Below are 144,179 nucleotides of genomic sequence, written 5' to 3' on the forward strand. Positions count from 1 at the left end.
TTTCATTGCACATATGCATTGCAAGCTTATAGGTCATCAGCACCCTAAGCAAACCAAACTGCTGTCTCCCTATATTTTTTAAGCAAAGGAGAGGAAAGCATAGAGGGAAAGGAATGGATTTGCACATGGTTAGAGGTTTTGCAGTCTGTGACTCTGGGGATGAAATGGTGTTGTTGGACACATTTCCTAGAAATTCTGCCTGAGTGAAGAGAGGCTTTGGGCAAGAAAAAACACCTTTGGGTGTAAGGAGTACGGTTTTTTCCGCCTGCCGCCACCCGGTCTTGTCCTGCCGCTGCGTCAGCCCCAAATAATACACAGAGACTCTGTATTTGATATTATACTGTTGGTCAGGTACTTGTTTCTTATCGGCTAGCTCTGCCTAAATTATTAACCCATTTCTGCTGATCTACGTATTTCTCTTACCGGGGAGCCGGCGGCATACTGCTTTCTTCAGACTCTCCATCTTGACTCCTCCTTACTACTTCCTATTTCCTCCTTGTCTCCTAGTCCCTCCTATCTTCCTTTCCTATTGGCCAACAGTGCTTTATTATTAACCAGTATGAGAAACGTATATACATAATGGCATCTCCCATCATCTCCTCTTTTCTGTTTAAATAAAAACATAGCAAAATATATCACATAACAGTTATCAAATAAGAATCACAGTTAACATTATTTAGTCCATTAACATTTAGCAAGATTTAAGAAAACATTCCATCATCTATCCCATCTTTGTGTCTAAAGTCTAACTTATCTTTAATACTAAGAAAACTATAACCTTAACTATCTGTCTTCAACTCCCTCAAAGACCACAGAAGGATAATATTTAAACTCTAGAAATGACAGAGACAACTCACTGCCTGGTCACCCAAAGTTCTTTTGTAATCTTCCATCTTCAGCCCATAGGCCATAGTGTGTCTGGCAGACTCTTCAGCAATGCAGGAAACTTTAAACTGTCTTCTTGTATTGGCAGTTTATCAGTCATTTTTCTCTATATCCTGCAGACTGTCTGGCAGATTCTTCCATGAAGCAGGAACTCTGTAGCAATGTCCATCTTGAGTCAGCAGTCAATTTTCTGTGGGTCCTGCATGTCCAGTTTATACAGCACAAAGTCAAACAGTCCAGACAAGAGCAGTATCTTGTCCACATGGCTAGTCTTGCCATATTGAAACTCCAAAACGAGTTTCTTCAATGTCCATCTTCTTTTCTGGTGCAGGTGGTATTGCCAAGAGCAATTATGTCTCACTGTCACGAAAACCCTAAACCATTTTAAATGCCATATTCTGTAGGTCTTTGAAAGGTTTGAAGAATGCCTATCTATCTCAAATACATCTCTGTGTATCTTGAAAACCTAACTAACTTAACTCTAAGCTTTGACTATCATAGGTAATTATCTATAATCTGTACTACATTATACAATATGTTTCTGAATGAACTATATAAACACAATGCCTAAACAAAAGGAGAAATATACACATCACAAAATTGACCTTAAATTGTATCAATAAATGAAAATCCATTCCAAAACAAAATAATCATATCAATACCATAATTCCCTTTTTACCTTTAAAAATAATCGGCTGTGATCATTACCCATTTATAACCAAGTCCATTTAAATGAAAACAAACATTCATAAACAATATTTGGGAATTTGGGCGTCGTTCTTTCTAAACTACTTCCTGCTTGTAGGGGGCGCTGTCATGGGGGATCCTAAGAAGACGCAGTAATCCTGGCTGTAGTCTGCAAGACTGCCTTGTCCAAGCTGTTTTGAATGTTGGATCATCAGGAACTCTGTTTCAGGGGGTCTGGCTTGCTCAAACCACATAAGTCTGGAAGGAATCCACAGCTTTTTATTTTCTGTGGAAACAAAAATAGAAATCCTTTTCCCCAGTAACTTGTCCTTGAACTTAAATGTTTGAGTCAAAGCATTTTTAAAATATATAAATTGAATTAATTCAGCAGCATTTCCTTTATCAGTTGTTATTTTCTCAGCAGTCAAACAATGCAGAGACAACACTATAGCATACAGTAACCAGATTCTCTCTGAGCTTTTCATCTTTACGTGGCTTTATTATTACTCTGTTTATTTTACTTTTATTTTTTATTTCTTGACATAGGGTTTCACTGTGTAACTCTTATCTGTCCTGGAATTTGCTCTGCATACCAGGTTTACTTTGCAAATCACAGAGATCTGCTTGCCTCTGTCTCCTGAGTGCTGGGATTAAAGGCGTGTGCTACAACACCCAGTTCCTCTTTGTCTATTTAAAACCATTTTATTTTTCTCTCCCAAGCCTATGTATTTTTTTTTTAAAAATACACTGTAAACTTTTAGCACCTTTTCTTAATGTGAATCTGTCTCTACTGTAAATCTTTATCTTTTTCTGGCCATGAGTCTTTATCTGTTAAACAACAACATTGTTAAGATGAAAGTCTTTGTTTCTGCCGCGGTTTACCAAAGATGGTGGCGGGTACTTTTACCGGCCAGCATGGAAAGCTGTGCTCACAGCCTTGGTCTGCGCTGCCACCCAGAAAGCATGCTGCCGGCTTGGAGATGTGGTCACTGCCATTGCCATCTCTCATACACAACAATAAATTGTTAGCAAAGTTATTTAAAAGCTGTGCGGTTTTTTGCCGCTTAAGCTGAGTCAGGAATCTTCCCTTAAAGGAGCCGAACAATCTGCGTGTCTCTAGCAAGTCAGAGTCCAACTGAGAAAAATGCTGCTACCAAGAAACCTTGCTTATCTCTGTTCTTTTGTTTCTAAAACCCATTTTTAACCTTTTGTTAAATTTTAAGTGGAAGTTCTTACTAGCCACGTGGGCGCCATTTGTAAGGTGTACGGTTTCCTGCCCGCCACCTGCTCTTGTTCCGCCACCAAGCCAGCCCCAAATAACACACTGAGACTCTGTATTTGATACAATACTGTTGGCCCGGTTACTTGTTTCTTATCGGCTAGCTCTGCCTTAATTATTAACCCATTTCTGCTGATCTATGTATTTCTCTTACCGGGGAGCCGGCGGCATACTGCTTTCTTCAGACTCTCCATCTTGACTCCTCCTTACTACTTCCTATTTCCTCCTTGTCTCCTAGTCCCTCCTATCTTCCTTTCCTATTGGCCAACAGTGCTTTATTATTAACCAGTATGAGAAACGTATATACATAATGGCATCTCCCATCATTTGGGGGCATGTTAAGCTTTCCAGATAAATTAGCAAAGTTTATTGTGTATATTCTAGGTGAACAACTATATATTATATATATATGTATGTATATATATATATGTGTGTGTGTGTGTGTGTGTATAAAATCACACTTATATATACACCTATATATGTAAGTGTGAAGATTCATTGTCACCGTCAACTGAATGGATTTGGAATCACCATGGAAACACACTTCTAGGTATGTCTATGAGGGTGTTTCCACAGAGCCTTAGTGGGGAAGGAAAAGCAGCCTGGAGTGTGGATGGCATTGTCCCATGGACTGTGTGTGGGCCACACTAAACGAAGTCTGTGGAACACCAGCACTGGCCCCCACCATTTCCTGACTGTGAATGCTGCGTGATCCATTCCTCCAGACTCCTGCTGCCTTCACGCCTGCCTGCCTGCCTTCCTTCCTTAAGTCACTTTTGTGGGGTATTTTGTCACAGCAATGGGAAAAGTAGTATTTCCTGATAAAAGTGAAGAAATGTCTATTGTGGCACGGCAAATGCGTATATCCATAATCTCACATCCACTGTGTCCTACAGTGTTCTAAGATGAACACATCTTTGATTTATATTTTTGATATTTTTGGTTGAACGTAGTACATGAAGTCAAAATTTTTAAGTATTATTAATAAGAAGAACCAAAGGGAAGCTGGGCAGTGGTGGTGCATGCCTTAAATTCCAGAACTCAGGCAGGCAGAGATAGATGGATCTCTGTGAGTTTGAGGACAGCGTGGTCGAGAGAGAGTTCCAGGACAGCCAGGACTACACAGAGAAACCCTGTCTCTAAAAACAAAACAAAACAAAACAAAACAAACAAACAAACAAAAAGAGCCAAAGGAAACAATTCCAATATTTAAGGTTCTATCCTCCCTGGTTTTTGTTTTATAGTACATTTTGATTTCTTTATGTGGGATTCTACAACCAGTTTTGTTACTGTGTTTTTAAAAATAAAATGTCATCTTTTTGCAGAAAAGGTAACGTATAGAATAAAATCATGAGGAGCCTGGTAAAATAAACTGAGGAGCCACACCCTGTCAAATGTCTCCAGCAGCCTTATAATTACTGTTACCTTCCTTTATGGAACAAACATTCACTAGGAGCAGACTAAGCATTTTTGCTGCTTTGTTTGAAGTCATCTGCAAGACAGCTGCTGCTGGAGAGGTACAATTGATTACCTAGTCTCTCACTGGAGGTCTGGTATCCAGGCAGTGATTGTTGAAGGGATTGCAGTTTTTCCAACACAAATCAAATCACAGCAAATTTCTTAAGGAATTCATGTCTGTAAAAAAAAAAAAAAAAAAAAAAAAAAAAAAAAAAAACAAACAAACAAAAAAAAAAACCCACAAAAAAAAAAGCTCTACTGAATTTGATGTTTCCTTTCTGGTGACTCTTGTGAGGGGAGAAATAAATGTTGAGTTCTTTTTAAAAGTGTTTGAGGTCTAATGGATGCATTAATATCCATTCATGTTTAGTGCATACAAGTGGATAATTGTGGAGTGATTTCTTCACTTTCCTGTTTTCTAGAGCAGGCACCACTGCTAGACAATAATTATTAGAAATCAGTTGTTTAGAAATCAACTCCCCAGTCAGTTGTTAGAAACCAAAACTAAAGCCTTTAGGGGAATTTACATCCTAGGAAAAGATTAATTTTTCCTCTGACAAAAGGGCAATGTCATGGATGCTTTGGAAAACTTGAGTTGAGGAAGTCTTGGAGAAAGTTCCTTCCTCTCTGTCTCCTTCCCAGGCCTTCAGCAACCTTTGCCCTTCCTCTGCAGCTGGAGGGTGACTGAGCCCTCCTGCCCACCTTGCAACTCCTGAACTTCCAATTGTTTGCTTCCTATGTCCCTCTTTTTAATTCACAAACACATGTTATCTCTCATCCAGTTCTATGTGTTAATTTCTAGCTGGTAAATTCAAAATAAAAATAGGTAGTTTACAGACCTACCTATGAGGCCATGGAAATGACCATGAACTGTATTTCTTTTTCTTTCCTTCCTTCCTTCCTTCTTTTCTTTCTTTCTTTCCTTTTTGAGCTTAAATGAGGAATTTATTTAGAAAGAGGAGTGAGGGAGAAGGGAAGAGACATAGATGCACTGGGAGAGAGAGGGGGAGAAAGAGAGGGGAGAGAAGAGGGGAGTAGCTGATGGCCAACTGAAAGCAGGAGAGAGAGAGAGGGAGAGGAGAGAGAGAGAGAGAGAGAGAGAGAGAGAGAGAGAGAGAACCATGGACTGTATTTCAGGTTCTGACGGAAACTAGGCCTAAAATACATCTTACGAATGGATTTTAGTAAAGCATGACATTTGATAAAATAAAAATAGGGATTATATGTCATGTTAATGAATAAGCTTATTCCTGATTATGCCACTGACATAGCCATGAGTTGGTTGAGGACCCTGACAACCAGCTAATTTCACAAAGGTGTCCCACAGACCTATTTTACAGTCATTTGGTTGAGTTCAGTATTCTATGTGAAAGGCACATTGAAATCAAAGTGTTTTCCCAGGCTCTTGGAGTGCCCGGGTCAAGAACGCTGACAATCTGCTGTCACAGAGAGAGCCTGTCAGCATTGCCCCCTGTCACACGGCCCAGTCATCACTCCAAGGAGAACAAGCAGGCAACCTGCTGCCTTGTGACAAGAGCTGTGACTGGGGGAGGGAGCCAAATGTTATGAATGAAACCCCAGGAAAGGTCACTGTTTGCCAGAGGAAATAGGCCGTCGCCTGCAGCACACACACAATTCTGAATTAAAAAGTGGGTTACTGCCAACCCAAGGACAATACACTTACTGGGGACCCATCTCCTTTTTATGTTTGAGTTCTGAACTCTGCTCCAGCCTGAGCCCTTCAGTCAAAGGAGAGAGGAAGTATGTCATTTGGGGTTATTAATGTTTTAGGTAGGGGAGTTGTTTTGTTTCTTAAATTTTTCCCTCCCTTCCTTTCCTCCTTCCTTCCTCCCTTAATTCAGTTAAAGACTATGTAGCCCCAGCTGGCCTCAGACTCACAGAGATTCTCCTGCTCCAGGCTCCTGAGTGTATATGCTCTAACACCCAGCTAAAGAAAGTGTTGCTGAAGATTTATTTGGTGCTATGTGCCTTAGCATTCATTTAGTTCTTCAGAATGGCTGCAGCAAATGCTGTTATGAGGATCTCAAAGGTGCCCTTAGAGCTAGTAGGCTCAACAAACCTTTTTGGTCAGAGGGTGTAGCTCAATGTTAGAGTGTTGTCCTAGCATTGGCACACTCTAAGTTAAATTTCTGCCACCAAAACAAAACACAAAAATAAGTAAAAGCTGAAAACCCCTTTCAGGCACCATTTTCCCGACCCCCATAGAAGCAAGGAAATCCAGTCAGCTCCCTCCTCAAGTAACAACAAACAAAGCACAATAGTGATTTTTTTAACTCCAAAGATAATTCTAAGACCTCAGGGTGACTAGCAACACTGAAGTAGGTCATGAATATTTTATAAGGCATAAGATAAATTTCAAATGGTTTTTTAAACCCAGTTTCTAAATGAATTGTTTTCACTAAAAAATTAAAGAATATAGTCTAAAAAATCACATTTAAACTATGTCTATTTGCCCAGCAGTGATAGTACACACCTTTTATCCCACCATGTGGGAGGCAAAGGTAGGCAGATCTCTGAATTCAAAGACCAGCCTGGTCTATAGATGGAATCCCAGAACAGCCATGGCTACACAGAGAGACCCTGGAAAAAACAAAAGTAACTAACTAAACAAAAACAAAACAAAACAAACAAACAAACAAAAACATGTCTATTTTTAAAATATTATTTTGGTTTCTTTTGTGAATTGGCCCCATGTTTGAGGTTTTTGTCCATGCTGGCAGATTATATTTGAAAGGACTGAATCACTACAAAAGCTATAAAGTGTAATAGATTGTTTTCAATATTTGTAAAGAACTTAAAGACTTCATGAAATTAAAATAAAAATCTACACTCTGGAGGGAAAAAAAATCTTGATGAATCTTTATCTGAATGTTTAAAGGACCACAAATGAGTCAGTCTAAAAGCTGCAAGTGATTCTGTGTAAGAGTAATTATGAGCCAGGCGGCGGTGATGCACGTCTTCAGTCCCAGCACTCGGGAGGAAGAGGCAGGTAGATCTCTGTGAGTTGGAGGCCAGCCTGGTCTACAGATCTACAGAGTGAGTTCCTGTGAGACCCTGTCTCAAAAAATCAAAAAACAGAAAATAAAAAAATAAAATAAAAAAAAAAAAGAAAAAGAATTGTGGAAGAATACTCAGCATCAGGCCCAGAGATATGCTCAGAGAGTTCCTACCTTTCAGGATTAATGGCCCAAGCCCAATCCCTGAAATGCCCATAAACGTGGAAGAAGAGACAACACTAGTAAGTCACACACACACACACACACACACACACACACACACACACACACACACATTAATTTTTTAAAACTCACTTTCAATTTACATAAATTGTCCCTCCATCCTTACAGAGTAGAGCAGTGGAAAGGACCATATGTTAAGTGCCAAGAGTGCTTCATTCAAGTTCATGTCCTGTCTGTCTTGAACTGCGCCCTGGGTGGGTAACCGGTACCTCGATGCTTCATTCCCTCCTCTGTAAAGGGACGTGAGCTGAATGATGTCTCATCTCAACTAAGATGCCATTATGGTTCTTACTTCAAGCTCAACTTTTATTCGGGTCAAGGAAAGGTACGACTACCTAACACTTTTTAATTAAAAACAAAACAAAATAAATACAAACCAGGGTCCACTTGTAAAGACCATCATGAAACTCAGGCCACCCAGTAGCTCCCTGGCACTGTTCTCAGGCATCAGGAATTTCATGTAAACCTCTGACAATAGTTACCATCACTCCACTCTATAAGACTGTATGCTGTAGGGAGTACCACATTCATTCTCTTCTCGTGGCTATAACACGACTTGGATAATAATAGCCACCTTGTGGATCTCCATTGTGAGTCATTGAATTGCCCTCCTACTGAGAAGAGCCATTCCCTCCAGCGAGTCTTGAAATTTCACCATCGGAAATTACCTGCACCTAATGAATGTTTAGCACCAATCCTCAAAGCAGGGAGCTTAGACCTCTGCAGAGGACATGAAAATTACTGGGAGGAAAAGTAGGGGGAAAATAACCTTACACCCAAAACACACACACACACTGCGCACGTGCGCCCCAAAGTGTATGTATGGACTTAGGGTCACTTGGAAGAATATTTACTACCTGTAGCCAGGACTTACAGAAAACGCAGAGAGAGCCAGACACAGAGAGACAAAGTCACACACCCACAGAGGGAGGCTTCTTTGGCCTGCGTGAATCATGAAGCCAGTCTGCCCTTCTGAAGCAGTGAGTCAGCCCTGGCCGAGACACACTCGAAGCTGCGAAGCTCAGACTTCCAACACAGTGAACCAGCCTCTTCAGCAGCACTGACCTGAATGGGCTTCAGGAGCAAGCCAGCAGAGAACAGTGACATCATAAAAACCTCAAAACTGTGAGCGAGTTTCCTGTCTCCACGCACTAGCGCAAGGATAGGGCTGGGGTGGGGGTGGGGCTGTCCTTCAGGATAGGTTTCTCTCATTGGTTGATGAATAAAACACTGTTGGCCAATAAGGAAGGAAGATAGGCAGAACTGGGAAGAGGAGAATTCTGGGAAAGGTAGGCAGATGAGCCTACCACAGAGTTCTGCTGTTACTAGGCATTACCAGGTAAGCAATAGCCTTGTGGCAATACATAGATTGACAGAAATGGATTGATAATTAAGACAGAGCTAGCCAATAAGAAGCCCTAATCATCGGCCAACAGTTTCATAATTAATATAGCGTCTGTGTGTTTATTTGGGGCTGAAAGGCGGCTGTGGAACCAGGATGCTGGGGCAAAAGAAGCTCTCATTACAGCTGAATGAGCTGTCCAGTGACTTTGGAAGCACAGGATGTGTGCTGTTAAGGACAGAGGAATGGGTTGAGTGCGTGCAACATGATCGCACCGGCTGTTTTGTCAAGTTTCCATTTCCGGAGTCAAACTAAACATCAAGTGCTTCAGGTGAATGGTCCCGTAGTGATCAAGCCGTTCTCACGTTTTCTGTCTCAGAAGCAGTGAATCTGACTTTATCCGGGGACAGCACAGCGGAAGTTTTGTCCTCAGGCCCCGGCTCACTTTTTAAGTGAGCAAGGCTCAAGTTCTAGGACACTCATGCCACAACGCTGACATCACCACAGCCTTCCTCTGTTGGTGAAATAAGCAAAACTTCCCTGCTGAAGAGACTCGGGCAGCGAGTGGCTAAGCCCCTCATCCCTGGCGCGACCCACTTAAAAAGAGTAAGAAGCCTAGCGGTGGTGGTGCACGCCTATAGTCCCAGCACTCAGGAAGCAGAGGCAGGCAGGTCTCTGTGAGTTCGCGGTCAGCCTGGTCTACAGATCAAGTTCCAGGACAGCATCCAAAACAATACAGAGCAACCTTGTCTCGAAAAACCAAAAATAAAATAAAAAGAGGAAGTTTATTTGACTTGTGTGTCAGCCTGGCCTCTCTGCTTTTGAACCTGTAATGAAATGACACAAGCGATTGGAAATGTAGCTCAGTGGCAATGTTCATCTACCATGAAATGACACAAGTAAAGACGCGAAGAGAAGGAGCCTGTTCACACAGCATCTGGGAAGCAAGAGCCGGAGAGAGGAGGGGTCGTGGCAGAAAACTGATCCGCTGTGAAGGGCACGCCTGCGCATTATAGAAGAGCTATCGGCGTATTTGGGATCTAGCTACCAGCCATAAAAACCAAAAATGCCTCCAAACATTGCTGAATGTTTCCTGCAGAACAAAACCATTCCAAGTTAAGACTACTCTTTCAAGATCGAGTCTACCACAACGTTACACACTCCTTTCCCAGTACCCACAGCCTGAGGACAGCAGGCTCGTGATGGGTGTGAGACACAGTCACACATGGGAACCCTTGAGAAACAGGCTCTGAGACAACGATATGTCTGCAAGAGAATAGGTGGGAGGCACAGAATTTTTGAAAAGAACAAGAGAAGCAGGATTGGGCAGAATTGAACAACAGTGCCCAGTCCCACAGTGGGATCTGGGGCTAGACGCCCCTTTAGAGTTGGGTTGACTGGAGACAACGGGACATTGCCCTATTTCCTTCCCCCATACACTGCTATCTAGATAGGGCGACATCCAAGGAAGTTCTCAAGCAAGATGACATTCTATGAGGGCACTTCCGGGGAGCACGACAGCCACAAACACTGTAGTGTTGGTCCTCCATCTAAATTAGCAATCTGGGTGGAGTCTAGCAGTCACAGAAATGAGTGTTATTGATTATATAACAAGAGACTGTGAAACACATAATAAGTACATAGATGAAGGATGGAAAACAATATCAAAATAGCCATTACCCTGATATTGCTGGACAAGGTGAGATGGTTCAGGATTTATGGTATCCTGTTGATAAGCCAGAGGATATGAGTTGGGTCCCAGAGACCTACATGGTAGAAGAGAATGGACTTCTACAAATAGTCCTTTGACCTTCAGTGCATCCAGCACTATAAATAATTGATCTTCCTCTTGTTTTCAAAGTGGGAAGTGATGGTGTACACGACAATCCCAGCATGTCAGAGGATAAGACAGAAAGATTGCTGGTTCAAGGCCAGTCTGGGCTATGTAGTGAGGTCCTGTCTCAACAACGAAATGCTGCTTATATTTTCATCATCTTTCCTGCTATTGTATGGAAAGTGCTACAACCTCAAGAAATGTAATTCATGGCTTCATAATATTTCCTTACATATTCTCATGGCTGTACTGACTCCAACCCTATGTTATCTGGCCTGAAATACAGGCAACTCCCTTTTGTAGAAATACTGGGTTGTTTAAGCACTTCAAACACAAACCATCTCTATAACTCTCATGTGCTTTATTAAGTCCCTTTTACAGAAGATTTGTTTGCATCAAGTTCTATATAGCAGGTAAATGGTGGAACTAAGGCTTGAATCCATGCCTCATAGCAACGCTGTTTGATAACATGTATACATCTATTTCAAGTAGCCTTCAGGTTCCTCCTCTATGTACCTTCTGATTCAAGTATTTAAAAAGCAGTAGAAAAAGCTGCCAATGGTAAGATTAGACTAAGGGAGTTTAAAAATGCCTTTGGAGATCTACTTTAAAGGTTTTTGGTATTTAAAAGCATTTAGATGCCAATGGAGATGGGAGGCCTTTGGCTCTCAACCCCAAATAGGATGCTTTTGGAGGTACCTATTTGAAGGATGACTCCCTAGTCAAAGCTTTATTCTTCCCAGAAACAAAAGGCTCAAAAACAAAAATTACTTTTGAGATAATTCCCTAGGTGCCAGGGGAATTATCTGAGGAAAAGATAATTCAGCTCAAATTCATTAGCATTTTCCTCCATACCTCCTCCTCTTTAGAAGTAGAGATACAGTTTATTGAGAAAGAACACAGCTCCAGGAACTGGAGTGGGCTAGCAAGGCCAGGGTAAAAGCCCCAAAACCTAATTAGCATTTGGAAAGCTAATTATTTCACCAAATGATAAATTTCTAGATTCAAATTTCTCCATCTTTAAAAAAAAATGTATCTAATCTTAACCTCAAAGATACCTCTAGAATAGCCATGGCTTTTATAAGCCAAGCTCTTTGGAACCTCTGTCACACAAGAGTGTACATGCCAGGCATTAAGTCACACGAGTAAGTCATCTCAAAAGATACTTTATTTGAAAGGGAAAGCATTTGCAAAGCATGAAAAATAACTCCTCTCTACACACTCACAGAAATTCTGACCATGTTCGCAGGTTCACAACCCAGTTGGTACAACAAAGTGGTGATTGCTTTAGGGAAGCTGGCACTTCCATGTTCTCAAAACTTGAATTACAAGGCTGACCACAGAAAGGTAACCATCAGTAGAGTTACTTCTTTTAAAACAAGACCAAAAAAAAAAAAAAAAAAAAAAAAAACAACTGCTTCCCCACTGCCTAGCCAGTTACTAGCTGGCTGGATTCTGAGCACTAAAGAGGATGTGTCTAAAGACGAGACCCTTGCTCCTCTACAGAAAAATTCCTGTTAAAGTAATCAAACCTAGGGCTTTATAAATGCCAGTCCAAAATAGTCTACCACTACACTTACACTCCCAGGCCTAAGAATGCCCTCTTTTCTCTTTGGTGAATAAGTTGCTGACAAAGTCTCAGATATCTTTGGCACCCAATCTTGTGCATTGGTTGCTTATTCAAACTGCAGAATAAACACACACACACACACACACACACACACACACACACACGTCACTTTTCAGAACTAGGTCAAGAATTTAAAAATTAGAGCTGTGTGTGTAGCTCAGTTGGGAAAGTGCTTGCCTGGCATGTACAATGCCCTGTGCTAGCTCTCCAGCACTGAATAAAATAAATGTACTGGTGCACACCTGTGATCCCAGCACCCCAGAAGTGAAAACAAAGGTCCAGAAATTCTGGGCTATGTGAGTCTCCAGTCTCAATATATAGAACAGTGGTTCTCAACTTTCCTAATGCTGCAACCCTTTCATATAGTTCTTCACTGACCCCGCAAACTCAAAATTATTTTTGTTGCTACTTCATAACTGTAATTTTGCTACTGTTACAAATCATAATGTAAATCTCTGTGTTTTCCAATGGTCTTAGGTGACCCCTGTGAAAGGGTCATTGGGTTGAGAACCACTGATCTCCATCTCTAATACCCCATTTAAAATTTATCCTGCTGGGGGTATTTATTCATTAAGCAAAACCCAGGTGTCTTAACAGTTACAGGAAAAGAAATAAACCAATGCTCACAGGCTACTTCATCCCACACATCACTATCAGCGGTGGAATCACTCTATGTCCATTCAAATCTCAAGATCCGTCCAACCCTGCCCTAAATATGATATGTTAACACCTTCCCCTGATAAATCACATTCCCTTCCCTGTGGACAGAAACAAACAATGCATTTGAAACACAGGCTGACCGTACTTACTCTGTATCAGATTTAAAATTAGGACTTAGAAAGAGAAAGAACTAACACAGACAAGGCCTTTCAATCTCAGCCAGTCTTGCTGACATTATTTACAGCAAGAGGAAACTCCTTTAACATGCACTGCTGTCTTTTTAACCATCATGGAAAAAAGTATACAAACTCAAGCAAGAAAGCCGGTCTGATCCGTCCAGGATTAGGGAGCTCTTGTTTGATAAAGTTGGGTGTTCTGAAAGGACCTCACACACATTTATTCTCTGACTTCAGGACACAGCAGATCCAAATGGATTTCTACTGAGAACGTACAACTAAGGAATGTCATGGCACCCAGCCTGTCCCCTGAATGTCTTAGTGAAGCAGGAGAGATTGTCTCCTGGGTGCTGAGGCTTTCTTCACCCATCCTTCCTTCCACTTGAGTCATTGAGCTGTGTGGGAGGTTGGCTGCCAACACACATTCAAGGACAAAAGTTCAATTTCCAGATGGGACACTCCTTTTCAAGTTTTTATATTTCATGTTTGTTTCTAGGGTGGGTATATTTTTTCATTTCTTCAAAACAAGGTTTCTTTGTGTAGCTTTGAAGCCTGTTCTGGAACTCCCTTTATAGATCAGGCTGGCCCCAAACTCACTGAGATCCACCTGCCTCTGCTGTCCGAGTGCTGGGATTAAAGACATTGGATATCTTTTTAAACTGGACCTGCCAGGCAGGTTTCCCAGTGCCTCAGGTGGTTTGTGTCATTTTCTTACAGGTAGAATGAAGCCATCAAGTGCACTTGTATTTTGTTTTGTTGAGCATGCTTGGTCCCACACACCCCTCTCCCGGGGGTGGAGGGCTGGGGGTGGTGGTGTCTAATTTCAGAGTATTAAAACAGTTTACAGAAACCGGATATGGTGGTGCACGCCTTTTGTCCAGCACTCAGGAGGCAGAGGCAAACAGACCTCTATGAGTTTGAAGCCGGCCTGATCTACAGAGGGAGTTCCAGGACAACCAGGGCTACACAGAGGAATCCTTCCTTTTTTGAAACATAAAACAAAACCCATTTAAAGAAACTTATTTTACCAATCTCTGAGATTTCACAGTTTAATGTCAAGATAAACCTTTGGAGAGGGTCAGTTTAATATGTCATTGCAGATACAAGAGGCCACAGTTCTGTTGATCCTATATTAAGAGTCATGGCTATTGTAAGAAAGAAAATATTGTAGTAACCAAGACTGGGCCTAGGCATGTTTTCTTGTTTTTGGTTTTTCAATGAGATGACCTAGTTCTACATATGTAATCCAACAATAGACATGTCTTAAAAAAAAAAACCTACAACAATCTTAATTTTCACCTCATTTGGCACAGGCTTTACTATGCTGATGATACATAATTTAGAAGGAAACAGAGCAGCTGGAAAGAGCTATGGGTTAGTCAGGGTTATGTGATCTGCATGTATAAACTACAATACTACCTGGGGGCATGCTAACTGAAACACGGAATTAGCTCCAAGGAAGCCAACAAACCTGAGGAATATGTCAAGATAGACAGGCTCTCAGGGCTGTCGTCCTACATACACAGTGTGCTTTAAACCGCTGGCAGGATATTTTCACAATTACAAATTAGACAGCCTTGAAAGTAGGGACTCAGTCAGGTTTTCCTGCTTGGAGCTATAATTTTCCCACTCTCAACTGCAACTTTTCAACTACATTATGACTTCCAGATCCAAGCATTCACCTCACCAAATCTGCTTTCTGTTCTGAGTTCTGAAAACCAGCATTCCAATGTGGATGCTGGAAAAATACTGACCAAGATGGCACTGTGAAAAGGTCAGGGCAAGAGACCAGTTAGCAAAGCTGGACAGCTAGGAAGTGATTTTCAGCCCCAAGAGACTTTGGTATTATCCGAGGCGCCTTCTCCACTGAAGCAGTGTCTGCTTTTGTAACTCTTGCCCATCCCTTTGATTTTACATAGAGGAGGGTTTGTTCTACCTTTAAAAGCACACCCTAACCCTTCACCCCCTCAGCACCCTAAATGAGGGGCCGTGAAAAAAAGAGTTTGTTTTCTTACTGACAAATCTAGAAGCTGTAGTTCTCAAGCTTCCTAGTGCTGTGTCCCTTTAACAGTTCGTGTTGTAATGATCACCCCCAACCAAAAATTATGATTTTCATTGCTGCTTCATTACTCTAATTTTGCTGCTGTTGTGACTGATAATGCAAACACCTGATAAAAAGGATATCTGGTATGCCACCCCTGCAAAAAGGCCTGTCAACCCCAAGGGGTCACGATGCACAGGTTGAGAACCATCCAACCTAGAACAGAAGTCTCCAGGCCTCCCTTCTTGCCTGGGAATTTAGCAATCCAACCAAAACATGGAACATCTGGATTTCTCCAGAACCATAAAGAGAAAATAGTTGATTTTTCTGCTCAGGGTTATTTTCAGGATGAGAAATGTTATGACTCCTAGTTCTTTGGTATATTCACAAATTATTTTCAGAGTATGTTCATGATAGGGTAAAAGGCTAAGAAAATGAGAGGTCCAGGCTAAGTATGCAGAGCTCTTGGTGAAAGGTATGGTGAGCAGGGGTAGAAATATCCTCCAGTTAAGTGTGGTACCCCCTACATTTTTTAAATGAAAGCATGTGTGCATTAATAGTTACAATCAATATTACTTTTTTTGGTGCTAGGATTGAATCCCAGAGGTCTGACACTCTACCACTTGAGCCCAGCTCTCAGTTCCATAAAGATTCATTAAACTTTTTACATAGTTGCTACAGTTCTCTCCCTTAATAGATTAAATTTACCACATTATCAAGCCAACCACACTCTCAAACCAGTTGCTATGCCCTCGGCTGGGTAGTATTTTGAAATCCAGTTTCATTCCTAATGATTTCTTTGTAGAAAAGCATGGTGTTGACCATCAGGTTTTCATAATTATACATTATGACCTTTTAGCTTAGAAAAAAAAAAAAACTACACATCTATAAAAGACACCTAAACAAGTAAAAGTAATGTCAGAATTTAATTTCAACCTTTTCAAATACAATGAAAGAGTCGACTTTCTGAGAACGCCCTAAGGATAAGGAGTCGATTTTTAGTGTTTGCTCCCTCTACCACTCTTTTTTTTTCTTTTCCAAGACTAGGGCTTACCAGGAAATAGGTTTTTGAAAATAAAGTTTCATGGCAGGGGTGGGTGGGGTGATGGGTGATGGCCTACATTCAGAAATGTCTTAGAATAGGCATAAAAAAACTAATAAATAATCATAAACCAAAATACATTAAAATAAAATTACAGTACATAAATTGCTCCTACAAGGTCCATTACGTTAGGCGATCCTTTCAAAGGTTCATAAATAAAGTCATCTTGACTCAAAAATCGCTTCCTGCACGGTGATGAAGATTATGCAGAAAACTAAGAGGAACTGCAAGTCCGGAGATCTCCAAACTACTTGAGCTTGCACGGGATGGGGAGACTGTTGTTTTTTTTTTGATCCAAGTGAACACAATAGCAATGCAACTAACTGTCCAACTTCCCGAAGTCCTCGAACCCTGTAAAGAAATGACACGGAATGAAATGGGTGGCTCAGAAGTCATGACCCAGTTCCCTCCCTGCCAGTCTAAAGGATAGAGTGTCCAGAAAGACCCCAGGTCTTCACCTTGGTGCAGAGACACACGGTGGAGTAGTACGAGGGTACAGGGCACTGACCAGGGGCGATTATGGTGGTGGGAAGGTGGTCCACCCACCATGCCCAACTCCCTGGCCTTCCCTCCCGGCTTGGCCTACTCTAGCTCCAGCTTGCCTATCTTCTTGTCACTTTTCTAGAAACTTGCAAGGATTTTTCATTTTGCCTCGAGAGTGTAACCGTTGGAAAAGCTGTCTAAGATCCCCAGCAATCACGCTGACACGTTCCTAAGTGTCCCAAGTTGCCAGGACCTTACCTTGAGTGGCCCTGGGTGCCGCCCTCTTCAGGCAGAGTTGGAGGTGCTGCGGAGAAGTCGGTGGCTGTGCGGCATCGAGTGAGGAGGCTGGTGCGCGTGCTGGAGTTGGTGTGGATGTGGGTGCTGGTGCGGATGCGGGTGAGGATGAGGGTGAGGGTGCGGGTGCTGATGCGGGTAGGAGTGGAGCTGTTGGGGCTGGGGCTTGGGCTGCGGTTGAGGCTGCATCTGCGGCTGAAGCTGGATCTGCGGCTGGGGCTGGATCTGCTGTGTCTGCGGAGGCTGCTGCTGGACCAGGTGCTGCTGCTTCTGCCGTGTAGACTTGACTGCCAGTATGGCCTGACGATTTTTGTACTGCACCATTTGCAACGTGATCTCCGCATTCCAGCCCTGGTCCTGGGGGCACCGAAAGTCGATCTCTTTGCCCTCCGCCATCACCACAGTGAAGTACATGTACTTGCCCTTGCGTTCCACGCAGTCTACAGTCTTCATATTGGAAAAGTGCAATTCCTTGAGCTTGACTGGTGGCTCAAGCCCGGCGACGGTGGTCCCACTAGGTTGGGACGGCTCAGCTGTCCCCTGCCCGGGCTGCTGCTGCTGCTGCTGCTGCTGCAGCTGCTTGGGAGGGATGAGCAGCAGCCCTTCCTCGGTGAGGATGCAGCACTTTTTCTTCCAGAGCTGCAGCAGCCCGTCGCTGCGCTTCTCCAGCACTCCTTCCTTCAGCGCCTTGCAGCCGCTGCTCTCCAACATCCTTCCGGCATAAGGGGTGCTGCTGCTCGGCTCGACCTTTCGGCTTCCAGACGCCCGGGCTGGGGGCAGCAGCAGCAGCCGCGCGCCGTCCTCACCCCAGCGGCTTCTGCGGCCGGCTGCCCGGAGAGCACAGAAGAAGCTGACTCGTAGGAGGCAGAGCCGCGGTGGCGGTGGCGGTGGCTCGGGATCCCGGCAGAGGGACAGCCGCGTCCTGATGCGCCACAAGATCCCGGAGCCGCCAGCAGGCTGCTCTCCTCCGTCCTCCCGCGAGCGCTCACCGAAGGGCACTGGCCGGGCCCCCTCGCGGCGCTTTTCAATGGGCCGCCCTCCCCACCCCCGAGTGACACCCAGCGGAAAAGGCGGCTCCTGGCGCCCGCGCCGCGGGGGAAAACCCAGCTCCGAGAGGCGCTCGGCGGCCGGCGCCCGCCTCATTAACTTGGGGCCTTCCCAGAGCCCGCCGAAGACACGCCCCCGCCATCCACGCCCCGCCCTTGCGCGCCGACTCTGAGCTCCGGAAACGCCCGGCGGCAGGCTCCACGCGGTCGGTAGCCGAAAGGCCATCCCCACAGCCCGCCCTCCCTTGGCGGGTTCCGTGGCATGACTTCCCGATGCTATGAAAACACCTCAGAACAAAGCCCAAGTGCTTCGTGCTTTAACGGTACCGGCTTGATGTGGCAGGGAAAAGGTGGACTCACTCCAGGTGTTATTATCCCATCCCTGGGCACAGGCAATTATCAGATCCACCCCCCTTGTCCCCAAGCTGTTTCTTCTGTTATGCATGCGTGCGTGCATGTGCATGTATGTGGACGCAAGTCAAAAAAGTCAGCATATCCCTTGGTGCTGGAATTTAGGTTGTAAGCCATGTGGGTTCTGGGAATTGAACCAGTGTCCTTAACAGCAGGAACTACCCCATCCATCTCTCTGGTCCCTTGAGCTTCCTCCAGGGTCACACCTTGCCCTTGACAACAGTAGGTGCCATTATTACAGCACACATAGGCAGTGGCCGGTGTCGTACAAACACTACTGGAATCTGACGCTATTTCCTGGTAAGGCAGAATAAAAGGCAGAGGGATCTACCCTCTGGTTTGGGGAAGTACCCTTTAAGGTGGGTCATAATAGTCGGTCTGCTGCTACATTGCAAAAATCAAGAATCCAAGCGGAAAGTGGAAGATAAAGTACTCCTTTCTTTGTGTACTATGCTAAGAAATTAAAACTCTACTTGAATTTTTAGCAGAAATGTATTAATAAGATTCCAACCTTCTTCAAAGGCGCAATGCCTGACAAACGAGCCAGTTCCAAACCACAGTTCCAAACCAATCTTGAGTCCTAAAATTTACCTGTATTTCAGGGCTTTTCGATACTTTATTTTTATTTCAGTATTTCTTCAATAAAGAATTAGAACTGCATAAATATTTCTAGTGTAATTTCACAGACAATATCTCTGGGTATATCTAGGAGTAGATTTGTAATAATGAACACCCACCCCCACCTGGGTATGTCTCTGTAGAACAAGTGAGCATTACAGTTCCTCCACACCTATCTGTTCAGCATTTTAGCAGAATGGCCCCCTCCTGTTATCTGTAAAGGACACTTCCAATCTATAATCCAGAGTCCCTGAAGCCGAGTGTGGTTGACAAAGGTATGACAGGGGCTACAGTTGTGCTGTTTGTTCCAAAGTTCTGTTCTGCCATTAACTCCAAAACCTCGTTTTCGTTTCCTGTGTACGGCAGTTATTTCCCTTAAGTATTTTAAATGTGTTGTAAAGACTGCAAATGTGCTGAGCATACCTGGCATGCACCTAGCTATCACATTTAATCTGTTTATTGCCCATCACCATCCTGACCCTCCCTCATCATCTATCCTCTGAGCAAATCCCCCTTTATTCATTGTTAGGTGTTCAATAGAAGAGTCTTCCAATTACTTTGCTCACTACTGTATCAATGTACCCTTCCTAGTCACTCTAAATCTGCAATCAGCACACTTGCTTAATGTTTCCTGTTTCCTATGGTATGTACAACCTTCCAGAACAGTGATGAGTTGATTTAACTGTTGTTACAGGGAACAGAAACATTGGGTTCAAAGAGCAAGGTGCTGCACACCTCTAACAGCATTAATTGTAAGGCCAAACCAAGATTGTCCTGAGCTCAAGGTGCTAGCTAAAGATGGTTTCTAAAAAGTAAGAATCAAAGATATCACACTATTCATGTGGTGTCTTTAAGCCTGGCTCTTATTCTTAAGTGCATCTAAATTGAGCCCCACTGAACCCAAGTCATTTTTCTGAGCAATGTTATGTATGAGGCATTTATATACCAGAATCCCAAAGTCTGCAAGGAACTAAAAGGTTGAAGATCCATTAAAAAGGACTAGCTCAGTGGTGGTACACTGGGGAGACAGGAGGATCTCTGAGTTCAAGGCCAGGATAGTCTACAGAGTGAATTCCAGGACAGCCTCCAAAGCTACAGTGACCCTCTCTGATTTACACCCCCTTACCCCCACAAAAGGAAGCAAACAAAAAGTCAAAGGCTTAGGGGTTAAGGGTGCTGGCCTCACCCTACCTGTGCCACCCTTTGTCAGTGTTAAAACACAATTGCCCCATCCACATTTCTCAGCTATTTCCTAATTTAAAAACACCTCAAAATTCTTAAATTTCTAACTTCTGAAAGTTAATTTTCAAATCTACTTCTCAGGCTTTTTGCTCTTAGCTGGTGAACTGATGCCCCCTAGTGACCAACCAGTGTAGCACAGCTGAGCATTTCCTACTTCCAATTTCACCTTATATAGCACCTACAAAGTTGAAGGTTCAAGGAATGCTCCAAGCCAACACCCCAGAGCAAGCAGTAGACCCACCACCTTTTCCCCACATCCTTTTTTATCACGCTGGCCTGACACTAGAGAGCAAGCATCTCTAGTGCCCAGGATCCTCCCCACACCAGGCACTGAAACGACCTTTAACCACCCTCTATGTCTCACTGGGACATTCCAATTTCTAATCCAACCCCTGCACCTGGCCTTTAGTTTCCACTCCTCTTGGGTATCCTTGGGCAGGGGGTGTGGGTGTACCATAAGTACTAGAGCATTTGCAGACCAGAAGAGACCACTGATAGAAACTGGAATGTTAGCTCTACCCACACTGAAGGCCCACCGTCTCTCCAAAGCAGCTTAAATTCCATCTGAGCTTTGAGTTAATAAATTCCTAATCTTACTCCAATCAAAGCCCGCCCTTTTAATTCCAGAATTCCTGGAGGCAGGCAGTTAAACAGACATGTGAGTGGACCAGCCTGATCTACAGTAAGGCCCACACAACTTTCTCTAAAGATAAAAGCAGTAGTTATTTTCACTAGATACCCAAAGTTTAATAGATTGTATTTCACTAGCTACCCCAAAGTCTTCAACCTAAATATCAACTGTCATTGTGAATTCTTTTCCAATTAATACCAACAGTTCCTAAACTACCCACCTCCCCATAATGCTGGAAACATAGAAGTCCAAATCCACACCCCACCATGACACACAGGCATCTCATTAAGACAGGCTTAAGGTCCAGGAGCCCAGACCAACAGCAGGCTGAAGACGGAATAGGAAAATTGACACCATTTTCCTTTTATCTTTGGCTATTACCAAACCAAATAAAGTTAGCTGAAATTAAGGGTAGCAACCATGAAAAACTTTCAGTAGCAGTGCCACGGTTTTGGCTATGTTAGTCTATTAGCATCTGTGCACATTTAAAGTACCTGTTACCTAGAAGACTTTTGAGAACACTAATATTTAAATTAAAAACAAGCTTTATAATTAGCTACCAAAGCAAAACTATATGAAGTTTTCTTGTGTTGAGAACTTTTGAATTGTGGTGAAATCTGGCTCTACATATATTTCCCACCCCCCTCCCACCGCAAGACAAGGATTCTCAGTGTAGCCCTGGCTTTCCTGGAACTCACTTTGTACATCAGGCTGGCTGAGAACTCCCAGCTATAAGGCTTGAACTACCCTATCCTGCATACTGTGGTTCAGTCTTTTGTTTTCAAAACAGGGATTCTGTGTAGCTGTAGTGTTCTGGAATGCACTCTATAGACCATGCTGGCTTCAAACTCAGAAATCTGCCTGCCTCTGCATAAAGATTGAGATTAAATGAAAACACCCAGCTTTCATTTTCTTCTTAAATATAGGTACAAAGTCCAAGTTTAATTTTGTCACCCACTTAAAAAGCTCTCTGGTATAACTGCATATTTTAGCACCTGTTACCAGGAGTGCCACTTTAAAAAAAAAAAAAAAACTTTCCCAGTTTCATAGTACCCCCCCAAAGAAGCACCAAACTAAATGCCCTGTCAACTACTATTTATTGGGGGAGGGGAGCAAAAATGCTCCCCTTTCATTTTAAAAATCCTCAAGTCAACCCAAGTTTACCAACCACCTGAGTTGGAGTTGTGTTTCATTTCATTTTTATGTTATGCTTATGAGGGGTGTCTGTATGCCTGGTTCCTGAATCTCACTTGAACAGGAGTTATGTAAGCCACTAGTGAGGAAGTGAAGCCAGGTATTCTGCAAAACATCCCCATCACTTCAAAAAAACAAAAAAAACCAAACCAAAAAAAAAAAAAAAAAAAAAACAAAAACAGGGAGACCTATAAGGAGCCTAGAAACTAACATACAAAACCCAAGAACATAGGCACTCCCAATCAAGCCTGAGATATGTAATAAAAATACTTTCATGTTAGGAAAAACACAGCCAGCTATTACAGCTATCATGTTCAACTTTCTGTCAAGCACTTCAGGAAAAAATCAAAGATTGTTTGTAAATGAGAGCACAGAATGTCAAAGGGATCTATTACTAAGCCGGGGGTAAAGCTTCATTCAAATCCTATAGTATCTCAAATTCTCATTGTAAGCTGGAATTTACAGTCTATTTGCTTAGTCTCCTTGTGAAGCTCAGGACAGTCTAGAGCAGCCACATCCTCATCTATCTTACCACTTCTGTCTTATTCCTTTTTGCCCTCCCCAAATTCCTGTATGAGTCTAGGGCATTCCCTAGCATCTGTAACAGTATGTGATGCACCTTTAAAATCCCAGCCACAAGTTTTTATCCTGGGAGAAACTAGTTTATCAGCCCATGGCCATGAATCTGCTGAGTCTGTTACTTGCATTCTTGATTATTGGTCCCCAATTTCTTTTCAGTTCTGTTAAAAGCATTGTTTGAAAGCACTGCCTGTATTTTAAGCAGCTTAACCATGAGCTTTACATGAAATTTAAAGTCTATTAATGACTTACTTCCTGTAAATTTTTCACACTGCTATGCCCAATTTCTCCTTTGATATTAAAGAATCTGTCAACAACTTACTTTTTGCAGATGAACACAATACAAGAAAAATCAGGAAAAGTTATCCATCTCAAATGAAAATAATTACTACAGCAACAGTTACATTTTCCTAAATGTGTATGTAATAAATCTTAGACCAAGAACTTGTTTTGTTTTTAATCCAGGTTAACTTAAAACTCTGGATTTGTAAATCAGTACATATAACATGTTATAATATCAGAATTACTTTGCCACTGCCAGACACATTTACTTTTAGAAATGTGGTGATTTTAAGTGGCCAGTTAGAAAACAAAGTTGAGTTCGTAACATACAATGCAGGTTTAAAAAAAAAAAAAAACAAAAAAAAAATGGACAGCACATATTTGTTTTCCAAAGTCCTTATAAATTATGCTTCTGAACTATATATTCCACAAATATATACCAACATCTGGTTTAATTTTAAGTCAAAAATAAAGGCTAAAGTTTTATTATACTAACCAGTAAAAATGCACTACAATCTTAACCTAAGTCCTCAAATCACAGCACTCAAATACTTTAGGTTTCTGCACAGCAGTTTTCAAAAAGTTGTTTCATCAACAGTTTTTAATGGGAACAAACCCAAATCCAGTCTTACCAACAGTAATATACTTTTAATTCAGTAACCTCAAGGCTTTTTAATCACCCACATCTCACCTAAACTAAGCATAAACCAATAATCTGCCATAGCTGGTATCTCCTTATGTGAATTTGTAGGTAGGAATCATTTTTCCTGTCCCCAACTCCCCCAAATTCCCAGACAGAAGTTACTATTGCTCCAGACAATCTAGGAAGCTGCAAGTACACCTCAAGTAACCAAACTACCTGTCCACCTACCGTATTTGGAAGATCATTGGGCTTCCAAATTAGTTTCTATGAAGTTTGTACAGAACTATACAGGGCTTCCATCATGTCTTGGAGGGAAAATAAAGAAGACATCTTGACACCACATAACTGGGACAGTTTAAGAATTGAGATTGAAAATCAGGAAGATAAAAAAAGAAGAAAAAGATCATAGATAACAAGAAATAAACATGGTATTTCTTTCTGCTCTTTACATCCAAAACTTACATGGCTAAGGTTCGCCTGAAATGAATTGAACAGGCCACACCAAAGCTGCTTTCCAATCTTCAAAGAAATTATGTTTAGTTGTAAAAACTTCAAATATCACCAGTGTATTTTATAAAAGTAGATCCAATTTTATTAAGGATTTCAAATTACACATTTCAAACTTCTGGAATGGGGTAGAACCATTTGGGGAGCAACCAAATGTCATCATGAACACTGATCCCCAGTGTCCATCCACAAAGCACATCCATTATACAAGAGCCACCAACTACCCGATCACTTTGGCAACAGCTACTTCCTAAGGAAGGGAGGGCGGGAAAGACTGTGCTAGTTCCTTGAGAAGGTGGGGTTCTTCTACCTTTAGGTTAGAAACTTCAATGGTCAAGAAAATAAGCTGTGTTTAGATGAACTATGATTACTGAAAATAGCACAAACCATCTAATAGAAAGCAACCAACCATTTTCAAAATAAAGCAAATATAACAGGTTAAGGGCTTCCAGTAGTTAAAAAGGTGTTCATACCCTAAGACCGCAATACTAAAATTTCACAAAAAGAACTATTATCTCTCCACTAAAGAAAAAAAACTTCAATGTAAAACAAATTTTATTAACAGCAGGAATGATACTGTCCTCCAAGTACAATCCAATTAATATACCCTGTGAAAACAAGTTCCTTCCCCAAAATGAACAGTAATTAGCCTGAGGTATTTATCACTTTGGGATTCATTAAACTGTGGTCACTTGAAACACCTGAAAAAGGGGAGGGTGGGGGGAGGAAACGTAAAAAAAAGGGCAGTCTTTAAATTGTACAATAATTTCGAGATCTACTTTAATTCTCCAGTTTAATTAGCCAAATTTAGTGTGAATATAATGCTGAACATCACACTTGTGGTACAGAGACCAGATTTTTTTTTTTTTTTTTGAGATTTAGTTAAGACTGGGAAAGTTTGTGAGAAATTACCCCAATATGTCTTAATATATCTGTGAGGTAGTTAAATCAACAGTGCTACCCCTTCCTAATCGCCCACAGTAAACAGGAGCATGGCCGAAGGTCACACTACTCATTCTTGAACACTATGTGTCAGAAATAAACAAATGGAACTTAACCTGTTAAAAAAAAAAAAAAAGTACCACACATCACCTGTTAGTCCTTTTAAAAAGCCCATGCCTATTATCTCTTCCAAAGTTGTTCACTATGGAAAGCTATCCCTGAACTCAAGCTAACCCTCCACAATAGTCTCAACCAGTACAAACTGAAACATCACCCTGTGAGGACTAGAACTGTTGACATTTTTATTTTAGGCTATAAAACAAAATTAGGCAAATAAGAGAAAAACTCAAAATAAGTTCAAATGATGTAATTCCATCCTTTCCAGGAAAGCAGAAGGTAGGCCCTACCACAAAGAAACCATTTAATTAATGGTGGTTAATTTTCAAAGTACATTTAAATATTATCAGATTAACTTCTTTAAAAAAAAAAAAAAACCCACGGGATTTGTTCATCTTGCTATGATAACTAATAACTATGAGTTGACTTCTGTTATAATTATATCATCTGAAATAGAAAACTCCCTTAATCTCAGTTACTAGGTTTGATCTTACTGGAAATTCTTAACCACAATTTTCCTTTCTCCAACGTGTCAGCCCTGCATCCCCTAGCATAATGGAAGTATCAGCTGAAACAGGCCGACTTCAACCATCTGAAAACAATTTTGGTTCTTGAGGAAAGAAACAGCTATATAGCAAACAAGGGGCTCAACAGTTGAATTTCCATACTTGTGTATTCCAATAGGTACATGACGAAAACATTCTGGAAGACCAAACTGTAGAATTAGTGACATGCACTAGAGAGATTCCTGCATTCAACAGATCTGAGAGAACTATAGTTAGGATGCTAGGCAGAACAGCTTGGTCTTTCCAATAGCAATTTCCTTTCCTTTAAAGACTTACTGATTCTACCAAGGAAACACAAAACATAAGGCTGTGAGTAAATGACAGTCGCATTTAGGCTATTACAGGGTAGGCCGTCCTCAAGGCCAGACAGCTGCTTCACTGCTGTTTGCACTCTGCTGGGTTCTGATCCTTCTGTTAAAGGAAAACAACAGGTCAATCTATCTTCTACCCACTTTGTATTTCTCAAACAATAACTGCTTCAATTATCACATTATTTCAAATCATAAAATTAGGGTGAGAACAAGTGATCAGGGATAGCTACCAAGTCACCGAAGCATAAAGTAAAGCTTATCTGAGATAAATTTTAAAGTAACCACCATCGTGGATATTGTTAACTTTTTTGTCTTTACTTCCAAAGCTATTCTGTTTCTATTTAGCTACCTTCTGATATTTCAAAAGATATGGTCAATGAATGAAATAAAGGAAATCACTGCAAATTATTACATACTCAAAGAGAAGCAAGCATCTTTTTACCAACCCTAAAATTCCCAATTGTATACTTTTAGGGACTAAATGACAACAGTAATAATAATCCAACACAAAGCACTGCTTTTAAGTCCAAAGCACTCCTGCATCCAGATCTCCTTTAGTTAATTCTCATTCTCCTTTGGGTGGAAAACACCAACCTGAGCAATACACATCTAATCCTTAAAAAAACAGACAAGTCCCAAATAACGAGGAAGAAGGGCAACTCATCTCTTACTGCAGTCTAAGTTTAAAAAATAGGAAAAGAAACAACACTGGCTTGGCTCACCTTGGGGTCATAGTCAGGGTCATTTTCCTCATCTCCTTCTTCTTCCCCTTCCTATATTAAAGTTCAAAATGCATCCATGAAGTAGGTACATGTTAGGAAAAACTGGCTCATAATGTATGGAAATTTTAGTATAAGTTACTCTATGGTTCTACAGACTTTCATGATTACAGCGTTTGTTGATTAATACAATTTAATTTGAAAGCTTCTAACATGAAAAATTTCCCAACACAACTTGAGACATCCAGACAGGTTTTATTGAAAAGATTTACTGCAGCCAACGTTGGAAAAGTTTACTGCAGCTTTTGACTTCTTCAAAGAGCTGATAACCCTGCAGCAGAACAAAATTATTTGAAATAAAAAAAAAAATGTTGCTGAGTTTTGCAATTTATTTATTGAAACCTTATACATACAGTGTTTGGCTGAAGAATTCTAAAATTAAATTTTCCAAAATTTATCCCAAATCACAGAATGATTATAGCAAAGGAATACATTAATCACTCAATTTGCTCCTCAATGTGTTACACAGTGAATTACTTGCTCATTTGGTAAACATTACCTCATCAGCTTCTTCTCCTTCTTCATCATACTGAAAAGAGAAAGAGAAGTACAGGTGTGAACATGTAACAAGTGAGTACAGCATCAGTAACACCCATTGTTATTAGAACACCAATATAAAAAGTTAAAAAAAAAAAATAAAGCAACTAGAAATGCAGAAAAATCCCCCAGCTCTCTGACAGCTAAAGGCCAAATCATTTAACTAATACATAACAATCCCAGAGTTCTAGTTTTCATGCATCAAAATAGAGCCAATGTATGTACCAAGTTAACTATTCTAATGGAAAATAAAATAAACATGAATCAAGTATCCTAAAAAAGGCAACTTCTAAATTGAAAGTCATTCCTGGGATTCAGTGTCTTTGTGTCCTACTTCTTTTACAAACCCTAACCTTGACATTTCTTAGCACCGTAGACCATGGTACCCACCCCCTACGATGCGCAGCAGAGTTCAGATATACTTACATCATCATCATCATCCTCAATAGCCTCTCCAGTAAAGTATAACACTGATCTTGGGATTATCCGCTCCCGTAAAAAGTGACCAATTTCAAAGTCTGCAGCCAGTATGGCTTCGGAATCATCATCCTGTTAAGAAAAAATTGTCCTGAGAATTAACCTTGCTCTCCTGTCACTTAACAATAAGTTTCTACACATGTACTTCAAGGACTAGCTTTGCAAGTTATGAATACTAAAACTAAGTAGCAGGCCAGCATATATACAAAGAAAAATTACACTAAAAAGTAGAACTATTTATTACATAGGGCTTTTTGTTTAAAAAACAACCAATTTTCCTTTGGAAATACAGCTGGGAAGATGATTCAGCAGGTAAGGCTCAATGGTTAACAGCGTTGGCTGCCTTACAGAAGACTCAGGGTTCAATTCTAGGGATCCACAAAGCCATGCACACCCAATGATGACTCCAGTTCAAGCCTGGTCTATGCCCTTCAGATTCATGAAGGTATCAGGCACACAAATGGAACACATACACCTGTGCTGGCAAACTAATACACATAAAGTAGTAATACTGAATGAATCTTCAGCAGCTATGGTGGTACATGCCTTTAATCCCAGCACCTGGGAAACAGAGATAGTGCACCTGTAAGATCCAGGCCAGTCTCATGTAAATGAGTTCCAGGCCAGCCAGTGCCACAGCTAGCTGCACCAGCCCATATAATATATATTGTAATCGAATGTCTAGCTCTTTTAATTTATTGTATATGAAGTTGAATAAACAACTTACCAGATCTCCATTCTCAGGAACTGCAAAAATAAGGAAACAAATCCAAATGTGAATAAAAAATTAGCTAAGTTTATACAAACACTCATGGATACAACCAAAGCTAAAACACTGCTTACCTTCAGGAGGGGCAAAAAAATTAAAGAAAGAATCATTGGAAACTGTTTTAGTCACAGTACGAACTGTCCCACGCCCCTTGTGTTTCTGCTTCTTTTTAATGGTTTTCAAAGTAACATTCTTTCCTTTTTTCCAATCTATCTGGCACCTTAGAAGACAAAAATATACATTTCATGATATTTTAACTTATCTGCATTCTATATATTTACAACAGCAATAACACATGATATAAAGAAAGTGAATACTGTCTTCTTTCCCAGAGATACACATATTGTATATTGCTAGACCAAGTGGAAAATGGCAGTCTTAAATGTCTGGCAATGTACAAATCTAACAGGATACACAAGGGAATGCAAGACTGTAAGCTCTGCCTACAACTAAACACAAACAGTAGTACGATTAACTCACCCTGTACAACCCATAATTTCTGGTCCATCAAAAGAAAAGGGATCAGAATCATCTGGTTCTGACCTCATCCTGTACGTCTTTGTTAACACTTCATTAGTGAAATATTCATTGGGTTCAAAGTGAAATTCTAAGATAAAACTCTAATAAGAGAAAACAAAGTAAGGCATTAGTGAAGAACAGTCTGGCCTGTGGTTTGTTTGGTAAGCATGTCTAAATACAGCCTAACAAGACTGTAAGGGAAACTGACCTTAGTGTTCCCTTCTTTCCATCCCCCACAGACACTATCTTTAGACATGAAGTTAGACCCTCACCACTACACATGAAATGACTGCCTTTATTCATAGCTCTGCCCATAGTTGACACGGGGGGGGGGGGGTTAACCAACTAGTTCATGTTTCTCCTCATAGAGGCCTTTAGCACCATCTACCACAAGTCATTCCCAGAAACCCCTTATTATTTTCATTCACTTTAGTCTAGGATCACTGATTAACTGACCACCAAACTGAACATGTACCTAGTATCAGCTGTAATCCCTTACTTCCATCACTAACTCTTGAATATCACCTGTTTCAACTTATCTATATAAAAACATTACAAAAGTATTTAACAGTCTTTTTTTTTTTTTTTACCATAGGCTGGCCAGCATCTGAGAACTTCACTTTAATATCTTTCAAGTGCTTCAGAATAGGTTCATCATGTTCCTTCAAATTAAAATAAGAATTATTATCTAATTTGGCATAGCAGGGTCAATCTTCTGTCACTATACAAAAACTAATGACTAAAGGCAGTGTCTGTTACAGTGAGGTTTTATATAGAAATTATGAACCATAACACTTCTTCACCAGATCATGAAGCCTACCTCATACTGACTGACCCATTTATAATACAAAAATGGGGCATTCTTGACAAATAGCTTTTTAAACTGTTCCTTTTCTATTTTGGTAAAGCAGAAATGTAGTAAGCACTCACTGAGCAATCAGTATAACAGAGGGCAATGGCAGTTTCCTCAGTGTTAATAACTCTGCTATTAAGAGTTATTACATATAGCTGGTTTGATTTTATTTTTTGAGACAGTTTCTCTGTAGTGTTTTGGCACCTGTCCTGGATCTCACTCTGTAGACCAGGTTGAACTTGAACTCTCAGAGATCTGCCTGCCTGTTTTTGCTTCCCACACACTGGGACTAAAGGTGTACACCACTACCACCCAGCATAGCTTTACTTTTAAGATGCAAATTTCCATTGGATTAAATTTCAAGCCGAAAAACTTTAAGGCAATTTAAATGGACACCAATATTTCCTCACCAGCACTACACCCTTATATGAAAGCATAGGCAAACAGGAAGGCATTATAAATTCTAAGAATCAATTGATAATTAATGTTCAAAGATTCTATTTCATTACTAAAGTTTTAAAATATCACTTTCTATATAAAACTACAAATAAGTCAACTAAGAAATGTCAGACTTCTTTTAGAGAAATTAAATTACCTGAACCATATCACTGAGCAAGTCAACATTCTTAAAAACTGTCAACCAAAATTCAGGAATCCCTTTAGGGTCTTCTTTTTCTTCATCCTTTTTCTCGTCTTCAACCTTGGCCTTTTCTTTTAGTTCCTCCTTGAAAAGCGACAGCAAGCAATTGAATGACTATTTGGTCTTTGGATAAACCTGTATGACCCCTTAATTCAGACAGTCTAGGTCTAAAAACAAAACACTCACTAAGCATAATTTCAACAGAGACACTCATTCCAAACTTCAGTTCCACAGAAATCAAGAACCCCTAGGTGGCAGATCAAGGGCTGTAGGGAACATTATCAAAAGCAGAAGGAAGCATAGCAAACAGACCTGCCCAAGACTCAAAATCAGAGTGGACTGATTGATTACATTCTCTAAAAGCTAGAGAAGCATGGTCACACAACACAGCACTGGACTACTTGTCACAGCTGTCATTCCCCACCAGCCATCATGAAGTTCAAAGGAAACTACACAGAAAACTCAGACCACTACAAAAGCAGACAATGCCAGGCTACAAACTGCTCAGCCGGCATTCACATCCATCCCCTGGCCAAAAGGATATTTCCTAGACCATCAACAAGATACTTCTGAGAGCTCCTTATGGTCCTAGCACCTCAAAGTAGAGGAACATTTCATTAGTACTACTAACCGAAATTTCTTCCTCCTCATCTGGTTTCCACTCACATTCTTCTTCTGTAGGTTCATAAATTGCATTAATGATCTCAAATCGCTAAAATTAAAACAGAAAAAAAAGAACTTGTATAAAAACATTAGTACCCAAGCTTTGCTTTCTGGTTAAGGGCTCATAGATTTAATCAGTAAATATCACAACTTTTTAAATCGTTATTGATGGTTTCACAGAAGCCTCTAACTACACATGCCATTCAGATATCTAAACATCAAGCTATTCACAAGTTTGTTTTCCCAAGTAGTTTAAAAAGTAGTATAAACCATTACCTTATCAAATAAAGGCTGATAGAGAACAGCATACTTCCTTTCAAGATCATGAACTTCCTCGTAGAACTTGGCTTCTATCTGTGCACATTTAACTTGAAGGTTTTTGAGGGCATTCACCCGTCTTTTGACTACTTTAGGAAGGCTGAAAGTTTAGAAACCAGTTACATAAAAACCATACAAAAACACAAGTCATTTTATCACATTACATTTGAAACAAAAACTTCTTAGTTAAAGCAAGGAATTTAAAACTCAAATTAGAAATATGGATCCTTTCATTATAAAAGCAATTAGTGTAAAACAATACAAAAATCAAAGCCCTGCCAAATTAAACTGTAAGAAAGTTCAGTATAAGCAGACTCAATGATAAATGCAATAGAGTGCATAACAAGAATAATTCTAACTCAAAATAATCCTTTGGTTTGTGTAGGCACCTACCTCATCTGTATTAACTAGGCTAAGACAACACCTGGACTTTAGAGGAATGGTAAGTTTCCACTGTCTAGACTTAATTTGGCACTTACATTAACAACATTATGGAGAATATGCAACATACCACCTGCTTGGTGTGTTCATTATTTAAATCAAGCAAGACACACTTAAAATCTTAGAAAGTATGAGCAATAAATACCTAAAATTCAGGTTGAACTCTGTATTCAAATTTTTATAAAATAATTCTTACCTAACCACTAAAAATTAAAATTAGGGAATTAACATTCACTAGATCAGTTTTCTGCATTCCTTACAAAAAATTCTGTTCTAGACTAATGGCTTTAAGTTGGATTTTTCCAGAATGTGCAGTGGAAGGTAGAGAACCAACTCCCATACACTGTGGATGTGTTGGTGTGTGCTCAAAGAGAAAAAACATTAAGGTGAGCATCACACCACCTCAGAGTGATGAAGTAGCATCACTTGCTGGCTGTTTTCCTCATTCCCAACATTAGAGCAAAGCCTAATATTTCAAAACTATCCCAGGAAAGGAGGCAAACACCTTTCCAGTCAGCTTCTAAGCAAGACGATTTGCTATTCCTAATCAGTATACATACAACAAACTCAAACCTGGGGAAAAGGTGCCAGAAATCAAGTTGATGACAAGCTAGAAGAAAGTATTTAAAAAATCCTTTAGGGCTAGAGAGATGGTTCAGAGGTTAGGAGCACTGCCTGCTCTTCCAGAGTCCTGAGTTCAATTCCTAGCTACCAGATGGTGGCTCCCAACCATATGTAATGAGATCTGTCACCCTCTTCTTGTATGGATGAAAACAAAGCACTCAAACACATAAACCAAAAATATAAAAAAGAAAAAGAAATCCTTTATATTCTGCTCTTCCCTTGGACAACTATGGACTCTTCCTATTCAGTAATATTGAAGACAAGATTGCAAAGAAAAAAGTCAATAATTCATAAGAGAATCAAATTTATATCAAACTTCATAGCTTTCAAAAGAGAGAAAAAAAAAATCACAGTAGTTTCACAATGCTTGTCAAGATAAATGTACTGGGTATAGTAGGCTTTTCCAGTAGGGAAAGCATATGATTTAAAGCAATTAATTAAGGTACAGTAATAGTATATAAGGTATGATACTAATTGCCTTGATGGAGAAAACAAAATAATACACATCTTAAAAATATTCAAAAAAAAAAAAAAAAACTACACAACAGAAACACAGTGTTTATAAGCCAGGGAAGTTCAAGTACAGAGGATGGACTGACTAGCTGCAAAGCAATGGAAGGCATAAACAGAGAAAGAAAGGTAGCTCCAGTCAGTCCTAACATAATTTCACCCTCAGGACATAAAGCTGAGTCTCACAATGGCTTGTTAACTCCAGAACCAAAGGGATCCCACACCTTTCAATCCCACTCAAAAGGGCAGTATTCATGCATATGCATGCATGGATACACTTAACACATATACAAAAATGCTGTCCTCGGCCTGTAATCACACATGCCTATGATCCCAGACCTTGAGAGGCAGAGACAGGCTATGGAGAAGCTACACAGAAGCCTGAGGTGAGGCCAGAGTAGTCAAACTGAGTACATGTCTCAAAATAAAAGACTGAACTTAATAAAGAAACTTTAGCTTATGACATCAGATAGGAAAATATACGTAATTAAAATAAGAAAGCTACAGTGTCTTATGCTAGGAAAAAAATGTATGGCCAGAGAAACTACAAAACACAAAGACTAGGTATGTATAAACACAGCTATAAACAGGAACTGGTGGAACCTATGTTTTTTCACGTATCCTTTCTAAAACTTTCAGACCAAGTAAACTTACTGTACAGAAACAAAGATAGCTCAAGGAATACAATTATGCTCAGCTATTATGGTCAGGATGCTTTCTTCATTCTACAGTTAGGGTAGCTGTGCATAGGTCAAATTACAACACTGGGGACAGTGTCCTCCCACTTCTGTGTGATTCCACAGATTAAATTTGGGTAATCAGGATCCGTCATGAGTACCAAATTGCCATCTTAAGTGAATCACCCCCCCCAGTCAGTATTTACACAACAGTTACAAAAATAAGAGCTGAAAAATTGGCTTAGTGATTTACCACTCTTACAGAGAACATAATTCATTTCTCAGCACCCATATTGGAATGCTCACAACCATCTGTAACTCTAACCCAGGATCTATTGTACTTTTCTAGCCTCCCTGGGCAACCACACATGCACATAAACAAGAAAATAAATCTTTAAGAAAAAGAATACTAAGGCCACAACAGACAGATTAAACTGAGAGGCAAAGCCAAGTATAAGACAAGGCCAGAGACAACTGAGAGAGAAGCTACAGAAAATACGCAAAAGAAATTCTAAGTAAAATTAAAGTGGGCACTCAGTAGGCAGAGGCAGGTGAGTTCAAGGCCAGAAAGTTCCAGGACAGCCAGGGCTATACAGAGAAACCCTGTCTCAAAATACTTGGGGGGGGGGGGGGAGAGAGAAGGTTCTTAGATATATTAGTATTTTAAGTCCAAATTACATTCTACACGTTTACCAAAAATTGACACTAAAAAACACTTGGACAGCTTAAGCTGAAGAGGATGTATTAATAGGGGGAACACTCAATAGTGGGAGTGCAAACTTGTACAGCCGCTGTGGAAATCAGTAGGGCCATTTCTCAGAAAATTAGGAACTAACCTACATCAAGACCCTGCAATACCACTTCTGGGCATAAACCCAAATGAGGCACACTTCCCACCACACAGACATTTGCTTAACTATGATCATAGCAATATTATTTGTCATAGCCACAACTTGAACAAAAGCTAGATGCCCCTCAACCAAAGAATGGATAATTTACATTTACACCCAGAAAGACAAACAGTATGTACTCACTCATAACTGGATACCAAACAAAAGATACCCAGCCTACAGTCCAAAGGCCAGAGAAGCTAGAATCCCTTTCCAGAAACAGATGCAGAAATCCACAAGTAACCAATAGGCCAAGCTCCTAGAGTACAATCTAAGTAAGGGAGGAGCAATAATATGAACAAAGGAATAAAGACCATGATGGGGAAACCCACAGAATCAGCTGACCAAAGCTAACTAGAGATCACTGAATCATGTCTGACAAATGGGGAACCGCAACTAGAGTCCTTTAATATGGGTGACAATAGTGTGACTGGACACTGGCAGTGGGTCCAAGACCTAACAGTAATGCACAAACCAGATTACTTAGTAAGGGTCATTCTATATGGAGAGATACCTAGCTCAGCCTAGACACAGGGGTGGAGAGGTGCCTTGGTCCTGCTTCAAGAGATGATGGGACAGACTTAGACTTGCTAGGGGACACTCATCCTCGGAGGAGCAGATGGGAGCTGCGGCAGGGAGAGGGGGAGTACTGGGATTGGATCATTAAAAAAAAAAAAAAAAAAAAAAAAAAGAAAAAGAAGAAAAATTAAAAAACCAAATTGGATTTTAAAATGGTAGTTAGGTGTCATAGCACATTCCTTTATTACCAGTACTTGGGAAGCAATGGCAGGCAAGATCTCTGCTGTGAATTGTAGGCCAACCTGATCTACCAGAAAGGAGGGTGAGAGCAAGTTAGAAAAGACCAGGGTTAGGTTGCCAGCATTTCCACAGTACCTTACAAAGTAAAACCCTCTTCTGACCTCCATAGCCATGAGGCTCACAATCTTAAACAAGCAACATGCTCATATACATACAATCATTTATTTAAAAAGTAGACCCAAACTTGCCAAAAGCATTTAAACTATGTGCAGTTTTTAGTTACTTTCTACCTTAAAGAAGTTGTTCCAGAAAATGGAAGGAAAAAAAGGAACATCCTTGGTCTGGAGAGATGGCTCAGTAGCACTGGCTGATCTGTAAAGCCTGACTGCATTCAATTGCCAACAACCACATGGTGGCTCACAACCATCTATCCATATAATGGGACCAGATGCCCTCTTCTGGCATGTAGGCAGACACGCAGACAAAAGCACTTGTAAAAACACCAAATACATAAGTAAAATTTATTCAGAAAAAAAATTGCTGCTCATTTTGTTAAGCAAGTGAAATCCTGGTTCATACTATTAATAACCCATGAAACTTCCTTTGTACACAATAAATACACACATACATACTTATCTCACAAATACGTGATGTAACACACTATATTTATTCCTAGGTGATGGGACGTCTGACTTCAAATCTTGTTGGGGGGGTAGATATACCACTGGATACACTATTCATTTTTAAAAACACAGCATTTTTCCATAAGCAAGAATACAATATAAAATATAAAATTCACAACAGGAATATCACATACAAATGATACAGAAATAGTCTAAAACCACAAAACTGAAATACATGTACTTATTACAAATATAAGTATATGAATGAGATGATACTAAAGATACACAACTGTCGATCTCTGAGCAAACGTTGAGTTAACACTGAGAACCCTGTCAAACATGTGGGGCAGAGGTATAGGCAGGTCAACTTCTTGATTGTGTTTACCCATAGGACAGTATGAAAGGAAGCATCCTGTCGGTCAGACAAGGGCAACATGACCAACATGAAGACTGCGTAAGAGTTCAAATTATGGAAGCAACTTAGTTTCTGAGGTTAACACCATAGCTAGTTAATACTATAGCTACTAAATGTGTTCAAAGAAAAATAGAAAAATAGATGAAAAGACCAGTGGAATCCAAGTGTTCTATCACAAATTCAACTATTTCAAAGAACTTCCTATGTTAAACAGGTGGTACATGTATAAATGAAATAGTTTAGTAAGAACTTACTACAAAGGAATGAATGGACGTTATTTACCTAAGACCTAAGAAAAGAGTTCCTCCACAATTTGAATACACAAGTCATCTGCACAAAAATAAAAAACACCACCCATTTTCATAAGAAAAATTAAGGATGTTTCTGAAGAACTCCATAGGTAGAAATATGAATACATAAGAATTTCTGCAAAATATATAACCTCAGTAAGAAAACGGACAAAGGGTACAAATGGGCTACCCAAGGCCCACACATTTGCTGAAAAGCAGCTCCAAGTTTACTGGAAAGCAGAAAATGCAATTACAGCAAGATCATACCTTCTAGGCTGGTAAAAAAGAAAATCTACAAAAAGATCGATGCAAAATTTCGGCAGACATAGAAGATAAAGCCACCTTCAGACTACACATCTCTGCAAAGAAATCCTAGCACTTACAGAAATTTAACTCAAGTCCTAAAGATTGCTCTAAGTAGGAATTCTACCAAAACAGCCCGAACAGAACAATGGGCACCACCATCCCAGTCCAAAGAAAGAAGAAGCAACAGAATTAGCAGACACATAGACCAAGGGGACATTCTAATAAGCAAGATAGTAGACATGGACCTTGAAATCAGAAAGCTGAATTATGCAGCACATGTAATAATCTGTATTTTAAAAAAGACAAAAAAAAATCTACAATCTAATTTTGTACATTTCTTAAACTACTAAACAAGTCATAGAAATAGCTAAGATCAGTTTATTTCCTTCCTACAGACCTGAACAAAGTCAAAAGACCCAACCTAATTAAAGCTGTATATTCTTAATTACTAGATACTAACAGACATTAGTGTTCCATGATCAATCACACAGGTAAATGCCAATGACTTGCTTTTTATAGAGAGAAAAAAGAAGGGACTTGTACCTTTCAATGTATCCTGTTGGTGTGTCTACCAGACCATCCAGTCTTTCCTGAAGGGCTGCAAGGATCTGAGGGTTTTGCATCATCTGAACAGTCAGCTGACGCGCTTTTAAAAAGAAAGGGGGCATTGAAAGAGGGATTTGTGAAACCATTTCTGCTGTTTCCACTGGACACCAATCATCAAGTCTTGCTAACAGGCCCATAAAATGCTGGTATGATGAGTAGAAATGTATAGGGTAAGCTAAGGAAACCCAGCACTTAGAAAAGTCTGGGTTTCTAATGGTATTTACTACACTGGATTTCTCTAGGCTATTATCACAAGCACAATGGGCAAAATGCTCTCTAATCCTGATTATCTTACATTTCATCACCTTGTACTTGGGAAAGAGCTCAAAGTTTTGCCCTACCCAAGATTCAACAAGTCACCCAAAGGGAGACAACACTTACCAGAAAACTCCAAGTACATTTTAGGCCTGAGAAAAATGAAGGTGCTATCTGAATGTTTGTGTTAGATGTTTTTATTTTATGTACATTTAGTCTGAGAGTATAACAAAATCATTCAGTTAGTCTTGGAGACCAATTTGCTTTTAATAATTCAGTAAGTAGATGATGCACAGCTCTAATAGCACCCATTTAATTAAAGCAACCGAAAAGAACCTTCTGAAAGAAGGCAGGAACTCAAAATTCATCTGGCCAAAAATGACAAAGTGGTTACCTAAATACTCCTGGGACATCTGCCTACCCCATCAGTACTACTACTCCCTGCACAAATTCTGCTAGGTAAACTCACTGACTCCACAGTAAATGCTGGTGTTTAATAGGGTGAATTTATGATAGACACATGACACTTTCTATGTAATTAAATAGTACAGTTTAGAAGCATTGCCAATCCTCAAGTATGACACAGCTAGAGAGCTAACTCCAGCAACAGGGATGAAATGCTAATGACTTATCGATCACAATCATCTGTCTCTTCCTTGCTTACTGTCTGCTCTCTTACACAAGAACAGTTAACTAAACTCAAAGAACTGACCAGAAGATAAACGACAACGGACAAGGGTCCAGAAAAGGGGGACAGTTCCTATTACTCTCCTCTAGAGGACACATGCCAGCAACTGCTGACTCCTGAAGTAATTTAAAAGAATACCTTTGATTTTTGTTTCTTCACCCATTTCTTCTTCTTCTACTTCTTCAACGTCATCCAAGTCTTGATCAAGTTCAGACTGTTCTTTGCTACAATGTCATAGCATCATACCATAGTTTAAATATATGAACCACAAAACAAAATCAGAGAAACTTGTAATGACTTTCTAACAAGTAAGGTTCTAGGGACAGAAATGCAAAAGTAATTCCTTTTCCTAACTGTGACTTGTAGACAAGTATTAACTGAAGTTTTTCACACCTCTACTTAAACCCATCTAGCAAAAAAACAAGCTTCAAGCTTTAAAAATGCAGTTTGGTAGTTATGTGAGCTCAGGTAGCATGTTTTCAAACTTGGATTCAATGACCGAATCCTTGCATCTCTATAAGGGTACTATCCTAGTCGATTTTATATACCTATGACTAGACTTTGGCAATGGCATTTTATTTGCTCTTTTGTACATTTTTTTTCTTTTCTTTTAAGATAAGGTTTCTCTGTGTAGCTTTGGAACCTGTCCTGGAACTCATAGGTCTGCCTGCTTCTGCCTCCAGAGTGCTGAGATCAAAGGCATGTGTCCCCAACACCGGCTCCTTTGGACATTTTTTTCACATAGCCTACGCTGGCACCTAACTTCTTCAGCTGAAGAAAAGTGTCTTTGGAAACTTGATCCTCCAGAGTGCCAAGACTACTGGCCTACCCCACCATGCCCAATTTATGGCAGCCAATCTTTTGGTTCTGTCTTTGTTTTCTTTTTGTTGGTGTTTTTTTGTTGTTTATTTATGAGATAGTTTCCTTGTGTAAGTCCTGGATGTCCTGAAATTTCCCCTATAGACCTCGCTGGAATTACAGGTGTGCACCATCACCGTCAGGCTTGTTTTTGAGATGGGATGTTTTGTCACCCTTAGTCCTGGCTCTGGCAGTGAGATCTTACAAAACATGTTATTTAAAACTTATGAAAGAATCCTTAGAAAATGGTAGATAGCTAGGAAACCTTTTTGAGTTTGACAGATCCTTCTGTTCTGGATAACTATAGCTTCAGCAGCTACATTGACCATGACCATCGGACAGCCCAGAAAATAAGTAATCACACTAAGGATGAAGATGCTAGCTGAAACATAGAAGGGAAAATAAAAAAGAATTTTAAAAGTTGGACGATGGTGGCGCATGCCTTTGATCCCAGCACTTGGGAGGCAGAGGGAAGGTGAATTTATGAGTCTACAGAGTGAGTTCCAGGACAGGATCCAAGGTTACAGAGAAACCCTGTCTTGGGGGGAGGGAGAGGAAATGTAGAGGATCCTGGCCATTAATCCCAGCACTTAGGAGGCAGAGTTTAATGTCAATCTGATCTAGAGTGAGTTCCAGAACTATGCAAAGACCCTGTGTGTGTGTGTGTGTGTGTGTAGGGGGGGCGGGGAGATGGGGACAGTGGGATCCTGTTACCTCTGGTTATGAATTCTCTACTTCACAATAAAAATAAAGAAATGTTTAGACTTTTGAGCCAATACCTTGTTTAAATTTTAGCTACAACAGTTCCTATTAGGAGAAAGATGATATCTTTCTCATCATCCTGGGAGAATCAGCAAAACCCTACTTTGTGAATGTGACATTCCACAGAGAAAGTGGAATTAAGAACAATTTTCCCTTCTTTATTTTTTGGTTTGGTTTTGACAAGGTTTTGCCATGTGTAACAGGGCAATCTACAAACTCAACTATCTTCTATGCATGCATACGAAGCCAGAGGCTGCTATTAGGTAACACACAGCCACAGTTCCTTTACTACCTTCAAATATTTACTATGAAACATATTTCACAAACTATCATATGGCCAAATCTACTTAATTCTACATTTCTATAAATACCACAAATTTGTATTAGAACAGACATAGTAACAAAACTGCAAGGGTACTACTTACTACAAGCAGTTTTAAGGCCCAAGGCAAGTAAAATGCTCACACCTAGTTCTTTCTCAGTTTATTGGCTTACTTTAAGGTTTCTCTTCTCATCTTCCCAGAGATTAACAGCCATATAAAATAGTAGGAGGGGAATGAAACTGTTAACAATTTGCAGTTTTTAATTGTTTATAAAACAATGGCTACTACGCTGACAGATTAATGACACCTAATTCTAATTCTTCCAAAGTCAACTAAAAAGTTTTTAAGGGGTTAAGACTAACATCAAAGAAAGGAGAACAAGATTTAAGACAGAACAGGAGAATCAAGTTTATTAAAACCTAAGTAGGAAATGTGAAGGATAAGACTAACAGTCTTCAAAATAAAAGCTAACAATATTGACAACACTACTGAGTGCCTAATATGACTACTTATAAAATAGAAAGCTAACCTTTCCCTAACTGCCTCCTTGGTTCCTGCAACAATGGAAGCCAGAGCTACACTACTTACCAAGGAATTTGACTTCCAAGAAGTCGTTCTGACATTAGTTCTCATAGCCAATCACTGATGACCCACTCTACAGCAGTGTCCCACATTAACAAGACCTCTACCAAGCCTTCATGCTTTTTAAATATTATTGTTAATGTGTTCCAATGCACTAATCCCAGATCCCTCAATATCAATTTGAACAAACACTACTCCATCAGGAAAGCCCATTACAAATTAAGTCTAAAACAAAAGAAGAGTAAGAAAGACTAAATAGGAAAGAAACATCCAGAGAAAAACGAGAAAGGAGATCGAAAGAACTAAAGGAACCAATTTAAGAATACAAACAGAAAAATAAAGTTCCAGAAAGAGCAAAGAGACAGATTAAAAAAAACTAGAAGACTACTCCAAGATACAACATCTAAGAAGAGCTGCAGAAAGAGAGAAGAGGCAAGCCGATGGACAGTAAGTCAAAAATAAACATGCCCTACAACTGAAGCCACCGGAGTGGACGGGCGGACTGAAAGGGCCCACTACTGAAGGGCAGAACTAAAGACAAATTAAACAAATTTTTACAATGCATAGGATCAAAGAACTGTGGCCTTGAATTTCAATGTCACATTGGAGACAATGACACCAGAGCAGGACCTTCAGAATTCTGAATTAAAATGTTCATAGATTTCTATACCCTAAATATCAAGCAGTAACATTCAGTCATGCTACATGTCACAGTAATATACTGCCATGTGATCTTCTGAGGAGAGCAAGCATGTAAAAACACAGGTGTTACTGTCATACATATTTGTACTTGTTTCCCTTATAGGCTCTGTTCCCAACAACGCTGTGCCCTTGTTATCTAAGGCCACTGGCAATCCTCATTATCATTAGTGTTGAATTGTAACTACTGTAAACTCGTAAGACTGTCAAATAAACACGACTAATCTTGTGTAGCCTATCCCATCCTCCCTGACCATATTCTTAGAAGATATACATATGAAAACTTGCTTATACTGTGTTTCAAGCTGTCAAAACCTATCTACAAACCCTGTAGAGTCTCAGCAAAGTTTATACAACTAAAAGCAACACTGCTTTCTTTACGTATTCAGTTCTTAAAAATTCAACTGTCGGCTGAGGAGACAGCTCATGGCAGAGCATGAGCTAGCATTTGTGGAACCCTAAATCCAATTCCTAGTACAGCCCCACAGGCCTCCTCATACCTACATTAGTATTCTAATCTAAAGAAAGCAAAGAGAAATAAATAAATGCATGGAAACTAAACTGCTTAGAGCCCTTGGTAAGAAAGTGGAGAGTGCTACTGGGATGCCCAAAAAGGTTGATTCTAACAGCATTGCATGCGGTTTCAATTCTACATGATTATTATACACTTCAGTAGTAATTGGAAGTGTTGATATATATATATATATATATATATACGCATGCTAAAAAAATTCTACCACATGCTTAGCACTTTTGTTTTCTTTGCAGCAGCCTTGGCTCTCCTGGAACTCGCTCTATAGACCAGGCTGGCCTCAAGCTCAGAGATCCACTTGCCTCTGCCTGAGTGAGTGCTGGGATGTGCACCACCACTGCCTGGTACTCACTCACCACTTTAAGGCTAAACGCTCGCTCACATATAATTTACTCTCTCTTCCATGTTTTCTTGGAGACAGGTTCTCACTGCTCTTGGCTATCCGAGAATTCATCCTGTAGACTAAGCTGGCCTCCAATTTACAAAGATCTGCCTGTCTCTGCCTCTAAATGCTATACCTGGCTTTTAAAAAAAATGCCCTAGGCATGAAACAGCAGCTTTGGCCACCAAGCCAGGCATCAAGCTAGGATGAACAAAGGGCTACCATCTGTTCTGCCCCTGACTGATAGAAATAAGAACACCACCACCAATAAGGTGTCTCTGCCTATTGCCAGGGGATAGTTTACTGAATGAGTAACTACATAATGTATTTCAGATCAGATACTCTACCCAACTTCCAAAAGAGCAGGTAAAAAGGATGTCAGTAACACACATTTTCATACTATATAATCTGCACTACTGTACTATAACCTGTACTACTAATTCCACAGTGCAGTCTCTAAAAAGTGAAATATCTGCCACTTACTTGTCAATGTCTGCCATCTTGTAAGAGCTCCAAATATCTTGAGAAAGAAAAAAAAAAGAAAAATCAGCATTAAAAACAAGAATCTCTCCTTAAAAACATTTCAAGTGAACTCCTATGAATCAAAATAACACTGTAGTGTTAAGGAAAAAATCATGGTACCTTTAATCTCAGCACTCAAGGCAGAGAGATGTGTTTGAGGCCAGCCTGATTTACAGGGCAGCCAGGGACACTACAGAGAAGCCATCTTGAAGCCCCCCCCCCCGCCCGCCAAAATCATGGAACACACAAAGACTCCATTATAAAAAAAACAATTCTCAGAGGCTAGATTTTTGTAATTTCACAGAAAAAGTACATTTACTAGAATTATAGAATATTAGTTATCTTACTCAAACACTTAATGCTAAGGGATGCTCAATTTTTACTTAGTTCCCTTAGAATCATTTTGTTATTTGTTTTCCAAGACAGGGCTCCTCTGTCTAACAGCTCTGGTTGTCTTTGTAGACTAGGCTGGCCTCAAACAGATCTGCCTGTCTCTACCTCCTAGCTAGTGCTGGGATTAAAAGTGTCACCACCAGCCAACATTTTCTTTTCTAAGACAGGCTTTCATCATGTAATCCTGGATGATCCTGGCTAGTCTCAACACAGATCTATGTGACTCTGCCTCCCTGGAGCTCTGACTAGATATCCACTTTGGGTCCTTGGGATCAAACTGAGGTCATTAGGCTTGGCAGCAGGCAACTTTATCCAATAAACTATCACTTTGCTTAACTATTTCCCTTTTCTATGACTCTAGGTCTTTGGAAAGTGTAACAGTTCCTGCATCTTTCAACTATTTTATGAGAACTGGTCCTAGCTAATGCATTAGTATTACTGACAGATGGAGGCCAGCCTGGGCTTAGAAGACTGCCTTAAAACCTATTTCTTAGGGTCATCCTCTTGAGTTCCTCTTGGCATCTGAGTCTAAAGATGCCCATTGAATCAGGGTTTGGATGAAGAGCAACTGAAACCTACAGCAGCTTAAACAGCATAGAGTTTAGTTTTCAGTCATGTGATCATCATAAAGGTGGCTCAGATCACCAGGGCAACCTTGCATACCAGCCTTTGAAACTTTCCCTGCACCGTTGAAGACCCAGTCACAAACACCTAGATGATTCTCACACACAAAAAAAAAGCGAGAACCTAGAGACAGCACTGGGAATGCCTTAAAACTAGAAACAGCACTTGTGTTTTCTGCTCACCCTGTATTGGCAAGAACTTAGCAATACACATCTCACTGGATTGAGTATGTAAGTACATGCAGCGAAAGCAGAAGGGTCTACAGTTACTTACAGGTGTTCATAGGTGCTATAGGAATCTGAACTCATGGCCCTCGCTAAGCAACAAGTACTCCATTTTTATCCATCAACTGTCCAGACCTTCCCATTTGCTTTATGCAGTGTATAGTAGTACTGAAATTTTCTCTAGCAACAGCCAGTGTTTATAAAATGTTTAAGCAATTACACATACTAATTTAAAACTACCAAGAACATTGATTCTTTATCTCTAGTAAAATACAACTAAGACTATATGCTCTGTATATTAGAAGACTTTCAATGTAGGGAAAACTGGGGTGAACACATTGTTCTTAAGTCTAAAGTTACTTTTCTAGAAAGTAATTTAGCCGTAGGAATAAAAACCTTACATGAACAATACACTAAGCTAACTGCACTTACAGCTCCCTAAATAAGAACTTTGTACAAAGGCACAAGAAACAATTAAAATAGGGATGAGATTTTCCTTACAATAAACAGGGTTTCACCATGTATCCTAGGCTGACCTAAAACTATGCAACTTAGGAGTTTCCAACTCTTGGAACCAAATCTTACTTCTTGAATGCTAGGATAATAACCATGACCCTAACAGAACATATTTTCATTCTGTATTACTTTGTTTTACAACATGCACCAACATAATTGAGTAACATCTTAGAATTTGCTGGATTAAGTAAATGCCTCATCTAGTAACCCCTATAACTGTTAGAATAAATGTATAAGCATAGCTTAACATGTACCTAACATCCAGAAAGTTTGCAAACTGTTTTAGCAAGGCATTCTCAATTAACAGACAGGGTCAATGCTTTTGCAAAATAGGTTAAGATGATGTGATGGTATCCCTCAAGGGGTGAAAGCACACACCCCTCAAGGGATACTGTGACAGCTGATATTGTTAACTCAGCAGGATCTAGAATCACCTAAGGACAAGCCTCTCAGCATGCTTGTTAACAATTATGACATTAAATTAATTCAAGTGGGAAAGCCCTTCTTAGATGAGCACAGCTCCGTTCTAAGGGCTATGGTCTCACACTTAGGAAAGTTATAGTAGTGGTGCTAGCTTCATCTCTCTAACCAGCTGATTCAAGCTCCTGCCTCCCACCATGACTTCCTCACCATAGTGGACTACTGAACCTGAACTGGGAACCAAAAGAAACTAACTCTTCCCTCAGAGCAAGAAAGAATACCTCACAGATATCTATCAACTCAAAACAACTTTTCTATAAATCTAATTAGAAAAGGACTCCAGGGCTGGATTCTAAACCAACATACCCAATAAACCCAATATCAGTATTCTAAACAAGAATCCCAGCTTCCCCAGCAAGTGGGCCATGGCATGAGATCACTGAGCAGAACCCTATGCTAAGGCCGGCATTGTGTTTCCTGAAATGGCTCCCTGAGAGCCTCACTTTGAGCTAGCTGAGAACTCAATGTGTAGCAAAGAAAGGCCCTGAATGTTCCATCCTCCCTTGTTAATGGGATTACATGTGTGTGCCACCCAACCAACTGAATTTAGTTTAATAACTCTGTGCCATAATCAACATCCTGGGCACACTAGAGGAAGTAACTCAGTGATAGATTACCTAGTATATACGCAATGCCTTAAGTTCAACTCCCAATCCCATAAAAAAAGAAAAAACCTGTAGGACCACCCAGCCTTTACTGGAGTCCTCCCTGAAATCACTTTCATTCTACTTAAGGGTATGGTATACGTTGACAGTCTAGGGCAAATAACTGTGTATCTAAAAATAGTTTTGTCTTATATATGGTACCACTCACTACATTGCTCAGTATGTACTCAAACAGCTAAGCTAAACTGATCTCTCCCTACCTCAGATACCCCAGTGCTGGACTACAGGTATACGCCACAATATCAGCTAAGTATTTCCACCACCATTAGAGCAGTAAAACAAATAAAATACAATCCTAACCAAAGTGTTTTAACAAACTATACTACCATGAGTGGAAAACACATACAGACCACTATCAGCTCTAAAAGGTTCAACATGTAACCCAATATGGCACAGATCATCTCAATGGGAAAAGATGCTGGTTCCTATTTTCCTTAGGTCAATTATTAATCTGAACTGAAATAAGTAAAATCTTCCACACAAGCAGAAGGGAAGCAAAACAAAAACCCTGACTACCCAAAAATCTGATCATTTCACGGTCTTGGACAGCCAGATATCCAAGCACCTGCTACCAACTTCTAACCTTCTGGTGGGTCATTTTCTGGAAAAATTCCCGTGATATCAATCAGCGCGTTTCCTCCTAGAAATTCGTGACTTACGATGAAGCAGGCAGTCACTTGAAATGTGTATGCCTTAGAGGCCAGGAAACTCAATAACTGGACTTTTCTCTCAGACCACACCCCATCAAGAATTCCAGAAGTGACTGTTCTCTCGGAGCACTCTCATCGTCAGTCCAGGGCGCGCAGCACCAAATGTGGCTCCAGCAGAACTTCAGTTCCAAAAGCACCACCCCACACACTTTCACTCTAGTGGTGATCTCTGAACTGCCCTGGCCATGTATTAAACTCCCAAGCAAAACGGACCACTTGAGAACATTACCTTCTGTCCAGAAGATCTCCATATGAAGACTATCATCTAACGCAACAGCAGAGGTACATGTACAGGGGACTGGCATTTGGCAAAACCCCTCACTTATTAATAATAATCTATATTCAACTTGCAGTTTTATATGAATGTAACACAGCTTATATACACAAAGGCTTCTAAGCAGACACTATTTACTTACATGCAAGCAATTTTCCTATTGGAACAAAATTACCTGACCACATTATTGCTTTTCCCCACAGCAAAATCCAGAACAGTGCTTCTGAATTCCACACTGATGTCCAGTGCTTCAGGTCAGACAACAGCCTTTAAAACCCAATATATGCTGGGCAGTGGTGGCATGCCTTTAATCCCAGCAGTCGGGAGGCAGGAGTTCGAGGCCAGCCTGGTCTACAGAGCAAGTTCCAGGACAGGCTCCAAAGCTACACAGAGAAACCCTGTCTTGAAACAACCAAAAGAAAAAACCAATATATAGCCAGGTGATGGTAACTCATACCTTTAATCCCAGAAGAGGCAGAAGGATGAATTCAAAGGCCAGCCTAGTCTACAGAGAAACTTTGTCTTGAAAAACACAAGCAAAAAAAGAGAACAAAACCTCACCAAAATAAAGGTTTAATGTTTGATTGTACTTGTTTTCCTTGCAGAGACCAGGAGCCCACTTGGCAGCTCACACTAGGACCTGACACCCTCTTCTAATCTTTACAGGTATCAGGAAGGAAGGCACAGGGTACACAGCCATGTAAGTAAGCAAAATACACACATAAGCTAAAAAAAAAACAAGAACCCTGTTAATCATACTAGACCTGTTTTCTAGTTAAAATGTTAGTACTAACACCTAAGCCATGTTTCAAAAGAAAGCTAATACTACCTGACAGCATTAAATAAACAAATACATGAATGATTGGAATGATGGAATTTAAACAACCCCACACCTTTAAGCATTCCACTGGCAGAGGTGGGATCTGAGTTCAAGTACAACCTCTTCTACACAGCAAGAGCTGTGTAAGAGAACCTGTCTTTAGAAAACCCTCACAGTAATCATTGTGCCCATCTGCTCCCCCTGGAGTATCTTTGTTTTGTAACCTTTGTTTCTATGTGAATGGGTGTTATTCTGCCTATATGTATGTCTGTACATCCTTTGTGTACATAGATCCCCTGGGACCAGATTAACAGTTATGAGCTGCCATGTAGGTGCTTAGAATTGAACCCAGCTCTCCAGTCCCTGTAGCATTCTCTTTATTCTAAAGAAATTATGTATCTCCCTTCCCATTGTAAATAAAAATGTGAAATACTTGACCAAAGACATTTTTAGCAATGAAAGAGTGGATACCCCAAGGTCTAGCTGTCACCGCTCACAAACCCAGTCACATGACCCACTAAAAACAGATATGAAGCAACCATTCCCACCACCTCACCTCCTGCATGTCCCACTCAAGTTAAGAATTCTAGTCACATAGGCTCTTCCAACAAGAGTGTTTTTTTTTTTTAACCCAGTGAAAGGACAGGTCAGTATTAAACTGTCAGTTACAGGGGTCAAGACTAAAAACAAAAACAGGTATTTTCCAACAGATAAAACTGACCAACTTTTCTTGTTATGTTGAGGAGTCTTCTATGTAATAATCTAAATGCTGACTAGAAAAGGACAATTAGTTAAGTCAAGATTTTATGACAGATGTCTAAGACCCTACTAATGCTAAGTTAAATCCTTCAAATCCAGATTTGGAATTAATGTAGTTGTATAGTTTAAATCTGGGGTGTGTACTTCAATGGTAAACAAGCTTGAGAGACAAGACCACCAAAAATCCCGTTTACCTGCAGTCAGTTTTAAATACAAGTTTTAAGTTTTCCCCAAATACAACCAAAACATTTCTTTGGATATTAGTTTGAATAGATGTTCTGATGCTACTTTCAAAATGTAACAAACTTTGGGTTGGCTCTCCTGAGACCAGGTTAGTCAGTATTTTGAGTCTTTTCAGCATTTAGAGACAGGCAATGGACAGCCCATTATTTCACCCTTTGATTCTGCAAGTCCAGCCCTCCCAACAGGACCTGTCTCCTCCCTCCCTGCGTGGCCACTCCTGAGACCTCTACATAAATGAGGCGCACTGAGCTTTGCCCACTATCAGTATATATTAATGCCTTGCTCCATCTCATACCCATAGTGAGAATTTTGGGAAGCTCCGGAAGGGGGGGGGGGGGGGAAAAACTACGCTGTTGGTATAGGTCTTAGTAGACTGGAAGCTCCTACCCCCCAACCCCGCACCCAACAAGCCAACCTCCTCTTCATCTTAGAGCCATTCGGAGGTCTAGGGAGACTTGTGAGCAAGTTCTCTCTCCACACAAATAAAGACCCCGGGGGCCAAGGCACCCAGCGAAGTTCTAACTGTACCTGTGAGACACAAAACAATCTCTCGTTAAAAAGCAGCTACGCTAAATGCTTTGCACGTGTTAACCCCTTAACAACCGCGGCCGAGCAGGCTCCTTCTCCTTCCCTACCCGCCCCCCCCCCCGGCTCCGCATCCTCCACCGGTCCCGTCCCCCCCCCCCACCGACCTGCACCCTCCCATCCGCTAGCACATTTTCCTCCAGGGAAGCGCGTGAGCCCTCGGGGCTGGCCCTAAGCCCGGGCGGGGAGGGGTGGGGGGACTCCCGCGCCCGCAGCGCGTCCCCACGTGCTCGGCTCCCGAGCGCGGGAGGCCGCGGCCTGCGCAGCCCCCTCCCTCGCCCTCCCCGCGGGCGGAACTCACTCGCGGTCGCCGTTCTTTCCATCCCCATCCCCCCCACACCCCCGCGGCCTGCTCGCCGCGCTCCTCTCGGGGAGGAGAGACGACACCGAGGCGGAGGCGGCGGCCCGGGCGACCCATGCGCTCCGCGGCGTGGCCTCCTCATCTCATCCTCCCGCTCGTCCTCCTCCACGCCGCCGCGGCCTCGCCCCGCGGCCCCTCAGGCCGCACCGCACGGCCTCGGTCACCCGGCCCGCCCCGCACGCACACCTCGCAGGCTCCGAGCCCTCTCCCCCGTCCCTGCCGTTACCGTTCCAGGAGGCTCGGGCGCGGAGCCGGGCGGCCGGAGCTGCGCAGGCAGTGACTCAGGGCGAGGGCGGCGGCGGGAGCGGCGGGAGGAGCGGGAGGCGGCGCCGCGAGCAGATGGCGCTAAAAGAGACCCGAGAGCCCGCCGCTCGCGCTCATATACAATTAGCGTCAGCACGTAGGGCCGCTCCGCCGCCCTGCTCCCCCCGCCCCCTGGCCTCGGCGTCGCCTAGCAACGGCAGCGGGAGGCGGGCCCCGGCCGTGTTGCCTAGTAACAGAGCCGTCCTTCCCGCTCCTCTCTCTGCCCCCCTCCCCCGGAGCCCTCGGCTTCCCGCCAGAGTCGGTCCTCTGCTCGCTGCTGCGCACTGCGCGCTCTCCTCTCCTCTCTTCCCCTCTTCTCTCTGCAGAGGGGTGGAAATCCCAAACTCACAGCCAAGACCGTGGTTCTCCTGGCCCGCTGGGTTAGGGACAGCAGCCTGGTCGCCAGCCTGCTGTACCCCGGCTCTGATCACCGTTCGTGTCCAGGCCCGATTCCTGAAACTCTTCCGCTCCTGTTCTCTAAAACCATCTTCCCACCCAGGCTGAGATCCACGCGGCTCTTTTCTCGGGGACACCGCAGCTGCAGCACCTTCCCTTCAGCAGGTTTTGCTTCTGAATCAAGGGGCCTCCCTGCCTTCTACCGTGTTCTGCATCATGTTTACTTGATGGGCAATCCTTCATTGCTGCTTCAGTTCTTTTGATGGTAGAAATGCTTTATCATGACAACCAGTATGTCAATTTTTCATCGTCATGAAAAAGTAAATCCTGTAAACCCTTTAAGCTGGTGAAACCTTACTGCTCTTTTTCAGTTGGCTACAACTCACCTGTTAACTCTTTGTGTTGGATGCTTTTTATTTGTTTTGGTTTTAGGCAGGCCTGCACTGTGTAGCCCAGGCTGGTATCAAAATTTAAATCTTCTAGAGTGTGGGTATGTGCCACAAAACACTTGTACTCCAAGTGTGGTCTGACCTTCCACACACCCTTTAAGATGTAAGGTCCAATCTGTGTCTGTAATACTAAGGCACTGTCTACATTTTACACCCCACTCTCCCACAAGCCTACACTGGAGTATTTCAAACACATCATGCAGTGGGGAAACATTGCAAATACAAATGATTGGGCATGGTAGAATTTGGCAAGAACTAATAGGTACATATAACAGGCAATGTGCTGTAACTTTTAATGAAGAACAACTACTCTTCAAGATTTGTCAGTGTTGGGGTCTGTGGATGTAGCTCATTTGGTAAGAGGGCCTGCCCTGTGTTCAAATCCCAGCAGCACATACATCGTGTGTGTGGTGTTATACTTCAGGAGCAGCAGTACTCCAGAGCAGGAGGCAGAGGGATAAGCAGAGCAAGGTCATAGAGAGTTCCAGGCCAACAGGGAATATCTAAGGCCCTGTCTCAAAAAAAGAACGTAAAAATTCACTGTTAATTTCCAACAAGATAACTATCAGTATCTAGAAGGCACACTAAAGTTCTTTGGGGGAAAGTGAAATGTGCTGTCACACAACAGTTAAGCCAGAACTCAGAAGATAAAGACAGGAGGTTTTCGAATTCTAGTGTAGCTTGGCTTCGTAGTGAGACCCTATCTCAAAGCTAAACAAAGCTTTTGGAATCTTAAGATTTTTAAATATGAGACCTTTCCTTTATATTTATATGTGTGTATTTATAGTGTAAATATATTGTAATTTATAATATAAATCTTATGTTCTTAGAAACTTCAAAATGTCTGTAGTCTCCTATTGGAGTCCTCACAAATAGCATCCAGCATTTTCATTTTAGATGACAGCATTAAAAAAAAAGTTACATTTATTTATGTGTATGTATGTGCCCTTGGGAGTGTATTTGTAAATGCACATGTACCACTAAGTGGGTGTTCCGGGCAGAAGACAATGATGAAGAAGTCAGCTCTCTGCTACCACGTGGTCCCAGAGCTCTAACTTTAGTCATCAGGCTTGGCCCTAAGCACCTTTATGCCCTGAGCCATCTCATGGGCTGGAAGTTTTTCTTTCATGCTCCTAACTGTAATGAGATGAGTTATTTTTCTAACTGGATAAATATGTTTTTATTTACTTGCTTGTTTGGGTACTTCATCTGTGACTATTTGGTTTGTTTGGTATTAAAATGATGTATCCTTAATATGTATGTAAAGTAGATGAGCAAATTGTACCTAAGACCTGTCTCAGGCCCACTAGAGGCAAAGCCAGACTTCCTATGCAGGCAGTCTAGTCTGTATGTAGTCTCTCCAGTTAAGTGCACAGGATGGGGTTCTATGGTTTGAGGAATTCATTTCCAGGGAGACAGTATGCCAACAGTCAGTTCTACAACTCAGTGGGAATGCTCCCTGTGCAAGAGAGGACATCGGGGAAGGCTTTGAAGAAATGACATTGAAACAGTTTTGTAGAGACTGTTCCCAAAGAGACCCATGTTCCCAGCTGGGCATGCCTTTACCCAGTACTCTGGAGGCAGAGGTGGATCTCTGTGAGTCTGAGACCAGCCTGGTGAGTTCTAGGACAGCCAGGGTTATCACACAAACAAGGACATCTAGCTGGGTGGTGGCAGCAGTGGTGCATGCCTTTAATCCCAGCACTCGGGAGGCAGAGACAGGTGGATCTCTGTGAGTTTGAGGTCTACAGAGTAAATTCCAGAGCGAACTGATCCTGCTGGTCAGCCCTGAGGATGAGAGTGGGAGAGATAACCCCCCACACATCTGCCATTTGGTGGTATGTGTGAAAGATTCCCTCCCCCTTGCCCTCACACTCACTACCTACAGCAGGAGGGGGAGCTGGCCCTGCAGCTTGACTGGGCAGCACAATAGAGAGTTGGGGTGCAGGGTGGCAGGGAGGAGGGGAGACAGGACACAGATGACCCAAGAAGGTGATCATGGGAGAGCTGGTCCCCCCCTCACTGGCTGCAGCATAGTAGAGCTGGTGGGGGTGTAGGTGAGCTGGCCTCACTGCTCATCTCTCATGTAGCAGCACGGGAGAGGAAGAGATGCCACCCCACACACACATCTTGCCCCTCCCCTGTGGCAGACTTGAGAGCTGGCCCAGCGGTCACAAGAGGGGGTGAGCTGGCCTTGGCCTTCACCAGCTGCAGCACTCAGAGGACTGGGCCCTGCACCTCACCTGGGCAACACAGTAGAGCTGGTGTAGCAAGAGAACCGACCTCTCCCCTTGTTGGCTGTGGCATTTAGGGAGCTAGCCTGGGCAGTGCTGAGGAGCTCACCTTGGCAGTGAGAATGAGAGAGAGCTGGCATGTCAGGCTGACCAACCCAACTACCACCTAGGCTCGGGATCACCCCAATATCCACCCCATCTATGAACTGCTAGAACACTTCAAGGGGCTGGTCCTGCAGGTCCAAAGCTGCAGGATATTCACGACCCAGGGCAGCAAAAGATATCCAAGAGGAGTCCCAGTGAGAGCCCAGTGTCATTAATGTAGCAGAAGTCAGAGGCTTGGAGCCAGACTAATGACTCATTGCAAGGGACACTTGTGAGTAAAGATGTATGAATTAGAGGCTAGACTCTGTGACTCACTGGGCCACACTACAGCTTCCATGATGAGATGTGGGGTTTTTGTTTTGTTTTGTTTGGGGGGGGGTCGGAGAGGTGGTTGCAAGTGCAGAGGAACAGGGACTTGAATGGGATTGGGATGCATGATTGGAAGTCTACAAAGAATTAAAAAATATTCTTTAAAAAGTGTGTTTGACCATGTATGGTTTAAACATTACTTCTTAGTAGTGAAAAAATAATTAAATAAACACCTTTACAAAGTTATCTGCAATCAGTATTGTATTCTTCATTGTCAAATTCTGGCAAAAAATTTCTTTGGATGCTATAAATGACTAGATAAAATGTCAAAAATCATACTATTTTCTTCATTACTTCTAAAAACTAAGTTATGTCACCACCCTCAGTCAACATCAACACTTTTTAGGAGGAGGGGGGTTGAGACAAAGTTTCTCTGTGTAACAGTTCTGGCTGTCCTAGAACTCACTCTATAGACCAGGCTGGCCTCAAATTCACATATCCACCTACCTCTGCCTCCCCAGTGCTAGGATTAAAGGCACGCTACATCACTGCCCAGCAACATCAACACTGTTAAGAAATTCCTGGAATTCCTCCCTTGGCCTTTATGAAATCTCATCACGATGACTATTGGTATGGCATTATTATTTTCTTTTAGAGTTAACCTTTTCACAATAGCGCCAATTTCTTAAAATTCTTATACCTCTTTCTATTTGTTCCAAGGTTCCATCTTGTGTTCAAGCCAAGATACTCTGTCCTCTCCTTCATCATCCTCATGGTGAGGCTTTCCATTGAGCTTTTTATTTCTGACTTCAGGTTCTTTGTCTGGTCTTTCTTCAATGTTTCTGCGTTCTGAATTCCTCTTTCATATTTTGTGTCAACTTCTTTACTTCAGCTGTTCTTTGGCAAGTCATTCAGGAATTTTATTTTCCTTTTGGATTTCTTTGGAGATATGATTAGTCTTTCTAGTTCTTTGGGATTTTTATCTAATTTACTCTCATTGAAGGCAACTGCTGTGGGATTAGTAACTTTTGGCGAAATTGTGTGGCTTTGGCTGTGTTGAGATGTATTTGTCTGAGGTTATTTCATTGTTTGGATTTTTTTTAAATATGTAAGCTATATTGTTCCAGCTGAAATATTTGTAGGGAGTGAAAGGGAAGTAGGGGAGATTAGACAAGGAATTAGTATTAGATTGACTTTGAAATAAAATTAAGCTGGGAAATAATAGCCAGAAGGGGAAAGTTGGGACACTATTTAGGAAATTTTTATTTTATGTTTATGGGTGTTTGACTACATGTATATCTTTGGACCACGTGGCTGTCTGGTGCACACAGAAGCCACATGAGGGTATTGGATCTCCTGGAACTGGAGTTACAGATGGTTATGTGCCGCCATGTAGGTGCTAGGAACCAAACTCAGGTCTTCTGGAGGAGCAGCAACTTCTCCTAACTATAGAGCCAATTACCCAGCCCACTTTTTGAGATGGTTGAGGCTATGGAAAGATACAAAGTATAAAGAGAAGAAAAGAACAGAGCTTAGAATAAGAGGAGAGGCACATGAGTTGTGTATAGGAACAGTAGAGTGCCCAATAATGGACTAGATAGAAACACACTGAACAATCCTAAAAAGAAACCAAGTAATTGTATGATGAATGTTTCCTGGGGAGACAATGCACACACATCTTCTGGTTCCAGAAAGGGAACTCACACAACAAACCAAGGTGTAAGGAGTACTGTTTTTCCACCTGCCGCCTGGTATTGTCCTGCCGCCACGCCGCCAGCCCCAAATAATGCACAGAGACTCTGTATTAGATATAATCCTGTTGGCCAGTTACTAGTTGCTTATCGGCTAGCTCTATCTTAATTATTAACCCATTTCTATGTATTTCCACGTGGTCTTACCGAGAGCAGAGGAATGGCAGTTCTGTTCTCTCTAGGCTCTCCATGCTGACTCCTTACTACTTCCTCTTCCTCCTTGTCTCCTAGTCCCTCCTATCCTCCTTTCCTATTGGCCAACAGTGCTTTTTTTATTAACCAGTATGAGAAACATATACAGAATGACATCTCCCATCACCAAGGCAATGAGTGCACCAAAGTCCAATTTGGTGAAGCAATGGTTTTTGGTTTTTTTGTTTTGTTTTGTTTTTGTTTTCTTTTTTCCCACTGTGGTTACTAACAGGAGTATAGGTGAAGGGTTACAAAGAGAAGAGATGACCCCTGGCTTGGATGAAAAACCTTCAGAAGGTACTGCTGTGGTCCTTAGCCAGGGTGGGGAATGCGTTCAGAGAGGAGGAAAGGAGCAGGAAAAGTTGCAGGAATTAGGCCTGAAACTCATAGAGATCCACTTGCCTCTGTCCTTGGAATACAGTGAATAAAGAGATGAGTGAAGTTTCGGTCCAGTTTCTTCAGTTTTCATCACTATATTCTGGTGAGACAAACTGATTGTAGAATATCTCCCCCTTTTTTACATGCTGTCTATGGGCTTTTGCTATTAAACACGATATCTCAAAACTAGCTCTCTCTTTTTTTTTTTAATTTATTATGTATACAGTGTTCTACCTGTATGTATTCCTGCAGGCCAGAAGAGGGCACCAGATCTCATTACAGATGGTTGTGAGCTGCCATGTGGTTGCTAGGAATTGAATTCAGGACCACTGGAAGAGTAGCCAGTGCTCTTAACCTCTGAGCCATCTCTCCAGCCCATTACTAGCTTTTTTTTTTTTTCTTAAAATTTATTTTTATTTCATGTGCATTGGTGTTTTGGGTTGCATGTATATCTGTGTGAGGGTGCTGCATCCCCTGGAACTGGAGTTACAGACAGTTGTGAGCTGTCATGTAGGTGCTAGGGATTGAACCAGGGTCCTCTGGAAGAACAGCCAGTGCTCTTAACCTCTGAGCCATCTCCCCAGCCCCCCAAAACTAGCTCTTAAGATACACATTTTCTCACTCTTTTATACCTAGGATGGAATCCTTAAGAGGCACTAAAAACTATGTGCTTTGTACATAATGCTTTTCAAATTATGGCCTTTGCGAATTGAACAAAAGCTGGGTGTGGTAGCAAAGAGGCTTTCCTAATGGGCAGGAGGCAGTGAGAGTAAAACCTAGCGGGAGGCCAAGGCAGGAGGATCCCTGTAAGTTCAAGACTAGCCTGAGCTATATAGCCAGTCCCATGACAATGAGGGCTCTGTGCCAAAAAAGAGAGAGAGAGAGAGAGAGAGAGAGAGAGAGAGAGAGAGAGACAGAGGAAGAGAGCCGGGTAGTGGTGGCACACACCTCCTTTAATGCCAATGCCAGCACTCAGGAGGCAGAGGCAGGAGAGTGAAAAGAGAAAAAGAAAAGGGTGTCTTGCCTTGAGAAAAGTAGTCACATAGCAATTTTTCACTGAACTATCTTCATCTGTAATTTTACTTTTGAAGGGTTTTGTTTCTTTTGAGATTTTTGTAGATTTGAATTCAACATTACAGATACGGTACGGCACTTATTTTTATTGTGAAAATTAATTGACAGGAAAATAGGAAACATGGTTTTCTTCATCTCCCACACTATCTCAACTGCTGATGCAGAGAGGACCAAAGGGCAGGAGTGTAAAGCAAACCAGGTAAAATATATGGCACAGCTGAAGCATGGAGCGACCCTTAATTATCAAATAATAATATTTGCTTGCTTTCTGAACAGCATTAAAAATCTACCATGAAATGGCAAATTGAAACAGTATTGGTAATGGTGTGTTTCACTCAGCAGTCATGTCTCGTATTGGAGCCGCTTCAGCCGTCTGCACTCGAAAGACAAAGCATGGGAAGCCACATGACCGCTGTAACACGCATCCACACATGTGAGCAAAAATCAAGAGGAGACATTTTCTCTGTATGAGGTTATGACATGAAATTTTCATCTGCAAATATTACACTCGAGAATTCTCCAATCAAGTTATATTATTTTTTTAAATTTTTTGCTTTTGGTTTTGGTTTTTTTTTTTTTTTTTTTTTTTTGAGACAGGGGTTCTCTGTGTAGCCTTGGCTGTCCTGGAACTCACTCTGTAGACCAGTGAGTGGACTACTAGTGGAACTCATGGAGATCCGAAGGCCTCTGCCTCCCAAGTGCACAGTTTTGAGTAAGTTTGCAACTTTGGGTAGGGCACACCTGGTCTACATGATTAAAAGCACACAACACACACACACACTCACACACACACACACTCATAGACAAAAACCATCTGAACTAAAGAGTTAATCAATCATGCCTGGAGGCGAGGCCTCCATCTATACTTTGAACCTGTTTTGGAGATCTGGGAGACTGAATAGTTGACAGGTACCAGAAGGTGGCATCTAGAGAGGGAAGGGCCTGCCCTTCCTCAGACCTTACCTCTTTATCTAGCTTTCATTTGTACCTTTTATTTTATGTGCCATTTAATAATCCAGTATAGCTGTAAATATAAGCCAGTATTTCCCTGTGTTCTGTTAGCCACCAAAAAAAAAAAAAAAAAAAAAGTCACATCATCTCATCAGACACAGGGGACTTTTATCCCAGTGACTGCAGAAATAAAAACTGAGGTATAGAGCCCAAACTCTCAGGCAACCCTTCTTGGTTTTTTTTTTTTTTGTTTGTTTGAGTAAAATTTTTAATGAGAAGGAAAAAAGATTAATTGAAATGTTAATCTCCTAAGACTGCTACCAGATTTTGAGCCAAATTTGAAGCAAACTTGATTTTTTTATTGGGATGTACCCAAGAGCTGGGCCTTCTAAGTCAGATTAAAGAGAGCAACACCATAATCCATTACTCGGGCTCCTTTTAAGCAGGAAAGTCTTGAGTAGTTTATAGAAGAGAGGCAAAAAGGCAATAAGGACATACAGAAAAAAAATCTGAAAAACCCACCATGTGGTCACCATGTGATTAGGGAGGGCCAAGGAGGGCAAGGGTATTCTCTTTGTCTGTCTGTTTGTTTGTTTCCAAGACAGGGTTTCCCCATTGCTTTGGAGCCTGACCTGGAACTTGCTCTATATACCAGGCTGCCCTTGAACTCACAGAGATATGCCTGTGAGATAGTATTTTTAAAGAAATCTCTTCCAGGGCTGGAGAGATGGCTCAGTGGATAAGAGCACTGGCTGCTCTTCCAGAGGTCCTGAGTTCAATCCCCAGCAACCACATGGTGGCTCACAACACTCTATAGTGAGATCTGGTGCCCTCTTCTGGCACGGAGGTGTACATGCAGGTAGAGTACAGCATACATAAAAATAAATAAATTGTAGTATAAATTGTAGTATATCATTTAAAAAAATAAAAGAAATCTCTCCCAGCCCAGTGGTGCATGCCTTTAATCCCAGCACTCTGGAGGTAGAGGCAGGCAGCTGTCTGTGAGTTTGAGGCCAGCTCGGGTCTACTACAGAGCAAGTTTAGTTCCAGGACAGTCTCCAAAGCCACAGAGGAACCCTGTCTCGAGGAACCCTGTCTCGAAAAAGGGGGGGGGGGAGGGCAGGAGGAAAAGAGCTTTCTTTCTCATAGTTTAAGGATATTTCCCTGTAATTTTCTCTGTCCCACCAGCCATCTCCTTAATGACATGGAGACTTCTTACTAATTATGAAAGCTCAGACTATAGCTTAGGCTTGTTCCTAAAGAGCTCTTATAACTTAAACCAACCCACTTATAGTAATCTATGTTCTACCACTGGTGTTTTGCTTGTACATAATCTGTGTGAGGGTATCAGATCCCCTGGAACTGGAGTTACAGACAGTTGTGAGCTTTCATGTGGGTGCTGGGAATTGAACCCTGGTCCTCTGGAAGAACAGCCAGTGCTCTTAACCACTGAGCCATCTCTCCAGGCTCTTCTCTTGACTTTCATGACATATTTGATCATAGTCTTCAGGGAGTTTTCTCCTCTCATGTACACATACATGGGAGAAAGGCAGCGGAATAGGTATTCTTCAACTTACGATGGTTCTTGCTCACATATTTGCAAGGATACAAAAACCATATACATTCTGTAAAAACTATACTTTGAATTTTGGATCTTGATCTTTATTTCCCTAAGCTAATGATATGCAGCATGGTACTCTTGTCTTGATGTTGGGTAGCTAAGGCTGTCAGTGGGTTAGGTATAGGGACTGCATCTTTGAGTTATAACATTTACAGCTACTGACACACATAAGGATGTGTGATAATGCCATTATAAGGAGTGCTACTATTGTCAGCGGGGTGTTACGGAGGGAAACACAGACACAGACAGAGATAGAGAGAGGCAGAGAGATTGAAAGAGAGCGGGGGGGGGGGGCGGACTGCAGATCCAGGAGGTCCACTCTGGATAACTGGTAAGAAGGAGGTCTAGCACACAGTCTGGTGGGGAAATCTCAAGAGGCACTGACTTGGCAGTGTCCACACATATTCCGCTTGGCCTTCAGAAACAGGGATTGCATGGCACTTCTCTGTGTCCTACACTCCTACGCCCCTCCCATAAACATGGGACCTGGGGTGATGAAGCTCACCTTTGGCAATCCCAAAGCAGTCCCTTTAAATAACCTAGATGCTGGTGAAGGAATGGGAATTCTGGGGTAGGCCTTATGGGTAACAGGCACATGGGAAGATCTGGAAGAAGAGAGGGAAACTCCAGGGACCAGATTCAGTAAGGAGTTGTGGAGAGAAAGGAGGAGACAGAATGGATCTGAGCATGAATTGGAATGGCTGTCTATGTTATTTATTAAAAAAGGAATAACCTTTTGTACTCAACTGTTTAGCCACAGGCAAGGTTGAAAGCAGACTCTGTAACGAGTATGGTTTTTCCTGCCTGCAGCCTAGTCTTGTCCTGCCACAGCTCCAGCCCCAAATAATACACAGAGACTCTGTATTTGATACAATGCTGTTGGCCTGGTTACTTGTTTCTTATTGGCTAGCTCTGTCTTAAGTATTAACCCATTTCTGTGTATTTCCACATGGTCTCCTTACCGGGGAGTGAGGCAAGCGTCTAGTCTCCCCAGTCTCTCCATGCTGACTCCTCCTATCTACTTCCTCTTTCCTCCTTGTCTCCTAGTCCCGCCTATCTTCCTTTCCTATTGGCCAACAGTGCTTTATTATTAACCAGTATGAGAAACATATATACATAATGGCATCTCCCATCACAGACTCTGTGATTCAGGGATGGAAATCAGCATCTTTCTTGAGACAAACATGGTTAAGTTCAGCAAGTATCTAAATGCCTATTGTTCTAGAAGGTTCAGTGAGTCCACCTGGCACCCTCTTACATCAAGGAAGGGCTGTAGTTCCTCCTGCCAGAGATAAGGAGAATGACTGCTTCATCAAGCAGGAACTTCCCTCAATCCCCTAAGGAATGGAGAACTTTATCCAGATGCCTGACCTTGGGAAAAGGACTTCTGGGCCCAGACACGTCACTGCAATTTAAGAGCAATGTTCATTCCCCAAGGGGTATGATGCAGCATTTGCACTGAGCTCTTCCCTAATTGTGTCCCAATGTGTCTTAGACTTACTCTATGTGCCTGTTCCTCTCCTACACTCCCAAAAGGGAGGGAGGGCCCTGGTGTCTTACTTTTTTCCCATTCTACTGTACCATTCTGATTTCACTACACTTATTAACTGAATTCTTTTTTTGTTTGTTTCTTTGTTTGTTTTTGGTTTTTCGAGACTTAGGAGCCTGTCCTAGAACTCGATTTGTAGACCAGGCTGGCCTCAAACTCACAGAAATCCACCTGCCTCTATCTCTCAAGTCCTGGGATCAAGGCCTGTGCCATTACCACCCATCACCTATGAGTCTCTTTACTTTTTAATATATGATTTAAAATGATTCTCCCTCGAACTTTATCATTCCTATTAGTGATGTCAACTTTAGATGAATCCTGTAATATGCTGGTTTTAATGGGATGTAGGGGGGAATAAAGCCAAGGCAGGAGAAAATATTGAGACCCCCTGTCCTGAAGCCTTCAATATAGATGCAGCCCTTCTTTCTCAAGGAACTATGGTGGAAATCACCATCAAAGTGTCTCTCTCTGTGGTGTGTGTGCGCACGCGCGCCTTGGGGTGAGAGGACTCTTTGAACTGAAGGGACCCATGCTGACAGAAGTTCGAAGTGAAAACCTCTGAACGCAAACTTTCTGTTCTTTGTAGCTTGGTGGGGGCCCTGGTGTGGTTGGTAAATAGGAGTGGATTTGGGGGATGTAGTCTTCCCTGCTGAGTTACCCTCCCTCCACAGAGACCCTCCAGGGTCTCCTGGGCCCGTGTGTGTGTGTGTGTGTGTGAGTATGTGTGTGTGTGTATATGTGTGTGTGTGTGTGTGTGTGTTGAGGGGGGCACATGTTAGCGGTCCTGCATAAGGATTGGGAAGATGAGCTGGACCCTGGCTTACTCAATATGTACTCCATGGCAATATTCCAGAAACCTCTTGCTGTTTACCTTCATAAGCAAAAAATGCAGACAACTTAGAGAGTAAAAAAAATGAAGAAACAGTATTTTTTTTTTTTTTTAATGGCAATGTTGTAGTAGGAAAGAAGGGACACTTTTGTTTGTTTGTTTTGGTCCTAAATCTTTTTTTGTTTTGTTTTGTTTTCTTTTTTGTTTTTTGAGACAGGTTTTCTCTGTAGCTTTGGATTGGAGACTGGCCTCCAACTCATAGAGATCTGCCTGCCTCTGCCTCCCGAATGTTGGGATCAAAGGCGTGTGCCACCAATGCCTGGCTGGTCCAAAATCGTATCTAGCAAAAATAGATTAAGGGAGGCTGTATGACAGCTGATGAGCTTTCTGTCACTGGTCACTTCCTTCCTTTTGTGTTTCTGACTTTGGATATATAAAGCCAACAAGTAGTTATGTTGGTGGTTTGCCCTATTTTGCCCCAAGATTCTAACTTTCTAATTTCATTCTTTGCTCTACTATCCTACTGTGGAAGACTGTTTCTGTTTCCCCACTGGACCCAGCACAGACTGTCCTAAGAACTGAACCATTCAACCAATACCCAAGGGCCACTGCTAATTCTTATTTAATTGGCAGTATTTTGAGTTTTTTTTGGTAGTTCTTTGTCTGATATTGGACCTTGATGTTTCCTATATCCTCTTAAGTAGTTCAGGGGGCTTTCCTTTCTGAAATTGGGCTATTACTATTACAAGCATAGTTTATGTGTGTGTGTCCATTGCTACAGAACTGTACTAAGTCACTGCCCCCACTTTACAGATGATGAAATTAATGAATTGTTTGCCCAAGTTCACAAAGCTATTAACTTTGAGTCTGGTTCAAGATATCGGAAATGGCTCACATATAAGGGACATTATTAATACTTTTCTTGATGGTATAGGTTGAATGAAGATAGAGTTCAGTGTCATGTGTTTAGCATGTACAAGGCCATAGGTTCAATCGCCAGTAACACATACACACACACACAAGCTATGGTGACAAACCCCTTTAATCTTACATACTCAAGAAGCTGAGGCAGGAGGATTGTGAGTTTGATGCTAACTAGGGAGGCAACAATGAATGCTTGACTCAAAAATAAAAACAAGTTCAAAGAGATTTAGCATTCTACAGAAGAGAGTTAAAAAAAATTCTGTTCCCTAGAAGCCAAATTATTTGAGACAGGTTAATTTATCAGCACCCCAAACTTCATTTTTCTCATCTGCATTTTGAAAATAATACCTCCTTCATGGGACTATTCTGTAGATTTAATGAGAAGACCTGAGAGTACTTACAAGAAACTGTGATAACACAACATTAGTTTTGGAACGAGAACTCGTTGTTCTCAGATGTCAGATCAAAGTTACCTTTGAAATGACATTTTCAGAGGAATTAAAACAGCTTGAATTTCTACAGGGAGCTGGATAAGTCATTTCCTTCAATGGTACTATCTTAGGAGGGTCTTTGTATTTTGTCAGAACCATCCCAGATTGGCAGCCAGATATTTTAGCCATTCTAGAGAGCTACTGTGCAATAAAATTATCCACAGTTATGAAAGTTGTATTAGTTACACGGTCCAATATGGTAGCCATTAGCTGCATGTATCTCTCTAATGTTTGAAATGTAGCTAGTATGGTCAAAGACCTGAAGTTAATTATAACTTTATTAATTTTTTTTTGAGATAGGGTTTCTCAGTGTAGCTTTGGAGCCTGTCCTGGAATTAGGTCTTGTAGACCAGGCTACCCTTGAACTCCACAGAGATCTGCCTGCCAAACTTCTTTAATTTTATCTGATTTAAATTTGGGCATTATGAGTGTTAAGAAGTTACCCAATAGGTAACAAAAATATTTCTACATAAGCAACCAATCAATTGCATCTGAAGAAAACAAATACCCTCTAGGCATTAGTGTAGGTAGAATATTCTGTCCGACCAGGCAGCTCCTAAATAAAAACACAAAAACTTATTAATTATTACTTCTTGGCTGATAGCTTAGGCTTGTTACTAACTAACCCTTACCACTTAAATTAACCCATATTTCTTATCTATGTTCTATCACATGGCTCAGCACCTTTCTTCAATTTGGCAGGTTCATCTTGCTTCATCCCACATTTCCTGATGACATTGCACTGTCCCTGTTCACAAGTGTGACCTAACCTCTTCCTGTCTAGCTATTGGCCATTTACTAAACCAACAAGAACAACATATCTGCATAGTGTATAAAAAGATTATTCCACAACACATTAGGATTTCAGTTCCTGTTGCAAATGCTATGTAAGCTCAGCCTGGAAGGTATCTAGGTGTGTTATGTTTTGGCTGCCCTTGCAAGCTAGCAGGCCACTAGCTCTTACCACTATCTCAGGCTGAATGGGCTGATCCTGCTCTCTCTCCTCATCATGGCTGGAGAATGAATGCTTTCAATTGAGACCTTGCTGTCTTATATACTCCCCTACTGTTGGGATTAAAGGAGTGAGCTATAATTCTCTTTTAGAAGAATGCTGGGATTAAAGGTGTGTATCCGTGTATATCACCACTGCCAGATCTCTATAGCTGGAGGCTGACTTTGCTTTTCTGATTCCTCAGGCAAGCTGTAATAAATCATAAATAATATATTGCTATGAAAAAAAAATCACAGTTCTGGTCATTTCTACTACTGCCTCTTACTGTTGTCCCTAATGTCATTAGAACTGACATCATATAGCCCGTGGGTTTTTCTTTGAGCCTTAGTTGCCAAGAAATTGCTAAATTTATTGCTTTGGTATCACAAAGAACTTATCTCAGGTACCCAGTGATACCATTTGTTTGTTCAACGGTGTGATTATTTTATTATAAGTTTGGATATGTGCCAGGGACTACAAGATAAGGATGAGGTCCAAGGCAGGGTAGAACAAGCCGAGTTCCTTAGATGATTCAGAGGGAGACAGAGAATTATGTGGTGACAAGAGTCATAAATGGTAAATCAGTAGTGCTATCTTGCTGGGTGATAGTCCTAGCTTAATGTGCTATTTAATAAGAAGAAGCCCTGGAGGTAAACTATAGTTTTATCCAGCATCAATAGTTCATTGCATATAATGTCATATAAATACATGAGAAAAAAACATAAAATTAAATAAGAGACATAAATATGTCCTTTATTAAGAAACACATAGGTCTTCTTTCAGCAGAATTCTAATTTTTAAGAGTCCTCAAGAAAACATACAAATCAGTTTTAGTATAATGAAAATGGAAACTGAGTTGAAATGTCATTGGTTTTTTACATCTGTGTTATTAATTCAGAGAAGACAAAATCTCCTAGGTTCTAGCCTTCTATTTAGGAGACTAACACGTAAAAATTAGCCTTTGTGAGATGATTAATTTTGTTTGGTTTTGTTTTTTGAGACAAGGTTTCTCTGTGTAACAGCTCTGCTGTTCTGGAACTGGCTTTGTAGACCAGATTGGCTTTGAACTCACAGAGATACACCTACTTCTGCCTCATGAATGCTGGGATTAAAGATGTGAGTCAAAGATGATTAATTCTTACATCAGGATGTTACACCTAATATATGACCAAAAAACCCTATACTTCTTGTCTTTGAAGGCTCAAATCCATTGTCTTGGACAGAAGAACAAAAACCATTAGGGTGTTCCTAGTCTACAAATCAGAAGAGGCTGAAACCAGTCTGAAGACTTTGTTTTCAATTTTGAGTTGTCCTCAAATGAGACAAATGGGAAGTAAGTTTTCCTATGGGTCAGCCAGAAATCAGCTGACACTGGCATTGGCCAGTCACAGTAAGAAATGACCAAACAAGACCTCTGTTCCCCTCAAGTTCACATGATGGCAATTTAAACTTCAAACTAGTACCCTAATGATTTGGGGTGGGGGATAATACTTCTGGAAGATAATGAGATGAGGTCATGGAGTATCAGCATTAGTTGCTTTAAAGGAGGAAGACAGAGGTTGTGGAACTCTTTCTTCTAGACATGGCACAGCCATTGTACTCCGGGACTCTCAGAAGCTGTGATTAGCTACTTAAGACCTGTACAAAATACGGTCTCATGGCAACATTTCCTTATTGGGGGAAAGGGAAAGGAGCTATGAAGCATCCTGAAGATGTATAGGGAGTAGAAAGATGCTATAAAGGAGGGAGGGGTTCATGAAGCATGTGATGACCTCTGTCACATTACAATGAAGTAAGAAGGCCCATCCCAGGTCTGGGCAGATGCACAGCCTGTCTTCTTGGACATCCTAACGTCCAAATCTATAAGCCAAATAAATTTATTTTCTTTATAAATGACTTGGTCTTGGGGATTCTGTTACAGCCACAGACGCCCCTTCCATTATGTTCTGTAGAATTTCAGAGAAGCTGTGTGTGTGCTAATGTTTCTCTCGTGCTCAGAAGTGGAGAAGGGAAGACGATACAAGGAAGAATCGTAAGCAGCTTTGAGGTGTCCCTGCAGGGACTGACTGTAGAAAGGGCCAATCCTTCTACTCAGTTGCCAGAAGCCTCCCATGCTTGCCCTTCCCTGTTATGTCTGTCAGCCTGAACTATTACCAGAAATGCAATTGATTTAGGAAACATCTCCTTGAAAATAAAAGTACATGTGGAAAATTCCTTCCTATGTCCCTGAGGCAATGACAAATTGGGAGTGGAAAGGTTGGAAGGGAAGGGGCTTTGGAGGAGGGGTCACTTTAGATAGCTCCTTTGCTTTTCTGATCTTCAGCTTGAACCCCAATATCTGTCTCTGGGTTTTTATTATTTGTGGTACAGTTTACAGTTAATATATTGGCATCAACTCAAGCGATAAGTGCAAAACTGTCTAAGGCTAGTTTCTCAATGCCTTCTTCCACTGAATCTCCCCAAACTAGGCTTTCCTCTTCACTTCTAGGTTCCATTTTTTTTTTCAACTTGCAAAGAATCATTTTTGTTTAATGAAATTCCATATGGCAAAGACAAAAGAAAGGATGTGGAGCTGGGGAGATAGTCCAGCTCTTCAGAGTACTTGCTGCTCTTGCAGAGGACCTGGGTTCAGATCTCAGCACCCACATGGCAGGTGAGAATTTTCATAACTCCCAGTTCCAAGGGATTCAACACCCTTTTCTGGCCTCTGTGGATACTGCACATACACAGCTCATGCATATTCATGCAGGCAAAACACTCATACATGTGAGATTAAAAACAAATTTTAAAGTCTTTAAAAAAGTTGTTATGTAAAGAACAAGCAACCTGGAAACATAGTCACTAGGATTGTAAGTTCCAAAGAGACACAATCAAAGGACTTTTCAAGAGGGCTGCCTGCCCTTAGAACAGGGAATTGCATATTTAGATGAAACAGCCTAGATCCAGAATCCAAAAACATCACAACTGGGAGTTTTGCATTCACAGTCATTATTTAACAATGCATGTTCCCAGGAAAACCCACCAAAGCCAACAAGATTCTGAATGGGACTAAGAAGAAATGATGAGTACCCACAAAATAAAAACCCAAGGTGTGTGTCACTAACTCACTTGGGGTGGTGGCCACTAGTGGGGTTTACAGTACAGTTGATTCAGCTGTTAACAATTGCTTTCAACATTAAAGAGAGTAGGGATGAATAGATCAATCATGCCTCAGGCCAGTGTGCTAGCCACAGGACTCTAAAAATAAATCAATGTTACTGTGGAGAGCTTTAGAAGAGAAAGCTAGCTGGAAAAAGAAAAAAAAAAGACACATTGGCCCTTGATGTTTTTCCAAAGTTATGACTGAGTGATGAGGGCAATCCAAATGTCTCAAAATGAACTGCTTGTTTTTTTTTGATGCTCCAGCAATATTTGGGTTTAACACCCCCACTTTCCTAAAAAGGGAAACATGGGAGGCATCCTATTTTGCAGTGTCTCAAAGTTTGCCTGCTTATCTAGATAAAAGATGATTACCCCATTCCTGGAGCTATAGAGGGGCACATTCCTCAAGGGGCCAGCTTGGAGACATATGGCCTTTGAAATTATTTGAGAAACAGCTTCGGTTCTTGGAAAGATTGAGGCCAAGTAGGAAATGGGAGTTGATCACCGGAGACAGACAGCAAGGGCTTTTAGAAACCGCAGCGAGGCTGAGGGGGGGTGGAAACAGCTTTGGGGTAAGTTAGAGGACAAGCATTTGCCCCAGGGGTGGGGGTGGGGGATAGTTATAGTTGCCTTCTATTTCTGACCATAGATACTGAATCTTCATTCATGTTACCAATGGGAACTTTCCTTTCAATTTTGTTGTGTTTTGTTTAGCAAGTGAATTAATGCAAAACACTTATTGGTAGATAGAGCAAGGTGCCTGAAATTGGCATGTAAATGCCAAAAGAAGTGACTGGTTTAGAGGGGAGCTCTCTTGGTTTTAGGGTTACTTCACTCCTGCTGGCCCATAGCCTTCTGGGAAATTCTTTCTATGTGACCCATCTTCCCATAGGAATGTTGGGGTTACAGATGTACACCACTGCATCTGGCACACCTGGCTTTCACATGTGGTTTTGAGAACTCAGCTCATCAGGTTGCACAGCAAGGGAAGTTATCCAACTGAGTCATCCAGCAAGCCGCCCCCCCCCACTTATTTTTGGTATGTTATGGATAAATTTTGACCCTCTAAAACTCTGAGGCAAAAAAAAAATTACTTTATTCGGTAACCCCAGGTGTTTTATTGTAGCAACACAAAGTAGATTAGAACAATGGGCTATCCTGTTTATTCATGGGCACTACCTATTTAAATGACTGTTTAGGCTGAATATTTTTCTATGCAAATCATAACACACACACACACACACACACATATATGTATATCTATACTTTTTTTTTTTTCCTGTGGATCGAGGTGTTGTGACATGTATGCTAGGCAAGTGCTTTTTACCATTGAATCTATACCACCAGCCCCTATAAAACCTCAGGAAGAATGCACAGAGCAATTTTCATAACATTGGAAAGTTATATAGTTGTACAAACATGGACAGAAGTGGAATTCATCATACCAAGCAAAATAGGCCAGATTCCTGTTTTCTATGATATCTACATTGTTTTCTAAACTCTGGCTTCCTCATTTGGAATAATGTCCCGAGAAATAGCAGATACAATTAGTGTGGTCATCTGGTGTTTCAGTCCTACAGTCTGTCTTCATCCTGTGAGTGTATCTGCAGCACACTTGGCCTCTCTCTCTGTAAACTGTCTCTTGGGCTCTCCTCACAGCTGTGCAAAGGGGCCTACTCGTCAAACACAGACACCTGAAATATACACATCATAGAGTCAAGCAAGAACCAGAAATACAGTGGGCTGTAATAAATGTGTTTATGTAACTGTGTGGGTGGAGCTCTGTAGCAAGCTGGAGCTCCTAATACTAAAGGGAGCACACTTGCAGGCCAGCTACACCCACCAGAAAGAGAGACCTCGAGGTCAGCATAGCCAGAGTGATGTATGTATGTTTTTGTTTGTTTGTTTGTTTGTCTTTCAGAGACAATGTTTCTGTGTAGCCCTGGCTGTCCTGGCACTCACTCTGTAGACCAGGCTGGCCACATACTCACTGAGACCCACCTGTCTCTGCCTCTCGACAGCTGGGATTAAAGGCATACACCACCACTGTGCTGCAGAATGGTGTATTTTTATCATGCTTACTTGGTTTCATTCATCTTTTACACACACACACACACACACACACACACACACACACACACACACCCTAAGAACAGTATTTTTGTGTAAAGGAATACCCTATCAATTACTCAGTTCTTTCTATACTTGTTATTGTTTTTCTTTCTTTTTTTAATCTAGTGTGGATAAGAAAAGGCTGTTTGCTTAACAATACAAAACAGACCTTCAAAAGTTTGACTGTCTTCTGTGCACTCTGCCTTTGTCTTTCCCATTTCCTCGAGGAAAGTAGAATTTCAGCTAAGAGGCAGTTCTTAGCCAAGGAGGCCTTCCTCAGCCTAGGCACCCCATCAAGGGTCCTGCCAATGTATTCACATGGCCAGTCAGATTCACGGAAAATGGCAACAGTTGGATGTTTTAATTGCGATGGCTACTTCCTTTATCTGTTTCCACTCCAGCTTCCCCTTAGTCACATTTCTCCTGTTGGTGTCATCTCAGAGTTGAGGTGGCAGTACACACTGGCGAGTGCACATGTGTGGGTCTCATCAGTTTTATGCAGAGATAAGTCATCATTAGCTGTTCTTCTGTAGGTGTCCCCTAAACTCCTCTGTCACTATGCAGACTTGGAAGTGTGGCGACAAGTCTGAGTAAGAAAGCCTTCAAGCAGCTGGCATGAATTGAATGTGAAATGGCCCTCACAGGCTCCTATGTGTGAACATTTGGGTCCCAGCTGGTGGCATTGATTTGGAAGATTATGAAATATTTGGACTTGGTGGGGAGGGCTAGTTGGCATATTTAGGGCCATAAAGTGGGGCCTGGAGATTTATAGTCTCTTAACCTCCAGCTAAGCATTCTGTTCCTGATCAGCGCCATTGACAAGCAACTTCTACCTATTGTCTCTCTCTACCACCTGTCACCACAGTAGCATGACACTCAGGGCTCCATGCCTTCTGGACTATGGAGGACTGTATCCCATGGGCTATGAGCTGGGTGAATCATTCCTCCTTGAGATCTTTTTGTCAGGTAATATATTGAGCCAAACTGAAAGGAATTAGGTAGAACTGGAGGAACATTCTGGAAGCAACATGGAATTAAGTTGCTAATTTTCTATAGGAAGTGAAAAGCAAAAATCACTATTACAAAGAGGTCCTCAAATGGCATATAAGAAAAGGTATATGCTAAAAAATCAGGAAATTAACCAATAAAAATAATGTTGATTGCCTTGGCTTTCTGATATTAATTGCTATTTAAAATTTTATCTGTTACCATCTCCTACTAATATGGACACTGTTTTATAAATTATTGTTAATATACATTATAAAAAAGCAGATAACTAAATTACCCAGACATATGGGAAACTGCACATAGAAAATAAGTCATGATGCACATCAATTTTTTGAAGAACAATTCACTCTCTTTAGGAACAAGGTTGAGATGCTCTTTGTCCAAGAAGACTGTCCCTGTGCACATTTAGTTCCTGAATTTCCACAAATATTTAGCTTTTCAACTTTTCTTCTGTGAATGAAGTTTTTCAAATTAAATTATGCACAGAATTTAGCTTAAATTGGTATGGTTGTCTTTTTGTGTGCCTAGACACACTAATGTCAACTTGTGTGGTGGGACTATACCAACTTGTTGTTGGGTCATGTTAAAGACAAATTGTGGGCTGTGCAGGAGGATAAGGAAATAGTGACAGAGAAGGAGATGTAAATAACAACAGCCTTTAATCCCAGAATTTTGGAGGCAGAGGCAGGTGGATCTCTGTGAGTTCAAGGCCGGCCTGGTCTACAGAATGAGTTCCAGGACAGCCAGAACTATTTCACAGAGAAACCCTGTCTCAAAAAACAAAAACAAAAAAGAAAAAAGATGTAAAGAACAAGCAATAGCCATTGCTGGGTTGGGGTCTAGCTAGATGGTAGTCAGGAAGACTAATTACATGTCCTAAGAACTCAATTAAGCTCTGAAGGATAAAAAATCACATTGAGAAAAGGAAGAGTCTTTGATGCAAAATGTGCTGTTGAGGCATGGTTAAACATCTCATCTCGTGTTCATGTAGAAAGAAGGTGAGTAGAAAGTACACAGCAGAGAATCAGAAGTAGAGTGGGCTTCAGTCGCAAAAGACTTTGTGGGAAGGCTTTAAGTAGAACATGATACACTATACCTGTAAACCAAATTATTTGGTTCTTTGAACACAGAGAAACTTACTTTGCACATATGCTTTTAATTTAATGAATCTGTGACAAAACTTAAGATTCTTGGAGTCTATATCACTGAGACAGATTTGCTTAGATGGATTCACAGTTATGGCAGTGATGATCTCAAGCAGTAATGCCAATCACCTGGGCCAGAAATTCAGAATGAATAAACAGCATCATCTACTATAAACATCCTTTAACTGTGGCATGTGAGCTGAACACTTCTCAAACCAACCCGCCTGGGTAGCTACAGGGCTAAAAACCAATACTACATAGTTCCTATGCTACCATCTAAAGAGTCCTGAGATATCTTCACTCCTAACATTAATTCAGAATGAAACAGTAAATTGTACTTCAGAAGTTCTACCCACAGAGTTGTGCAGCAATATTTTCTGCTGAATATATACTAGATAAAAAAATTTCCCCCCAGTTTTACACTAAAGTCAGTTATCATAATATTGCACTTAATTTTAAACTAGCTTCCCTTAGGCAAGAAATTAGTCATTTTAGAATTTAAAAATAAGTTTCTACTATGATCTATCATATAGGTTAAAAATATAATGGTATCATTAGTCAGTGCTGAAATCATTTTCTAGGCTAAGTTCTGGTTTCTTACCTCATCTGGAATAAATACTTTCCTAGCTTTTTAATCTGAAGCAAGGGACCTTTGGAGGTGGTTTGAAAAGACTGCCTCTATTTACAGCTATTCCAGCCCTCAAATGGTGGTAATACAAGGATGTGTCATACTTACCCAGCAGTAGCATATGCAAAATGGAGATAACTCAATAATTTAGATATTTTTCTTTTAGCCAAATTCTTGCCTTCAGAAAGTCTAGCCTGCTTCCTTCTTCATCTTGTCTATGATTCATGCTGAGTTCTGTGGCAGGCTCTAATTTTTATAATGCAGAATAAATTTAAGCCAGAAGGCAAGTTGCCAGATATCCCCAAAGAAAGTTTTTTTTGTTTGTTTGTTTGTTTTTGTTTTTTGTTTTTCCCCCAGTGGCTCCAAGTTTAATGGAAGGCACATGGGGTGCTGCATCACACCCTGAGGCTGAGTTGCTGCATTGCTAGGTGTGGAGCATCTGCTTTTTGCAACTGAACAGAGGAATGGAACATAAAAACCAACAAGAAACAAGGCCCTCCTGCCTGTCTCTGGGACCTGGGGGGAGGGGTCAGGAGGTCACCTCTGACTCCCTAAGCCTGGGGGGGGGTGGCTCCACACCCCCACTGCCCTCCTGAAGTGAATTCCTTCAGAAGGAGCCTGGCTAGGACAGCCCCAACTAGGGACAAACAGGAAAAAGGGAGCTCAGAGTCCTTATCTCAGAGCCCCCTTCCCAGCCATTTTAGGAATAATAAATACTGTGTGACAGTATCAGGAAGGGGCATCCATGAACTCCTTGGCAGCCTGAGTAGGCTGGCCAGTTGCTTGCCCTCATTCTGTGCGCAGGATGATATGGATGCCCGAATCTGTGAACACTGGCCCACTCATCTCCCCTGTCCGTAGAGCAAACAAACAATGCATCCTCAAACGGTTTCTGCATCTGACCTCTGCTGAAGGCACCCAGGTCTCCCCTGGCTTTGGCAAAGTTGCAATCGCTGAACTGTGAGGCCACAGATTCAAAGTCTTTTTCTCCTGACTTAATCTTCTGTATATAGCCAATGCTTCTTCCTTGCTTTGCTCCTAGTGATCTTTTCCTGCCACCAGGATGAGGGCCTCCGAGACTGGCTGTGCTTCACCATTAGATGTGGGCAGCGTACCCTGGAAGGCTCGCCAACCCTGGCCATTCTTGCTACTGCCTCCAACACTGCTGCCACCACTGGGCGCTCCCACTGGCTGGCGTTGGTGATGTGGTTGGAGTAGTACACTCGGCCTCAGCTGCCGCTCATGTGCTTCTCCCAGCCCGGAGGTAGCTTCTCCTCGTCCGTCCGCCATCTTCCCTCCTGCTGCCCCCAAGGAAAGTTTTAAAAGTCGAATAAACACTAGACAGGACCACAAATCAGAAACTCAACAAAGAAACAAAAGAATTAACAGAAGTTATGTCTCAACTGGGGCTAACAGACATCTATAGAACATTCCATCCAAAGACAAAAGAATATACCTTCATCTCTGCTCCACATGGTACCTTCTCTAAAATCGACCACATACTAGGAGACATAACAAACCTCAACAGATACAAGAGAACAGGAATAGTCCCCTGTATCTTACCAGACCACCATGCTTTAAAATTGGAATTCAACAACAACACAAATAGCAGAAAACCTGCAAACTCATGGAAACTTAACAATGTGCAATTGCACCACTCCTGGGTCAAAGAAGAAATAAAGAAAGAAATTAAAGACTTTCTAATATTCAACGAGAATGAGGATACAACATACCCGAACTTATGGGACACCTTGAAAGCAGTGCTACGAGGGAAGTTCATTGCACTAAGTGCCCATATGAAGAAAACAGAGGATAGTCACATAAATGAATTAACAGCCCAACTGAAAACCTTAGAACAGAGAGAAGCGAATTCACCCCGCAGGAGCAGACGCCAGGAAATAATCAACTTGAGGGCTGAAATCAACAAAATAGAAACCAGGAAAACAATACAAAAAATCAATGCAACAAAGAGTTGGTTTTTTGAGAAAATCAACAAGATAGATAAACCTTTATCCAAATTAACGAAAAAGCAGAGACAGAACATGCAAATTAACAAAATCAGAAACGAAATGGGGAACATAACAACAGACACAGAGGAAATCCAGTCAATTTTCAGGTCATACTTCGAAAATCTGTATTCCACAAAAATTGAAAATTCAAAGGAAATGGACAAGTTTTTGGATAACTATCACTTACCAAAATTAAATCAAGAACAGACAAACAACTTAAATAGACCTATAACCCGCAATGAAATAGAAGCAGTCATCGAAAGCCTTCCAACCAAAAAAAGTCCAGGGCCAGATGGATTCAGTGCAGAATTCTACCAGACATTCAAGGAAGAACTAAAGCCACTACTCCTCAAACTGTTCCACAAGATAGAAACAGAAGGTTTATTGCCAAACTCTTTTTATGAGGCCACAATAACTTTGGTACCCAAACCTCACAAAGACACAACTAAGAAAGAAAACTACAGACCAATATCCCTGATGAACATCGATGCAAAAATACTCAATAAAATAATGGTAAACCGAATTCAAGAATACATCAGAGAAATCATCCACCATGATCAAGTAGGCTTCATACCTGGATTGCAGGGATGGTTTAACATACGAAAATCTATCAACGTGATCCACCATATAAACAAACTGAAAAAGAAAAACCATATGATTATCTCCCTAGATGCGGAAAAAGCCTTCGATAAAATTCAACACCCTTTCATGATAAAGGTATTAGAGAGGTCAGGGATAACAGGAACATACCTAAACATAATAAGAGCAATATACAGCAAACCAACTGCCAACATCAAACTGAATGGAGAGAAACTTAAGCCAATTCCTCTAAAATCAGGAACAAGACAAGGCTGTCCTCTCTCTCCATATCTCTTCAATATCGTACTAGAAGTTCTAGCTAATGCTATAAGACAACAAAAGGAGATCAAGGGCATCCAAATTGGAAAGGAAGAAGTCAAACTGTCTCTATTTGCAGATGATATGATAGTTTACATAAGCGACCCAATAAACTCTACCAGGGAACTCCTACAGCTGATAAACACCTTCAGCAAACTAGCAGGATACAAGATAAACTCAAAAAAATCAGTAGCCCTATTTTATTCAGACGACAAAGAGGCAGAGAAAGAAATCAGAGAAACATCACCCTTTACAATAGCCACAAGCAACATAAAGTATCTTGGTGTAACGCTTACCAAACAAGTAAAAGATCTATATAATAAGAACTTTGTGACTCTAAAGAAAGAAATTAAAGAAGATACCAGAAAATGGAAAGATCTCACATGCTCTTGGTTAGGTAGGATAAACATAGTAAAAATGGCAATCTTACCAAAAGCAATCTACAGATTCAATGCAATCCCCATTAAAATCCCACCACAATTCTTCACTGACCTTGAAAGGATAATAATCAACTTTATATGGAAAAACAAAAAGACCCAGGATAGCCAAAACAACCCTATACAATAAAAGAACTTCAGGAGGCATCACCATTCCTGACTTTAAGCTCTACTACAGAGCTATAGTTCTGAAAACAGCCTGGTATTGGCATAAAAATAGACAGGTAGACCAATGGAATCGAATTGAAAATCCTGATATTAATCCACGCACCTATGAACACCTGACTTTCGACAAAACAGCTAAAATTATACAATGGGGCAAAGACAGCATCTTCAACAAATGGTGCTGGCACAATTGGATGAGGGTGTGTAGAAGACTGCATATAGACCCATGTCTGTCGCCATGCACAAAACTCAAGTCCAAATGGATCAAAGACCTCAACATCAATCCAGCCACATTGAACCTCTTAGAAGAGAAAGTAGGAGTTACCCTTGAACAAATTGGTATAGGAGACCGCTTCTTGAACATAATTCCAGGGGCACAGACACTGAAAGAAACAATTAATAAATGGGACCTCTTCAAACTTAGAAGCTTCTGTAAGGCAAAGGACACAGTTGACAAGACCAAACGGCAGCCCACTGACTGGGAAAAGATTTTCACTAATCCTATATCCGACAAAGGGCTGATCACCAAAATACACAAAGAACTCGGGAAAGTAGTCAACAAAACACCAAATAACCCTATTAAAAAATGGGGTACAGAACTGAAGAAAGAATTCTCAATAGAGGAAATCAAAAAGGGTGAAAGACACTTAAGAAAATGTTCCACGTCCCTAGCTATCAGGGAAATGCAAATCAAAACAACTTTGAGATACCATCTTACCCCTGCCAGAATGGCTAAAATTAGAAACACCAGTGATGACTTATGTTGGAGAGGATGTGGAGAAAGTGGAACACTCCTCCACTGCTGGTGGGAGTGCAAACTCATACAGCCATTTTGGATATCAGTATGGCGGTTCCTCAGGAAAATGGGAATTAGTTTACCACAGGACCCGGCAATCCCCCTTGTAGGCATATACCCAAAGGATTCACATCAATGCAACAAAGACATCTGTTCAACTATGTTCATAGCAGCACTATTTGTAATAGCAAGAACCTGGAAGCAACCTAGATGTCCTTCAATTGAAGAATGGTTAATGAAGATGTGGCACATCTACACAATGGAATACTACTCTGCAGAAAAAAATAATGGTATCTTGAAATTCGCAGGCAAGTGGATGGCACTTGAAGAAACCATCCTGAATGAGGTAACCCAGTCACAAAAAGAGAAACACAGTATGTACTCACTCATATATGGATTTTAGAACTAGATCAAATGATCACCAGCCTATAATTCACATCACCAGAGGAACTAGGATACAAGTTGTATTCTAAGAGATTCATATAAAGTCCCTCACAGAACTGGGAAGGGACAAGTCCCCCAGACCTCAGGTAAAGTGGGGGAGGACAGCTAATGGAGAGAGAAGTAGGAGAAAATGAGAGGGAGGAGAGGAAGGCATGTGCGACCAGGAGGATTGAGCCTGGTTAGGAATGGAAAATAGGAAAGAGAGAGAGAGAGACAGAGACAGAGAGAGAGAACATAAAAGAGGGAGCCAATATTGGTTTGAAGATAAAGTTGAACACAAAGAAAGGTCGAGGGAACTACAAGACTGCTCCCAACTAACAATCTCAGCTTCCGTGGAAAGGCTATCATAAATGCCCTTCCCGGAGAGTGAGATCAACAACTAACTTCTCCATGGAGTCCTCAACTAATGCCTGTTGAAAACAGGAGCAAACACCCATACATAAACACTGAGCCGAACTAGAACCCAGAAGCAGATGGAAAGGACAAGACCATGCGGTAGAAGTACATAGAGACAGCTTACCTGAACAAGGAGGAGCTAAGGGCCACTAGACTGATAGCTGGGAAGCCAACAGGGGACTGACTCGGAGGGAGGGAGGGAGAGGGAACTGGGATCGACATGTAAAATAATAAATTAAAAAAAAAATACGCTTTGACTCCAAAAATTAAGTTGAAGAACAAGTTACTGGGGAAAAGTATTTCCATTTTTGTTTCCACAGAAAATGAAAAGATGTGGATTCCTTCCAGACTAATGTGGTTTGATCATGCCAGACCGCCTGAAACAGAGTACAAGCTGATCCTACATTCCAAACAGCTGGACGGAGCAGCCCTGCAGACTACAGCTAGGATATCTGAATCTTCTTCGAATCCCCCAGGACAGCGTCCCTTACCAGCAGGAAGTAGCTTGGAAAGAACGACACCCAAATTCCCAAATATTGTGTATAAATGTTTGTTTTCATTTAATTGGACTTTGTTATATAAAATTAAATAAAAAAATAAATAAAAAAAAAAAAGAAATACAAATGAAGCTTAAAAAAAAAAGTAGCACTATTCATTGTGCTCCTTGGAAACAGAGGAAATCTTCATGGATACCATTTACATTGTTTTCCTCTTCAGCAGAGACCTTCCCAGAAGTCACACCATCAATGATGCCATCTCTCTAGATAGACACTGCAATTACAATGCGAATGTCAGCAGAAATGGACAGGCCCCACACTCAGATTACAACATCATGCTCTCGCGTGCCTTGATGTTCAGTAGCAGTTTCCAACCAAACGAAACTCCCATCCTCCCGTGTTTGACTCTCAGTTCTTAACCGCAGTTGGGTTTTGATGCCAAATGTGCAACACGTTGGGCGGGGTGCCCACACCAAGCAGTTACCCAACTTTAGGTCTCCAAATTCATTTCAGAAACCAGTACTGGGTAAGCAAGGAGTTAGAAACACGGTTGCTGGGGAAACAGTAGCTGAGTCCCCTGACAGTCACAAACCCCCTTTGTGGTTAAACATACTTGAAGCTACATTTAGGATGTTCCCTTTACATCGGAAACCAGGGTGTCCTCCCACCATGTACTCTAATGAAGGTTCTGTACCCACAGAAGACCTGGTGTCACTGTACCATGTGAACTGCTGTTCAGGTACCTTTTATTTTAATGGAGACTGTGCAAAGAAATACCGAAAAGGAGGCATGGTTCACCATGATTTGGGATAGGAGAACTCTATCTCATGAATATGCTACCTACTTCATAAATATTCTTTTTTTTTCCTTTAAAATTCATGACTTGGGGCTCAGGAGATGGCTCTCCAGTTAAGAACACTGCTTGCCATTTCTCCTAAGGACTAAGTTTGGCTCCCAGAAGTAGGGCAGTTCCCAACTGCCTGTAACTCTGGCTTCAGGGGATCCAATGCTTTCCTCTCAGCCTTCTTAAGGTATATGCTCCTGTGCATGCACACACACACCTAAAAATAAATCTTGAAGAAAAATAAAATCCCCAACACAGAACTACTAGGGCTGTTCTTTGCCTTGAGGCAACCCACTCTAAACTCTCTTTGCAGTATCGGCTCTGTCTCTTGGCCAAATTCTTTCCTTCAAGAAGACAGGAAGTGAGAGAACCCCAGTAATAAATACCTACCTGAGTACAGCCCGGACCCCACAGATTAAGTGTTTATACTAGAATGGCTCACAGAAGTCACCCAATCAAGGTTTCTTATTTGGAGTTTGCTATTAAAAAGATACAACTCAGGAACAACTCAGGGCAAAAGCTTGGAACTTCCGTGGGCCTCTCCAGGTGTAAATGTCATGGCAAAATCAAAGAAACTCAAAGAAAGAGACATCGTGACTCTCCCTTTGGCTACCAGAGTATTGAAACGATGGACTTCAAGAAATCAGAATTTTCTAAGTGGAAAGAAAAGAAAAGACTGGTTCCTTGGTACCAGCTTTAGGGGATCTCATCTTGTCTCTTAGGAACAGATTTCTCTGGGTCAGTGACATGGCTCAGCAGGTGGGCGAAGGTCCTGGCCAAAAGAAGTCTATAACCTGAGTTCAAATCCTAGAATATATACAAAGATGGAAGAAGAGAGATGACTCCTTCAAGTTGCCCTCTGACCTCCACACATGTACTGTGGCAGTGTGTGCCCATACAAACATGCCTTTAATCCCAGCACTTGGGAGGCAGAGGCAGGCGGATCTCTTGTGAATTTGAGGCCAGCCTGGTCTACAGAGCAAGTTCCAGGACAGCCTGCAAATCAATACAGAGAAACCCTGTCTCGAAAAACAAAACAAAACAAAACAAAACCAAAAAAGGAATACATAACATACAGTTCTGACCACTTCCCTGGAAACTTTGGAGGACAGACTGGGGACGACTGTGGGACTGCCTTGACCAAGACTCTCTAGGCCCTGGATATTCCTTGCCTTCTTTTTAAACCTAACCTTGTGTCAGCTCCTGGAAGGTGGACTTGGGAGTGTGGTGTGGCCTCTTTGTTGTTCCTCTTCCCCTTCTCTGCGTCTCAATATCACTTGTCTCTTTAACTGGGTGTTGGGGGGGGGCTGAGCCTAGTTTGTTAGGTCTGCCAGAGCCAAGGCTGCGATCCTGACAGCACCAGCCACACAGACAGACATGCTGCTTTGCCCAGAACCTCTTTGTGTTAAGCACACTGAAAGCTCTCTGCATGTGTGGAGGTCAGGTGATGACTCTGGAGAGCGGGTTCTCTCTTTCTTTCATGTGGGTTCCGGGGACTGAACTCAGGGTGTCAGCCTTGGCTGCCAAAACCCTTACTCACTCAGCTATGTAACTGGCACTTCAAATTATTTTTATGAAGGCAATATAAAATATATATCTCACAGTGTCTACAAAAGATAAGGAAGCCATAGCTCACTTTTAAATTACTTCCTGAATTAGTTTCATTTCCTCTTGCTATAAGAAAATATCACAACAAAAGCAATGTAGGGGAAAAGATTTATTTTAGCTTATGTTTCCAGGTTACCGTCCATCATAGCAGGGAGGTTAAGGTGGGCAGGACTTGAAGCAGCTGCTCACGCCACAGCCACAGTCAAGAGCAGAGTAAATGAAGACATGAATACTAATGCTCAGTGTACTCTCTCCACTCCAATACAACCCAGGCAGGATACCCTGCTGAGGAGATAGGTCTTCCCACTTCAGTGAAAATGACCAAGGCACACCCCCACATGCATGCCCACAGGTCATCCTAACCTATTCAGTCCCTCACTGAGACTCTCTCCAGGTGACTCTAGATTGTGTCAAGATGTCAAATCCAACTAACCATCACACTCTCAATACTGAGCAATGGCAATTCATAACCACAAAGGATTTTTGTACACACAGTTCAATTGTAGGAAAATCAAGTAATATTTGTTGCCTACCATACTGTCCTAGTTGCTATTTTAATGCTGTAAAGAGATACCGTGACCAAGTATTTAATGTATTTAAAAACAAAACACTTAATTGGGGGCTTGCTTACAGTATCAGAGGGTTAGTCTATGATCATCATGGCAGGAGGCAAGGCTGCAGGCAGGCCTGCAGAACATCATGGCTGAAAAACTTTGTGGCAGATGCTAACTGTTCACATGTAGACCTGGGAACACAGAGACAGAGCCAGGAAATTTTTAGAGATAACAGATCCCCAAGAATTCACTCCAAGAGATAGATTTCTTTCCTACAGCTAGGCACACCTTCCAAGGTTCAAAAACCTTGCAAAATAACACAACCAGCAGGGGACCAAATATTCAAAGCACCAGACTTTGTGGGACATATCAGAGTAAACCATAACACATGTGAAAGTGACTCGCCGAGAGTTAAAACTGACTAGAATAAGCTCCATGAAATAATGGAAAAGATTCCAAGAGGCTATAGGCCCATCCTTTGAGGCAAACTCCATTATCCCCTGCTTCTGAAAGTAATGCCCTCATACAGTTCACTCCCAAAATCAGGGCTAGCCTGGTGCTACCAAGAGGATTAAGACAAAAGCTAGACAGTGTGTGACTTCTAAAACTAGGTCAGTAGAAGGCATTGCATCTTCTATCTTGCTCTGGGGAGCCAGACATTAGGCTGTGGGGCTACCCAGCAACCCTGTGAAGAGGTCTGTAGAGGAGGAACAGAGGGCCTTGCTCCACCTGCCAGTCATGTTAGGGGATCGTTTGAAGTCAATAAAGCCTTCAGATGGCTGCAGCCCCAGCTGATGGCAAACTTGGGCACTTCTAGCCTGAATTCCCTGCTAAGCAGAGACCCCAGGTTTAAGGGGATGGTGGTTGGTTACTGATGTTCCAGCCCAATGAGTTTAGAGATGATTTCTTACACTGAAAGAGATAAATAATACAGAGATACCTTTGAAAAGGGCACCAGACAATAAACATACAGAGAGGCAGAAAGGCATTGAAATTAGCAATTCAGCACTTGTGCTGGCTCAGGTATGACTATTCATGTAGGCATCCTAATTAAAATACTTATAAATTTGATCAAACAATGCATTAAAATAACAAAACATTGTTACATGGATTTTGATTAAATTTATCCACAGCCAAATTTACCACTATAATCTATTTTATTACATTAGCATATTCAGAAGGCAGACTTGATAATTGTCTCAACCAATGCTTCAAAATCACTTGATACTGGGTTGCCTAGATGTTCTAGCTGATTCTGTTCTTTAAATACAAAAGAGTGGCAGGAGAGCAGTTGTCACAGCACATTAGGACATGTCACAGAGTCCACAACATTCATTTATCTCAAACTAGAAATGTCTGGTTGCCTGGACAGACATTAACATCAGTCTGTGGAAATGGACAGACAACAGTTCAACCACAGACAAATAGAAACCACTAGCCTGGCTTGATGGCACTAGTGAGAGTGGAATAGGAGACTCAGGAGTTTAGGGTCATCACCGGCTATGTGGTGAATTCCAGGCAAGGCCTGAATCCCTTGCCCACATGAGACTCTCTTCAAAATCAAAACACAGAAACCACCAACCATCACCACTGTGGTGGTTTGGATGTGAAATGTCCTTTATAGACCATGTGGCTGCACACTTGATCAGCTGGTAGTGATTTGTGCAGGCTGTTGAACCTTTACAAGTGGAGCTGCACTGGAGGAGGTGAGCCACTGGGGGAGAGCCTTGGGGCTTTATACCTGCTCTCACTTCCTGCTTTCTTTCTGCTTCCTTAGTATGGGCGTTGTGTGACCACTCAGATGACCACCATGCCTTCTCTGACTGCTACCACATCTTCATTCACATGAAAGACTGTACCCCCTTGAAGCTGTAAGACAATGTAAGCTTTTTCTGAAGGGGATGCACTCGGTGTGTATTAGTTACCTGTCTGGTTGCTGTGATAAAATACCCCCAGGAAAGCTCACAGTTCATGAAAGGGAAGGTATGCATATGGCTGGGAACTTGTAGTCACATCACATCTACGCTCAGGAAGCAGAGTGATGCATGCTGGTACTTAGTCACATTCTTCTGCATATTCAGTCTGGCATTAGGTTGGGTCTTCCCCTCAGTTAACCTAATTTAACAATCCCTCACAGATACCACCAGAAGCTTGTTTCTAGACCTTGTCAAAATGACGAGGAGGGTTAGCCATCACACACAGGGGGATGAGGTATGTGTGATTTATACATGATGCTCAAAAAGTGCCCCCTCCCCATGATTCTGAGCTCCTCCCACATAGATCAAGAAGCCCCAGATTTCAGAAACTGTAAAATCACCAGGCTCCAGGAAAGAAATGTCAGGTTGGTTTATAAAGCTGTGGGGGGAAGAAGAGTCTTATTTCTCGTGGTTCACACTTGGAAGCAGGAGACCTTGGTTCATCCTTAGTTTCCTTTGTCTTCAAAGAGAACTCAGAGCAAACTAGCTCTTTGTCTTCTCTATCATTAGAAAAAAGGATGTTAAAATAAAAGATGTCAAGTATAGGTGCTCACATCTCCAAGTCAACAGTGTAATAAAGTACTTTTAAAGGGCTACTGTAGGATCTGGAGAGCACAATGGTCAAGAGTTGCTCCCCCAGAGTACCAGGTTCAGTTCGCAGCATCCAAATGGTGGCTCAAAACAATACGTAACTCCAGTCCCGGGGAGATCTGATAGCCTCTTTTGACCTCTGTGGACACTGTATACATGTGTCATACACACTGACAAAACACCCCCACATATTCTTGATGAAAAATAAAATAAAGGGCTAGTGTGTATTGATTTACCTTCTAGATGAGACTGGAGAAAACTCAGGCCAGGGATAGGCGTCATCTCTGTATTTGGAATACTATGAGTTGGACTTCATGTCCAGTCTCCAAAGTGAATTCACTGTGGGCCTGCTTCTTCGGGGCACTGGCAAATATATGTAGAGATAACTTCCAAACAAAAATATTGAATTTTTTTGGTCTGGTAAAGTTTTCTCACTCATGAATTATTAATCACAATATCTAAAAATATTTTTCACCCAAGAGCCCCAAAGCACTAAACAATATAATTCTGCTTTCTCTTCAGACTGGCCTGTCTTAGTGGTTAAAGAACAGTCAGTCAGTAGATTGACTACTTACTCCTCACATACAGAAGCAAAGGCATTGCCGCCTATCACCATAGAAAACTTGATGATGGTATTTGAAAACACAATGATGGTCAAAACATTTTCAAAGAAAACTTTCTGAAAGATGGATGTCCAGGTATCATTCAGTTCTGGTGAAAATGTAGATCAATGGTCTGTTCCTATTGGGGGAGGCAAAGGTGATTATGTTCTTTGGTCTTTGTGAGATTTATTATATTTTCATCTATAGGGTGCTTTGAGTCTTTTGAAACTTTAAATATGCTACTTGCAGTGGTTTGAATGAGAATGTACCCCAAAAGGCTTGGATGTTTAAATAGTTGGTCCCTAGTTGGTATAGCTATTTGGGATGCTTGGGAGCTGTGGCTTTGCTGTAGTAAATATGTCACTGGGGGTGGACTTGGACAATTCTCTTTCTTTTTATGTCCTGCTTGTCAGAGGCAGCTCTTCCTGCTGCCACAATACCCTGCCATGGTGGACATTCTCCCTCTGGAACCATAAAACCAAATAAACTCTCTACAAATTGCCTTGTTCATGGTGTTTTTTCATAGCAATGCTTTAAAATGCACCTTTAGGATTTTTTTTTTTTTTTTTTTGTTCTTGAGACAGAGTCTTTCTACATATGCTTGGCTGTCCTGGAACTCACAGAGATCTGCCTCCCTAGTGCAGGGAATAAAGCCATGAGCCACCACACCTGGCCATTTTGTTTTTCTGAAATAGGGTCTCACTATGTTGTCTTAGCTGGCCTGGACTTTACTGGGTAGACCAGATGACCTCAGACTTGCTGTGATCCTACCTCTGTCTCTGGAAAGCTGGGCTTATAGGCATGTGCCACCACACCAGGCTAGATGACCTTCAAGTCACAGAGCATTTTCAACCTCATGTTGTTTACCAAGAAGTGCCAGAGAAAAAAGAAGCTGGTTGTTCAGCAAAAAGTTCTAGATTACAGAAAAATGAGAGGAAGTGCTGAGAATAAATAGTACATAGTTTTTACCTTTTTCTTTTTAATGTGGGAAGGAAGTTTTGGTGGGTGAAAGGGAGTGGAGAAAGGAAAGGGAGAGAGGGGAGAGAGAAGAAAGATAGGAAGAGAGAGACAGAGTCCTCCCTCTCTCTCCTTTTTCAGTCTAGAAATCCTCAGTGTTCTACCACTGAGCTAGGTCTAACCTCAACTTGCTATGTAACCAAGGATGACCTCGAAGTCCAGACCCTTCTGTCTCCAATTACTAGTGCTGGAAATACCACACCTGGTCTTAGAACCTATTTTTAAACAATCAGGAAATAATAGTAAAAAAGACAGAACAGATTTCAAGAGTCTTACTGACATTTATATTACTAAGGTCAGAACCCTTGTGAATGTTTGAATGAGAATGGCCTTCATATGCTTATATATTTACATGCTCAGGCCCCAGTTGGTGAACTGTTTGGGAAGGATTAGAATGTGTGGCCATGTTGTAATAAATGTGTCCTTGTTGGAGGTGGTGTGTCACAGCAGGGGGCTGGATTTTGAGGTTTCAAAAGCCTACTCCTGGCTCAGTGTGTCTAGCCTCTGTGTGCCTAATGTTTGCAGATTAGGATGTAAAGCTCACCATCACTGCTCCAGCATCCTGTCTGCCTGGTGATATCTTGCTTGTACAAATAAAGCCCGAGTTTGGTTGTATTAAAGACACATAGGACATGTCTTTATAATGGCCTTGGCTTGTTGCCAAGTAATGGAAAAGTCTTTTTAAAAACCTTTGCTATTGACATGGTGAAATTATGAGGCCTTTAGCACATTGCCTGTCAGTGGTTGATCAATTTCATCATTGCCTTGTGCTAGAGGGCCTGGCAGACCTATATGGGATCAGATGCATGATAGATATATATATATATATATATATATATATATATATATATATATATATTGGATGATTCCTGTTCTTGATTATGTGTTGTAACTGAATAAATAATAAAGTCAATTCTGTATCATCTGGTAAAAATTCAGTGGTTTCAAAATATAAAACAACTCTTTCTGGTGCTTGATTCAGCAGCACATATAATAAAATTAGAATGATACATAAAAGATTAGTATGGCCCCTGCACAAGAATGACACACAAATTTATGAAGCATTTCATATTTTTTAAAGAAAATAAACATTTCTGATATTAATGCTAAAAAACCCCACAACTCTTTCTGCATATTGTAAATAAGTAACTATGCTGAGAGGTTCTTTATGATCCATTAACAATACTCCCCACCATGATGATAATAGTTAAACCTTTAAAACTGTAGGCAAGCCCCCAGTTAAGTGTTTTCTTTGATAGCAATTGCTTTGGTTGTGGTGTCTCTAAATAGCAATAGAACAGTAACTAAGACAAACCCTAATAGAAGGATTATTTTGTTTGAGGAAATAAAAACTTTTTCTCCCCAGAGATCTGCTTTACTCTTAATGGGAAAGATTGAGATAGGAGGTCTAAACTGAATTGAACATAAAACTACTGAGGACTTTCTTTTTTTTTTTTTTCTTCTTCTTCTTCTAGAAATATCCTATGGCTGGGAGAATCAACCTGAGCATATGAAAGAAAGGTTTCAGAGTATGTACTGAGTGTTAACTTATTGCTTACCCCAACCCACACAGTTGGGGCTGATTGCCAGGGGCTAGCACACCTGAGGTGGCTTATCCATGACACATGGTTGCATAAGGGAAGGAAAGATGGCCAATAAAAGCCAGAGTGACATTGCCAGAAAAATGAGAAACAGAGCACGTGGATGGTAAAATATAGCCAGCCACAAAACTCTGAATTGTGCTGAGGCTAGAGAACACAATGGCTAGTTGGAATTGTCAACTTGATAAAATCTAGAACCACCTAGATTATGAGGAAGTCTCAATGGTTGATGAATAAAACACTGTCTTGCCAATGAGGCAGGAAGATAGGAGGGACTAGGATGAGGGGAATTCTGGGAAAGGTAGGCAGAGAGGGCCCGCCAAAACAGTTGCCATGTGAGCTGCCAAGAGAGTTAGAGGTCTGGACCCTTCTCCGGTAAGATAAGACCATGTGGAAATACTTAGATTGGTAGAAATGGGTTAATAATTAAGACAGAGCTAGCCAATAAGAAGCCCTAGCCATTGGCCAACAGTTTCATAACTAATATAGTGTCTGTGTGTTTATTTGGGGTCAAACAGCTGCAGGAATCTCCAGCAACAGGAAACTCTCTGGATCAGGTTGGCCTTTGGTGTGTCTGTGCCGGACTATCTTTAGTATGTTGATATGGGAAGACCCACTCACTATGGGCGCCACCATTCCCTAGGCAGGGAACACAGGAAGTGAGTAGAGCACTAGCTTGTGTAGCTCTTCTGATTGTGGAGGAAATTTGATCAAATTCCTCAACTCCTACATCTGTAACTTCTCTGATATGATGAACTGTTACCTGAAATTGGAGCTGAAATAACCTCTTAATCCCCTATACTGCCTTTGTCTGGGTTCTTAAACACAGCAACAAGAAATGAAACTGAGCCACTGGAGGAGGACAGCATTAATGCAAAAGGCTTTATCACCATAGCATATGAAGTATAGGATTTGGCACACAATGGACAAATGAGAAACTTTGTAATAGTATATTCTAGCCATCCATTTTGTCACTGTAACTGTAATTTTATCTTAACGAGAGGGTTGACAAAAGGGCACCAGTACATTGAAAATTCTATGTCAAATAATAAGCATTTTTCTTGGTTCCTTAGCACTTTATGTTTACTTTTGTTTGCTTTGAGACAGCATCAGGCTGGTCTTCACCTTGCCAAAGCTGACCTTGAACTCCTGTTCTTCCTGCCACCAGGAGGAACTACAGGTGTGTGCTACCATGCCTGGAGTGTGTCCTCTTCCTTTCCTTTCTCATCCCTGTTTTCTTACTCTCTTTATTGTGGGTGTGTTCATGTACATGATTGCAGGTGCATGGATGCTACTGTACACTAGGGATGTCACACGATAATCTCATGTCCTTGCCCTCTGCCTTGAGACAGGGTCTTCTGTCATTTACCGTAGTGTATGCCAGGGCCCATCAGCATCTAGAGATTCTCCTATCTTTGCTTCCCATCTTGTATGGGTGCTGGGATTTCAAATGAGTGATATTGTGTCTGGCTTTATGTGGGATCTAGAGCTGGAAATTCAGGTCCTGATTGTATAGTAAGCACATTCCCCATCCCCACTGAGCTATCTCTTGGGCTCTCCTTACTGTTTTTTTTTTTTTTAACCTTTGTATTTATTTTTATTTACATTATCCTGGCAGGGTGCCTTTAAAAAATGTCTTCCCACATGAAGGGTAAATATGTTAGAGGAAGCACAAAGAACTTTCTATCTCTGTGTACAGGGTTCTTTTAAAATCTCTTGCTTTTATACCTTTCCCTACTTTTTTGAGTTTCAAATGTGGCAAGAAAGCAACTGTAGAGAAAAGTTAACCTGCACCTAGTTACCATGGGAGAAGACTCTATGAAATTAGATTCATATGTTGGTAGACTTTAAGATGGGAAAACGGGATGTTTGGTACATGTGTTATTTCCTTCTGCAATGGCATAGCTTCCCCAGCATTTCTCGGCCCTGCGTCTTCCCTGCTCACAGTGTTGCCCGTATTACAAGACACAACAATGTGGTTCCAGTTCTATGGACAGAATTCTCCCTGATGGTACTTTGCAGACATCAGAGTTCAAGGCAGGTTGAATGAGGAAGTAACTTTAGCTGGCAGACCTTTCTAGAGATAAAGCCTGGCTGAGATCTCTGCTTGAAGAAGGAATGGTGTCAGACAGGAAGGAATTGGGAAGGACTCCTGTTTGGGAGAGAGACCTTCGAAATTCAAAGAGTCAGGGCATCTGCTTCTCTGGCTAGGAGGTGAGGTCAATACCTATACCTGCAGCAGAGATACAGGGAGGGGGTGATACAGAGGAGGTGCAGGAGTGGTATGGGGGAGGTGCAGGGGGAGGCCAGGCTTCTCTAGTGGTTTCCCAACCATCAGCATCACCTAGGGGAGAGTTTAAGACTCTGCCTCCTGGGTCTGCTCCCTGTGACCAGAGCTGGCTCTGGGATTGGGCAGCAGTGAGTCTGTGCCCAGCACTGTTGAGCACAGGTATTATTTTGAGCCTGCTCCTTATTTGGAATGCTCGTGTTTGAGCTGTCATTTCAGCACAATTCTTATCCATTCAGTCATCCTACTCCTTGGGTCCTGGGCTATTTTCATAGGTGAGGAAGCTGAAACTGAGAATTTAAATAAACTGGCTTATTCAGACTTAAATCTGCTTCTGGAGTCTTCCTAACCCTTGTGTATTATTATTATTATTATTATTATTATTATTATTATTATTATTATTCAAGCTGGATGTGTACAAATGCAGATATACCCAAACTGCAAGTTTTAATATTCCTATTTAGCACCCAGAAAAATCCAGATGAATTCAACTTTTGTTCTGGTTCCATTCTCAAATAAGACACATGCATGCGCGCGCGCGCGCACACACACACACACACACAGAGAAGAGAGAGAGAGAGAGAGAGAGAGACAGAGAGAGAGAGAGAGAGAGTCTTAATACAAATTCTAGGTTGACCTCAAAACATTGACCTTCCTGCCTCAGTCTCTCCTAGGTCTGGGATTATGGGTGTGGGTGACCACAGCCAGTTAAACTGTTCAATTATACTCAACTCTGACATAAATGACACTTTGCCTCATTGAAAACAATAGCTTCCTGCTTTCTACTGACTGGAATGTCTAAGTCTTAGACTGTAAGCCAAGGTCTCCAGGATTTTTGGATATATATGCCTTAGTAACTCTGGGGAACCCTGGCACAATCTTTGTAGACTGAAGTCTGATGGGAAGGGGAGCCATGTTTTTCTCAAAACCATAGTTTTGCATTACCAAAATTAGAAATATTGGCTTATTCTTTAAGTTTTTCTTCCATAGGAAGTCTTTTCACACAAGTAAACTATTTTAATCTCAGAAAACATATTATGCTGTTTGTTCAACAAAACTATTATGGTATGTTCAGACAGGCTTCTGGAAAAGCCAACTCTTGGGAAGTTGGTGGTTTGGAATGCCAGCCCCTACAAAGGATACACTTAGACTATAACACAGACATGGCTTAGCTAATGTTAAAAATAGGAGCCCATCTACATTCACTTATGGTATGCTTCTGTATGCTTCCAGAATCCACCTGCAGCTGACTCCGGTTTCCATCCTGGCTGTAGAAGCCGCACACTCCCTTTCCTAAGGAGACTGGGCTCCTACCTCTGTCAGTGCAGACTCCCTTATTGTGAGTCTGTGTCAGGAGCAATCTCTGTCCTTCCTCATTAAAGGAGCCCTGGGCCCTTTTTGAATAAAGGTTGTTGGTCTTCTCCACACGTGCACCGGGCACAGAGTTAGTATTATTCTGATTAAGGCCCAGCATGAACTCAATAGATTCATAGAACAGGTCAGAGGTGAAGCTGAGTCAAAAATTGGGCCACACATTGATTTTTGATGCTTTCTTTCTTACTTTTCATTAATACACAGATGACTGAGAATACTTCAATCTGAGGAAGGCACTAATTCTTTGTGTGGCTGAACATGCATGTTCACATGTACACGTGTGTAGTATGTGTGCACATGGCAATCTTGAGTCTCTTTTTTAAAATTTTATTTTTAATCTCATGTGCATTGGTGTTTTTGCCCGAATGTGTCTGTATGAGGGTGTCTGGTCCCCTGGAACTGGAGTTACAGTTATACACTGTCATGCGGATACTGGGGATTGAACCTGGGTCCTATGCAAGAACAGCCAGTGCTCTTAATTGCTGAGCCATCTCCCTGGCCGCCGAATCTTGGGTCTCTTAATGCTTTGGTAATCAATGAGTAGGCCAGGCTGGCTGGTCAGTGGGTCCAGGGATCTGTCTCTGCCTCCCCAGTTTTGGGATTGTAAGCATGAGCCACCACACCTAGCTTTTTTGTTTGTTTTAGTGCATGTTTGAAGGACTGAACTCAAGTCCTCATGTTTGTAGGCAATTGCTTCAGAGATGTTTCCCCTAGCAGGCAGTGATGTTGAGGAACCTGAGCATGAATACAGCATTAATGCTAACAGCCCCCTTTTGTTCCCCTTGATTATAATAGTGAGATTGCACTGGAGTTAACTGACCCTCACATCATCGCCTTTTCTTCACCTGCAAACCCCACTTCCCCAGACAGCCTGCCTGAATAGGAAGTTCTCTCTCTCTGTAAGAAAATCAGATGAAAACAAACACCATCGATCAGGTGCCATCTTTTTTGGCAAAGGTTTGTGAGTGGGTATTAAAAAAGCACCTGCCTTTCTGAAATGTTACATTAAGGTGCCTTGCTTGGCATCTAGAGTGAAGTGTCAACAACAGTACATAACAAGTTGCTGGGTGAATTCACTGTATGCTTCAGCTTTCCTCTTGTTGTGGAAGAGCCCAGGAGAGAGAAAGGACCTGTTGAAACACAGCATTGCAGCTGGAGTAAAGGCTCAGCAGTTAAGAGCTCTTCGTACAGAGAGGCAGGCTCAGACTACACGTGGCAGCTCACAATCATCTGTTAACTCTAATTCCTGAGCAAGTAACTGATGCCCTTTCCTGGCTTCCCAGGACACTTCATGAATGTGGTGCACAGATACATATACAGGATGCGGGCCAGCACCATACACAAAAAAGGCATTGGAAGGAGAAATACAGTTATGTCGATCAGCGTCCTAAGCATTCTTTTTGTTTGTTTGTTTGTTTGAGACAGGGTTTCTCTGTGTAGCTTTGAAGCCTGTCCTGGAACTTACTCTGTAGACCAGGCTGGCCTTGAACTTACAGAGATCCACCTGCCTCTGCCTCCTGAGCACTGGGATCAAAGATGCCCGTCACCAGCACCGGGCTGCATTGTTTATATAGGGAGCATTAGGCATGATTGATTCTGCAGAGAAACAATATCCAGAGTGTAAGGTGTGAAACACCATGACTCTTCTGCACCAGAGCATTCTCTTCTCCCATCCAAGTACTAACCAGGCCCAACCCCACTTAGCTTCCTAGATCAGACGAGATCAGGTGCTTACAGAGTGGTATGGCCGTAGACCAGAGCTCTCTTTTCTTAACTTGATCTTTGCAAATTTCAGATCTTACAAAGCACTTAATCTAGTGAAGTATATCCAAAGCTAACACATCAGGGTTCAGGGTTCAGGGTTCAGGAGAGAAACTGGAGGCCTCTGATGGTCTCTAACTTGCTGAAGGTCACAGCAGCTGTCAGTCATAGAGATGAGGAGAGAACTCAAGTCTCAATTTCTTAGGTCAGTATTCTATGTGATGCTGTTTCTGTACTTGTTAGGCAACTTTATTTCATTCACAAGCTACCGTACACAGTTTCCAAAATTTTTGGTACAAAATGGGAGGCAGAGAGATGAAAGTTATTGTTCTGCACTTGCACAATTGCTCCAATGGATCTGGGTTCTAGCTTGACAGCGGCTGACTTTCACAAGGCAGGGAAATGTGGCTGTTTCCTCACTGGAAGAGAGAAGCAGGGATGATCAGCCCATTGAGTGGTCGATTCTGTTTATAGGGAAGTAGACAGCAAATGCAGAGTCACATCGATGATTGGATAACGGCTCTGCTTGGGCAGAAAGAAAGCTCTACTTAATATTCACATCCTGGAAATCCCTCCACTAAAATACATTTGGGGTGGGGGGCATGAAGGTAGATCTCAGAGTAGTTAGCCTTTATATGGGGTATAAGCTGGAGCTAATTATACAAAAATCAAAGGACCCATGTTGTCTGCAAATCACAGGCTCACAGATGCAATGAGAAGTAAGAAAGGGCTTAGGAAAGCAATGAACAGTTCTGAATCTTAAAAAGACCACAGTGCCGAGGGATGCTACAGAACTCACCAGCTCTCCTTTCAGCAGTAAAGCAACAGTACCAAGAACTTCAATTGGTCCTGCAATTCCCTGCCTCCCACTCAGGAGCCCCTTCTAATTAGGGCAGCACTCCCACTGCTTAATTAAACGCCATCTCAGAGCAGCTTCAGATCTGACAGGGACGAATAATTGCCTACGCTTTCCTTCCTTTGCCGGGCCTGTATGTAATCTGACTACAGCTAACAAAAATTGGCACTAAATAGCAACAGGATCATAAAGGGCTTTGGACACTGAGTAAAAGCCCTTTTGGTGGTGCTGGAGTATGGGTTGTGCATGAGGTATGAGCTCAGGGCACTCTACCAGCATCCTGGGCCATATGTGTTGAGCTACTCTGTGTTGGAAGGAAGCCACATGATATTCAGTGCTCAAGTGCATGCAATAGTTTATGGGACCTCCACGATTCACCCAGACTGTCTTTGTTTGGTGGGGTGGGAGGAGGATTGGGGCTTAGATGCCTGTGTTCACAAACCCAGCTTCAATGACTAGTTATCTTTGATGGTTGAAAACTTGGTCCTTTGTCATCTTATCTGCAAAGCAGATGGTGGAAAAGAAACAAAGGATTTTGAAGGTACTCTAACTTTGGCTAAAATCTACCCCCATTAGTTGGATTATTCAAATTGCCCACACACCAAACCCCAGTGAGTTTCAGAATGATGAGGTGTCTGCAGTCTGCAGATAAGGAGTAGAGTGTCTTGACTCTACTACCAGGGATGGGGATACAGCAAAGGCTAAACCAGAGGTCTGACTGCTATGACTTACACAGTTCCTTCTTGATGTAAATGAGTATCCACTGAAGGAAATCCAGGGCTGGCACCATGACATTACAAAGCAGCTTTATGAAGAAGGTCCACTGTGTGTGGCAATAAATCCCAAGCATACCTCCTAATTTAATATGACTGCTAGGATGCCAACCATTGCACCTCTATTTCAAGAACAAGAAGAAACAGAGCACTTCTTTTGACTGGGAACTGTTCTTTCTCTAGGCATGCTCTGCTCCCTGTGAGGATGAAACAGGAGATGGGTGCCAGGCAGCCTACCAGCAGGCTCTGTCACAGTCAGGGTCTTGGCTGAATTCCTCGGTTGAAGGTCACTTCTCCAGCCCTGTGCATCCTTCTCCCAGCACGAAAGCAGGCACCCACAGATTAAGACAAATGCCTGTTTCCCCACACACTGAGCCTGGAAGGGAACTGTGTGTTTCTGAAGACCTCACAAACCATCTTCCCACAAGGAAGTCACCAAAATGTTCTTGCAGATGCTGCTATGAAAAAGTGGTATTTTTTAATTTTGTCTAGGAAATAAAATAATAACAGTCTTCCCTAAAACACCCCCAAACTTTTTTTTAATGGCTTTCTTGCTATAAATAAGTTGCAGTGGTTAGCAACCAGGAACAGAGGGGAGACACATAAAGCGCTTTATTTTTAAAATAACAGCCCTACCCAGAGTCTGCATTAGGTAAAGGGACCTCACCTTCTGACACTGTATTTCTTTGTTTTTAAGAAATGCCATGTTTCTCACTGGTCTTGGTTGGCTTTTTATTAGATCCCTTTAGTTTGTCTGCATTATCTAAACAGTGGATTTTAAGAAATTAAGATCATCAGTACGTAGAGGAAATACCGTCTTGGTTAGGGTTTCTATTGCTGCAAGTTGGGGAGGGAAAGGTTTATTCAGCTTACACTTCTACATGGATGTTCCTCATCAAAGGAAGTCAGGGCAGGAACTCCCACAGGGCAGGAACCTGGAGACAGGAGCTGATGCAGAAGTCATGGAGGGGAGCTGCTTATTGGCTTGCTCCTCATGGCTTGCTCAGCCTGCCTTCTTATAGAACCCAGGACCATCTGCCCAGGGCTGGGCTCTCCCCAATTATTCACTAATTGAAAAAAAAAACGCCTTATAGCTGGATCTCAAGGAGGCTTTTCCTCAGCTGAGGCTCCTTCCTCTCTGATGACTCTAGCATGTGTCAAGTTGACATAAAACCAGCCAGTACACTATCTCTGTGCAGTTTAAGGCTAAAGTCAAAGATGGGGCTTCAACTCAAGACATTCAGGGTCGAAGCCACATTTACACAAGTGCATACTTCCCACCTCTACTGGTTAACATTTTGGCTATGAACTTGGTTAGGCCACAGTACCTAGATATCCGATCATATGAAAAACCTAGATTTGGGATGAGGAGATGGCTCTGGGGAAGAGTGCCTGTTTTGCAAACATGAGGACCTGAGTTCAAATCCCCAGCACCCATGCAAAAGCTAGGCTTAGCTATACATGCCTGTAACTCTAGCACTGGACAGCAGGGACAGACAGACCCTCAGAGCTCTCTGGCCAAACAACCTAGCTGAAACAGTAAGTTTCAGGTCAGTGAAAAACACTGCCTCGAGGGAATCAGGTAACAAGGCAAAGGGATAAGGGGAGACTCCAGATATTCTTCCCTGGCCTCTGCATAGTTGCATGTTCCTGCACACTCACACACACACTCACTTTCATGCATCACACACATGCACACACACATACCCCATACCCATGTTACTGTGATCATTTTCCTTTTAAAAACTTTTTAGTTAGTTGCACTGGGGACTACAGCTTCTCAGATGCTAGGCAAACATTCTACTGTTGAGTTGTATCCCTGTCTTTGGTTGTTTTGTTTTGGAGACAGGATTTCTCTGTGTAGCTCTGGTTGTCCTGGAAATCACACTGAAGACCAGGATGCCCCCGTACTCACAGTGATCCGCCTGCCTCTGCCTCAATGAGTGCTGGAATTAAAGGCATGTGCCACCATTGCTTGGGTCTTTGGTTGTTTTTAGAAGATATATTTATTTAAATTTGTATATTTGTATGTCTATGTGGAGGTATGGCACATGATTGTAGGTATCCCAGGAGGCAGAAGAGGACATTGGAATTGCCAGTGCTGGAGATATAGGAGGTTGTGAACTGCCTAATATGAGTGCTAGGAACTAAACTGAGGTTCTCTGTAGGCCAATGCATGCTCTTAACCTCTAGGCCATCTTTCCCAGCCATCTTTTAAAAGAGGAGAGTAACATTTGAAACAATAAAGCAGAATTAGGCAGATGGCCCATCTGTCACAGCAGAGGGCCTTACCCAATCAGCTGAAAGATCCAGTCCATCCAAAGATGAAAGAATCTTGCTACAGGCTGCCTTCAGATTGACAACATCAACTCTTGTGCAGGTTATCTGGCCCTCCCACCCAGTCTGGAGATTTAGTCTCTACCAGTGAGCCAGTGAACCAAGTGATTAAAATACATCTTTTTCACACACACACTCTCTCACTCTCTCTCTCTTCCTCTCTCTCTTCAACCTTGTATATCCTATGTAGAGAATATATACTTATTGGGATTGTTCCATATATCCTTTATATAGGCATATGTCTACATGCATATATATGTATATACACACATATATGCATATATATATTCAGTTTCTGCATGTCATCTCATAGTTTAATATACTCAACCTCTCATTTCTATACTCCATCTATCTATGAGTGACTAACAAAGGCTGTATGGTGGACAGCGGTAAAAATGTGAGACTGAAATGGAATCATAGTCTCTTGGTTCTGTCCTCTGACAACCCTCATCCTCTTCGAGCTCTTGTAGCCACCTCTGTAAAATGGTTAATCTAATGACTCTCTTTGGAAGACTAAATGGTCTGAATAGTCATGACAATAATTGAGCAAATTCTCTTTCAGGGACACATATCAATATATGTAAGTCCAGTTCCTGTCTGTGTCCCCCATGGTCTGAGAGGCAGACAGAGGGAACTGAGGCACGCAGGTGAGGTGCACTCCCAAGTTAAGTAGGAAGGAAGACGGAAGACCACAAGAAGCACCCTCCTGCCTCCATGGCCCATGTGGAGATGCTTGTAGCAGGCATGTAGCAGATATTCAATGTTAATCCCCTCCACTTTCCCCTTCTGCCGCCTTGTCTAATTACTCAGCACTTTCTCTGCTAACGTTGGAGCCAGTGAAAGCAAACCAGTTCCACACTGTTCATTTTATAGCAGTGGTGCCCTCTGGAATCTTCCCCAGTGTGATTCATTGTGCCGCTCCCTCAGCAAGAACTAAACACAATGGCTGCAGATTCCACAGCACCACTCAGGGTAGACTATTCACATGTCCTGATAGCCACCAACTGGTGGGTAGGGTGGGGCAGGGGTGAGGGAGTGTGTGCTGCCCAAGGCCACCATACACATGATGAATTTATCCTCAGAGCCAACTGCGAGTGTGTGCACTTGAACACATACCTTGTTGCCTTCATATTAATGTGACACTTTAGAAGTGTGAAGGAAGGGTGTGTCTGAATCCCCACTCCTGGTTTTGTGCCACTTACAGGGTGGGCCTTGATGTCCATACTGTTTCTCATGGTACAAGCTGTAAGAGGCAAACCAAGGACCAGTCCCTCTATGCCCAATTCCTGCTTATTTGAAACCACTGAAAAGATCTATTCCATTAGCAGCAAGAGTGCCCTTATGCATTTTTAAATGGCTCTCTGGGAAGTCTGAAAATGGTTTCATGGCAAGCTATAGACGCTGTCTGCAGCTACTGTTCAAATGGGCAGTATACTTACAATACTGTTAACCCTTCTTAGGCATGGCTCACTCACACATGGATGCCGACAGTGATACCAAGTGACTGTAGGGGAGGAGCTTTTGTGACGCCTTATTAGTTGGCCCAGCACACACTCTATTCATACTAGGGCTTTGACCAATTTAAGTAATTAAGTTTGAGAAGGTTCTACAAAACCCTTTATAAGTTCAAGCTGATGACTTCAGAGCTTCGGTGTACCAAGGTATTTATCATCTTAAAACTTGAGCAGTTTCTGTAAAATATGTTTTAAGAGTCACATTTCAGATTTTAGAACTTAAGTGGTTTTGTGTGTGTGTGTGTGTGTGTGTGTTTTGTTTTGTTTTGTTTTGTTTTTTTCCCCATGGTGTGAGGTAGTGAATGATGCTTGGTATTAGTTACTGGTTAGTTCCTGTGATGAGATAACCTGATAGAAGGTGTTTGTTATGGCTCACAGTTCCAAGGGATCCAGTTCATCACAGCCAAGAAAGTATGGCAACAGGGACCAGAGAAGGCTGGTCACATGCCCCTCAAAGTCTGGAAACAAGAGAGGCAGCAGGAAGCAGGGCTAAGCTATAAAAGCTCCAAGCCCACCTGAAGTTACCTACTTCCTCCAATGAGGAGGTTCCACATCCTAAGTTTCACAGCTTTGCCAATTGCCACCAGCCTGTAAGGACCATGTATTCAAACAATTGAGTCTATAGGCAACGCTTCACATTCAAGCCACATTAAATAGTACCTACGAACATAATGTATAGCATTATACATACACAAAGTCATAGACACAGCACACATCTTTCCCAGCCTCCTGTTGCTGCCATCTTTCCCACCAGTGCCAATCTCCCCTCTGGTCCATGAATGTAGTCTTTTTCATGCTTGCATGTGCTATCTCCTTGGTTTGCAATGATGTTCTTTTTCTTTTTTCTCCTATTCCTGTATTTCACAAACAACACCCAGATCAAATTCTGCCTCCTTTAGGGTGTCTACCTCTCTGAGGTTGTCCAGATTGGCCTCAAACTCATTATATGGTTGAGGATGACCTTGAATTTCTGATCCTTCTGCCTTCATCTCCCAAGGCCTGAGGTTACAGATGGGCACGGCCATGCTATTTATGCAGCACTGGGGCTTTGTGCATGCTAGGCAAGCATCCTATGAACCTAGCTGCATCTCTAGCCCCAGGAAACCTCTCTCGATTTCCTAACAACTTACTTGAACTCCTATATCCTCTTCCAGCCCACTTCTCTGGAATCTCATTCTGTAACATAAGCTGGCCTTGAATTTTCAGCAGGTCTCCCTGCCTTGACCTCCCAAGTGCTGAGATTAGAGATGTGAGCCACCTCACTCAACTGTATGCCTTACATTTCCCCAAAGCATACAATTCCAAAAGTATTTAGCTCCAAAGGATCTACCGCAGTCCTGCAAAACACAGAGTCCTCAAAAGAAGTCCATAGCTGCAATAAGGATGAGATGGCTACAGACATCTGAAGGGATGTTTTGGAGACAAAACAGTCTTCCAGGATTCTGTTTTTCCCCAGTAGCCAGATGGCAAGACTCATATATCTTGAGGATGATTTGGGAAGTGTTGGATTAGAGGGGGAGAAACCACTCTTCATGTAATTAGCCTCAGAGCTCTGCTGACATGCTGTGACTGGCATTCTGTCTGTCATCAATGAGTATGTCTTACAAGCATGCTGGTTCTTCCCGAAGCCACCGGACAGCTACTTCCCCAAGCCCACTGGGTGTTGCCTATTTTTAGTAAAGTTTTGACTGGAGCATAACACAAAAATAGAAACATTCATATATAAGTTGAGTGTATAACTTGATGAGTTTCTTAAAAATGAAAGCATCCAGTCCCTGGAGGATGAAACACTGTTTTACTGATGCCCTAGACATTGCCCCCAAGGTGGCCCAGTTATTCCCTCACCCCTAAGGAGTCATCATGTACTCTTCTGACACTGGTTTATATATTTGCCAGTTTGGAGCTTTGCACAAATTTAATCATCCGTGATGTGCTTTTATTGTGTTCCTGGCTTATTCTGCTCCCTGATTAGATTTATGTTGTTTATTCTATGGCTACAGACAGCTGCAGACAGTTCATTCTTGGGCACTATTAAATTTTATGACAGTACCACAATTTGGGAATACATTCTTCTTATGGTTTGGGTATGGGTTGAGTGTTTTCCTACAGTGTTTTATTGATGAAACCCTGGTCATCACAAGGAAACATTAAAGAGTGGAGACTAAAGCCAGGAGTGGCAGGGCATATCTTTAATCCCAGAACTAAGGTAGGAGAAAGGGAAGTTTAAGGCCAGCCTGGGCTACGGGAAAGATCATCTGTTTAAAACCAACCAACCAATCACTACTAACAACTAAAAGTAAATTAGTTAATTTACTAATCCCTATGAAAGAATTTGAGAGGGGGCTCCTGGGTAACTCAGAAAAGCTAGTTTTGGGGATTTTTAGTTTTTGTTTTTTGTTTTTGTTTTAATTCTGAACCTGACCCTTGTATAGGCCCTTTGGCTTTCTCCTGAACCACATACCCTGAGGTCCTCACCATGGCTGAGTTGATGCTCTTGAACCCCCAGAACTGTGCTAAATAAACCTCTTTCACTTATGAAGCTCCCAAGCACTAGATATTTTGTTCTAGTTGTAAAAAACACACTAAAACAATTCTACTATTGATTGACATTTGGTAGTTTTCTAATTTGACTATTACAAATAGTTTTAACTAAAAATACCTTAAACTTGTTTATTTGTGTATACATAGGTTTATCTTTTTGGTACAGTTTGCCAGACTACACACAAACTTTCCAATTGCATGTAGGTTCATGAATCTATTTCCTTCACTGTATTCAGATACTATTAGATAATGTGAAATAATTCCTGAATATATCCAAGATTTCTGAACTCTCAGCTAACAGAGAAGCACTAGAAGCGGCTCTCAATAACTTCTCAATAAATGAAGCCATTTCTCTATAATTTCAAAGTCACCCCAGTCTTCTAGAAATGCCCTTTCATTTCAACCCTAACATACTTGATTTGCTTAGATAAGTTTTCAATTCAGAACAAGACAGGTAGATCTTAACTTCCTTCTGAAAATCATGCAATTTATATTTCTTGAATGTTAATATTTCATAGTCCCAAATAAAATCACAATGTGTCAAAGGAAGCCTGTAGAGGTCTCAGTCAACAGTCTACCTCTGGGAGGAGGAAGGAGCCATGGACATTTACAAGGTACTTTCTTCTTCACAGAAAGTTGGGTAGTCCTCTGTGCTTATACTGGAGGGCCAAGCAGAGCATTGGCCATTGTTTTCTGTCCAGTGGCTACCATAATATCAGTCTTTTTCAAGAACTAAGAAGGAAAAGATAACTCGTATTTGCTTTTATTGGGGGAAAACCAACACACACAAGGACTAACCTTATCAAGGGCTCAGTATCTTGGAAAGAGTCTAGTATAGGGGTGTTCAACATATTTTCCTGTGTTGTAGGCTCATGGATCTCATGAATCAGATCAATGTCCAAAAGGAAAGGTGAAGACAAATCATGTAATAAATGACTGGAATGTTTATTCAGAGCAATGATGCACTATCATCCCAGTTTAAAAAAAAAAAAAAAAAAAGAAAAAATCAGAACCATCAGGAGTTCAAGGCCAGCCTAGCTACATTAGACCCTGTTTCAATAAACCAAAATAACAAAGAAAATGAGCTTTGTGCATGAGAGAGAGAGAGAGAAAGAGAGAGAGAGAGAGAGCCCCAAAACAGCTAACTCGTATTACCCATTTCTCACATATTCTGAACACTGACAAATTTACCCTTGCTACTTTATAAAAATGTTCCATGCAGTCCTTAGGATGATCCTGAAATGGAGATCTTATTTAAGGCGAATCTACAGGTGGACATCATTCCTGCTGGAGCAGAGTTAGCTGATGAATTGAACAAACCAGAGGCTCAAGGGAAGGTGATTAACAAGATGCACACAGATGGCTTTCTCCTAGAAACACGGTGGGAAGTTAGTTAATGTAACTTACTCATGTGGAATAGATAGATCTTGAGGGGCACAGTCTAGGTTGGTAGAACACTACAAAGGAACCCAAAGATGGTGTCAAGGAGAGAAGGTGGAGGTTATCTGTCATCTGTATAATATCTATAATGACCACAATACCTGATAGATATTACCATCATTCTCCCCTAGAGTGAAAAGCGAAAATATTCCAAGTTAGCCAAAGCCTTTGGTGCAATGGCTTCCCTTAGCACAAAAAGACACACATCCCATGAGAAGACTGCAGAGGAATTCTCTGTTATCTCTTAGAAATACACAGCTCTCTGTAGGTTTAACCTGCAGTAATCGAAGGAGTCTGTATACCTCTGAGATTGCCCTTTGAGCTGTGACTGGCCAGATGGAAGTCACAGCCTAAGAGAACCTTGTTTGTTTTTTTCCCAGAATCAGAAGAAAGTGTCACTGGAAAGATGACCAATACAAGCTTGTCTCAAGTAGCACATGGTGCTGGCTGATGCTTCTCTAGTCTGAACACCCTGCTGTATTTACTGACAGGTCAGTGAGCACTGCACCAGGATCATGCCTGGTGCCCTAGTTGGAATTACTGTTGCTGTGATAAAACATCATGACCCAAAGCAAGTTGGGGAGTTTGTCTTAGGCTTCCATAGTTCATTGTTGAAGGGAGTCAGGGCAGGAACTCAAGCAGGGCAGAAACTCAGAGGCAGGAGCCATTGAAGAGTGCTGCTTACTGGCTTGGTCCCCATGTCTTGCTCAGCCTGCTCTGTTAAAGAGCCCAGGACCACCAGGGACCACTGTCCAGAGGTGGTTCCCATATCAATCATTAATTCAGAAAATGCCCTACAGGCTTGCCTGCAGCTTAGTTGGAGAGAGACATGTTTTCAATTGATGCTCTTATCTCTCAGCTGACCCTAGCCTATGTCAGGATGACATAAAACCAGGCAGCAGCCCCACAGAACACCTCCCTGGAGTATCTCTTCTGGATGCTGTTGGCAGGGTTCGCCCACATGACTCATATAGGAGCTATGTGGTAAACGATACTAATAAGCAGCCTTGCTTCAGCTAGCCAAATATTTCAAGTATAAAGAGGGTTTACAGTTTCCCCAGAGAGAATGAACTGAGTTTACTGATTAGCCTTCAAGAATGATTGAGATGATGGGGTGGTCCCAAAAAGCCCATACATGCAAAACTAGGGACAAAAAAAGTATACCAGGCTTTTGCTTTTGGGCCACCAACCAGCTCCCAAACCATGACACAGAGACTTAGTCGTTTTGAATGCTCAGCCCAGATTAAGCATGCTTCTGGCTAGCTCTTCTTAAATGAACCGCTTCTCTTTGTTTACCTTTTGCCTCCAGGCTGATTAGCTTCTGTATATCTTACTTTCACTGCTTCTCTTTATCTGCTGGCTGGCATCTCCCTCCTTCAAGTCTCCTTCTGCTCTAGAGTTCCTCGTTTTTTTTTTTTTTTCCTCCCAAGCCTACATTTCTCCTCCTACTTACCTCTCTGCCCTGCTAGCCCCACTAGTTTTTTCTCCTGCCTCACTATTGGCCGTTCAGCTCTTTATTAGACCTTAGGCAGGCGTCAAGGTGAAACAAATGCAATGCATCTTTACATAATCAAACAAATGCAGCAGAAACAAAAGTAACACACCTTTACACAGTTAAAATAATACTCGGCAGCACACATTTGTCCAGTTAAAATAATATTCCACAACAAAGAGTTTGCATCTTCCCTTTGTGCACGAAGCTCATCCCCCCCCCCCCCCCCCCGCTGTTCACTTTCCCAACTCTGACTCCTGTAAATACAGATGAGGAAGCAGGGGTAGAGGATGGGTGTGAGGGAAACAGTGGGGGAAAGAGACAGAGAAGCAGTAGAAGTGTTAAGGATGAATAGTAGCAAACTGCAAAGATGGACTTGGACCCAGCAAGTCAGTAATCCCAGCAGGCAGATCTGTGAGCTGGAGTCCATATAGCAAGTTCCAGGCCAGCCAGGATGACAAAGCAAAATCCTGCCTCAAAAGCAAAATGAAACAAAATAGGCCCGGTGGTTAAATAATGTATGGCTTAAATTAAAAATAAGCAACTTAAGATTTAAATGTTCATTCTTTTGAAAATTAGATTTGAAAGGGAACACAGAAAAATTGAAACCAGCAAAATAAAAGCAATTTATGAGTAGTGCTAGATATTTCAAATTAAAAAGCAGATGGTATATGCAGAATAAAACAAATATAAGTATTAAAAGGGCTAGTGAAATGAGAGATAAAAGCTTTGGGAGGGAGAGATGGTCAATTAAGATGCAACAGGAGCAAAACTGATGGGGAAGGGTGAAGTAAAGTGAACACAGTTTAATAAGTGGAAGAAAGGAAAACAATTTGTGTGTGAGAGAGACAGAGAGTGTGTGTGTGTGTGTGGGTGTGTGCCTGTGTGTGTCTCTCTGTGTGTGTCTGTGTCAGAAGGAGATTTGTAAAAACAAAACTTCAAAACAAGAATCTGACCAGCCAGGCCTGAGAAATACAACCAAGAATGAGGAAGTTCTTTGGGAGGCAAGGCTTTTCTCATTTAAAAAGAAAACACAAACATTATTCTGAAGCACTTTACTGGAGTAAGATCCTTAGTTGGTTATACATTCACGTATCCCCCCATCCCTTCTCTCATTCCCACAAACATTTATTTCACTAAGACCTGAGCGTTCAATAGGGTAAGACAGAAAGAGGACCTCATCTCTGGTTTATGGCTGGTGGCAGCGGAAGGAAAAGACATCAAATATAAGCCACAACAATGGCATATCATTAACTGCAAGTCATAGTAACTTCCGAATTAAAAAACCCAGGGTGTTCCTGCGTCTCTGACATGCTCTGAGGCCGTGTGTCAGGCATGGCCAATGCTGTGTGGGTACCTGAGCATCAGCAAAGCCTCTCTTCAAATCAGTAGGTACTGAGATCAGAACGATACAGGAATCAAAGGGGACAAAGCAGAGACGGCCAGTTTTGTTAAGTCCTAAAACAGGAAGGCTTTGGCTGATATGAGGAACTAAAACAAGAGCCATGGCTGGAATAGACAGTGCTCGCCTTTTTAAGTTTTTAAAATTTATTTTTACTTTATTTGCATTGGTGTTTTGCCTACATGTGTATCTGTGTGAGAGTGTTGGATCTTGGAGTTCCAGTTGTTAGCTGTCATGTGGGTGCTGGGAATTGAACCTGAGTCCTCTGGAAGATCTGTCAGTGCTCCTAACCACTGAGCCATCTCTCCAGCCCCACCTTTTTATTTTTTAAACTATATATACACAGGCCCTGAAGAACAAATACATGCGACAACAACTTCTTTCCCAACAATTGCCTTTACAAGTCTCAGAAAAACCTCTCTCACACCCAGAGTTTTCTTTCCCAAGCGGTGGTGACACACCTGTGTAGTCTTTGACACCTTGGCAGATCACTCAACACCCCCAGGTTGTATAAGACAAAGCTATCTTTAGCAGTAGCCACATCATCTTAGGAATAGAATCCCCTGCTTGGGTTCTTTTTTTTTTCTTTAGTTTTAAAATTCACAATGCAAAGTGAAGACTTCTGGTTCTAAAAATATTTTTTCTAAGTGAGGTAAACGGTGTCACTCCCTACTAAAATAAGCACGTAGCCAGCAGAAATGCCACACTGTGCATCTTGCCTTCTTTATGACTGCTTCCAAATTTACATACAAACAAAAAAAGACTCAAAGGATGGAACATCAGAAACCAGTCAGTCAAATCTGGCTTCATTATTTTTCAAGTCATTGTGCTGAGACTGACTGTTTATTTTTAGTCTACTTTTTTTTTTAAGTTCTGTTACTCTGCTTATTTATTTAATATTTTGAGGTACTGGGAATTGAACCCATAATCTCACCTATGTTAGGCAAACACTCTACCGCTGAACTACACTCTCAACTCAAAACCAGGTGTGGGAGTGAAGGGTGCATAGTACTGCAGGGCTCTCGGACTTTTACCACAGCTAAAGCAAACTCAGCCTGGTGCTCCCACAAGCTTCTTAATTGTGATTCTGCACAAGGCTGGGGGTAGGTGCAGATTGGGAGGGCAGAGAGGGTAGAGCGTGGGCAGTGTCTGTGCAATGAATGGCGTTCCTCTGACCTCCACAGGAAATACAGTGTTCGCTAAAGTATAAGGATAAGGATAAAATGTGCTAAACTGAAGCTTGTGTGCATTTATTTAAACTCTAAACTCTACAGCAATAGTCTAAAACAGTGGTTCTCGACGTGGGGGGTCATAACCTCTTTGGGGTAGAATGACTTTTCATAGGGTGACCTAAGGTCATCAAATATCTTCAGCATTAGCGTTCATAACAGTAGCAAAATTACAGTTATGAAGTAGCAACGAAAATAATTTTATGGCTGGGGGGGTCACCACAACACAAGGAACTGTATTAAAGGGTCGAAGCGTTTGGATGGTTGAGAACCACTGGTCTAAAACTCCAACTAAATATGTGGGTGTGTGTAGAGTTTAAACCTGGTGTTGTTTGGAATGGCTGGTGTGTGATAATAGAAAGCAGACTGGTGTTTTGAATTCATTGCTCAAGTGAACTCAATATGAAATCTTCTCCAGTACAGCCTGGACTTAGAGAGCTGTATGTCACTTGATCCTTCACATGTCACTGCGCCTATGAAACTGCACACTAAAGTTGGAGGCCACCAAAAATGTCCCAAGTTAATTAAGAAACCAGGAATTTCTCAAATTTCTCCTCTGCTCTTTAAGAATAATTCTGGGCTTGGATGTAGCTCACGGTTAACATTCACAAACCCAGGGCTTCAAAACCCAAAGGTTTAATTCCTGTACTGCACTAAAATGGGCATGGTGGAACATGCTTGTAATCCTAGCACTAGAAAGGTTGGAGGCAAGAGGATCAAGGGTTTGGGGCTAGCCTCAAGTACATAGTAAGTCTGTGTCCAGCCTGGGTTAAGTGAGACCCTGCCTAAAAACCAAAGACAACCAACCAACCAACCAAATAAACAAGCAAAAACTAAGCAGATGTTCAAATCCTTCCTTGGCTACACAGTGTCCAAGGCCACCCTGGCTATATGAAACCTCAAAACAAGCAAACAAATAAACAGAATAAAACAAAAGAATAATTTGTTTTTCAAAATAACAATCTTCTGAAATAAAAGAAAACCTCTAAAACCCCTCATTTTTTAGAGCCAGTGAAATGGCTCTGTTGGTGAAGGTACTTGCTGCCAAGCCTGATGACCTGAGTTCAATCCCTGAAGCCCACATGATCGAAGGAGAGAATGGATTCTCACAAGTTTCCCTCTGACCTCGACATGTGTACTTGTGAACACATGTGTATGAATCATGTAAGTGCAGACACACTAGATAATGGATGTGGTACCATCTACCTATTTCTCAGAAAAAAACCCCTGAATATTAACTGCTAACTCAGAGAGTTGGTGCATTTGAAAGCTTTCATGTCTTTACTGTGCATCAAGCCAGCTACCTGGAATTAAGAACAACAATTATGGCTTCACCTTCAAATCCACTGTAGCTGTAGAAACCTATTTTGTTTTTATTCCCTACCCCTTTGTTCCAGGCTAGCTTGGCCTGGAATACTCTAGGTAGCCCAGGTTGGCTCCTAACTCCCAGAAATCCTCCTTCCTCATCTCCCAAGTGCTGAGGTTATGGTCTGAGCGGCCTTATCTGGCTCACCTTTTTCTTTTAATAGCTGAATTTAGAGACTTTCTGGGCTTCTAAATCAGTATGACAGCTAGAGTAAGCCTACTCCATAGGATGCAGTAGGATGCAGTAGGATGCCACAACCATGTAGGCTGAGTTCTGCTTCTAGAGCTCAAATATATACTTGCAGGATATGATCACGTCCTGCCATATTAGAGCAGTGCTCAAGACTACAGAAATGTCTAGTTGGGTTACCCTGCCAGAGAATCTGCTCTGTGTGTTGACATAAATGCACAGCTACAATTTCATATCCAGGTGAATGACAATGTACCGTTGCCTCTGATTTTACCACCTTGTAAGGAATGGGAAGTCTATATAAAAAGAATCTTCCAGTGCTGATTGGGAACTAGTAGTCACGGCACTGTGATCAATTTTGTGAGGTGCTTAGAATATTACTATTGGAGTCACAAAAACAAGAAGCATGCCCCTAAACCCTTGAAGCCAGGGATTTTAAACAATTATGTACCCAGAAAACATTAGGTGTATTCTAAGCTCTGACTTTAGAAATCTGCAAGTGAGGAAGATGGGTCACTCTCCACTCTAAGAGCTTTTTATCTTCATCCAATTCATGAAAGGAGCCAAAGCAATTTGGAAACCATGTGCTAAATGTTTTTGCCCCAAAACACAAAACCATTCATGACTGAGGAAACTAAAGGCCCATTTACAACAAGGCAAAACCCCTGATTCAAGCCAGTGTGCTAAAAGGTAGGGGAAGCATCCCGAAGACCAGAAGAAAGCAATGCTTCTTTAGAGAAGCTCTAGGAATAAAAGAATGCAGTTAGATCACCAGGATTCAAACCAAGAGGGAAAGGGGTTGAAAGAAAACAGTTTCTTATCCCAGCATGAAAGGCTTCTAGTAAAATGTTCGGAAATCCTTGGGTTTTCCAAAATCACAAAAGTAATCATTGCTGTTTGAAGTGTTTGAAGGTCTTAAAGAGCCAGGTTCCTGGTGTACTTTCTGTTGCTGTGCTAAACACCAAACCTAAAGCAACTTGAGGATGGAGGGGCTAGTGGTGGGGCAGACGGGAACCAGTTCATCTTACACTCTACATACAGTCCATTGTGGAGGGAAGCCAAACCATGGAGAAACTCTGCTTACTAGCTTGCAGAGCTACCATTCTTATACAACCCAGGCCCAACCTGCCTAGAGATGGATGGCACAGCCTACTGTGGCTATGCCCTCCCATGTCACTTGACAATTAAGAGAATGCCCCATAGGTGTGGCTACAGGCCAATCTGATGTAGGCTGATTCTTCAGTTAAGGGTCCCTGTTAGGAGTAGGTTTTTCCCGAGGTCTGGTCCCACTCCCACGCCAGCCCCAAATAACACAAAGAGACTCTGTATTACATATAATGCTGTTGGCCTGTTACTAGTTTCTTATCGGCTAGCTCTGTCTTAATTATTTACCCATTTCTATTAATCTAAGTATTTCCATGTGGTCATATATATATATATATATATATATATATATATATGGGGCCTGTGAATGGAAGAGTTTAACTGCTTTTCCTTAAAGGAGGATGGTGCAAAATGTCCTACATCTATGCTTTGGAAGTTGTGTGATCAACATGGGGCTTCTTGGACGACAATATATGGTTTTTAGTGGGTTTCTCCATAAATTTAGTGGAAATAAAGTAACTTGTTCTTCAGATTTTCAGAGAAAGGAAGTGAAATTTTTTTTTCCTGCTGCAACTATGAAAACTGTAGTGGAAGGTAGTGAAGAGGAAGGCGGGGTTGTGGGTTGAGCTGTGACAACAGGCACAGCGCTGTTTGTTCTTTGGGATGTAGTTGCTGTGCACTTTGCCAACTGTAGCTCCTCCCTGCTTCTCTACCTTCTACCCCGGTAACATTCACACAGGAAGCAGCTGTTGGGACTTTCAAAGCTGTCATTGCTGTGAGGACTGTCTTGAGAATGTGTTTAGTTGTGTTTTGAGGGTTCCTCTCCAAAGATGGGGCAGCTAGGACAGACCCAATGTTCTGTCCTCCGCAATGGTGCCCAAGCAAAATCTGTGGCACACAATGCTCCACACGTCCTTCTTTCTGCTCTGCACCACCACCCTGAAGCTGATTCTTAAACCAACAAATGTCTGACACAGATGAATATGCAAACAAACATCAGACAACTGGATAGCTCTCGCGCTGCTCGGCAAACTTCAGGTCTGTGACCACCGTCTCCTAGCTGTGGACACGGGCACCGGAAAGATGACTGGGACCATCAGTGTAAAGGGTCAGCAAAGTGTTGAATCTAGCTAACATTTATCAACTGAGAAATCCGGAGTCAAATATCAGGGTAAGAACCTGAAGACAGAGAGCAGGGAGCACCTGCCAATTGCTTCCTGTCTCTTCCGTTCCTTGGTCCTGAAGGGCCCAGGTCCTCTCTTGGCCCCGCCTTACTACTTCCTGTATACTATCTGTCCCTGGTCCTCCAAACCTCTATGGTCAGCTAGTGGCTAGCTCCACCCTCTGACTGCAGGCAAACTTTGTCAGAACACAATGAAAATATCACACAACAGGTCAGCTACCAGTTTAGAATTCTTGACTATTGTGACCCTGAATGCTCTTGCTAATGAGAGTGGGGTCTTTAGCCACTGGAGGGGACTTGGGATTCTGGGTTAGGCAGGGCTGCTCTGAGTCACTCTTTCTCTTCAGTGGTCTGTACCTAGATAAATGATTTTCTTCTCCAAGCCTTAGTTACCTTACACTCAAGCGGAGGTAGTAATAGAGTTCAGAATTAGATACATAAGCAGGGGTACGGTACACAGTCTTTATCAGGGGAAAATATTGGTAATTATTATGTCCCTATATTTCACACTGTAACTGACTCATCTTTCTCATGATTTAATTCATCTTGCTCCAGAGACTGGCACGTTGCAAGTCATAGGCGGCAGTGTAAGAAGGCTACCTTTAAAGATACCTCAGTGAAAGTAGGATCCGTGGGTGCAGAGACAGGTTCTTCACCATCTGTCTGCATCGCTGCCACCTCTTTCTCCCACTTTTGTATAACTGGGTTTTCTGGGCAAACTCGGTGCCCACTGAGAGCAGGAGCTGTCAAGCACCGCTGTTGCTCGCCATACTTCATACCATTGTGCACTCTGGTGTTTTTTTGTTTGTTTGTTTGTTTTGTTTTGTTTTTTGTTTTTGTTTTTTTGTTTTCTTGCTGCCAAGCCGAAAAACGCTCATAATTACCCTCTTTGTTCTGTTCCAGCTTTGGTATTTATAAATATGAGAAAAGACATAGAGAAGATGGGGTAAAGTCACGATTTTAAAACCCGCGAAGCTTGCGGGTGACAGGAAAATCTCTTCCATGGGTAGGATGGCTGCCGATGGAGCTTGGGCAAGGCACACAGTCACAGGCAGGTTGAACGAGCCTGAGACAAACTCTGCTCTTGAAGGTATCTCCCGCACTGACAGCCGCCCGCCCCACCCCCACGCCCGTACAAGCCCTAGAAAGGAAGCAAGGAGGAATTGACAGAGCCCGAGAGACTGAAATGAGCCACTACCTCCCACACCAGCTATGACTCCAGGTCCCAAGAATAGCGATGTGATGGAGTCCAAGTATAATCCTCGGACTTCAGATCTTCTGCCTAACTTCTCTCCTAATGGTACTGAGTCCTGCCTTGCTCTAAGCAGTGCCACACCTCCAAAATTAGGACCAGGATCCTCCCGCTGACTGATAGCCAGCCATGTGGCTGAGACCTTGCTACCTTGCTATGACAGAACTCTCTGATGTCAACCAAGATGTCACAAGCTTCGGGTCCTTGTACCTTCCTCACCTGAACCCCGCCTCTTTGGAGTCATTGTACTCACTAAGGCTGTGTTTTACCAGCCTGGCTGAAAGTTCTTCCCAACTCAGGCTCAACTGGGTCAGGGAGTATTTACAGGTCCCTGATGCTTTAAAATCTTCTTGTCACTGTCTTCCAAGCATCTGTTTTGAAAAAAGCCTCTACCAACTATCACCAACTGTAGGACTCTGAACAAAATCTCAAGACTTGATCAGCAACAAACCAAGTGATCCAGAGGGATCAAGTATGTAAGTCAGAGCCATCAAAGTAGCTAGGTACCAACACAGAGGAACCATAGAAACTGGGTAGGTCAGGAGTATGGTGTCATTTGACCTCTTTGTCCCTCATTTCAATGTGGCCGCGCAGAATGAATCTCCTTTCTCTCATGTCTTACCATTATTAATCTGTTTAATTGGCATGGTGAGGATGAATGTCCAAGCTTGGCTGGTTGGGTTGTCCGTGCTTAAATTCTGAGACCCTAATGCCTCCAGGACCATGTATTTGATTAAACTGCTTTTCTTCTATTATGTGTCTTACTTAACTTAATGTGTAGACCAACCAGAAAACCTAGAAGGGCTTGCCTTCACATAACCATTCACCCCAGATCAAGAGAAGTGCACGAACAAGGGCTCTGTCTTCAAATTTGGATTTTTCATTATGTGACTGAAAATGTTAAGTTTCTAAAAATACGACTGCCTCACAGCTAGAAGTAATTGACAGTGAGAGCAGCCCGAGACTTCTTTTTTCTCTTTATTGACAAAAGAAGTTTGCCTTGACTGGATAGAATTTGAAGGGATGGAAGGAAACGGAAATAATGATGGGGGCACGTTCTGTGGGCGCGCTCGCACAGCTGTACAGTTACATAAGTGCAGAGCAGTGGCACCTTCCCGGAGACAAGCCCTGAGCTAATTCTGTCAGCTGCATCCTTGGTCCCCGCTCCCCAGACAAAAGCGTCTGCTGGGTGAGGCTCTGAAACAGCGGGTTCTGGAGCTTTTCAACTGGCAAGGTGCCAGGTGACTCAGAGCCGTGTAATGCAATCAGTCGAGTGGCGTCATCTGTGTGGACTACAGGGCTACCTGGTCTTGAAAGTGTTGGCCACCTTTAAGGAAACAAACAAACAAACAACAAAAAACCTCTCCTCCTGAACCCTGGAGGTTCAAAAGACATGGAACTCAGGCTATGTTCTTCTTTTGCAGGGGAGGAAACCAGTCTAAGAAAGGAGATAGCTAAAACGCATTTTCGACCAGGAACCTCTCAGCCCCTCTGAAGCATTTGGAATCTCTTGAGGGATCTCAAAAACATCCTGTCCCACTTCTGAGAGGCTCTGGTTTATTTGGGTTCCAGTTTGGGCGCAAAGACTATTCTTTTTTTAAGTGTACACACAGCACACACACAAACCACACGAACATACCACACACCTATACACACCACACACTATGCACACATCATATACACACCTCACAAAGAAAGATACCATATACATACATATGCATTACACAAACTACACTACCATCTGGAGACGCTATATTAAGGCTTTTTGGGGAGAGGGTGTTGTCTTCCCCATCACTTAAATTTACAAGTAGGATTAGGATGAAAACCAGATTATTTTCCATCTTGTATCATTATGCACATTATTTTCAATTTATTTTTAAAAGTGACCTATATCAAATTTCCCACCTGCCCCCTTTAAAGCAGTCTTTTCTCTCCCATTATTATTTTTATTTTTTGTTGTTCCCTAAACTTTCTTCCTTTTAATCAAGTGGTATCCTCAGTTATAATAGGCCTATCCACCTACTTGGTCCTCTCGCTCATCCCTGAATCCACTATTTGTGAACAAACAGTTAATTCTATTACAGTTGAGTGCCACACAGCAGATAACGGTGTGTGGTGTCAGAACTTGGAAAAGAAAGAATATGTTGACTTCTTTATTGACAGATTGATAGCTTGCTTCATGTTTCAGCTTTTCTTGAACAAAGTTCAGTTGTTGTCGACATGTTGTCATATAAAAAGAACTGGAACAGGTATCTCCAGCAGTCCCTCTTCACACCCTCCCAGAACCCCTCCTGCTGTACCCCACCATCCCCTTACATACACCAGGTACCACCTCACTGCATACAGGCCAAGGAGAGCATAGCTCATCTCTTTGGTTTTAAATCCCACCCCCACCTCCCCTTTTTTTTTTTTTTCTTTCTTATTCCTTTACCTATCTATGTGCAGAGCCAAGAGGCCTCAGGTCTTTTGTTCATCACAGGGCACCACAGTGCTTCTGAGAAGGTCAAAGCTTGCCAGTCTCCTCACCTCAGAACAATGGAGGACTGGGCAATGGCAGAGGTAAGTCCTGTTAAGCAGATGGCCATATGCAGCTGTGGGGTTTTCTCTGGCTGTGACAGAGCACCTGATTCAGGGCCACATGGCATCTGGATCACCTTTCTAGCCCCATGGCTCCCTTTCACCTTAGGCTCAGGCAAGCCTAGGAAATTTAGGTTATATTGCTGAGTTAAAGAAACTGTCATGACCACAAAAGGAATAATGAAGCTATGTGCTGTGGGTATGGACCCTTAGAAACTATGTGGCACTTCCTAGAGACCCCAGAGCCTTGAGGTTTGTCCCAGATCAAGAGATAACAAAGTCCATACAGGAAAGCAGGTCCCACCTTAGGTATTTCAAACAGACAGGCTGTGAGCACACAGCACCCACTCTGCTGCCTCCTCTAGCCTCCTGGGGCTTTGCTGTCATGTCCTCACCACAGTAATGTCAACCCCATTCCTGGGAGAATTGGAGTTCTCATGCTCCAGACCCCCTCTGTCCAGCTTAGATTTTGTGTCAATCAAAGATAATCCCTGAAGGGGAACTGTCACTTCCAGTCAGACGTGTCTGGACAAAAGTGCCAACACGACCGTGACTGTGGGGTCTTCCCTTAAGCGCTTCTGAAGCCTGGTCACATTCTGAAGCCTGGTCACAAAGGCGCACTATTTGAGAGTGGGGAGGGGAGCAGGAGTCCTAGCAGGATGATGAGCCTGTGTGGTTTCACCTGCCCAGTGCTAGTCTGAAATCTGGGAATGAGTCTGAGACACAGAAGGAGATGAGCCATTCAGGAAGACACAACAACCCCTACTCCTGGATCTCAGCCCAAAACACGAAGTCTGCACAGACTCAAAGGGTATGCCACCCAAAGCTCCTCACACCCTCCCTCCCAGGAAGGATGCAGGAACTAAATCTGCCCTTCTGAGAGCCTCTTATTTTTAATGTCACCTTTTTGTTTTTGTTTGTTTTGGTACCCCTAGTATCTTGAATCTCCTACAGTTTTTACATGTAAACCATGATACTGTGAGTGATGCAAAGTTGAAAGGTGGGCTGAAGGTAAAAAGTATAAGATTTTTCAGGTTTATCTGTGGCTTTGACATATTCTTTAAGGTCCCATGGTAGAGCATTTGTCTAGCATGCACAAGGCCTTGGGCACCACCCCACAAAAGTGTGTGTGTGTGTGTGTGTGTGTGTGTGTGTACTACATATTCCTTAAAGGGAAAACAAGACAAAAACAACATACCTAAGCAGACCTGGTAATACCTACCTGTGATCCTAGCACTTCTGGGGCTGAAGGAACAGGATTGAGTGTCTAAGGCCTGCCCTAAGCTACAAGGGCTCAATCTCAAACCAACAAGAACATGTATAACCTGCAGCAAAGTTGTGTGATCACTGTTTACTAGGGTCCTATCAAAGAGTGGGTAGCTGACATTTGTAACAATATTCCTTCAAACTTTCTAAATAGTCTGGGTTTCCCCCAAAGAAAGGATGATTTTCCTGATACCAACCCATTTGCCAACTCTCTGGACACAGCTGCTTGTTTGACAATGTATTTTTGACTCTAGTGACCCAAGATCTCTTAGACCCCCCACAGGCTAACTGCTAAGTCCCATGCAATCACTGGCTTCCACGTCAAACATTCCAGATTGTCACGTGTATCTCTGATCATCTGGCTATAACTGGAGGGACCCTTTCCTCTTATTAATTTGCCATTATTGTCAATAGAATAAATTATTTTATCTACTGACATATTAAAGGGCAGGCATGGTAGCATATGACTTTAATCCCAGCTCTCAGAAGGCAAAGTTAGGAGGACCTCTGTGAGTTCAAGGCCAGCTTTGTCTGCATAGCAAGTTTTAGACTAGCCAGGGCTATATAGTGAGACCTTGTCTCAAAACCACAAAGAAAACAAAATAACATAATAAAAGATAAATAACTAGATCAAGAAGTACACTGAGGGAGATTTTAAAAGACTCCAAGAATAGGGTTTTCTGTCCCTTTGGTGTTAGGGTCCATCACCCTCTTGGCAGTTGGATGTGACCAGAAACCCAAAACTCTGGACCCATCTTTTGGGAGTTTTTATGGTGTCACCACCATGTAGGTATTACCATCTCCAATGCTTATCACCTCCACAAAGAGAAGGGTAGGTGTCTGACTGACAATTCCAAGCTCCTTCTAATTACTCTTTGTCCTTCTGGTAGACCACGCCCATCCTGAAGCTGTTAAAAAGTCCACCAAGAGTCACTTCATTTGAACAAATGATGTTCCCACCACGCAGGAAGTCCCAAGGGATTTAAGAAAACAAAATCAGGAGTCAGAAATGGAGACCAAATATTAGAACACAAAGTGCTCCCAGCATCTTTATCACTCAGTGCAGAGCTGCTCATGTAAAACATTTTAAGATTGGTGGATGTGATGGTTCAAACCTGTAATCTGAGTACGCTGGAGGCAGAGGCAGGGAGAGCTCAAATTCCAGGCCAGTTTGGGCTACAGCAAATTGTTCTCTTAAACAAAGAAAATGAAACAAAATCAAACTGTCATAAAGTTATTCCTTTACAGGAAGCCCAGAGATCGAAATGAATCTTTCTAAAAAGTGTCTCCAGGCAGAACTGTCTCTGTGTGGGCTCCAGAGGAGATGCTGTCCCACCCTGTCCCTGCTCTGATGATACTTGGTCTTCTTGCCTTGTGACCACATCAGTCCAGTTTCTGCATTTTTAGCCACATCATCTTTCCTGTGTCCTCCCATGTTGTCTCCATCTGTATCCCTGATAAGATATATGCAACATTGATGTTTGGCTTCCGTGCTCTTGAGAATGCACGTGCGCACGGGCACGCATGCACACACACGCGCACGCACTCGTGCGTGCGTGTGCGCGCGTGCGCACACACATACACACACACACACACACACGAGGGGGGCAGGGGGGTTAGGCTTAACATGTAGGTAACGAAGGAAGTGAGAGCTGGTCCTGATGCAGGGCTCAGTTGGGTCTACATTTAATGTTTGCTGCAGAATAATGTACATTGTTAGTAAAGGACCAGCACAGCTTGGGAACTCTCATGGGGCTGAGGCCTCAGAGTCCCTGGCCTGGCTGTGTCCCTTACAACAAGATACAATTCAGGACTTCACTCGTCTAGGCTTCCTTTTCTCTCTACACTATCTTGCCTTGGGAGTTTGCGAAATAACCCCATTTCAAGAATCATATCACAATGGGATGGGAGGGGGTTGGGGGGCATGGGAGGGAGAGAAAACTGGGATCGATATGTAAAATAAGAAAAAATAATAAATAAATAAATAAACAAATAAATAAAAGAATCATATCACAGCGTGGTAACTGTTAGGTTAAAGACCATTCTCACTGGAAAAAGGAAGCAATCACAATTCTTTATTAATCAATTGATCTAGCAGCTTACCTAGCAAGTATTTCTTGGTATTTTCTATGTGCATGGTCCTCTTAAGCAATGATTAAACCAGAAAAATCTGTGCAGGTACACAGTTTAATATACATACAAAGAACAGCACAAAACATAAAAAAAAATCACTGGATCTTGTGATGTTTACTTGTAATGTCAGCACTTGGGAGGTAGAGGCAGGAGGATCTGGAGTTTGAAACTACATAGCGAGTCTGAAGCTAGGCAGTGCTATGGCTGACTGTAGCTCAAAATAAATATTACACAAATCTATTATTTAATTATGGTTGTGATAAATACCTAACACAAAATATTGCCTGACATTATAAGATACTGTGAATGGAAGAGCATCTCCAAAATCAATATGACTTGCTAGTTCTTAAAGTAGAAGATTCACCACAAAGACCTTCACTGTTTTAACCCTTAGAACTGTCCTTATATTGTCTTTGATGAAGTAGTCTCTGTGGTCCTCCCAGTTTAATGAAAACATCAACTTCCCTGCCTTCCAGATGTGCACTTGACCCTTCCAGCAGGTATTCAGTATTTGCTTGCTACTGCGCATGCTCCTCCTTCCCAGTTGATAACCGTGTAGTTATCAACTAGAAGAGCATGGGATTGCAGAGAAATTTTGGACTGCTCCAAGAGTTTAGAGCCATGGCTGATAGCTCCCATATGTTGATCAGTTCTCTTAAATAGGTGATGATCTTGGGGAAGCAACAAGAATCACATTTTGAAATTCAAGCTTGTGGGCTTTCCCTAGGCTGTTGAGCTACATCTAAGCTGAAACCTGAAGCATAAGTTATGACACAAATTATAAGAGATGAGCTTTCCAAGAGTGGGAAGGTCCATTAGATACATGTCAGCATGTAAATACAGAAAACCCTTAGAGCTCTGTGGATGGTAAACTCCTGGGGTTAAAGCTTCATACGCCAAAGCAGGAAATCATGAACTTGGGGCCAGCTTGTTCTCTATAGCAGATTTCAGGCCAGGATGGGGTATTCAATCAATCAATCAATCAATCAATCAATCAATCAATCAATCAATCAACCCTTAGACACAAGTACTTACTACAGTCTCTCCCTCCTTCTTCTTTGGAGGGCTGGAGGGTATAAGGACATTTATTCCTTTATACTCGAACCTGGATGTTTCAGTCCTACTTAGAAAATAGAGGACAACAGATTTTAGTGATTCACTGAACCCTAAACTCCAAGTGGCCATTCTGCACTTATTTTTAATTACACATTTATGATACCTGTGTGAGTGAGTGTGTGTGTATGTGAGAGAGACAAAGATAAACACAGACAGACACAGAGACATACAGACAAAGAGAGACACAGACACACAGAGAGTGTCTGTATATGTACATATGTGTATGATGTATGTGCATTCATGTGTGCACATGTATACCACTGTGTTTGTGAGAAGGTCAGAGGACAACTCTTTCTGTCAAAAGAGATTTTCTCTGTGTGTGCTGGGGTTTCAGGCATTCAACCACCATGCTCAGTTTATGGGATTCTGGGGTGGAAGCCAGGGTTTCACATATGCTGCTAGGCAAGCACTCTACATCTCTGTATCACCAGACCAGAAAAAAAATGCTTTTAAAGATAAGTGCTTGAGTACACACACACACACACACACACACACACACACACACACACACACGCATGCTCACACTCACACATGCATGCACTCACACACACACCAGCAAGAGTGACAGCAAGAACAAAAAGCTCTTAAGGCACTCAAGCAGCACTCTCTCCTGGTGATCCAGAGTATGAAGCCACCCACTGTCTTCTCCTTAACAAGCCTCAGCTTCCCTTGATGCTGGCTGACTCCCCTGGAACTCTTCCTGCTAATGAAGACTAGACCCTGGCTGTGTCAGAACAGAGGTCTCTGAACTCCTCAAGCAGCTGGCAGCAAGGGGTATGTCTCCTCTGGCAGTGACATTTCTCCTTTGAAGAGGCTTCTCTCCCTAGTGGCTTGCAGGCTGTTCTTGGCTATAATGGGATCTATACCACACTTTGTAAGCTGTATCCACGACATTTCCCTATTTGCTGCTTGAAATACCACCTTACCTATTTTGTGACAACTTAATGTCTCTAGCTATTATTGCTGTGTCCTAGTGGGATGGCAGGGGTTGGCAAAAGCACCCCCTGGCTAAAAGATACCCCCACTTAATGGAAGATACCCAGGTCACTCCCCTCCCCCTTCCTCTTTCAAGGCAGAGTCTTGTTATGCAATCCAGGCTGGCTTCCCTCTTGTCTCAGCCTCTCTGAGTGCTGGGATTACACACGTGTGCCACCACGCCTAGAAGAAAAGCTATTTCTAAATCTGGGACAAGAGTCCCCTGGCAGAATGAGAAGGAAGAAAGCCAACATACAGCCAATTGTCCTAAAATCTTTTCAGCGGAGGCAATCCTTGTCCATGGACTTCCCCCTTCAAATGACAGTCACGAATCTCTGCTTGAGAAATCCTTGCTTTTGATGTTTTGCTGTTTTAAGTATTTCTTTGTTCTTTGCTAGAAATACTCAAGAAGCTCCTACTTTACTGTAGTAGAATGCTATATTTTTGGAATTCAGCAGGACCATTATCTGAGACAGAGACAGGTGGGAACCTAGGGGAGGTCACAGAATAGGACAGCAGAGCTGCGGCCCTGACTACTCCACATCCAGGGCCCAGTGTGGGCTCCAACGGCCTACATCAGACCAGCAGCTGGGGAGAATCTGGCCAGAAATTGTTCAGTGATTTGTCTGAATTTTCTGTTTTCTCAGGTCCTGGTCTTTTAAACATGTATTTAGTATGCATTTGTGTGAGCCCATGTGTCACAGTGTGTACATGGGTGGTCAGAGGGTGAGCTATGGAATAAGTGCTCTCCTTCTACCACGGGTGTTGGGTATTGAACTTAAGTTGTCAGTCTTGGCAGCAAGCTCCTCTACAGGCTGAGCCATCTTGCCAGCTATTTTCTAGGTTTTCCTAAGTAAAGAGAACAGGGGCATTTAGAAGAAATAATGGGATTGTTAAAAATAAACTTAATTACATTCTCCTTGGAGAAACTGCATTATTCTTCTCCCCAGGAAACCCATTGCTTTTTCTCTTCTTTCTTGGTTTTTTTTTTTTTTTTTTTTTTTTGAGAAATGTGTGAGGAAATTGGACAACAGTTTAACAATTGAATATAAGCTTTAAAAATTTACATAATAATTTCAATCATATACTTGTCCGTCTAGAAGTCCCACAGCAGCCAATTTGAGGGAAAAGGAGAAAGCTATATTTGTTTATAATCAATGTTTAAAATATTTGGGTTAAAGTTCTTTGTGCTGGCTAACTACTCTCATTTAAATGTTGGCCCTGACACCTGCACAGGAAGGCTGTGTTTTAGTGGCACTAGGAAGGTGGCGCTAAGGCTGGTAAGTGTGTATCCCATGCACCTCATGATAGCTGCCCGCCTGCCCAGTCCACCCTGTACTTTGGTATAGCAGGTTTGTACCCACTGGGATATGCAAGAGTGCTGTGTCTGCTCATCTATGCATCCTGCTGGTGGTAGCTAGACAGTTTCTAACTGTGTGCTCCTGGCTTGCCGAACATGGCCTTCCTGACCCTGTGACATGCTTCAAGTGACAGATGGCAAGGGTTGGGAGTCCCTAACCATCTCTTAGAAGATAGCAAAGTAGTTTGCCTGGTTGATCAAATCTTGGATGGTTGGTTCCCCTGTGAGACACTATATGGTTGGTGGCATTTTACTTATACCAGGACTCCCACAGTTAGAGACAGGCCTCCAAAACCTTGCTTCTATTTTATCCATCAAATTTATAGAATGTTCTGGTTCACTGTTATCATTTCAGCAGTGCTCGCAGCCTTTTAACCAAAAGCAGCCACCTTAAGAAACTGTTTTCTCGTCTCACTGTAAGCAACCACTTCTCATTAATAGACGCTTCACCACAAGACTGCACAATTTAACCACATCTTTAGGCTGGACATCTACTCATGGTTCTCCCCCATGGCCTTTCTCATCTTCAGATACTTCTTCTGCTGAAGTCTCAAACCCCTAGAAGTCATGGAAGGTGGCTGAAATCGACTTCTTCCAAACTCCTGTCTATGCGATATTCTACCTCCTCCCACGAATTATGGATGTTTTTATGGATGTCTAGAACAGTCAGTCCTTCTCTGAGGGCTTCCTGGTGAGTTTCACTGGATCCACCAGAAGAATCCATCCCATGGTAGCCATCCTCTACAGGACAGGGTCCTTAAATAACGGGGCTGAAACGGTAAAACCATTCCTCAATCTGTGGGCTGCAGAATGGATAATGTATTTCCAGACAAAGAAATATTAACCTTGACATGCAGCTTCACTCTGCTAGGAAAATTATCAGTGATATATATATATATATATATATATATATATATATATCACACACACACACACACACACACACACACACACACACACACACACACACACACACACACACACGACTCTTCCCCCTTGATTTGTAGATCTTCAAAAATGGGCTTGAAATACCCAGTAAGCCATGCTATATCCAGACAGGCCATCACCATGCCCCGTCATTCTGTTCAGGAAGCCCAGACACAGTAAGTATAACAGCATTCTTAAGGGTTCTAGAACTTTCAGCATAGCCACTAGTGAGGAGCAGTGGCTTCGACTTTAGGTCACCAGCAGCTCTCCCCTCATCAAGGGTCAGCCCTGGTGTTGTGGAGTCAGTTCTGCCTTCTCCTCTCTGATCCACAGTGCTACATAAGGCTAGGGAGGGCCAGTTGTGCTGACTGGATCTCCTGGAGTGTGTGTGGGCTTCAGTCTTTACAGCAGTACTTCCTGCCTGACCTTTCACCTCCATGCTTCTGCTCCCTGTTTTGTTCTCTGAAGGAGCACTTCCAATTTCCTTCAACAGCTTTTCTTTTAACAACTTGGCTGTGACCAAAGACGTAGCTTTCAGCCCTTTTCGGTTTGTCTTCATCGTTAAGCATGGCTACTTCTGGCTTTTGATTAAAAATGAGAAACTTAGAATGCACTGTAGGGTTGTTCACTGACCTGACTTCAAAACCAAATGTTTCTGGGACTAGGGAGGCCTGAGGAAAGGGTAGAGAGAGGTGGACGGGTCGATGGTGGGACAGTCAGAGCACACATGGATGGCATTAAATGTCAAGTTGCATCCTGCTATGGCTTGAATGTGTCCCCTGTGAAATTCAAGTGGCCTTTAAGCACACTTAGGTCTTGAAGGCTCCTCCCCTCATTAATGAAGCCGAGCCCTTTAAAGGATATTTCTTTAGCACTCAACTCATCTACCCTCCACCCTTCCATCTGCCACACAAGCACATAGAATTTCTCCTCTCCTAAGAACTTATGGTCAAGCACCATCTTGGCAGCAGAAACAAGGCCTGCACCAGACACTGCTTTGATCTTAAACATCCTTGCCTCCAGACCTCTGAGAAAATAAATTATCCACGCAGCAGCAGTTAGTCTAGTAGTTTGTAATGTCATAGACAGTCTCAAACCATGGTCAGATCATACTTCCATGATCTGGAAGTCTAGTCAGGCGTTGGTGGCACACACCTTTGATCCCAGCACTCGGGAGGTGGATCTCTGTGAGTTCGAGACCAGCCTGGTCTACAGAGAACCCCACCCCCAAGAGATCAACAGAAGACCTCTTTGTCAAGTCCCATTAACACAGAGGAACACAAGACAGTGGCCATGTTAACCACTAAATGGTAGTTATGCACTATAAACAACAAGAAAATGGACATGGGCAAGGCTATTCTGCTTGGGTAAAAGAAGGAGAGCCTGGATGGGAGAAAGGACTAATTTTTGCATGCCTCCATAAAAAAAGAACAGAAACCAGCTCATAATTCATTAGCCTAAGCAAATTGCATGATCACACTTGACTTCTAGATGGGGCAGGCATGGTGGGAACATGTGACGCCTACCACTTCATATCTAGCAGAGAGGCTCGGAAAGAGGCAGGTTTATAATGCTTTGATGTGTCTGGCCATTACCTAGGGCTAGGCACACGGCAGCCTGGGACACAAGCAGGATTCTGAATTGGCAACAAAGTCCAAAGAGGATTCTGGGTTTATCCTATTGAGCACACAGAAGGGGGTGGCAGAGAGATTTCATGGTCTCATGCACGTCTATATTGAGTTATGTTTGGGACGAGTGTACATGAGGAAAAGGAGAGAGAAAATGAACAGGAAGAAAATGATGCATGAGCTCAGTTAATGTTTGCATAGACAGAAGGAAAGGAATGTGTAAAGAAGTATGAAAAGCACCTCTTTCTGGGTGGTCTGGTTAAAAGCAGGACAACAATGTTCTTGTCAAGTGCTTGGGGGGAATTCTTCCAATATTCTGGTCCAGCCGGCACACCTTTGCCTCTTGTCTGCTTTCTTCTGAACAGATCAGCTCCGTTCACAGGTTTCTCCTTTTCAGTTAAAGTTAAATCCAAAGTTAAATCCAGCCTCCCTTGTCACTGTTAGTGTAGCTAAAGATTAAATCCTAGAAAAATGCTTAGCCTTCTTCAGGGCTGGGATGCAGCCCCGTTGAGAAATCACTTACTCAGCCTGTGTAAAGCCTGGGACTCCATTCCCAGCATCACCAGCCAGTGCAATGGTACACACACAATCTCAGAACTTGGGAGATAGACACAGAGTTGGGAAGATTGGAAGGGAATTTGAAGTTATCCTCAGCTATACAGTGAATTCAAGATCAGCCTGGACTATATAAAACCATGGCTCAAAAGACAGAGCACGAGGGAGGGGGGAATAAATTAATCAACCAATTAATTAATCTATGTGTCCTCTCAGGAAATGTATTTATCATCTTTATTTTATTTCTGAGGAAATCACTAAGGCTAATTTACCCAAGGTTTCCCACCACCCCTGAACCAGAACTGCTTATTTTGCATTTCCATTACATTTCCACCATGATTGTCTGAATTTTACTCTCTGCCCCCTCTACCTGACAGAGACTCCCTGGCCTCTGTTGACCTCAAACTGTTGATCCTCTTGGCATCATTTTTCCTAGTGCTGGGGTTTGATGGGTGAAACCTCTGGATCTAGAACACTGGTTCTTAACCCATGGGTTATGACCCTTTCACAGGGGCCACCTAAGACTATCAGAAAACACAGATATTTGCATTATAATTCATAACAGTAGCAATATTACAGTCATGAAGTAGCAACATAATAAATTTATGGTTGGGAGGGGTCACCACAACATGAGGGACTGTATTACAGGGTCACAGTATTAGGGAGGCTGAGAACCATTGAGCCTAGAAGACACTCTGACATCCAAAGATTGATTAGATGGGGGATTTAGAAATACTCTAGGCAGCTGGGCCAGCATTTGTTGTGTGGTTCAGGAGCAGCTGCTATATTTATTACTTCTGATGTACTTGCACCCCTGTGCAAATGGTCTCCAGTGTATTCCCACCTAACAGTTTTTGGTTTTCACATGTATGAATGTTTTCCTGACATGCAAAATTAATCTCTCTCTCTCTCTCCTCCATTCTAGCCTGTTATTTTTGAGACAACACGCCCATCTAAAGATGGAGGTTTCTGTTCTTGCCTGATTTCACTGCTGTTTAGTCTCAAATAAACACACAGAGGCTTATATTAATTATAAACTGTCTAATGGCTCAAGCTTCTTATTGGCTAACTCTCTTAATTATCAACCCGCTTTATAAATCTATGTATCTCTGTGTGGTCTTGGCTTACTGGAGAATTTCATGCATTCTATCTTCTCAGTAGCTACATGGCGTCTCCCTGTTGACTGCTTCTCTGTCTTCCTCTTCCCAGCATTCCTAGTCTGATAATCCTGCCTATATTTCCTGCTTAGCTACTGGACAATCAGCTTGTATTCATCAATATACATCCACAGCATACAGAAGGACATCATCCCCCATGCCCCCCATCCTCCTGTGGCCCAGTCAACTATGATTCTATTTGCTCAGCTTGTGATCACCACCAGGTATATCTTCTCCCTTCCATTGAAGATTCAAGTTCACTTCATTTCCCCTCATCCCTGCTGTCTCTTCCATTCCAATACCTTCAAGTAAGTGAGATGGCTCACCAAGACTCCTTGGTCTTGGTGAGTAAATCTTGAAGGGACTAAACCTCATTTCTTGTAATTGTCAGGTTACTGTTCCTATACCTTGGCTCTTTGGGACATTGAAGTTAAGTTTCTATTTTTCCTTTAGCCCTCCTTATGGATAACTTAGAGCTTCTCTCCAAGTCTTAGCTATTTTTCCACTAATGAACTTGTTATCCAAGAGTCTGGAGATAATGAGAAGGACTTTGGTCATGGGTCTACCATGTGTGAGCCTCCAGGGCAAGTACTTTCTGTAGAAGATTATATTTATTCTTCCCAAGACACCTGCATTGCAGACGTCATTGCCTTCATCTGCAGGAAGAAGGCATAGAGTTGGGGGTGATGCTGGAGTACATCCTTTATGCTTTGGGAAGTCTCCAGCCTGTGCTAGCTTCCTTATCTTCTATTTCACTTTATTATCATAATCATGTCACAGTCCTTCAAGCAGACTAGGTGATCTCATCTTTGCCCTTTGAGAGGAGATGGCTGGCCTGAAGAGAGTTAAGGAGTTTATGTAACAGGTTGTCTCCTCTTCAGATACTTGGGCCTGCTTGCCATCACACTTCAAGGCCTTTGTCCCAGTTTGCTTCCATTATTTGAATATTTTTCTCCTATATCCACACAACACCTTCCTCAACATCCCACACATTTGCTCAAATCTCACCTTCTTCTCAGGTAAAAGTATACCGCTCTCACATCTCATCCTTATTTCCCTACTGTATTATTCTCTACAATACATACTACTAGCTGCCAATGCACATGAAGGAAAATCTAAAAAATTTGAAAAAGATTAAATGACACAAGCTGGTGATGTGGCTCAGTTGACAGAGTTTTTGCAGAAAGCCTTAGGCCCATTCCTAATACCAAGTAAACTAAGAATGGTGGGGTACACAGAATTTATGGGTTTTCGATGCTTCGTTTCTCCCTGTAGGAAGTAATGCAGATAAATCTCTTATAATGGCTGCTAATGTGTAAGTATTCAATAAGTTATTATTTATTTGAATATATAGACTGTCCACCTATTAAGTAGATAAGTAAATATCTAATATGACCTTGAGAACTGGAGGAGAAATAACAACAACACAGCTAGACTCACAGCAAATTTCAAATTCACAATAGCTACGGTAATTTCCAAAGTCTCTCTCAAAGTATTTCTCTCCAAATACAGCAGAATCAGAATCAAAGGTCAGTCCGAGCAACATTAGATTTTGTCTCAAAGAGTATTCAGGGACTTAATATCTTTGCAAAGCTTTTCTGACAGCCATGCCTTGTGATTCCAGCCTGAAATCCCAGCCTGAGGCAGAAGAACTGTGGAATTCAGGGCCAGCCAGAGCCCTGATAAGACCTTGCCTCAAAAAAAAAAAAAAAAAAAAAAAAAAAAAAAAACCAAAAAAACAAAAAAACAAAAACAGCTTCCTAGTGCACCAGAGAAAAGTCGTTGAATGATGACATAGTAAGAAGTGACTCAAAAACACAGAGGGTAGACGCAGTTATTGCTATGTCACTGTGCCTTTGGGCAAACACTTTAGATTCAACCTTAAAACCTACTGCCCTGGCCTGTGAAGGTATTAGCCTCAGATAATGGGCTAGATTTTCTTTATGTCAAAGGTACAAGAAGACTGGCCTTGGAGGCTGGCCAATAATACAAATTCTGATAAAACTAGAAATTACTAGATTTACACACAGAAAACATCTGCAAGAACTTAGTGATTTCTGATTCATTATGGGAGTTTTGAGAACCACCTGGGAGGAGAGAATGGATTCTGACCTTGAAACAACAGCATTAGAGGCAAAGGAACAAGAACACAAAATAAGATGCCCATGTCTAGAACCTTGCTAAGAGGAAGGTTTCAGAAAGAGCTTTTGCTTCCTCTGTCCCTAACATTTGAACCTCTTGAATCTAGACTCTTTGAGAAAATGAGTAGGTTCATCCAGAAGAAATATATCCCACTTCTAAATTCTGCACGTATTTAGTCAAAAGCTGATAAATTTGTGGCCCAAACATTTTTTTCTCGAGCCTATGAGGATACTCCAAAAGCAAGTCTGTCTGATACAATGAAGGCTTCAGAAAATGGCATCTTCAAACGAGAACACATTTGAGCTGTAACTCCCTCAAGTTTTTACAAGAGGAATGAAGAGAAACTATAAAAAGACAAATTAAACTCCAGCACATTCCTGGGGCAACAGAAAGCACTGTCCATACAAGCATCCATCTAGCAATGCTGATATTTCTGCTCATTTTGCACCTAGGAAGATGTTATTCATTTTCATGTGACAGAGGAGTCATTGAAGGAGACTTTTGAGACTTGTACTTCCGTTCTAGAGGAAAGGTAACTACAAATGCAGAATGAAGCAAACATTATTGTATGAATGTCTCAGAACCTCATGATAAATCCATTTTCACCTTGAATTTGTTGATTGTGACCTTGAACATACATGGCCACTTGTCCCCAAAAACATGTGTGATCAGTTTGACCCTGTTGGGTTGGAGCCCTTGTTGGGTTTTGCATGATCTTGGCTCAGAAGTCAGGGTTCCAGACATCCACAGTTATAGAAATGTTTTCACTGAGTTGGCCTTTTGGGTTCTTTTCTTCTGAACTAGAAGAGTGAAATCCATGCATCACAGAGGGTGAGAAATGAGCCTTTTCCAATAAGGAACTTGGAAAGAAAGAAGGCACGCTCCTTTGCAGCTGGAGTGGTCCTAGGAGATAGACAGACATCAAAGAGTATCATGGCCCTGGAGTTAACCAGGCTTTACTGGATGGAGGAAGGAAGGGGCTATCCAGTCTTGTTCCCAGGTATCAAGGTGTTTTTCAGTTTTAGTCACGTCTTTAGTACAGTTTTCAGGAAACTGCTACTCCTTCAGGGGAAAAGAGCTCAGGAAAAACAGACTCCCTTTTTTGAATTCCCCAGCCTCTGGCAATGGTGGATCCAGAGACGTTCTAATTTAAACATGTCTGGCGTGTCTGGCCTCCAGGGAGAACAAGTCTGCTGACAGACCCACAGACATTTCCAACTTTCAGCCAAGAAGGAAACTGGGATGAAAGGTAAGTATGTAGTCCCACCCTTGGCCAAGAAGCTATTCTCAATTGTTAGCTGCCAGGACAGGGAAATCAGTTTTCTTCAATGAAATGACACTCCAGGGCAGATCCCATGCTCAGGAGTGGTTGTCTAAAACAAAATTTACTTCATTTATTTTTTTAAGAGCTAGAAAGAACACGAAGTTCAATGGGTAGGGAGGTGGAGAAGGAAGCTAGGAGGAATTGGGGGAGGGAATAGAATATGATCAAAATGTATAGAATTCTCAAAGAATAAATAAAAAATATACCAAAATATATTTATCCCCATTATAGTCCACAACCCCTTCTGCTCAGAGCTTTCGTCTTTCAGCTTTTACCTGCTCTTTAGAAGTTGTTTCTAACCCCGACCTTTTATCCCCACACTGAACTGGGCTGGGACCCCTGTTTATGTTACGGCAGTCCTGCTTCTCTCCGAGTAAACCTCATCACACCATGTTGCTCATTCAGCTTGCTTCCAAGCAGGGCAAGGTTTTATAATCCTGTCCACTCCTATGCCCTGGAAACTTACCCAAGCCTTGTGCAAAAAAGCCCTTCAGTAAATGCATACTACTTGGAGGGGGTAAATTAAGATTGTTTCTCGAGATGTGATAGATATGGCCATAATCCCAGCACTAGGGAGGCAAAGAAAAACAAAGAAACTGGTGGCCATTCCCCCCAAACCCTGAAAAAAAAAAAACCTCATCAGTTTTAATGTGCCCATATGTTCTCAGTCTGGTATACGAGTGGTGTCTTTGACCCGTAAGAATGTTAGCACCCTGTTGCTAGTGGCCCATATGTTCTTAGTCCTGTATGAGTGATATATTTGACATGTAAGTACCCTGTTGCTAGTGGGTGGTGCTGGATGGGTGGTAGTACCTACACGTACAAAACAGATGCAGCAGAATTTCTACCCTCTGCATTTCTCCTCAAAACAGAGCTAAATGCTGTGTGGTAAAATGGAGTCACCCAGGACAATCTCTAGCCTGGGAGCCCCTGTTGCACACAATGTGTATCAGCCCAGAGGAGGCTACTACCTGATCCACACCACCATTTACTGTTTTCTTAAACAAAATTTCTCATGAAATTAGTAGCTTCAAACAAACAAAACAAACAATCTGTGCCAAGAACTATGCCGTGTGTTTACAATTGCAGAATTCAGAAGCTGAGGCAGGAGGACCATTAGTATGAGGCTCGCCCAGGCTTCTCAGCAAGACCCTGTCTCAAACAGCAAAGCCACACTAACCATACTTAAGCTCACAGTCCATTGTCCCACAAGTGAGTTGGGCTCAGCTGAGCAGTTCTCGGAGTTTTTTTGGGGGGGCTATTATTATTATTGTTGTTGTTTTTGTTATTGTTATTGTAGCTCTGGAGTTCAAAAGTCCAAATGAATATCATTGGGATGATTTGACTGAGGTGTGGGCAGGCCTGCATTCCTTTCCTAGAGTTCTAGGAGAATATCTGTGTTTTGTCTTTTTCTTCTTGTTTTTCCTCATCCAACTTGCGGAGGCAGCCTATGTTCATTCCAGTGTGGTTCCTTCCATCCTTAAAGCCAGCAATGGCTGGCTGAGTCTTTCTCAGATCATTATGACAACAATCTTTTTTTTACACTTAAAAGCTTATGATGAACAGGGAAATAATCTAGTTTTTAAGTTAAACCAAATTAGCCACCTTGTTTCTGCTTGGCCATGTGACCAAATGGTCATATAGGTCCCCAGGACTGGGTCTTGGGAGAGTCCCTTTGAGAAGCCACTAATCTATCAGATGCCACACTCATGTCAAACAGACAGTATTAGAACTGGAATCCCAAGCTAACTGAGCCCACTCACTTCTCCCCAGGTCTTCGATAACCTCAGTAACGCTGACCTCATCCTTCTGTCTGCTTTGTCCATGAGGAATGGAGTCATCTGTACTCATCTTCCTAGCTCACAGCTAACTGACTGTGAAGTTCTGGCTCCAGGATGTATGGAGGATCTGGTAAACCTCATCACCTCTAAGTGCTGCTGTCTTGGTTCTGGCTTCCCTGACTTGTGACTCGTGGCTGTGTACTTTTACTGGTGTGTTCTTTTGCCAGCATTTGATAGAGTCATAAGGCTTTCACCCTTCAGCTGTCAATCACAATCACCCTTCAGCTTAGATTTACATACAAGCACCCCCCAGGACCACCCAGGCTGCTCTCTCTTCACTTTCTAACATGGTGTAATTTACATACTCTGATAGTTTGTTTACTTTTTGTGAGTGTGTGTCTTGGGGGGGATACAGAATATGCTATCCCAAAATATTACACTTTGGCATAAGGATTTTTTTTTTTTTGAGAAATTGCAGACACATGACTCTGAAAACAGCAGATTTTTTCATTTCATAAGAGAGATGTGCATCTATGGAGGAAACTTCTGTTTATGAAGCTATCTCTGTAGCAGGAAGGAAAAAAAATGCCTGTCAGTCACAGGAGATCCTTGCCAATGGGGAACCCACATCCACAAAACCGCAGCTAGTCATTTATAGAGAAAGGGTAGCTTTGCTCACAGTCTTGGTGGCTGTATGCACACACTGGTGTCTGGTCTTCCATGACATGGCAGAAGGTATCTGCTTCCTCCAGCTTGAAAGCATCCCATCCTGGTGAAAGGAAAAGAGGTTCATGACACCTAGAAAGTCTGCAAAACTCAGGAGACCGTGGAAGTTCACACAAGTTACAATACCTATCAAGCTCTCTCCCCAAGATTATACAAGCAGTGAACAATGGAAGGGGACACTCAGGTGTCCCCAAGACGCAGGGAACCCCAGCGACACAGCTGGTGGGATTAGGGTGATTTTTATTTATGCAATTGCCTGGGTTCCCCTTGCTCCGTTAAGTAACTCCTCACTCATATTCTTCTAAATAATCTCAAAAAGCCCATTGGTTCATTAAGCTAGGCTAGTGGAATGTGCATGCATGCCTGTGTGTGTGTGTGTGTGTGTGTGTGTATTGTCAATGACCCATTTGGGATGAAAGGACATTAGTTCATGCCTCCCTAGGAAAAGTCACACAACAATATATCATATAATAGAACAGCAAGCATTCTGGCTCAAGTCTCTCTTCCTCTTTTTGTAATGCCACTAACGTCACTATATTAGCTCCATCCTGAAAACCCTAATGAAGTGTAACTAGCACTTCATTCACTCTTAACTCTTGACTCTTGTCCTGCTACAGTTCTTGTCCTGCTCATTTTCTTGGTAAAGAAAGTGGGATCAAGTTGTTACTATGAAAATTCATGTGTTGAAATCTTCATCACCAGCAACTCAAAATGTGACTGTATTTGAAGAGCAGATCTTTAACCCCATCAGAGACAAAGCACTGAGTGTATACTTGCTGTCAATCTCTCTAACCACTTTGTTGGTTCTTCTTTTAAGGTCAGTGAAGAATGAGAAGGAAAGACAGACAAGAGAATGAACAACACAATAGCAGATGCTGTATTTGGTGCGCTGTCAATTTGGCCCAAACCAGAGTTATCAGAGTGGAGGGAGCCTCAGTTGAAAAAAATAGCCTCCATAAGATTGGGCTATTGGCAATCTTGTAAGACATTTTAAGAAGTTAGTCATCAATGGAGAAGGACCCAGCCATTGTGGGTGGTGCCATCCCTGAGCTGATGGTCCTGGGTTCTATAAGAAGCAGATTAAACAAGCCATGACAAGCAAGTCAGTAAGCCTACATGACCTCTGCATCAGCTCCTGCCTCCAGGTTCCTGACCTGTTTGAGTTCCTGTCCTGACTTCCTTCAGTGATGAACAGCAATGTTGAAGTACAAGCCAAATAAACCCTTTTTTCCCCACCTTGCTTTTTGGTCAAGGTGTTTTGTCACAGCTACAGAAACCCTAAAACATTTGAGAAAGACACGTGGAGGAGTTACCTCCAGTGTGAGACAGAGTTCTAGAGTTCTCTAGCAGGCTATGATGACTGATGGAGTAAAGAAAGCCAGATGTTCTCATGGTCAGTCATTACTGGGGACTGAAAGGTGGAGGAGGGTAATGGTAAGAAGTACATCCAGGAACTGGCAATGTCTAACCAAAATGGAGTGACCATGGCTAACACTTCTTTTGTAACCCTATCATCAGATATTACCTCCGTGAAGCAGAAATAATATGTTAGGAACCCCATAAAAATGCATTAGATTTAAAGCTAAAATATAATGTATTGAAGATATAGGGGCCCAGTGATGAAAGGCTTACTGCTTTTGTATTTGGATTAGGACTGTACATGGCTCACCACTGGGCTCCTATATATAATGAGGTTCAAGACAATAGAATGTGCTTCTTTTCACTATGCTTAGGCTCCTTTTGTATGCACTGGCTTTTCTTTCTATGTCACTGAGGATTGAACCCCGGACTCAGGCAAGCACTCTACCACTGAGTAATGTTCTTAGCCCCCGGATGAGTAGATCTTATCCCGGACTCAGCCCAGCAGAGTCTTGCCTAGTCAGAACTAACACAAAGGGCAAAAGAGATTAACTAAATCCTTGTGGCTGCTGCGGTATTTCCACATGGCTTTGTCATTAGTCCTGGGAATCTAGTGGTGACTGCTGAGTCCAGAAATGCACTATTCTTTACCAGTTCAAATACTGGGACAACGGCAGACCACACTGATCCTATTTGGAAGCGAAAAACTCTACTGTCCCAGGCATTTGAAGCTATATAAACATCCTGCCTGGGAGAAAAACAGAGTGATAGCATCAGCCTTATGCTGTCCTTCATAGAGTCCCACAAATTTCAGGACATGTAGCTCCATTTCCACCAGCGAGGACAAAGGAAAATGACAATTGTGATGTGGACACTTAGTATGAGCGGGGGGGGGGGGTGAACCGGAGACTTACACAGTAGGAAACGTCAGTGTCTTCTCACAAGACAGGTGACACACTTCCCTCTGTGGCTGTGTGGTCACCCTTAGTTCCTCTTTAAGGCATGGAAAGCATCTAGGAAGTCAGTTTTTTTTTTTTTTTTAAGATTTATTTATTATGTACACAGTGTTCTGCAGGCCAGAGGAGGGCACCAGACCCCATTACAGATGGTTGTGAACCACCATGTGGTTGCTGGGAATTGAACTCAGGACCTCTGGAAGAGCAGTCAGTGCTCTAAACCTCTGAGCCATCTCTCCAGTCCTAGGAAGTCAGTTTTATAGTGAACGGGAACAAAGGGGGCTGCTAGCTGCTGAGTAAAAACCCAGTTACTTGAGAAATAGCTCAAGAAATAACGTGACTCTGAAGCACACACTTTCTCACTCGTTTCAGATGGGTACTTGTGCCGAGTTATATAGATAATTCACAAGAACATAGGTATCTAGCCAGAGGGGTGAATGAAACTGGAAGATTATTTGGTGAGACAGGGTCTCACTAGGAAGCCCAGGCTAGCCTTGAACTTAAGTACTGGGCATACAGGTTAAGTCCCACCTTGACTAACTTGTTTATTTATTTACCTTCTTAGACAGGGTCTCACTATGTAGTTCTGGCTAACTGGGAGCTTGTCACGTAGACCAGGCTGGCCTCAACCTCACAGAGATCTGACTGCCTCTGCCTCCCAAGTGCTGGGATGAAAGGTGTGTACCACCACTGCCTGGACATTAAATTTATTTAACTCCACCTGCTGCTGCCACTGCTGTAGAGACAAAGTTTTATTGTTTAGTCCAGGCTGGCCTCAAATTCACAATCCCCCTGCCTCAGCGCCCTTTAACCTTGGATTATAAGTATGTATCACTACACACAGCTCTTAAGCATTTGGGGGAAGATGACTATTTGAACCAACAAGTTCTGAGTGTATATAATTATACCCAGGCTACTAGCATTTGCCAAACTGCCTTCCACATTCCTTCACTGAGATACTCCAGAGGAATAAGTAGGTAGAGAGAGTGGTTGAATATGTTTACTTGTCTATTCATGTCCTTATTCATTCTGGTTTGTTACCTGATCTGAATCACATTCTCCCATTTCTTGATGGGTTTGGCCAATGAGTAGGTTGATGAAGAGGGAGGCTAAATAGTGTGTTTTCCTGACTCTTCGTCCTATTTCCATGCAATGTGTTTATTCCTCTGGTGAAGGTCTAGACTTCTGACAGAGAAGTCTAGATATCAAGTCTCTCCGTTGTGAGCATCGCTTTCTTCCATAGCCCCTTCAGACACAGGGCAGGATACAGGCCCCTTGTAGTGCCTGTGTCTCAGAGTATTGCATTTTTAAAAACCAGTTTCTACAAAACTTACATACAGTTTTGCAAATAGCACCTCTTCAGTTTCCTTTTACAATGCTTTATATACACAAGTTCAGGAGCAGAAGCAAAATAATAGTGTCTCATAGTTAGGCATGGTGACACATGCCCTTAATACCAGCATTCACGAGGCAGAGGCAGGAAGATCTCTAAATTGGAGGCCAGCTTGGTCTACAAAGCAGATTCAGGACAGTCAGGGGTACAGAGAAAAATCCTGTCTCAAAAAAATAAAACAGAACAGAACACACACACACACACACACACACACACACACACCAAACAAACAAACAAAAAACACCCCAAACAAAAAAAGATAAAAACACCTCAGAGGTAATTCACTCATTTTTGGTCTCAAATAGATTTAACTCCCCTATGCATCCCCTCCCCTGAGTTCTCTGTGTTATGTTCACACTAAGATAGATCTTCATTAAGTATTGATCCATTCTTGTTTGGAATGGCAATGTGTTTCTTTGAAGACTCCACTGTGAGTGGCCCAGGCTCACAGATCAGGATGCTGTTTCTGAGCACTATTCAGCACTCTGTTGAGCAAAACCCTTTTATCCTCTCAAAATCTGCCATCTTGTGATTGCTTCAATTTACAAGAAACAGGAAGGAAGAGAAAGCAATTGGCAGTCTGGTGGCAGAGTAGGAGGGCAGCCACTCTTAATCCTTGAGGAAAGAAACCTTGGCCCTGCACAGAACATGAGGCCTCTCAGTCTTCTAATTAGAGACAGGGCCAGGCCCCTGGCGAGCTGCTTAGCAGGTTGAGGATGGATTCCCATCAGCAAGCTCAGCAGTTTCTCTTCTTCTACAAGAATGCAGACTCCAGAGAGACTGTGCTGCACAAGAGAGGGCACCACTCCAAGAGGGGCACACCGGGAGAGCAATCACAAACTGGCACATGTCTCAAATCACAGCAACTACGCCTTCATGTTGCCATCATCCAGGAAATAATCTGAATGTAAGAGATTATCAAAAGGAAGGCATGCAGAGAAAAGAGTATTTCAGGACTGTTGTTGGAGGCAGGAGCAGAGACACAGGGGAGGGGAGGAGTGAGGGGCTTGGAGGACACATATCCATGGGAGCAGTTCCTGAGAGGCAGTTGGCTCCCACTCATCCGGATGAAAGGCTGGAAGTGAGACAACTGATTCTTTTTTTTTTTTTTTATGCATATAGAGTATTTTTTATTTAATTTTATATAACAAAGTCCAATTAAATGAAAACAAACATTTATACACAATATTTGGGAATTTGGGCGTCGTTCTTTCCAAACTACTTCCTGCTGGTAAGGGGCGCTGTCTTGGGGGATTCGAAGAAGATTCAGATATCCTAGCTGTAGTCTGTAGGGCTGTTTTGTCCAGCTGTTTGGAATGTAGGATCAGCTTGTACTCTGTTTCAGGCGGTCTGGTGTGATCAAACCACATTAGAGACAACTGATTCTTAACCCTGATTAGTAACATGAGATGTCACTCATGAATTACGTAGACACTGGGAGGAAAATTGAGCAATGGGGGGAAATTCAACAAAGGCAGAAGAATTCTGCAGAACATGCCAAGTGTTGTGACCTGGCCCCATGGTCTTTTGCCACTTTGCTCATTTCCTTAAATATTTTTCTGTATGGAGTCTTTCTCTGTCCTGCCAACCCACAGTGACTTCTTATTAATTATGAAAACTCAGCCTATAGCTTAGACTTGCTCCTAACTAGATTTTATAACATATTGACCCATTTATATTAATCTACAGTCTATCATGTAGCATTACCTCTCTTCCATCTTATTTCTTATGTTTTCTCTTGGTGTGCTACAGATTTCTCCTCCTCTTCCTTTCTCTCCCCGGAAATCCCACTTATACCTCTTGCCTAACTATTGGCTGTTCAGCTTTTTATTAAGCCAATCAGAGCAATATATCTTCACATAGTGTACAAATATCCCACGGCCTGTTTCCACATATTAGGTCAACCCACTAGTTCCTTGGTTTGTAGGCCTGTTCCCATTATATGGGGGATCAGTAAGAGCGATAGTTAAAGACACACTGCCATTTAGTATTAATAGTAGCTCAACCTGTCACCATTGCATCCTTATTTGATGTTGTGATTTTCTGCTTCCTCCATCTTTATCTGTACACACACACACACACACACACACACACACACACACACAAAACCCTGACTGTGGGCATTTTTAAGGCAATGGGGGAAAATTTGTTAGATCACTTTATCATGTGAAAATGGTAAGCAGGGATTGTAAATAGGATGTCCTTGTTTTTAGGAAATGTGTAGTGAGACACTTGTCAGGGGAGACCCATGGTGTCTGCAACACTTCAAAAGATTCACAGTGACAGAAAGCCACTGGGAAAAATGTTGATGACTAAAGTAGTAAAAACTGTCCCTCCAAACACACGCAGGACATGAGGCAAATGTGCAGGGGAGGTCCATAAGTAGATCTGATATTTTAAATTACAAGACAGACATAAAGGTGGTAGGACATCCTTGTATCCTTTGCTTTTAGCAATGCAGAAGCTGAATTCAAACAAACAATTTACAAACTCCTGCTGGTCTTGCACTCAACACAACAATGCAGGGGCAGCAGTGTCATATGACCATGGCTTAGCTCCCTCCCTTTACCACTACTCTCAGTGTGTGAGAGCACCTCAATTTATCCATTCAGATATCACTCACACCACAGCCCCTCCCTCACCCCCCATCCTCACACCTGATCCTTGCCTACACCCGGATCTGGTCCATCAACCTCAGGAACAGACTCCAGAATACAAAACAAGTGGTAATTTTACAATTAGGAAACCCAGAGCAGGAAATTAAAATGAGGGTTAAGAATGGGAGATGGGGACCAGCAAGATGGCTCAGTGCCTGATGACCTCAGTTTGAGGACAGAGTCAATTCCTGTGTGTTTTCCTCTGACCTTCATACATGTGTTGTCACATGTATGTATATGCCCATATCACATTCTACACACTTACTCAAACACATATAAATAAACATACATATACATAAGTGAATAATAAAGTGGGCTTTTTTTGACAAGTGGAAGATAACATCCCAGATAGTCATATATCTTGGTTCATAAGTCTCCTCATCCTTTTGTGGGAGGCAAGATAGAAGAGGGACTGGAGAAAGGGGGTGATATGAACAGTATATCCATGCATAGAAGTTTTTGTCTGCTTTTGTTTGTTTGTTTTTGAGACAAGGTTTCTCTGTGTAGATTTGGAGCTTTATTATGCCTGTGTATTTCCACAATCAGTAGAGTCTTCATTTTATTTCTTCTGTTTTATGTAACAAGTAACTTCACTCTACATATTTTTCCACTAACGATTGTTTTAAAGACCTGAATAAAACGTTGCCTGTAACTCTAGTCCTTCAATTTAATGTTGATCTTCCATTTATGACTGCATTGAGGACTACTGATAGATTCCCACTTTAGGAAGCATGATTTTTCCTTGAAAATACTGGAGATTTACAAAAGCCTGTCCGCAAAAAGAGAAGTGGCCAAGTACATAATGAGGTATGGACATCAAAACACATGTAACTGTTATGACGAGTGAGGGAAGGCCATTTACTTGGGAAGATGTACATGATAAATGACTAAGCATATAAAATAATCTTGTGTTTACTTAGAATATCTAAGAAGTTAGACACCAGTGTATGCGTGTATATATTAGCTATACACATGGGAGATTCCATACACATGGCAAATACAGCCAGTAAACTCAACAGGAATCCAATAAACACCATGTTGATTGAGAGGGTCAGGAATCTAGTCTGGGTAGGAATGGAAGACACAAATGCCTCTGTGATATTTGATTTAGTAAGTATTATGGTTATAAAATAGCAATAATTGCAAAACCTTAATGTGAAAAATGGAAATAACAATTTTTGCTTCATACTTGTCTGTGTGTTAGAACAGCACCTTCTAAACACCCTTCTCTCTCCTCCCTGCATATGTCATGCTCTTCATTCCCAAGTTCCAAGCTAATTCCTCACCCTTGTGCCAGATGATAAACCAATTCACACCACCGTGTGAATAACTGGTATCACCTCAGCTAGTGCTCTTCCCAGGGATGTTAGAGCTATTTGAAGGGCTGTGGACTAGATGTTAGCTATGACTGCTTGGCCCATAGGGAGTGGCACTATTAGGTGGTATGGCCTTATTGGAATACAGGTGCTCTTGTTGGAGGAAGTGTGTTACTGTGAAGGTGGGCTTTGAGGTCTTATATGTTCAAGCTAAACCTAGTGGGGTGTTCTCCTTCTGCTGCCTATGGGTCAAGATGTAGAACTCTCAGCTCCTTCTCCAGCACTGTGTCTGCCAGCATGTCACTTCTCACCATGACAATAATGGGCTAAACCTCTGAAACAGTAACTCAGCCCCAATTAAATATTTACTTTATAAGAGTTGCCATGCTCAGGGGCTGGAGAGATTGTTTAGAGGTTAAAAGCACTTCCTGTTCTTCCAGAGGTCCTGAATTCAATTCCTAGCAACCACATGGTGGCTCACAACCATCTGTAATGAGATCTAAGGCCACTTCTGGCCTGCAGGCATACATGCATTCAGAATACTATATACATAATAAATAAATCTCAGAAAAAAAAGAGTTGTCATGGTCATGGTCATGGTGTCTCTTCATAGCAATAGAACACCTAACTAGACACCCTATGACACAGAATGGAGCTCTTACTGTACTCATCTGTGTAATTGCAATAAGAGACATGCCCAGAGTTCTGGGGAAGTAATAGATGAAAATTCTTCAAGGTAATAATCTTTAGCTATCAAGGAAAAACAAATGAAGACTGCACTAAAACTAGATGTTTTGGGACAAGCCTGCAACCCAAGCCTCAGAGGCTGAGGGAGGAAGGACTCAAGTTCAAGGCCAACTGGAGCTGAGGCTCAGTAGTAGAATGCTTGGCTGACACACCCGAGGTGTGGGAGTCATCCCCAGGCCCACAAGAAACAAAACAAGAGCAAGAGCTGCACTGAGAGTCCACCTTGCAGTCAGAATGGTTATCATCAGGTAAGTAAGGAGCACAAATGTGGTGAGGATGTGTGGAAAGAGAATCTCTAACTTACAGGTGGGTATCATCAAGTAAACAACGGACCACTGTAACGAGTACGGTTTTTCTGCCTGCCGCCGCCCGGTCTTATCCCGCCGCCACACCAGCCCCAAATAACGCACTGAGACTCTGTATTTGATACAATACTGTTGGCCTGGTTACTTGTTTCTTATCAGCTAGCTCTGCCTTAATTATTAACCCATTTCTGCTGATCTATGTATTTCTCTTACCGGGGAGCCGGCGGCATACTGCTTTCTCCAGACTCTCCATCTTGGCTCCTCCTTCCTCCTTCCTATTTCCTCCTTGTCTCCTAGTCCCTCCTATCTTCCTTTCCTATTGGCCAACAGTGCTTTATTATTAACCAGTATGAGAAACATATATACATAATGGCATCTCCCATCAGACCACAGATGCTGGAAAAGAAGAACCTTAATTTACGGCTGGGGGGGCATATAAACCCAATGTAGCCACAGTGGAAATCAGTGTTGAGATTCCTAAATCAACTAAAGGTACAACTACCTTCTGGTCCAGCTCTACCATTCCTGGGTATTTGCCCAGGGCTATTACACATCCATGTTTTACAGCTGTGTTATCAACAGCAGCCAAGACATGGAACCAACACTAAATGTTTATCAACAGATGAAAAGGTAAAGATAATGTGATGTCTATGTACAGTGTCTATATATTGTATATGTATGCATTTCCAACAGAGTTTTATTCCATCACGAGAAGAATGAATTATATTGTTTGCAGGGAAATGGATGGAATTGAGTGAAGTAAAAGAAGCCCAAAAGACAGATAGCACCTTTTTTTCTCAGATGGGTAATTTAGATTTAAGTGCAAACATGCATTAATGCATGGAAGACATGAAAATAGACCGAAGCTACCAGTTGGGAAGGACCCATCCAAAGGACGGAAGAGTGGGGAACAAGAGATGGTGTTGAGACAATAAAGTCAAAATATTGTACATTTTTTTCTCACATGCAAAATCTAGGTCTACTCTCTATACACACACACATTGTACACACACACATACACATACACACACATATAATGCATGGAGTGGAGTTATTATAGAACTTGGGTCATGGGTGGTGACATCTGCTGTAATTGAAAAGTAGAACATTAGAAGTCATAACAGGATGTGTCCTGTGTTGGGTCACAGGAAATGCTCAAATAAAATGAGGGTCGAGAACTAATGGAACCAGCTGGGTGGTATGAGAAAGTGAGGTGGGGCTGAAAATAAACACTGTTACACAATGACACACATGTATGAAAATGTTGCAATGAAATCCATTATCTCATAGACTTTCTAAGCAAATCAGTGAAAAAGAAAGTACACTTGAGGACACAAGAGGTGTGATGCTGTGGTTTTCTGGACCTTGTGAACGTATGGCTTCAGGAGTATTCATAGTAGCTAACTTTTACACCAATCAGATGTCTTTAGCAGCATTCATGGGAGCACACTTCCCATCTCCCTGCTTGCCTAAGAGGAGGCCACATTGTCCCAACCACAAGATCACCAAGTCAGGCTTATGCAATACCTTTGGATGCAGAAAATTTATAATAAAAGGGCATGGGGAGGGGGTGGATGGCTGGGCACAGTTGGTAGGGTAGATGGTGTAGATCAAAGTCATAATGAACTGGGTGCAAGAACAAGGAAACTACAGCGTAGAAAGGAAGATCAACATTGGTTTGCTTCAGGTCACCTTCTTGTACAAACTGAAGCCAAAAGGCATTTCCTTATACTGGTGTTGTGTGGTATTCTGTTTGTGTTCTGTCAAATAAAGCTTGTTTGGAGTCAGAGGGTGGAGCTAGCCACTAGTTAACCATAGAGCTCCAGAGGACTGTACAGAGAGACAGGAAGTGAAAAGTCTGTGGGGGTAGGGGGTGGAAGATGGAGGGTGGGGGTTGGGAGGATCTCAGCCCTTTTGGCTGGAGGAAGGTAAGAAGCAACTGGCAACTGCTCCCAGTTCTCTGATATTTAAGGTTTTTACCCTGATACCTGACTCCTGGTTCTGTTGATCTTGTTTGTCAGTTGGACAGAATCATGAGGAGGAGATAAACTTCTGGGTATGTAGTGGGGGATTATCCAAATTAGGTTGAGGTAGAAAGGTCCATCCTAAATGTTGGTGGTACTATACCACAGGATCCCAGGCAGCATAAATGGGGGGGGGGGGCTGAATGCCTGCAATCACCTCTCTCCTGACTGCTGACACAATGTGATCAGCAGCCAGCTCAGGATCCATAGCATCCCACCACGATAGACTGTTAAACTCAACCCTTCCTATGTTAAGTTGCTCTTCTAGTTTGGTTTTTGTTGCTGTGATAAATTACCAGCCAAAGGCAACTTCGAGAGGGGAGGGTTTATTTGGCTTAGACTGCTATGTCATCATGTCATCATGATCAATCATGGAGGGATGTAGATAGCAGGTCAGTGAAGCAGGATCATGAACAAATACTGCTTACTGGCTTGCTTTTTGCTTCTGCTCAGCTAGCTTCCTTTTACAACCCAAGACCACCAACCCAGGGTGGCACACACTTCCTTTCTTTCTCCATCCCTGTCTTTCCCTCATCTGTGAAGACACAAGGAGAAAGTAGCCATCTATAAGCCTGGAAGCATCTTCTCTAGAAACAGAGTCAGTTGATACTCTCATCTGGTACTTCCTCAACTTCAGAACTCTGAGGAACACATGCTTGTTACTTGAGCCTCCTGGTCTGTGGCATTTGGTTATGGCATCCTGGGCCAACAAACTCACAAGCCAAATATGTTACCATTTCTGCAATGAAATAACTTTCAAACTAAATGTGCTAAAGACAGTGAATATTATTCTTATTTATAATAGACTGCTAAATGGAGTAGTTAAAGAAATAGAGATTTAAAAAAAATACCCTAATAAGTTTTACTCTAATTATATACTAGATTGATTGTTCTACTCAACCATTCTGCATGCAAATTCATTTAGCAGATTTCCTTTTGGAGTAAGATTTGTTTGTTATGTCAGTTATCAATCACAGATGGACAGTTATGCACCAGGAACTAGATTTGAAAGAGACATTTAGGTCCCAGATAAACCATCCCTTTGGAGACATCAAAGCCAGTAATGGAGAATCTACCCAACAGGTTAAATCTCTTACTAGATAGATGTTCTCCTTTTTGTGTGCTAACATGCAAAGATTGGGTGACCAGAAATGATCTTCTTTCTTAGAGAGAACTGCATCACACACTGTAATCTAATTCCAGGAGTGGTTGGCCCATTATATTCACAGTTCATGCCTTGGTGGTGGAATATATAAAGGTCTACACTAGGAACATTGATATGGAACTTTGCCATTGACATTATAAATACTTGCTCAGGGCTGGAGAGATGGCTCAGCCATTAAAGGCTAGGATCATAACCAAAAATAAACAGTTGCACAACTAATGTCTACCTAAGATAGAACTAACAAATGTATCAAAATGTTAACTGCTGCTTCAACATTAGCAGGAATGCAGTATTTTACAGGTTTTTAGGATGGTACTCCACGTTGATCTTAAATTCAGTGGGTAGCTGTGATAAATTTTATATGGTGATGTTAGATCATGGCTCTCCCTGGTATATCTTGGCAATGTGACTGACATTCAACAAGCAGTTGACTTAAGTAAAGGAGATTAGCTTGTCAAGTTGTTATGGAATGATTGTGTATAGCCACATCAAAAACTGAGTTTGTTTTTCTGAGAAAAATCTAACCTAACACATTAACTTTCTGAATGCTTACATTGCTCTCATGATCTGGTTTTTATTCACTTTTATAAGTTGCTTCTGACCAATGATTGGTAGCATTTGCTCACTTCCTTGTTGTGAATACTTTTAATTAATGAGTGGTTAGCATCTTGCATTATTTGCCCTTGACAATGTTTGCCCATCTTCCATTAGTTCTCGACCCTCATTTCACTGAGGATCTCCTGTGATTCGCTCCTCAGTTTTTAAGAGACACATCCTGTTTTGACTTCTGATGTTCTACTTTTCAATTACAACAGATGTCATCATCCATGACCCAAGTTCTATAATAACTCCACTCCATGCATTATTGATTGCAACAGATACTCCCTTCTCCTTCTCCTCACTGTCACCTATGGGTTCATCACTAACACATTTTAAAAATTAATTACAAATTCCAAAATCACTGATGCACGTGTGCATGCACACACACACACACACACACACACACACACACACACACACACACACACAGTGGGCATGATAGCAACAGACAACAATGCCCAGTTGTGGACAGCATCATGATTGCTTTTGCTGTTAGAACTTTGTCCTCATTATAACTAAAGGTTTCTGCTTGCAGAACTTCAGAGATTCTGTGATTGCAGGGAATAGATTGTGGACCTGCACCTGCCTCCTGACAAAATGTCACATGTTTTGAAATGTGCTTGTCCTTGTTTGAATAAGTTTCAAGACAGAATGTTCTCTGCAGAGAGAGCTCTTCCTGCCACCCACTTTTGTTGCACGTGG

General features: G+C 42.0%; 2 protein-coding genes, 2 non-coding genes and 1 pseudogene across 7 annotated transcripts; 1 reads left to right on the forward strand and 4 right to left on the reverse strand.

The window, feature by feature from the left end:
- Positions 1–16,159: 16,159 nt before the first annotated feature.
- On the reverse strand, positions 16,160–18,308 carry Phlda1 (pleckstrin homology like domain family A member 1). The gene is made up of 2 exons (XM_051176258.1): positions 17,096–18,308; positions 16,160–16,705 (listed from the first exon to the last, which is right to left on the reverse strand). The coding sequence occupies exon 1, from the start codon at positions 18,272–18,274 to the stop codon at positions 17,123–17,125; it is 1,152 nt and encodes a 383-aa protein (XP_051032215.1). The 5' UTR covers positions 18,275–18,308; the 3' UTR covers positions 16,160–16,705; positions 17,096–17,122.
- A 6,038-nt stretch (positions 18,309–24,346) lies between these two features.
- Nap1l1 (nucleosome assembly protein 1 like 1) lies at positions 24,347–50,528 on the reverse strand. 4 transcript variants are annotated; one of them, XM_051176260.1, is made up of 16 exons: positions 50,400–50,527; positions 43,481–43,517; positions 38,998–39,083; positions 37,854–37,956; positions 31,734–31,875; positions 31,426–31,506; positions 30,750–30,878; positions 29,892–29,963; positions 29,263–29,402; positions 28,857–29,002; positions 28,741–28,760; positions 27,963–28,085; positions 27,499–27,528; positions 26,943–26,993; positions 26,252–26,320; positions 24,347–25,629 (listed from the first exon to the last, which is right to left on the reverse strand). In XM_051176260.1, exons 2-15 carry the CDS (start codon positions 43,495–43,497, stop codon positions 26,285–26,287), a joined length of 1,176 nt encoding a protein of 391 aa, XP_051032217.1. In that variant the 5' UTR covers positions 43,498–43,517; positions 50,400–50,527; the 3' UTR covers positions 24,347–25,629; positions 26,252–26,284. The 4 variants fall into 4 exon arrangements, with proteins under 4 accessions (XP_051032217.1, XP_051032216.1, XP_051032219.1 ...); XM_051176259.1 differs by lacking the exon at positions 24,347–25,629 and having other exon boundaries at positions 25,709–26,320; XM_051176261.1 differs by lacking the exons at positions 24,347–25,629; positions 26,252–26,320; positions 26,943–26,993 and adding an exon at positions 27,175–27,270.
- LOC127215866 (small nucleolar RNA SNORA48) lies at positions 43,146–43,294 on the reverse strand. The gene has a single exon (XR_007833984.1). It is a non-coding gene; the product is annotated as a small nucleolar RNA SNORA48 (small nucleolar RNA).
- A 22,853-nt stretch (positions 50,529–73,381) lies between the features above and the next one.
- LOC127215788 (peptidyl-prolyl cis-trans isomerase NIMA-interacting 1-like) lies at positions 73,382–110,813 on the reverse strand (annotated as a pseudogene).
- On the forward strand, positions 86,557–86,663 carry LOC127215870 (U6 spliceosomal RNA). Its single transcript, XR_007833988.1, has one exon. It is a non-coding gene; the product is annotated as a U6 spliceosomal RNA (small nuclear RNA).
- Positions 110,814–144,179: the final 33,366 nt, after the last annotated feature.

The sequence above is a fragment of the Phodopus roborovskii genome, unplaced genomic scaffold (genome assembly GCF_943737965.1).
Source record: "Phodopus roborovskii unplaced genomic scaffold, PHOROB, whole genome shotgun sequence".
NCBI lineage: Eukaryota > Metazoa > Chordata > Mammalia > Rodentia > Cricetidae > Phodopus > Phodopus roborovskii.

Bases quoted from the DNA above. Each gene is read 5' to 3' on its own strand.
- Phlda1 (XM_051176258.1), bottom strand. From the start codon at position 18,274: ATGAGGCGGGCGCCGGCCGCCGAGCGCCTCTCGGAGCTGGGTTTTCCC.
- Nap1l1 (XM_051176260.1), bottom strand. The intron at 29,964-30,749 runs GTAATTTAATTT...TTTAATTTGAAG, and splicing joins TGCTCAGTGATATGGTTCAG to GAACATGATGAACCTATTCT. The intron at 27,529-27,962 runs GTAAGTATATCT...TTCTCTTTTCAG, and splicing joins TTGAGGATGATGATGATGAT to TATGATGAAGAAGGAGAAGA.